The following is a 144,179-nucleotide window of genomic DNA, read 5'->3' on the forward strand; positions in this document are numbered from 1 at the left end:
CAGTTAAGTAGGAGTTGTTATTCTTGTCACCGAGTGGGAGGTGCATATGGTTGTCATTGAGTAGATCAGTAGAAGTTGTATGTGGTTGCCATGGAGTAGGAGTTGTATATGCTTATCATTGAGTGAGAGTTGTATATTCTATATAAGGAAGTACAAATAATTAATATAGATATTTTTTAAATTCCAGAAGTAATTTCTAGAAACGAAAACTGGTGGTGGCAGATGGGAGGTACAAAATGTTAAACCCATCTGACCACAAATCTGATTACACATCCTGGCTGTGTACTTTAGCACAAATAAGCGGTGGGCAGGGTGCTTCCACACCTTTCAAAGTAAATGAATGGGACTACATTTCCTGCAGAAAAAGCAGACCTGGAACTGTGGACATTGTTAAAATTAAAAACAAGGACAACTGTTTTGCAAACAAAACAGAACAAGAAAAGTTATCTTCATCTTAACAACAAAGAAAAGAAAGTCGCTAAAATAAAAAGAAGTGTATTAGAAAGCTCTGAAAGTAACATGTTGTTTTTATTTTCTATGTATTAACGACGATTTCCTGGTTCCACTGGCATTCCTTTATCCGCTTTACTTTGTGTAAAGAAACCTTTAAAAATAAAAGTTAAGTTCCGATTTAAAAAAAAAAATGAGTCAAGTCTAGTTTCAGTCAAGGAGTCACCCTCGGTCAGAGGCGCTTGCCAAGGATCTCGATGCAACCCCTTCCCTCCTTTCCTTCTTCCCCCGCCCCTTCTTCTCCCGGGAGAGGAGGGTCTCCCGCAGCCGCAGAGTCCGCCCAGGATCTGCTTTTCGAAGTTTTCCGAGAACTTCTCAGTTTTCGCCACCATCTGCGGGGCTGCCCGGTCAGCCAGGGGCAGGGCCGGGGGAAAGGGAGCGGGGCGAGAGTCCGAGGGAGCGTGGGCACGAGGGAGGGAAGGCACGCGCGGGACTCCAACCGGACCGCCGAGAGCCGATGGGCGAGCCGGGAGGAGGGCAGGTGGGGCGGGGTGCCCCGGGCTAGGTGGGGGCGGGGAGCCTCCGGGGCCCGCGAGCGGGGTTCCGGGATCCGGGTGGTGGCCTCTTCCCAGTCCTCCTCTGCCGCTACCGCTGCCGCGGGGGCAGGGAGTGTGAGCGCTGCCCGGGGCCATGTGGTGGAAGCCGCGGCGGCGCTACTGGCTGGGCCCCCGGCGCGGCCCCTGCTCACTGGCGCTGCTGGTGTTGCTGGCCGCGGCCGCCGCCACCTTGGCCTTGGCCTTGGTGCTCCGGAGGAGCTCCGCCCCGGGTCCGGAGGCACGCGCTCTCCGGGGCCCCGCTCTGCAGCCTGAGCCCGCCGGGGCCCGCGAGCCGCAGCCGGGCGAGAGCGCGGAGGAGCGGCTGCAGCGGCTCCGCCGCCCCGTCTACCCGCGGCCGCCGCTAGAGCCCGGCGCGCTGGGCGAGCTGGGCCGCGCCGTGAGCCTGGATCTGGACGAAGCCGGCAAGAAGCTGCAGGAGGAGAGCATCCAGCGGCACCAGATCAACATCTACCTCAGCGACCGCATCTCGCTGCACCGGCGCCTGCCCGAGCGCTGGAACCCGCTGTGAGTGACGCGCCCCGGGCGCAGGGGCTCCCTCTGCCCAGACCTGATCCCACTCCTGGCCCGGCTACCGGGGCGCACGGGGGACCGCGGCAGCGGCGAAGTCACGCCCCCTTGCAGGCTCCATATCCTTTGCGAAAAGTTTAGCCGTGAGGGGGTCGCGGCGACCCGGGAGTGGCTGGCACCGCGCTGGTTTTGGAGCCAGCCCTGCTCCGCCGCTCACTAAGCTAGTCCTGGCTGTGACTTTGGCTCCCTCAGCCTCCGTTTTCCCATCCGAGGACCGGCGAGCTCATCATGCTCCCTTCCATTCAAACACGAATTTGTGAATTTAGCTGTTAGTCTCGTGTGTGTGTGTGTGTGTGTGTGTGTGTGTGTGTGTGTGTGTGAATCAACAAGTCGATATAGAGAACCATATCCATTTTTACGTTCTCATAATGAACGAAGCCATAAAACTGGGGAAGGGGAACTAATTTCTATCATCCTGTAGATTCCTTTGGCCTTTTACAAAAAGGAGGCAATAAAAAGGTATCTATCTAATGTACAATCTAAATCAGATATAGGACAGGTATTTTACTCTAACACAGAAGGAATGCTAACTTAATTTATAATCACTGCTAACAATCTTCTGGAAAGCTGATACTAGAACCTCATTAGGCCATAATGCAGTTTATGGGATTTCCAATTAGGCAGTTACATTTTACCTCAGCCCCGCACTGCTCAAACAGCTCGGTACTTGTCTGCAGACTCGAGCCAAACCTGTTGATAGTTGGCTTTTACAAGAGAATTGGAATAATTGCTAGGGAGTCCTTTCTGGGATCTCAGTCAACTCTGTAAACCAAGGTGGAAAATTCAGCCTGGTTAGCACCATTAGCAGCACATAAGGTATTTGTTTAAAAAAAAAATGTTTAATACTCGGTACCAGGAAGTAGAAACTTAAGTTTGCTGAATGAAATGTCTGCAGTGTGCCCCTGTGCCTTTGAGGGTTTCCTTACACACGATATCAGGGTCTCCAGAGTTACTAAAGAGATTAATACTATAAGTATTACTTATCTCCATTTTAGAGATGAGGAAATTGAGCTGAATGGTTTTCCTTAGATATTTATGACATCCACTTGGTAGTCCTAATACTGCTGTTTGGGGCCAAGCACAACAAGAGAAAACAAGATGGATTGCTCTTTTGCACAATAGCACTCCCATATATTTGAAGATAACTAACTTTAGCTTCCCAATTTTTTTTTTCTTTTCTCCACTAACTATCCCCATTTCCTGGACTTTTCTATGGCTCTCCATTTCTTACTATCCAGGTCACCCTCCTCTAGTTGAATTTCAGTTTAATTTCCATCCCTGGAATGTATATTTCAGATTGATCTGGTTAGGGCAGAATATAGATGAACCTTCACTTCTTTAGTTGTGATGATTGTGTTTCTCTTGCCTAAGGTTTTTCTGGTGGTCATCTGAAGCTGTTAATTTCTATTAAGTTTTACTCTATCAAAGCAGCTAAGTGGCAAAGTGGATAGAACTTTGGGCCTGGAGTCAGGAGGACTTTAAATCTGTCCTTAGAAACTTACTAGTTGTGTGACCCTGGGCAAGTCATTTAACCCTGTTTGCCTCAGTTCTTCATCTGTACAATCAGCTGAAGAGAAGGCAGCTAGGTGGTGCAGTGGATAAAACACCAGCCCTGGATTCAGGAGGACCTGAATTCAAATCCGGCCTCGGACACTTGACGCTTACTAGCTGTGTGACCCTGGGCAAGTCACTTAACCACCATTGCCCTGCCAAAAAACCAACCAAACAAAAACAAAAACCAAACAAAAAACCCCCAAAATCAGCTGAAGAAGGAAATGGCAAACCGCTCTAGTATCTTTGCCAAGAAAACCCTAAATGGGGTCATGAAGAGTTGGACATGACTGAGCAACAGTTATCAAAGCCACTAGATCCTTTTTTTATGAGTAGTCATCCAACCATGCCTCCCCTAAACTGTACTTTTGTAATTGATTTTATGAACTCAATTGTAGGACTTCATATTTAATCCTATTAGATTTCATTTTATTAGGATCAGGTGATCATTCTAACCTATAAATGGTTTTTTTTTTTACATCCTGCCTAAACCTGAATATTAGCACTCTTTCTTTCTCTCTGAGATTTTCTTTATCTCTCTCTCAGCTTTTTATCATTTGCAGATTTAATAAGCATTTATGTGTTCCTCCAAGTCATTGATAAAAACATGAAGCACCATAGGGTAAAAGATTTACTCCCCCTTCCTCAGAGTTGACATTGATTCCTCAGAGAATTAATGACTAGTTTTCAGGTCTGGTGATTCAAACAGTTCTGAAACCAATGGACTGATTTGGCTCATAACTTGACATCTTTATACATAAGAATAGCGTGAAGGACTTTGTCAAATGTTTTGCTGAAATCACATTATATTCTAGCTACAGCATTTCCCTGATCTAATAACCCTGCCAAAAGAGGAAATGAAGTTAGTCTGGAATGGCCTGTTCTTGATGAAATCATACTAACTCTTAATGATCAGTGCTTCCCTTACTAAACGCTCACAAATCATCCCTCTAATAATATGTTTCAGAATTTTGCTAGGAATTCAAGTCAAGCTCATCAGCCATAGTTCGAGAAGTGGGATGAGGTTTGCCTTTCATCAGTCCTACAACACAATACCTCTCCTGCTTTCCATTATTTTTCAAAGATCATTGACCACTCAGCAATAATATCTGTTAGTTCATGGGAAGTAGCTTGCTTGAACTTAAGTGATTTTAATTCCTGGAGGGCAGATGGTAGCTCTTACGATCTTTTTTATCACTGAGAGGCAACTTTATGGAATGGATAGAATGCTATAAACTTGGGGTAAGGAAAGGCTGGATTTAGAGGACCTGAGTTCAAATTCTGCACCTAGTGCTGACTAGCTCTATGACCTTGGGCAAGTCCCTAGAGCTCCCTGGGCCTCAGTTTTCTCCTCTCTGAAAAGAGGGTATTGGATGATATAACTTCTGTAATCCTTTCCAATTCTAGCTATATGTCCTTATGAAATGAAATATCAAATACCAAAAAGCTGTTATACAGAATCTGGGAATTACACAAGAGACCTCAGAAGGTAGCAAATCCAACTTGTTCTGGACTAAGAATTCCTTCTCTAGCCATCCCCAGCTAGTGGTCATTCAGGCTCTTCTAGAAGCCTTCCAGTGATGGGGAACTCAGTCCTTGCTGAGGCTGCCTAGTCTGCTTTTGGATGGTTCTTATTGTTAATATATTTTCTGATATAACAAGCCTAAACCTGTTTATCTGCATCTTCTATCTATTGCTCCTACTTCTGTCCTGAGGCCAAGCAGAACATATCTAATTCCTTTCATGTAATACCCCTTCTTTTGGTTGAAGATGGCTTATCACAACCACTTTAAGGCTCTTCTTCATATTATACATCCTCAACTCATAGATACAAAACTGGAAGGGACCAGTTCCCTGCTTTTACAGATGAAGATGTTAGTAGAGGTACTTAAGGTCCTACAAGTAACACCTCAGAGGGATTATGATTCACCACACTGAGAAAAGGACAATGGAATTTAAGAATATGAAGCCAGAAAAGCTTGCTAGGCCTGACCAAATACAAAATTCACTTTCTTCATATCAGAAGGTGTGGGCAATAGGTAGTGAATGAGGCATATGTTTTCAAGCATGGCTGTTGTGTGAATTTCTTTTGCTTATAAGGGAGGGTTCTTTTGGCGGGGGTGGAGGGGAAATCATTGGGAAGCAAAAAATGAAAAAAATAAAAGAAAAAAGGATCAATAAAATATTTAAAAGAAGAAACTATAAATCCAAGCTGAAGGAGATCTAAATTTAAATTGACAAGATATCTTGGTATCCCAGACCTTGGTTTCCTTCTTTTGTACCCATTCAATCAATAAACATTCATTAAGTGCCTACTGTGTGCCAGGCACTGTGCTAACCTCTGAAGATACAAAAAGAAGTAAAAGACAGCCCAGTTCCTTAAGGAGCTTACATTATAATGGGGGAGATGACAAGCAAATAAGTATATACAAAGCAAGTGATATACAGGATAAATAGGAAATAATTAACAGAGATAAAACATTGGAATTAAGAGGGGTTGGGGAAGATTTCTTATAGAAGGTAGGATTTTAGTTGGGACTTAAAGGAGGCAGGGAGGTAGAATGCCCACACCTGAGAGAGTCCTGTTAGTGGAAAAGCTAGGAGGCCAATATCACTGGATTGAAGAGTATGTCAAGGAACAAACCATGAGTCCCTGGTTTTCTATTGGACACCAGTCTCCCAGGGTCTGGGTGCTTAAAAACTGTAACCAGAATTCCTCACCACTCCTTTCTGCCCTCTTGGAGTTTTGCAGATTATGTGATGGATGAATTGTCCTGATTGAATTTCACCTAGTCACCCTTTCTTTCCCTCCCTCCTTTTCCCTGCTTGAATAGGCCTTCTGGGAACTGGACTCTCTTTAGGCCTTGGATAATGGTTTCATGTCCCTCCCGTCTAGTTCTCCTTTGGGCTAATCTACTGGTTTTGCATCTGCTTTCTCTACTCATGTCTCTACATATCCTAAGATAATTAGCCCTCAACCTTGTACTCAAGTTTAGATTTGGGGCTTAACTAAGCCCTTTAATTGGCTGCAGATTCTTACTTTGACAATAACCAGGCCTGCCCCATCCCCCTTAATCCCATGCTGCCTGAGCCCTGGTTATGACATATGTCCTTGTTCTCTGAAAACTGTAATTGCTAATCTTAGGCAAGTATATTGAGAGATAAATGGGACAGATTAACTAGTCTCAGACACAAAATGATACATACTGGTTTTTCTGTCTCACTGTGGTGAAGCTAAGTCTAAGAAGTCTTTACTTAAAAGACTTCTTAATGAAGTCTGATTAGAGATCTCCAAAGCTCCTTTTGACTCCAGATCCTATGATCCTCAATATATTCTGATAAGACTGTAACCTTTCAAATTTAACCAACTCAATTCTGACCCTTGTCCAGTTGCCTCAAATATACATAGTGTCCACTTTACTCTTCCTGCAAGCTTACTGTGCCAGATGTAAAGAATGAGAATGAGATAGTCTAGACTTTTTGATCCTGCCATCTTTGGGAATATTTGACCCAAGTGAATCACCTCTGCTAATCCTTTGCTGACCATACTTTCTCCTATCTCTGATGATCAGGGAGTCATTCTTTAGAGAGGGGGAATATAGTCCTTTTCTAGCTAGCCCCTGGATTCTAACCACCTCTGTAACTATGGACAATCAATTAATCTCCTTGGACTTAGTTTCCTCATTTGTACAATGAGGGGGTTGGACTGTATGGCCTTTGACAACTTTGATAATTCTAAATATAAAATTCTATGATTTCTTCTGTGGTCAGAGAAAGCCACAAAAGTCTGGCAACATGCCTTTTATTTGCCCCATTTTCTGCAAATCACTTAAAATTTTAAATACTTGTAACTGCAGTTTGTCAAGAGGCTTTTATATCTATATGTGCATTTGTGTAGATATGTGTATATATATATGTATATACATACATATATATGATAAGGTACATTTAGATTGGCAGAAGTATATACAAGATTATATGTTTGAATATACAAGCATATGTATATACACAAATATACACATAAATACATATATTTCAGGCAGAAACCCTGAGGGCCTTCCCCTCCCAGACTTCCTTTCTTTTCCTTCCTTCCTTCCATATATTTTTAATTTACTTGTTTATTTGTTATTGTTACCTGGGAAAGCCCTTACCTTAAAAAGGCCAAGGTCTCCCACTGCATCTAGAGCCATCTGCAGTTGTCCTAATGTATATCTTGCCACTGGACCCAGATGGCTCTGGAGGAGAGAGTGAGGCTGGTGATTTTGCACAGCCCTGCCTCACTTAAATCCAATTCGCTGCAAGGCATGACATCATCTCCTGATGTCATGATCCTCTTCAGGGATGAAGGACAAACAACAACATAGACTCTTCTGCTTTATATGTGTATACACCAATAAAGATGGTTAGCAGAAGAGTCTTTATAGAGAGAGTATAAATGTACATGCATACACATAGACATAGATATGTGTAAGTCTCTGGGGCCAGATTTGAACTCATAAAGATGAGTCTTCGTAACTTCAAGCCTGGCACTCTATCCATTGTGCCACCTAGCTGCCCTTGGTATTTTTTTTTTTTAGTGAGGCAATTGGGGTTAAGTGACCTGCCCAGGGTCACACAGCTAGTATGTGTCAAGTGTCCAAGGCCAGACCTGAACTCAGGTACTCCTGACTCCAGGGCCGGTGCTCTATCCACTCCTAGCTGCCCCTGCCCATAGTATTTTAAAAAAATGTACATACCTTAATTAAAAATACTTTATTGCTAAAAACAAAAGCTAACCATTATCTGAGTCTTCAGAAATTTGTAATCTTTTTGCTGGTAGCAGATCTTCCTTTGATGTTGATGGCTGCTGACAGATTAGGGTGGTGATTGCTAAAGGTGGGAGTAGCTGTGATTATTTCTTAAAATAAGACAACAATGAAGTTTGCCTCTTAGATCACTCTTCCTTTCTTTTGAACATTTAGAGGCTATTGTAGGGCTATTAATTGGCCTAATTTCAGTATTGTTATCTCTCAGGGAATAGGGAGGTCAAAGGAGAGGGAAAGAGATGGGGAAGGGCTGCTTGGTTGGTGGAGCGCAACATTTATTGTTTGTTTGCTGTTTTATATGGGTATGATTCACAGTTCGCCCAAATAATTATAATAGAAACATCTAAGATCACTGATCACAGATCACTGTAACAGATATAATGATAATGAAAAAGTTTGAAATGTTGCAGGAATTGCCAAAATATGACACAGAGACACAATGTGAGCACAAGTTGGGAAGATGGTACAAATAGACTTAACATAGAGTTGCCCCAAAATTTCATTTTGTAAAAAACACACAATATCTAAAAGCACAATAAAGCAAAGTGCAATAAAATCAGGTATAACTGTACTCAATAACTACCTATACTCCCCATACCTAGGTTTCCTCATCTGTTAAATGGAGATAACAAAATTTCCAGTATCTATCTCACCAGAGTTGTTTTGAGGAAAAGATTCATAAACCATGATGCTCTATAAATATAAAATATTACTATTTGTAAATTGCCTTTAGTCTAGCTCCATTTCTGACTTACCAATTAGTAGAGTCTGAATTAATGAGGTTTTTTTAAATTTGCAGGTGCAAAGAGAAGAAATATGATTATGATAATTTGCCAAAAACATCTGTTATAATAGCTTTTTATAATGAAGCATGGTCAACTCTTTTACGAACAGTTTATAGTGTTCTTGAGACATCTCCAGATATTCTGCTTAAAGAAATCATACTTGTGGATGATTATAGTGACAGAGGTAAGCAACTTTTTAGAATGAATTTTGTTTGAAGATGTAGTTTTTCTTTGCACAGAAATGACAAAAAACTTTGTAAAAGATAAATAGAGCAGTACTTTTTTTAGCAGTAGCTACATCTCTGGGGTGATATGTATGTGCATTTATATGTGTGTGTGCATGTATTGCATAGAGCAGGGCTTCTTAAACTTTTTCCACTAGTGACTCTCTTTTTGCCTGAGAAATTTTTAAGCAACCCGCTGTTGCCAAATTTTTCATGACCCCCACATTCAGTTACCATATGGGGTCGAGACCCACAGTTTAAGGAGCTTTGGCATAGAGAATATGGTCTGACTTTTGTCATTGATTAAAGCAAGAAGGAATTCTATGTCACTTTGCTCCAAAACTGTTCTGTCACTCTGAAGGATTTAAAACCAAAAAGTTGGAAGAGACTTGATTCTCTGGATTGGAATAATTAGTAAAAGAGAATGGAGAAACCATCCTCCACTTTATCAAATGAACAACATGCACTGAAATGACTGGAAACTTTTTTCAAGAGTTAAGAAGAAACTTCACTGTAATGGCATCTAAAAATTTCTGTAATATTAAAACCATGCTTACAAATATAGAGATATAACTTTTTGAAAATTGGCCTTAGATTTGGGGTGGAAGTTGTAAAGATTTCTGGGGCTGTTTATTTTAGTAAAGACATCCAACAATGTAAACAATCTATTCATTATAGAGGAGGCATTGGAAAGAGAAATGAACATTATGGAGAGGAGGGAGTCAGTATTTCTATCCCCAAGTAGATTGTAAGTTCCCCAAGGGCATATATTAATATAACTTACTCATCTTGGTGATGCTCTCTTTATTGGAAGGTAAGAGTTAGAGGACAGGTAGGTGGTGCAATGGATAGAGTACCATGTCTGGAGTTAGGAAGACTCATTTTCCTGAGTTCAAATATGGCCTCAGACACTTACTAGCTGTGTGACCCTGAGCAAGTCACTTAACCCTGTTTGCCTCAGTTCCTCATCTGTAAAATGAGCTAGAGAAGGAAATGGTGAACCCAGTATCTCTGCCAAGAAAACCCCAAGTGGTGTCATAAAGAGTCATACATGACCAAAAATGACTGAAGGATGATAACAACATTAAGAGAAAATGCTATTGGAAGAAAGATTTAGAGAAATATAATACTGACACAAGGTAACCCTACTCTTACAGTTGAAACGGCATGCCTACCCCAGACTGAGTGCTTACAGTAAGATATGTACATCTCACATTTTGTGAGATTAGGGACTAGTCACTAGATACCGTGAAAGAAAGGAAGGAAGGAAACAAGCATTCATGAAGCACCTGATATGTACCAATGTTTTACAAATATTATCTCCTTCAATCCTCATAATATCTGGGAGGTAATTGCTTTTGTTATCTCCATTTTATAGTTGAGGAAACTAAGACAAACAAGTTAATTTACTTGCTTGGGGTCACATGGCTAATAAGTGTCTGAGACTAGCTTTGAACTCAAGTCTTCAACTCCAGGCTCAATTATCTATCCACTGTCCCACCTAGCTATGGAAGCATGACCATGCCAAGTCAGGTCATAAGAGGTCAAACTTCAGATTCCCAGCTGTGGTTGCTGACACAAGAATTCATTGAAAAATAAGACCTTTTTAACCATGTGCCAGTCTCGAGCTGGTCAGTTATAACAAGATACAATGGAACAATTTTCCTAGTGGAAATTGAAATTCACCATCCTTGTACATGGAAAAAGGTAACTATATTTTATTCCTTTTATTGATGGTTTTCCTTAAGAGTGAGAATTCTGAGATACGTGAATTATCATAGCTACAAGAAGATACATTTGGAGAGGATGATAAAGAGGTAGCACTGTAAATATAACATGCATTGTAAATGTAAAAATAATTTTTAAGCATTTGGCAAAATATCAACCGAAAAACCAAAAATGAAACATCAGTAAGGCACAGAAGGATTATTCCATAGAATATCTCAAAGGCAAAGCAAACAGCATGCTAAGGGTTTTTTGGTGGCAGAACAAAACATTCTGCTATGTGAACATTGAGACCAATCCTCCTGGGAATCTCAAGAGAGTAGAGACCTGCTCAAAGAGAAAACCTGTCAGTGGATGTCAGGAGGAATATTCAGAGGATCTCAACTGAGTATTCACTATCACATGGCCTACAATTAGAGATAGTTAAAATTATTGTAACGAATTTATATGGTGTCTTGGCACACACTTATAGTCACAGCCACTGAGGAGGCTGAGGCTGGTGGATTAATTGAGTTTGGGAGGTCTGAACTAGAATAGGGCTAAAGCCTATAACTTATCCATGTTAAGTCCAACACCTATAAAGCGAGTAGGGGTTGCGGGGAAGCATCCACTGGACTGCTTAAAGAGGGGGTGAACTGGTTTATGTTGGGATCTGAGCAGGCTACAGTTTACTTGCTGGAATTGTTCAGTGACTAGTGGCTAGCCTTCCAGCTTGGGTGAGATCAGGGGAAACGGGGGAATCTAGTTTCAAATGAAGGAAGGAAGAAATGGAAGGAAGGAAGGAAGGAAGGAAGGAAGGAAGGAAGAAAGGAAGGAAGGAAGGAAGGAAGGAAGGAAGGAAGGAAGGAAGGAAGGAAGGAAGGGAAGAAAGAAAGAAGGAGAGATAAAAGAAAGGAGGAAGGGAGAGAAGTAGAAGGGAAGGAAGAGGAAACAAAAAAAATTAATGCTTCAATATTTATAGATTTCCCCCCCCTCTCAACAACTCTTATGAGAAAGGTAGTTACAAGTATTACTATCCCCATAACATTGATTAGGAAACTGAGTCTCAGTAACTTCCCTGAGTTCACCCAGTTAATATGTGTTGGGGCTGGGATTAAAATCCAACTCTCCTGGGGCAGCTAGGTGGCACAGTGGATAAAGCACCGGCCCTGGAGTCAGGAGTACCTGAGTTCAAATCCGGCCTCAGACACTTAACACTTACTAGCTGTGTGACCCTGGGCAAGTCACTTAACCCCAATTGCCTTACCAAAAAACAAAACAAAACAAAACAAAAAAACAAAACAAAATCCAACTCTCCTGACTCCAAGGCTGGACTTTGTTACATTATGCCTTCTATACATGAGATGAGCCCAGAATCCCTCTAGCACTAGAGGGAATGTATCAGAAGGAGTAGTAAAATAAGTTAAACTTTTCATTGGCCTCACAAGGCCCTGCCAGAAACCTCAGGTGAGGAGGAAAACAGAGCATGTTGTTTTAACTGTTTTTTATCTCATGGATCTGGTGTATGGCAGAATTCCATCTGGCCTCGGGCATGTCCTAATGACAGTCTTTAAGGAAGGAGATAAAGATAGGTTGGCAGAATATCAGTTCTGCATATGCCTCCCTAATGTCATTAACTGGTTCCAAGGGAATGTAATGGTGGGTAAAAACAATATTACAGGAGGAATAAATTCCTTAGAAACGGAACTGAGCAGAATTAGTCGTGGCAAGAATCCCTGAACTAAGAAGTAGGTATGGCAGCTGTGCTGCACTAGTCACTGAAGAGTAATTCACTTGTTTCCAAAGTCTTAAGAACTTTCTTGAAAAAATGATGGCTGTTAGGGCAGTGTTATTTGGGAAATTTCTGTATTGTGCCACCTTTTCATTGCCTCCCACCCACTGATAAATAGTAGCAGAGCTATGACAGTGAGAATAGGAAGGCAAGATGACAGATGCACAGTACCTTTCCCAGATTCACCTTTTGAGTCATTTCAGGGAAAAACAAACAAACAAAAAACCTTTTCTAGGGCCTTCCTAGACTCTCTTGCTCTCCTTGTAGAAGCTTTTCTTTGTTGTATATAGCTTGCTTTGTATATATTTGCTTGCACGTTATCTCCCCCATTAGATTGTAAACTCCTTGAAGGCAGGGACTGTCTTTGGCTTCTTTTTGCATCCCCAGGTGCTTAGCACAATGCCTATCACATAGTAGGCAAAATGTTCATTCAATTGAATTAAAATCTTGAACTGTGGATGAAGCATCTTGGATAAAAGACAGCATGGTAAAGTAGATACAGTGCTAGACTTGGAATTGGGAAAACCCGGGTTCAAATACTACCTCAGTTACTTATTGGAGTTATGCCCTGGGCAAGTCACTTAGCTTCTCTGAGACTCAGTTCTCTCATCTGTAAAATAAGAGGATTGGACTGGGTTAAAGTTTTCTGCAGCTCTAAATCTATGATTCAAAAATAAATTAACAATCAGCAATCATTTATTAAGCATCTACTTATGAAGATAGTGGGAATTCAAAGACAAAAATAGACCTAGACCAAATTTTTGCATCCTAACAATAGATGGACTACATTTTCAGGGCAAGATTTATTCCCTCATTTTGTTTCTGGTATATTCTCAAAAGAAGGCAAAGAAAACATTTTAAAGAGAAAATGTGCTAAATAGTGTGAAGAGCCTGACTCAAAGGACTTGGTTTCACATGCTTAGCTGTGAGGTTGGGATCCTATGATCTTATGGAAGGATGTTTTCAATGAAACACATATGTACGTAAAGTGAATTAGATTGTAAATTCATTGATGGCGGTGGTAGGGAATGAGTCCACAGTGAGCACTCAATGAATAAATGTCTTATACAGCTTTTATATCTCCCATAGAATGGAACATAATGTTGGTCACATTAATTACTCAGTAAATATTTGTTGATTGATATCAGAGTACTGTCAGAGGAGAGAAAGGAATCAATAGCCTAGGCAGCAGGTGGCTTAGTGGTCTTAGCAGAAAGAACCACATATTGCAGGTCAGATGAAAAGCTTGGGGTTGGCCATTATACTGAGATGGATGTACCCAAACTATACCAGTATGCAGAATTGAGATCAGCTTCATTATCTCTTCTCTATCCCGATTTCAAGACGGTCATGGATGGCATCATTATGAGATATTGCTATTAGGAAGAAGAGCAGTGAAGCAGAGATTTACCTGAATGTTTATCTAATGACTAAGATGCAGCTTTAGAATCTTATTTGTCTTGGCTGATAAATTACTTGAAACCCACAATTAAAGAGGTAAGGAGAGAGATCACAAATCAAACCTAGCATTTCCTGGTTAAGCACCATGATTGAGGTTTCAGAATCTCCTAAGAAAGTGGAAGGATCAGAGGAATGTGGGGGGAGTAACAAAGGGTAGCTTTGGTGTTATGGGTACATTTTAGCTCAAAAGCAGCTCAGTATAACTCAGGGTGAAGAAAACCATCTAATTCGGGAGATAAGAATAGGAGCTTTTGGTTTGAATAGGAAATGGCATCCTTTCCAGGTTATGATCAAAGCATCAAGAAGACAATACTAGGGCAGCTAGGTGGTGCAGTGGATAAAGCACTAGCCCTGGATTCAGGAGGACCTGAGTTCAAATCCAGCCTCAGACAATTGACATTTACTAGCTGTGTGCCCCTGGGCAAGTCACTTAACCCTCATTGCCCTGCAAAAAAAAAAAGAAGACGTTACTACAGTTGGTATGAAGGGCTGCGGCTTTTTAGGGGATCAACATCTTTTTTTAATATCTTTAAGCTTTTGGCCAGGCTGATAACTAATTTATCCATATGCATGATTATAACATTATAATAGGTAATTTGCTCAGATTCTTGTCTTTATTCTTATTCTTACTAGAACATTTAAAGGAACCTTTAGAAAACCATTTGTCTAGCCTACCTAAAGTGCGTTTAATCCGGGCAAATAAAAGGGAAGGACTCGTTCGAGCTCGGCTTCTGGGCGCTTCTATAGCAACTGGGGAGATTCTGACATTCCTTGACTGTCACTGTGAATGTCACGATGGCTGGCTGGAGCCACTGCTGGAAAGGTAGGAGAACATGTTTTAGTCAAATGATTTGAAATGAAGTGAAGAAAGAAGCATTTTAAAGAAACTGTCATCTTTGTTTCTTTCCTTAATGTTGTTTGTTCAGGGTGCTCATATCAGTAATTGACTTGCACTCACAACCACCAACAGGGTCTTAATAATGGTCTTGAGATCCACATTTGAGAGTAGTTGAAGAACCTTGGAATTCATTATCAGGCAATTTGTCTTCTTTATATTCACACTTGCACCCCTTTAGTTCAGGCTCTCAGTCTCCTCTTGTCCAGACTATTACAATGGTTTTCTATGTGCTCACTCTCTGTCTCTTTCTCGTCCCCCATCTCCTCCTCTATATTTCTGTCTCTCTCCTCTTCTCCCTCCATCTTCTGTTCAGTCACCAAATTGATTTTCTTATAATGTAGCTCTGATCATGACAACCTTGATACTCAGAGGCTTCTTATTACTTCAAAGATCACAAAATTTTGTTTGCCATTTACAGCTCCTCATAATGTGGCCTCTTCCAATCAGTCCAGTCTTCTTACACTTTCATCCCCTTTACCCATCCTATGATCCAGCTTCAGTGGTCTACTTATGTTGTGCTCTTTGCACACAATACTCTGTCTCCTGACTTGGGGCCTTTTCCTTGGCTATCTCTTGTTCCAGGAATGTTCTCCCTCAATTCCTATGCCTGCTGGATTCCCTGGCTTTCTTCAAGTCTCTGTTTAAACACTACCTTTGAATGGAGGATTTTCCAAGCCCCTTCAGTTTCTCTGATATTACCTCCCATGTACTCTGTATATTCCTAGTTATTTACATGTTGTCCTCCCTATTAGAATATGAGCTCCTTGAGAGAAGGACTCTTTTTACTTTTATCTGTATCCCCAAGGCTTAACACAATATCTGGCACATAGTAAGCCCTTAATAAATGTTTTTTGCTTGATTAATTGCTAAGTCTACAGTCCTATATTGACTCATATGCATATTTTGGTATCAGAAAACCCTGGGTTCAGTTCTTGGCCTTGCTACTTAATAGTTGTGTGACCTGGGGCAAGCAAATTCACTTAGCCCTTCTTAGCCTTAATTTCCTTATTTATAAAATGGGATAGACAACTCACAGGATTATTAAAATGACTTTATGGCCGGAAATGACTTTTAACAGTGAAATGTACAAATAGATGTATAATTTTATCAATTAGGGTATTCCATACCTGCCTATTATGTAGGGCTTTTGTCCATATTCTCCCATAAGTTTACTATAGAGGGGTTACCCAAAGTGTTGAAGGCCTTCCTCATTTTCTTCTGCAAGGGTAATTGTGTCCATCTGTCCCCTGCACTTGCCATGTAACAGGCTGATCTTTCTTCTAACAAATAGCAGGGGTTTCCTAAATGCTTGTTGAGTTACTGCCTGATAGACCCCTCTTCTCACCTTATCCCAGGTTTACTTAATGGCACCTTTTACTGCTGTTCATCTTGGAAGTTGATCATTGGTTATCTACATCTACATCTACATCTATAGATATCTATCTACATCTACATCTATCACACATATACATCACTATATATTATATATATAATGATGTTTATTTTTAATTCTTGAGAGATTGTTGTATTCTGTGTCTCATAGCAATATAGCAACACTGGTAGGATATTCATATTAGGATAGTCAGACCTTTGTGTCCACAGGAAGCTTGGGATTATTAAAGGAGCTTTGAAATTTCTGGGGAAATTTAGCCTATTCTTAAAAACACAATATAAAATGTAAACATACTAGAAGAAATAAAATAGAGTTTGCTTATTTTCCCTTAAAAAAAAAGATCCACTTTTTCTGTAGGAGAAAACATTAAAATAAGTAGTGGTATCTTGGAATGAGACAGATGTCAAATTCTCTTTTTGTTTTCCTTTACATAATAAATATGTAACTGTGAGAAGTGCCAGTGCTAGGCAAAGAATGCTACCTGTTCTGTGCACCTGGAAGGGGGTAAAAGGAAAAACTCTGGTGATATGGATCCCTGCTCTTTCCTACATGCCCTGGCCACTAAGAACTGTTGTTCTTACCTAGTTCTGACCCCCATATTGAGATTACATTTCTTACCAGAAGGAGCTCTCAGTGCTTTTGATATATTGATCTATGTCCCAGGACAACCACACTGGCCATGTTGGCCTCACCTTATTCTGTAATCTTAACTAGGTATCTTAATCTTGGTTTCCTACCTCACAAATGGAAGAAACCAGCTGCCTATTATGTAGGAATATGGGCATCTAGGTGGTATATAATAGATGGAGTGCTGGACCTGGAGTCAGGAAGACCTGAGTTCAAATCCAGGCTCAGATACTTACTAGCTATGTGACCTTGGGCAAGTCACTTAACCTTGCTTGCCTCAGTTTCCCGAGCTAGAGAAGGAAATGGCAAACCACTTTTGGCGACCACGAAGGGATTTTAGATAGTATGGCATGCACGCGAAGAGTCTCTGGTGGTGCTCTGGTGAGGGGAGTTCGGAAGCAGGTGTTTGGTGTTCAGTCTTGGGTGCACTGGTTCTCGGCCTGGCGGGAAGTTTGGGATTTGGTGAGTTTTATAAAGGAAAATCCTAAATTTATTTAAACTAGCTTAATCTCTGGGATCGCATAGACTAAGCTTAGATCAAAGACTATTCACGTGTATTTCTACTTCCTTATTTCCCTAATTGGTTTCACCTTTGTGGTCTAATTAATTCCCAGGCAATAAAACCTGATCCCTCACAGATTAAAGCTTGGAGGCTCCTTTTCTTATTGGCCTGGGAGGTATATATATATATATATATATATATATATATAAAAGGGAAAGTTTAAAGGGGGCGATTAATGCTCCATATATCCAATTTTGACTCTCACACACTCCAGTATCTTTGCTAAGAAAACCCCAGTTGGGGTCAGGAAGAGTCAGACACAACTGAAATGACTGAACAACAACAGCAATAATAAACATAGGCATATGATATGAGTAAAAATTTTTTTGCTACAGAAAAAGATCTAACAGTTACCCAAAACCTTATGGGGAGTGGGGAAAGAATAGGTTCCAAGGACAGCTCTGTTTAGACAAGGTAGTAGAACTAGATTGAGAGTAACCTTGACCCTGGTTGGAAGATTCTGGGAGTCTGGAATCTAAGGAAAGCTATTTACTAGCAATTCACCAAAATTAGCTCCACCAGAAGTGTTAATAGTTTAGAAACTGAGTATCTAGCAGGTTGAGGATGTTCTTTTTCTGAGGGAACTTCATGAATCAGGATTTAGATCTGGACTCGGTCGTGCCAGATCAAGCTCAGGGGAAGTCTTTAGGCAGACTTTCTCTGTAGAAAACAGGTCAATTTAGAAGGCTCCATGGGAGTGTTGGCAGTGGCCTTGGGGTTCTGTACTCTTAATGATCCTCGAAGTCTGCAGAATATTAATCTAAACCCTCATGGATACATTTGGAATTGACTTGCTTGCCCTGATATCCACTTAATGTGGCGACCACAGTGGTCTAGATTTGAACCATTAGGTTTGACCAGAATCAGAACTGCCTTGACTATGGTAGTCATAGTGAACACTTAATGAATGCTTTAAAGTATGTCATGCACCTTAAATAATTCCTGTGATTTTCACGACCACTCTTCAGTGTGGTTATTATCTCCATTTTACAGATACAGAAACTAAGGTTGAGAGAGCTAAAGAAAGCCCAGAGTCACAGAGCTAACGATTGTTTAGGTAGGATTTAAACCCAAATCTTCCTGAAACTGCATCCGGCACTCTTATCCATTATGCCACACCACTTTGCGTATATGTGTCAAGTTTGTCTTATTACGTTCTGCTAGTTTTTGTTCCTTAGAATCCCTTATTATTTAAAATATAGTAAGAAAGAGAAAAAGAGAAAATAGAAGATAAAGTAGAAAGGACCTTCTCAATATTAGTATCTGTGGGTGTCTCATGCCCCATTATCTAGTTTCATTTGTGATGCTACAGACCACAAGAAGGATATGGTTATCATTATTTACTTCTTTTATTAACTGCTCTTATATCCGCATATATGTTATTTCTCAATTATATTATAAACTCATTGAAGACAAGAGTTATACTTTATATTTCCTTGCTGTGCCTAGCAGAACGCCATATTTTTATAAACTGTAAAGTTCTGTAGTTCTGTCCAAAGTGCTTTCATATACATGATTTCATTTGATGTTCTCATTAACTATTCGTGGTAGGTAAAGCAGATGTTTAAGATATTTAAGAGAGGAAGACTCTGGTCTTTGAATGTCAAGTGAACCAGTTTGGATATGATCCTACACATAAGTACTAGCAGAGCCATAATAAATTCTTAAACAGGGTGGAGACATAATGAAAGTGGTATTTTGGGGCAGCATTATGCATAAGATGAGGATAGAACCCAGGAGAGCAGTTAAGAGACTATTATATCAATTGGAGCCTGAAGTGATGAAGGCCTGGATGAAGGCCATGCAGTGTCTACATATATCAACAACAGAAATAGAATCTGATTAGAGTCCAGAGCTAAACAAAGGGTTTTTTTGTACTTTTTATTTGTCTTAAATCATATATTTGCTTATCATCAATCAACAACAGAAATATAAAACACAATCTGCTTAACAAGTTTTAACCAGGATGTAGGGAAGCCTGTGACCTTCATTTTCTGATACTCTCCTAGGAAGTTCTCAGTTATGGTTGAAAAATCATCAATAAGCTTTTATTTTGTTGCTGTACCAGATGAGAGTATGGTCAATAAAAATAGATGGGTGAGCTTCAGAATATTGGTAACAAAATCAAGACAATAAAAATATTAGAGAGTCAAAGCAAGGCACTTTCAAATCTGCCTTCTGACCTGATCTCTCAAATGAAGCTGCTTTCACCAAAGTTCCCAGGGGTTTCTAACTTGCCCAAACTGATGATCTCTTCTCAAGCTTCTTGATCTCTGTGACCTTTGACACTGTTGATTTCCATCTCCTAGACACTTTCCCCAATCTGGGTTTTTGTGATTGCTTTTTTTCGGGTTTGCACTTAACCTCTTTGACATCTCCTTCTCAGTCTTCTTTGCCGAGTCATTATCCATAGTATATATCCTAACTATAGGTATTTGTTGATGTTGTTCAGTCATTTTTAGTCTTGTCCAACTCTTCGTGACCCTGTTTGGCATTTTCTTGGCAAAGATACCAGAGTGGTTTGCCATTTCCTTCTCTAGTTCATTTTACAGATGAGGAAGCTAAGGCAAAAAGGGTTCAGTTATTTTCCAGAGTCACAAAGTAGTAGGTATCTGAGGGTGGATTTTAATTTAGGGTCTTCCTCACTCTCGGCTCAATGCTCTATCCACACTGCACCACTTAGCTGCCCAACTGTAGTTATACCCCAAGCTTTGTTCTGAACCTTCTTCTGTCTTTGCATACTCTTACTTGGTGACCTTGTCAATTCCCCTTGGGCTCAGTTCTCATTTCTGTGCAAAGCACTCCCACACTTATGTATCCTGTTCTAATAGCTCTCCCGAGCTACAGTTATTCATCATGAATTGCCTTCTGTATATCTCAAACTAGAATTTTAGAAGGCATCTCAAAATCAACATGCCCAGGATAGAGCTCACTATATTTTCCTCAAAAAGTATGCATTTTGCATGTCTATACATACATATCTTGTCTCTCCTGTTAGATTGTAAGCTCCTTGAGGTCAGTGACTTATTAGCTTTTGCCTTTGCATCCCTACTCCTTAGTGCTGGGCACTTAAATGCTTGTTGGTTGACTTATTAGGAAACTGAGCCTTACAAAGGTTAAATAATTTGCCTGTTTCACAAATTAGTGTCAGACAGGATTTGAATCTGATTTAAAATTCTAAATAATAGAATATTTCTTCGACTCTTAGAAAATATTTCACTCACTGATAAAAAACAATGTTTGCAAAATTATGTCAAACTCTTTTTCCTGATAATCAGGGCTCTGTAAAATAAAACTTGAACCTGCCTCTTCACTTTTATCTCTCACTAGTCATACCATCAGGGACAGCTAGGCGGCACAGTGGATAGAGTGCCAGGCCTCAAGTCAGGAAGACTCATCTTTCCAAGTTCAAATCTGGCCTCAGACAGTTACTAGCAGTGTCACTTAACCCTGTTGGCCTCAGTTTCCTCATCTGTAAAGTGAGTTGGAGAAGGAAATGGCAAACCATTCCAGTGTCTTTGCCAAGAAAACCCCAAATTAGGTCACAAAGAGTAAAATACAACTGAAATGACTGAACAAAAACAAGTTTTTTTTTCCCCCCCAAAACAAATTTTAACATCTATTTTAGCCAAACAACTGCTTTTTAGTTCCCAAATGAATCCTGTCCTTTCTGCACCATTTAGGCCATGCTTTACTCATGCTTTCTCTTTGTCCCATCCTTTCTTGCCAAACTCCTATTTGTTTTTCAAGGTTTATCTCAAGTTCCACCTTTAGGAAACTTCTGTATCTCCCAACTAAATGTCAGCCCTTCCTTCTCTGAAACCACAAGAACACTGTGTTCTTTTGCCAAGGCACTTACCACATTGCACCTTGTTATAGTTATTTACATGCTTGTCTTATCTCCCCTTTCAGATTTTAAGCTCTTTAAGACAGAGGCTCTGCTTCTGTCCTCTTTGTAGCCTTCACAGTACTTTGTACAAAGTAGGGATTCAAATACTGGTTGAATTGAATTCTGTGCTTCTTTTAGGACCCAACTCAAGACTTCCTTTCTCCGTGAACTATTTCCAAAGTGGTTACAGTTGGTCCCCAAAAGTCTTTTCCTTATGCAGAGCTCTTAGGGCAGTTATGTTTATAGTCTCAATTTATATATATTGGATATAAAGTAATGATTAATTAATTCACATAAATTGGACATAAAGTGACTTGATTTTTCGTGAGTGGTTTTATATACTGATCGGCTCCCCAACAACCATAAGTACCTCAAAAGTAGGAATATCTTTTACTTCTTTTGTATCTTTCACAGCTTTAGCACATTTGTGAAGCAAACAGTATGTGCTTTATAAATGCTTGGTGAGTGAATAATTGGATAGCTAAAGAGCAAGCATAGGCTACGGTAGCCAGGAAAAACAATAATAAAAACCACTATTTAGGGTTCCGTTAATAATTGTCATGTCTAATCATGTATTTAATCAAATACTGACTGAATAAATGTTTAACTTTCTTATATTCTATAGCAAGGACCAAAGTTCAGCCAATGTTTTCATAGGATTTTAGTCTCAAAGGGGAATTTGAGCTTCATTTAGTCCAAAAACACACCTAATGCAGGAATCCTATCTCCAATATTCCCAACATTGTCAACAAACTCCTATAGTAATACTGACAGTGTTGGGGAATTTACCTCAGAGGTAGCCAGTTCCATTTTTGGTCATGGCAGCATGATAAGTCTAATCCAAGTACAAGTTCTTATTTAAAATTATGGACAATTATCATTCAAAATACAAGTGCGAACAAAGCTTTAATTTTCAGATTTACTAAGGGACAAACATCTAACTGCTATTTTCAGGATTCATGAAGAAAAATCAGCCGTTGTATGTCCTGTGATTGATGTCATTGATTGGAATACATTTGAGTATTTGGGAAATGCGGGGGAACCACAGATTGGAGGTTTTGACTGGAGACTGGTGTTCACTTGGCATGTGGTGCCAGAGAGGGAGCAAAAACAAAGGCGTTCCAAGATTGATGTCATCAGGTCAGGAATCATTTATCTTTGTTTTACTTGATTTTTCATGCTTATTATTTTACAAATCACCTCTAACTATGACTCTTCTCATAGACCTGTGTCTTTCTTTTTGACCTGGAGTATCAAACCCCGGGACTTGGATACTCAGATGCCCAGGAAACTTCATGAGAAAAACTTCAGTTGGTTGCCATCTTGGTGTCAGCCCTTTCTAGACTAACATTTTCCATTGACCTCCTCAAGAAAATTATTTTTGGAGGCTCTCTAGTGACCTGTTGTTTAGCTATCATTGTTCCCAAATGTGTGTGAGCATGTGTATTTGTTGAATAATAATCAGGGGCATTTTATCTTGTAAAGGGCTGTTTGTTTCAAAGATAGATAAAACCTAATAAGGTTCCTTCTAGTTGTGAGTCTATAATTCTGTAATCTTATGAAACTCCAGTTAAATCATAATTAAGCACTTTTGAATACTTTTCAGTTGGGTAAGCTTGTGGACAGGTACAGAAGGGAAGTTAATAATGGTCAAGAAAACCATGTGTTCTTTTGAGTTTCCATTAGACTGCTTAGGTTTTCATTGCATGGCTGGGGCCACAAATCTTTGTTCAGGCAAATTGATAAATTGTGTAAACTCTAGTTCATAAGCTGACAGATTAATACAGGATGAATCAGTGGCCTGGGAAGTGAACGGTGACCTCCCCTAATTGGGACTTTTGTTGACTTTATAGTGTTTCCGTCTTTTCCAGGAAAAAAAAGGGGGGGGCAGGAGTTCTGGGGATTTATGAGCCATCATGGCTTCACCAAGAACAAACCATGCCAAAAAAAAATGGGTTCTTTTTGGTAAACTGGTACTAATAACTCTTTAATTAATTGAAGATATTGATTATTCCTGCCTGCTTCCCACAAGATTTCTTATTAAAAATCACTGGTTACTTTAGCTTTTCCTTATGACATGATTTCTAGAACTCTCACCATTTTGGTTGTCCTCCTGGGGACAAAATCTGGTTTGTGAGCATTCTTCTAAAATATGGCTCTCAGAAATGAACCTGATAATTCAGATGTGGGCTGACCAGTATAGGCTGAATTACTTCTACTTGGTGTGAACACCACAGTCTATTAATGGAACCCAGTTAGTTATATTTTTAAAAAGTGCCTGTGTCACATTGTTCATTGCTTATTTATATTAAGGTTGTGATGAATTGTAACTCCTAGGGTTTTCTTTGTTTGTTTTAATGAACTGACAAATTAAATCTCTTTTAACCTGTACTTGTACAAATTATTATTATTATTTTTTGTTGAGGCAATTGGGATTAAGTGACTTGCTCAGGGTCACACAGCTAGTAAGTGTTAAGTGTCTGAGGTTGGATTTGAACTCAGGTCCTCCTGAATCCAGGGCCAGTGCTTTATCCACTGCGCCACCTAGCTTCCCCTGTACAATTTATTATTAAAAATTAATTATGACTAAATTTATCCCTCTTAAATTTGATTTTTGAATCTTGATTCTATGATTTGACCTATTAGTGTTCCTTTCTAGTTTTGGGTCAACTACAAACTTGTTAAGGTTTCCAAATTCAATGTGTTGAAGTCTCTGACAGAAATATAAAACACAACAGGATTCAAACACCTCAGGAAAGTCTGCCCCTTCTAAAGTAATATCAGTACATTAATCAGCACTTTTGGGGTATAATTGTTCATTCATACCCCCAAACCCAAATCAGACTGAACAAAGGTCATTTTCCCCTCAAAATCTGACTTGTATATAAGCTGGTTGCTGCTGGTAATTGAGACTTTTCCCATGTATACTTCCACTAAAATCCTAGGTTTCTTAATTCTACTGCAGGGACTTACTGTGATTTCTCATTGGCTATGTATGCCCTTGGAATACAGATACTAACAGGTAATATTGGGCTGAAAGGACTTCAGGTACAGGCCTAGTGGTAATTTGACAATTTGAAGACTAGCCTAACCAAGGCTGGAGAGGCCCTTGCCCAGGTTGGCCAGAGAATGATGGATTTTTTTTAGCTACAATGATGCTCAGAGACTCCCTACTGAGTCTCAGAAGAGTTGCAGTCTGTGCCAGTACAGGTTGTACTCATGCTAACAATATTATAAGTCCCTGAAGGACTAAGTACCTATACATAATTTTTTTTCCATTTCAAGGAGATCTAATTTGCCTATATCCAGGGCAGCCTATATTTGGATTAAAATGTGGTAGAAAAAATAAACCTAGTCATAATAGAAGCTAATGGATCACTGTAAGAAGAGTCAGAAGTTATTAAATTTGGCTGCTAGAGAGAGGGCTAGCCCTTGTATGGAAGAAACCAAAGAGAAGCTCAAATAAATGGAAATATGTCCCTTTTGCTTCTAATGTAAACCTGAGCTTGAGCCTGTTAGGCTAACAAGATTGAAAAACGTATACATAAATGACCTTTTGAAGTTGTAAATAGCTTCTTTCTGCCTATATTAGAATCAATATGTAAATATTTCTAGGTCCCCAACCATGGCTGGTGGACTGTTTGCTGTGAATAAGAGATATTTTGAGTATCTTGGATCCTATGATACAGGAATGGAAGTATGGGGAGGAGAAAACCTTGAGTTCTCATTTAGGGTAAGTGTTATAATTAACTATTTGAATTAAATTTTAGCAAAATAGCAAATTGACTTCTATTGAATATAGAGATATATACTGTTAAAGAGTAGTGGAAATGCTCTCACTATATATAACAAGTCAACCATATTAATGGATGCACCAAGCATGTAATCTTTACTAACTGCATGTTTTAGTTCTTGTGTGAGTGCTTAACCCAGGTTGCCCCATTCTACCAGATATAGATGTTTGCTAATTCAAAAACTGGAAACTCCATCAACAATTTAAAAGAAAATAATCATTTCTTTATTGGTTATAGAGATGCATTGCAGCAAGGTAGTATAGTGGATAGAATGTGGGGTCTGGAGTCAGGAAAACTCATCTTCCCAAGTTCAAATCTGGCCTCAGTTACTAGCTGGGTGACCCTGGGCAAGTCACTTAACCCTGTTGGCCTCAGATCCTCCTCTGTAAAATGAGCTAGAGAAGGAAATGGCAAACCGTTCTAGTAGTTTTCACCAAGAAGACCCCAGAGTCAGAAATGACTGAATTTCAACAACAGAGATGCATCAGGGACTTTGTGAGTTGAGACCCATTCCAAAGTCAGAAAGACCTGAGTGTTGCTTCTAACACTGACAGTGTGACCATAGGCAAATCACTTAAATCTCTGTATGCCCCAGGCAATTGTCTGAGACTATATAATTCTTAGGACAGTTGTTTATTTGCATTATTAGAGAAAGTTTCCTTATTGGGAATTCCCTGCCTGGGGTAGGCAAATTACTATCTAATCCTGTTGTAGTTACACCATTCCTTACTCTATAGCCCTAGGCTATACGAAAACAAGTCTGTCAGATTTGACCTTGCCCTATATTAATAAAATCACAGGTAGTTTGGACCAAAAAAAAAATCTTGTCTTTTATGTTTATGCTAATTAGTGACAAGAATCAATCACTCATCAAATATTTATTAAATGCCTACTATGTGACAGGGAATGTAGGAATGTTTCAGGAGGACTAGCACCTCTGGTGTGAGGGCTTATGGAGTGCTTTTCAGGGCTTCTCATCCAATCTTTGGTGTCCACCTTTCACCTGCCTCACACCTATGGCTCCAAGTTGCTTTGGGGAGTGTCTACCCCAAGCATGTGAAGATGTCCTCTGGGAGAATAGGTAGAAGAGAACACTGTGTTCCAGTGGGCCATGAAGACAGCTGAAGTAGGTGTTGTGGGGTGCTTGGAGCTTGGTCATATACTAAAGATGCTAAGGTCATCCACTGGACTTTGATGACACTGGAAGAGTGAGGTTGATGACTTTGCTTCACTCTGCCTCATTTAATTCCAATTTGCACACAAGTCATCACCCTGTGGTGTTGGTCCTCTTTGAAAAATGAAGGAGGAACAACTCTGTACCAGGCATAGTGTTAGAATAAATCTAACAACAATATTAAGCAATAGTTCCTGTATTAGAGCATTACATCTAACATGAGGAGATGGTAGGCCAACTGACTTCCTTAGTTCTTTAGCTGCCTACCTGTATGAGTGGTTTCTAATCTCACTGATGGCATCTTGCAAAAATAGGGGATACTTAAAATAGTCTGGTCAGAGATCCAGTGATATATGGGCCACTCTGCCTCTGAGGCAGAAGTTAAGTAACTTGCCCAGGGTCATATACTAGTAAGTGTCTGAGGCTGAATTTGAACTTGGATCTTCAAGAGGGAAGATTCAAACCCGGATCTTTTTAACTCCTATATTTACTAATGTGACCGTAGGCAAGGCCCTTAACTTCTGTCTTTTTTAGTTTCCTTGTATATAAGATGGAGATAATAATAGCACCTAAACTATTGGCTATTGGCACCCAACAGTTGTTGGGAGGATCAAATGAGACAACATATGTAAAGTGCTTTGTAAACCTTAAAGCAGCTCTATAAATGCTAGCTATTACAAAATTTTTGTTTCTGGCAGCTATAAACCATCCCGATGCCAGCTTGAGATTGTCCATAGAGAAAACAATCTCAGAATATGTTTCACTAATCCGGTTCTGTAGGTGAAGAGTATATATGTCCTATATCTACCGTCTCATATGATCGAGAGCCATATTCTCATTCAAATTTTGGGACCTTCTTCCTAAACCTTGAGTGACTTAGAAAGGACAGACTGGGTATCTCTTTCCCTAGTAAATCTGTTCTACTGCTAGTCCATATGCCAACAGCCAGGAAGGCTTGAGCAAACTGGTAGGTAGTCTTAGAGTGGCTTGGGCTGCAATATCACTGAACTACATGATCTCAATGTTTAACTGTTCAAGGTACCTGCTGTGTTCTAGTTCTACTTTCTGAATTTTCTGAGTAAAGGAGCCCATGAGGTACCCTCTGTCCAACTCTTACTTCTTAAATCTATAACTTAAAGCAATCCATCAAAGTCCTCCAGCCCCAGAAAGTCAGGAATTTGTTTTCTTTCTCAAGTCTTTCCCCCTCTGGATAAATACTTTCTGGAGAAGTCTTTAGGAAATGCTCTGATCATATTGGTCAGAAAGACTAGTGAACGTTAGACTCTGTTACATGAAATTCCCAAATAACCAGAAACAAGAACAAAACATTTTCCTTCCTTCCTTCCTTCCTTCCTTCCTTCCTTCCTTCCTTCCTTCCTTCCTTCCTTCCTTCCTTCCTTCCTTCCTTCCTTCCTTCCTTCCTTCCTTTCTTCCCTTTCATTTTTAGTATAAAGGATCTCAATCTCTTTTTCCCCTTTCAAACTTTTGCCAAGGGTATTACTGAGTAGAAAAATTTAATTTATTTGCATTTTCCTTCCCTTACTTGCCCTTTGATAGAGGGACCAATAGCAGTGAAATGCCAGAAAGTAGACAGTGGAGGGGGTGGGGGGTCAGATATCATTAGTGGTAACATAGGTTCTTAAGCCAGAAAAGTTGTATAAACAAAACCACATTTGGAGAATTTATAATACTTCAGGCAAAATGATGAAGCCGCATTATAATGCTCTGGTTCAACAGGAAGTAACAAGCTAACCACTTCCCACATCCCGTGTAACTCCTGGCTTTTCACTCTGTGCTACAGTTGGTTCATTCAGGCTAAGGATAGCATTAGACCAGCCAAAGTTAATGTTTTTTGTTAAGCTGTCTTTCTGAATCATGCCCTCTATGGGACATGGGAAATGAAATCAAGGGTTAGGATTTTTGGCTCTTGCTGTACAGGCTGTACAATGAGTAATGCCAAACAGATAATATCAACAAAATACTTGGGTAATGAAGGTACATGTGTCAAGAATTCGAAACCAAGATTTCTAATTGATCTTTGGATAACTAATTGCCAGTATGTCTTTAAACCCCCCCTCCCCAAAAATCCTTGAACACTGAACAGTCATCAAACATTTATGAGTGGAATTTTTGTGTGTGTATGTGTGTGTGTCTGTGGGGGGGGGCAGTGAGGGTTAAGTGACTTGTCCAGGGTCACACAGCGAGTAAGTGTCAAGTGTCTAAAGTTACATTTGAACTCAGGTCCTCATGATTCCAGGGCTGGTGCTTTATCCACTGTGCCACCTAGCTGCACCCAGCAAAACATATATTAAGTGGCTACTGTGTGCCCCACACTGTGTTAAGCACTGGGGATACAAAGAAAGGAAAAAGACAGTCCATTTTTTCAAGGAATTCATAGTTTAACTATGTAGACAACATGAAAATAGCTGCATACAGGGGGAAGCTAGGTGGCGCAGTGGATAAAGCACTGGCCCTGGATTCAGGAAGACCTGAGTTCAAATCCAGCCTCAGACACTTGACACTTATTAGCTGTGTGGCCCTGGGCAAGTCACTTAACCCTCGTTGCCCCAGAAAGAAAGAAAGAAAGGAAAGAAAGAAAGAAAGAAAAGAACTGCATACAAATAACATTTATACTGGAAATATTTTCTTAAGCTTTATTTTTGTCTCTATTTATAAAATAAGGATCAGTTGATCAATAAGGGGTTTTCATTACTAAGGACTTCATTACTTTGTATACAGAGAAAGTGAATATATATATATATGTACACACATATGCAAACACACATAAGTCTATATAATTATAGATAATCTAGCTTATTCAATTATTTAGAAAGTTCATGTTTATTACAGTTATAGATAAGACAAACTACATATTCAGTTATTTAGAAAATTCACTTATGTGGAACACTTCATTCCTCAGGGACAGAGAATAGTGCCATTTATTTTTTGGCAGAGATGGTGTGGTAAGGAGTTTGGATTCTTTCTTCATTCTTAATGGCTCTGAAGTGCCTTTTAAAGGTCAAGAAAGCATCTGTCTTTGACAAAAGCATTTGTCTTCTATCCATCACTGCTTCCTTGACTGTAGAAGAAAGTGATACAACTAGTTTTGTACTGTTTTGTTTTAAGGAGCCAATATTCTTTATCCTTTTACGAACTTTGAAACAATGTGACCTCAAAGAGATTTCTATAAAATTAAAGATAATTTCTTTTTAGAATATTTCCTCCCTATTTTAAAAACACATTTTATTTTTATTTATGTCTTTTGTCATTGCCTCACATTTATTTCTGAATCTTTTCCTCCCTTTCCCCTACTCAGTGAGCTTTCCCTTGTAACAAAGATAAAACAATGGGGGAAAAACCTCAGTTCACCAAAACCAACACACTGACCACATTTGATAGTATATGTTATATTCTATATCCATAGGGCTATTCTCTACAATGAAGGGAAAGGAGGTACCATCTTTTTTAAAATAGAAATTCCTTTAGTTATTTTGAACTGACAAACATCAAATGACAGGCACGAACACTTTTATAACTTGCTAGTTAACATTCATATATAATACTTACAATGTGAAGGGACTATGCTAAGTGTTTTATAATTATTATTTTGATCCTCATAACAACCCTGGGAAGTAGTTGCTATTATTATCCCCATTTTACAAATGAGGAAACTGAGGCAAACCGAGGTTAAGTGATTTGCCCAGAATCACACATCTAGGAAGTGCCTAAGGCTGAATTTGAACTCAAGTCTTCCTGACTCCAGTCCCATACTTTATTCACTGCTCCACTTAATGCCTAGGAACAGAAAAAGAAGGTTGCCTATGAAACCTATGAATCTTTATTATATTCAGTTTTTTAAAAATAGTATATTGGAAATTTAAAACAGCAGTTCAAACGTTGTCCTAGTTTTTGTGTCCTTTTCTGAACTTCCTTCTGCTGTCTTCTGTATATTTTTAAATGTTTCATTGATAGTCTTTTCTTTCTTTTCTTCTTCATTTTGGCATATTTTTTACCTTACTTCCTCCTAAAATTCTCCCCCTCTTTCTCCCTCCCCAATCCCTCTCTTTTAGCAAATAAGCATGATTAAAGCAAAACAACATTGGCCTCATCTGAAAATGTCTTGTTCTCCTTCACTTCTCTGCCAAGAGGTTGGGAAACAAATTCTTCTTCTTCTTCTTCTTCTTCTTCTTCTTCTTCTTCTTCTTCTTCTTCTTCTTCTTCTTCTTCTTCTTCTTCTTCTTCTTCTTCTTCTTCTTTTTCATCATCATCAGTGATCATGGCATTGACTGTAGTTCTACAAGTATTTCAAAGGTGTTTTCCTTTACGATGTTGTAGTCATTATATTGTTTTCCTGGTTCCACTTATTCTATGCTTCATCAGTTTATTTTTTTAATGTAATTTAATTTTTAAATTGCTATTTTTAACATCATCTTCATTTCTGAATACACCTCTCATCTTTGTACCTAGTGAATTTTTTCTTGTAATAAAAATGTAAAAAGAAAGAGGAAAACACATTCAGCAAGAACAACCTGCATATTAATTATGTCTGACAGTAAATACAGTATTCCACACTCATAGCCCTGCTATCTGCAGAAAAAGGGGGTAGAGATAATGGCAAAATATGCTTTTTTCTCAATACTTCTCTGGGGTTCAGTTTTCTTTTTCTTTTTCCTTATGTTGATATAATCATTGTGTATATTGTTTTCCTGTCTTCGCTCTGCATCAGTTCATGTATACTTTCTCATGTTTCTCTGACTTCTCTGTAGTCATTGTTTGCTTTGGCATAACAATAGTCTGTGTGTTCATGTAGTATAATTTGTTAGCCATTCTAAGATCATTAGGAACCTCTTTTGTTTCCAGTTGTTTGCTCCCCACCCCGCAAATGCTGAAGTGAATCTTTTGAAATATATTATTCCTTTCTGTGTTTGACCTCCTCTGATCTTTGGGGTATATATGCCTAGCAAAGGGATCTCTAGCTCAAAGGATATGGATATTTTAGCTATTTTTTAAAAAATGCATAATTCCACATTGTTTTCCAAAATGTTTCTACTAATTCACAGCTTCCCCAAAAGTTTATTAGAGTTTCTGTCTTCCTGCATCCTCTTCAACACTGTTTCCATCTTTCGTCTTTTTCCTTCCAATTTGTTGGTTATAAAGTAAACCACTATTGTTTCAAATTTTGTTTTTATTTTTTATTATGTTTTCCTCATTTAAACTAGAAATTCATATACTATTTAGTATAGAAGTTTAATGAAGTTATTAATTCATTTTTCTCCCTTACCATCATTTTTGTTTTTGTTAACCTACTTTCTTCCTTCCATTTTTTTTCTATCTCCTTTCTCTATATAACCACGTGTGTGTTTCTCTATTCTTCCTTCTTTTTTAGTTATTCAGGATCTTTGAGAAGATAGTCCAAGTAATATTGTAGGACAGTGAAACAGCACAATTTTGGTGAGACTCTATCTGTGGCATTCTAGTAATATGGGGGTAGTTTTCAAGAGAAGAGACAGAAAAAACATTTTGTGATGTTTAAAATCTATATTGTGGTCGCCTTAAATTAGAAGCTTCAGCACCAGTCTTTGGGCATTGAACATTTATTAAAGCATACAGGTATTCACATGGAGTTCAGAAAGTTAAGAAAAGACTTATCTAGCCTAGAGTTCCAGCCTGGTCGGGTTCTTCCTCAAGTCCTCCACCACGACCCTGCTTCAATCAAGAACTCTCCAGCAAACTGATTGTGGAAGCTTTTTATAGGTCTGGAACAGAGGCAGTCCTTACATACTGCTTCAAGCTGATTGGTTGGCGTCATCCAAATCCATTGGTTTTGAAGGTGTTCTCAATTCTGAGAACTGCTACCTTCTTAAGGGCTAGCCAGGTGTGATTGCAATCCAGTTAATTTGAAGTAGGCTAATCAGCAGTCAATCACTCTCACTTGATTCAATCAATCTAGATTAATCTCCAGGTGGGGCTTTGAGTATCTGCTAAATCCCATTATTTTATCACAATTTAAAATATAAAAAGCTGATGGAAAACTTGTAGCATTGTAATTTAGGGTACTTTTAGTTTAGAGGTAAGCAAAAGTTATACCCAAGTAGCCCAGAAGGATATCATTGTGTTGTTATACCATGGGACAATAATTGGTGCTCATAATGATTAACTCTGAATCATAAACATGTTGTTTAATATACAACTCAGTATGTAATATAATGTATCAGCCAGGCAAGGAGAAGTTGCATTAGTTACAGATAGATGTTCCTAATTCATTCTGGGACTTGCTGTTCTAAAGGATCTCTGCTGGTTCTGGAGCTGTTTGGAATATTGTCACTGCCACACCCAATCTATATGAGGATGCTGTTCTCCATTTTCTGTGTTGACCTAAGTATAGAAAAGCCTTTTTTATTAGGTCAACTGAGTAATGCTTAGAATTTTTAAAAGAAACTTTACTAAGAAATTAATGAAAAACGAGACAAATCACAAAACCATAGATACATGTACAAATTTGAAAAATAAAGGCTTCTGATCCAAACTTAACCAAATAGAAAAAACCTAAATATATATCTAACAACTGTGAGTATTTATAGGTAGCTAGGTGGCATAGTAGATAAAGCACTGGTCCTGGAGTCAGGAAGACCTGAATTCAAATCCAGATTCAAAGATCTACTAGTTGAGTGACCTTTGGCAAGTCACTTATCCTTTGCCTCAGTTTCCTTATCTGTAAAATGGGGATGATCATAGCACCAACTTCCCAAGGTTGTTGTGAGGGTCAAATGTGTTAATATTTGTGAAGTGCTTACCACAGAGCCTGGCACATAGGAAATGCTATGTAAATGCTTTCTGTAGTGATTAGTATTATTATTATCAATAACAGTAATAAATGAAGCACGTCGGTCCTTGGTTCTTTTTATCCCCTCAGTGCTGTTTGGCTGGCCCTTCCAAAAAGCCTATGTCACTTGTCAGGCATTTCCTCTTCAGTCTATCTTCACATCCCCGAGGACGACTTGGATTCGGGTCCCACCCCTGACAGTTTATTAGCTTTGTAACTCTTGGCAAGTCATGTGACTTTTTGGGGGTCCTAGTCAACACCATGAGTAACACTCTACGTCATTGAAAGGCATTCTCACATTGGGAGTCCCTCACACTGGTGGCATCACAGGACCTCCAAGTTTTCACAGTATTAGGGATAGGTGATAGAGACTAGACCTGTGATTTTGTTGGGATTAGGGAACTCCTAGATGTGGAAACTCTCTCTACCCAAAACGAAAACTGTCCGACCATATATCTGACAACTGTCAGTATTCGTAGCCAGTTGGGTGATACTTTCTCTGCAATTTATAAGCTCACCAGGTACAAAGAGGAGAGATGCATTTAGAAATGAAGGTGACTGTTAGAACAAAAGATACCAACAAAATGTTTAAAAATTAAATTATATTTTTAAAGAATGAAAGAAGGGGGCAGCTAGGTGGTGCAGTGGATAAAGCACCGGCCCTGGATTCAGGAGTGCCTGAGTTCAAATCCGGCCTCAGACACTTAACACTTACTAGCTGTGTGACCCTGGGCAAGTCATTTAACCCCCATTGCCCCACAAAAAACCAACCCCCCCCAAAAAAAAAAAACAAGAATGAAAGAATATAGAGCAAAATAAGCAGATTCAGGAAATAATGACTGCAACGTGTGTGTGTGTGTGTGTGTGTGTGTGTGTGTGTGTGTGTGAGAACATTTAGAAGAAGGTGCTTGCATATTACAATGTATAGTGATGTTATGGTGCATGCTGACCTATCATTCACCACCAATGTTGTATGTTTAGATCTGGCAGTGTGGAGGAAGTCTTGAGATCCATCCTTGTTCTCACGTAGGTCACGTCTTCCCTAAACAAGCTCCTTACTCACGGAGCAAGGCTTTGGCTAATAGTGTCCGTGCAGCTGAAGTCTGGATGGATGAATATAAAGAGATTTATTACCACCGAAATATGCATGCACGTAAGGTGAGTTTGTAACTTGAATTCCTGTGCAGTGAAGCCAATAAGAATCAATTTCATTTTGATCTTTCCTCCATCGATGCTGTGCTCGAGAATGATGTCTTCCCCCTCATCCCTGCCTCCCTTTTTATGGCTCATTAGCTCAGCTATCCTCAAGCAAGTTTCATAATAAGACTGAATTAGGGTTTCCTCCTCCTCTTGGCAGGGCAGCTAGGTGGCGTAGTGGATAGAGTGTCAGGCCTGGAGTCAGGGAGACATGAATTCAAATGTGGCTTCTGACACTTATTAGCTGTGTGACCCTGGGCAAGTCACTTAACCCTGCGACTCAGTTTCCTCATTTGTAAAATAAGTTGGAGAAGGAAATGGCAAACCACTTCAGTATCTTTGCTGAGACAGGACTAAAATGAATAAAGAACAACCTTCTCTTGGCCTCGGATTTTTCTGTTCAGTTGACCTTGATAATGAGATCAACAAAAATCTAGTTCTTCTGTTTTAACCTTCTTGTAATAAGCTGTGTTGCTCTATATTATGTCTTTACTTGTCTGTAGTTCCTTTGACTTCATACCAAGCCAAACTTCTAGGTGTGATTGATCAGGTACTCTGCCTGCTCTACCTTATAAAGAAAACATTTATTCATGCACCCAATATTTATCAAGTCTCTGTTATGTGCACAGCATTTTATTAAGTATTATTGGAAATGTAAAAAAGTATAGTAAGAGACCTTTGTCTAAATAGAACTTTAAAATCCAAGTAGAGACACAAGACATGTATATGGGAAAAGTTAATAGCAGTATAACACCTGAATAACAAGACAATACAACTAGGCATGTGTATGATCCATACTCAGTATGCCTTGACACACCCCAATATCTCCAAAAACATTTTTGGTATTTTGTATCTCATTTTTAAAAATTTGTATTTTTTATATAAAACTTAGTGAAAGAAATTAGTTTTGGTAAGTTATAATTTTTTTAGTTTATTAACCAACAATCCAGTATTCAATAAGTGTTTCCTTTAAAAAATTTTTTTGATTCCTTGAGTTCACACCCTAATGAAATGTACTACAGAAAACAATAATATAACAGCACAAGAGATGACTTGACTTGAAGCACATGATTAACTTGAAGACACTAAGTGCCAAAAGTTTATTCTAGCCCCAAAGTGCTATGAATTCAGAGAAAGGAGAAATTACTGTGTGCTGAAGTTGTCAAAGCCCTCTTCATAGAAGAAGTGAGATTTAATCTGGACTTTGAGTAAGAAAATTAGGATTGGTATAGGTATAGGTGAGGGTATGCATTTATTGTTGAGGTCTGATGAGAATAATGTGGAAGGCTAAGTTCTAAAATTGATTTTCCCCAAGGAACCGTATGGTGATATAACAGAAAGGCGAGAACTTCGTGCTAAACTTAAATGTAAGGATTTCAGATGGTTCCTAGAGAATGTGTATCCGGAGCTTCACATTCCTGAAGACAGACCTGGCCACTTTGGAATGGTAAGCAGAGGACTTCGATGTTGTGAGGGAATGTTTCCTATTGTCTAGATCCTTTTCTCTTAAAAATAATTCTAATGATAATAATAATTTGGGAATGTAAAACCGGATTGATTGATTGCATTGAGTGAAGGTGATCTTCCTCACCAGGATTCCTTCCTTCTCATTCTTTCCCTTCTCTGTTTCATCATTGACTGACCCCTTCATTTCCTACTGTTAATGGCCATGATCTTTCACTGGTCTTTTGCTTGGTTAGATGTTTTGTTATTCTCTGACTACAATAGATACAGGATTTTCACAAGAGAAAAAGGTTTCTCTTTGAAGCAGTTAAGTGGCACAGTGGGTAAAGTGATGGACTTAGAGTATCCTGTCTGAGACCAGACTAGCTCTCTGAATCTTGACAAGTGCCTTAGTCCTTTCATCTGTAAAAAAAGGAGGTTGGACTTGATTGCTTTCAAGGTCCCTTCCAGCTACAAATTTTGCAGCAGTTTTTAGAATTTCCCCTTATTCTCTCATGGCTGGGTACTCATTCTCAAGACTAAAGGATGGACTGTAAATAGGGACTCAGGTAAACATTGTGTTCAATTAACTTATTTCAGCTTTTATTAAGCACCTACTATGTGCAGGCACTGTGTTAGGCACTGATTATGACAGTCAATCAGCCAACATTTATTAACCACCTAAGTGCTAAACAGTGGGGGTACAAAGACGAAAAAAAATGTTCTACTTCCTGCCCTCATTTCTTTTGGCCGCATACAAGTAAACACGTAGAGGGAGAAGGAGAGGTACTGGACCTGTGATTTCATTGTGTTAAGGGCTAAAATTCTAGCTAAACTGTCTAAAATATCTAATGAGTGGTTGCCAATAAATTATAAGCTTTAGCAAGAGTTAGACTTTTAAGCATTTATTAAGGAAAACAAGAATTTGGTAAAGAGAGAGAGAAAGGCCTAGATCTATTAAATCTATTAAAGGGAGAGCACATTTCTAGCTCCGCTCTCCACCAGAGTCCAAAGGAAAGAGAGTCAGACTGAGCGCCAGGCTCCTCCTTCCTCCTCCCACTAGCCCGCGTCACTTCCTGAAGCCAAAGAAAAGACTCCTGGTCTTGCCCTCAAAGACCTTCGCTTCATGGGAAGAACTCTTCTACAGTAAGTCTCCAGCAGGTGGCGTTATTCCAATCGTTACAGTTGGTAGAAGGAATTTCCAGGTGGGGGAAACTCCTCCTATCAGTATAGGTTGGCACTTTATCTGCTACTCATTCTCTTAGAGAGTTGTCTAAAGCATTGGATCTCAATGTCAGCTTGTTCCAGAGGTGAGTTTTCTTGACTTCAAGGCCAGTTCTTAGTCTGCTATGCCTCTCTCAGACACATTTGAATATATGAGCTTTTAATGTTCTTTTTACTTTGAGAATGCCTATTCAGCCACCCTCCCACAGAACTGGAGTGTAATTGGTTTTGTGTGTACAGATTAACATACCTATGTCTAAAATGATATTTTGATATGTTCTTTAATTTAGTTGATAAACAGAGGAATGGCAGATTACTGTTTTGACTATAACCCTCCCAGTGAAAATGAAATAACGGGGAACCAAGTCATTCTTTATCTCTGCCATGGAATGGGACAGAACCAGGTGAGAAATTTTGATCAGCCTTATATTTGGGAGGGATGGTATTGAATACTGATCATATTTCTTTAGTTGAATTATAAAGGTGAGTACACTCCAGAATTGTTTATAGATGGGCCACTCTGCTGCAAAGTTAGCCATCTTTGTTGTAATAATAACACGTTTCCATTTGGATAATACTTCCTGATATTCAAAATGCTTTCACATATTGATGCTACCTTATTTAATCCTCACAACATTACTCTGAGGGAAGTGGCACTGGTATGATCATTCTTATTTTGTATATGATGAGACTGAGGACCAGAGAAGTTAAGTAATTAGCTTGGGCTCACACAGCTGGTGGCCTAGCTGGGCTTCTGAGTTGTCTGTCTAATATTTCACCTCATCTTTGAGATTTGTTGGACCAAAATTCTCTTCCTATTACTTAGGAGATAGTATACCTTCTACAAGTTGCTGCCTTTACTCCTCCTGCCCATTTTAGGTTTTCTCTGCAATGAGGACTGTTCCTAGCAAATAGAGTGAAGTTCTGACTTCGGTTCTGACTTTGGTTCTGATTTCAGTTACTAGGAGAGCAAAATGATGGACTAGTCTTGACCAGGATTCATTTTGCTCCTTTTTTGGTCTTACAGATAAAAATTATGATCCTTTATTTTTTGGAACAGTAGAAAGAATGCTGAATCTGGAGTCTGAAGGTCTTGGGTTCAGTTCCCACTTCTACTATCTAGTACAGGTCACAAACTTTAGTATCCTCATCTGCAAAATAAGGGACTTGTAGTGTTTTTTCCAACTTTCAATTAGTGATTCCAAGTTATGATTTAAGTCTCTAACTGAATCCAGCAGAAAAAAAAAATGTAGGACTAACAGCCATTCCTTTTCATTTAATTTAGCTATTCTTTTTGTTTTTGTTTTTGTTTTTTTAGTGAGGCAGTTGGGGTTAAATGACTTGCCCAGGGTCACACAGCTAGTAAGTGTTAAGTGTCTGAGGCCGGATTTGAACTCAGGTACTCCTGACTCCAGGGCCGGTGCTCTATCCACTGCGTCACCTAGCTGCCCCATATTCTTTTTACAAATGAGGAAACCGAGTCCCAGGAAGGCCCTAGTCTCTCCATGCCTGGAAAACACTCCCTTCCTTTTAGGATTCCTCACTACCTTAAAGATAGCATTAGCACCTTCTTCTGCATGAAGATTTTCTGATCCTTTCAGCTGCTAAAAGTCCTTCTTTCCAAAACAACTTGTATTCAACTAATTTGTATTTATAATTTATGTTTGTTATTTTTGGAAGTAATTTGTATGTATATATATGTGTGTATATATATACACATATAGATGTGTACATACATACACATATAGATGTGTACATACATACACATATAGATGTGTATATGCACACATATATTTACACACACACACACACACACACACACACACACACACTACCCCATTAGCATGTAAGCTTCTTGTGAGTAGAGATTGTTTTAGTTCATTGTACTTGTATCCGGAACTCCCAGTATGGTGCCTGGCACATAGTAGGTGCTTAATAAATCACCCCTCTTTCGATGGATTGATTGTTCAAAGCCACACAAAGATAAACAGAGAGGAAGTTCTGTGTTGTGGTTGGTTTATGTGTCAAAGGCCCTGATCAGTACTGAATTCCTCTGCTGGAAGATTTAACTCTTTGGGTTTCAGCATTTCTTTTTCTTTTCTTTTTTTCCTCCTGAGAAAAATATGTCGAGTTTTGCTGCACAGACAGTTCAGAGGTTAAAGCTTTATTCCAGTTTGACAGTCATACATTGCAGCTCCTCATACCTTGGCGCCCCCTGCTGGGAGATTGGCTGGTATGGAAAGGCACTCTAATGCTATAGCTAGAGAAATCACCTTAACTGTAGATTTGACAATATGGTTATTCCCCTCTCTAGGAAGGTACCAATGGTTAGGAAAGGGCCAAATCTTCCTTGGAGAAAGAGGACAGAAGATTTGAGCTGGGAAAGAAGTAACAATAAATTAAAAATCATTTTTTTAAAATTTGGTATAGGGGCAGCTAGGTGGCGCAGTGGATAGAGCACCGGCCCTGGAGTTAGGAGTACCTGAGTTCAAATCCGGCCTCAGACACTCAACACTTACTAGCTGTGTGACCCCGGGCAAGTCACTTAACCCCAATTGCCTCACTTAAAAAAAAAAATAAATAAAAAAGAAGTCCTTGGACTTTAAAACAAAACAAAACAAAACAAAACAAAACAAAACAAAACAAAACAAATTTGGTATAGGTCTTGGCTCACCTTTTTGTTCAGCTGTTTCAGTTGTGTCTGACTCTTCCTGACCCCATTTTGTATTTTCTTGGCAAAGGTACTGGAGTGGTTTGTCATTTCCTTCTCCAGCTCATTTTACACATAAGGAAACTGAGGCAAACAGGGTGGAGTGACTTACCCAGAGTCACACAGCTTGTAAGTGTCTGAGGCTGGATTTGGACTCTGGAAGATGAGTCTTCCTGACTCCAGGCCTGGCATTCTGTCCACTTTGCCATCTAGCTGCCCTTGGCTCCTAAGTTAGGACCCATAGTCTAACTCAACTTGATTCCCCAAAGCTCTAGTATTTTTATGGTGGTAACTTGCTTGTCCATCTTGTCACAAGAAGGCCTCATCATGTCTCTTCCTGATTCAGCCCTCTGTGACACATACCTGGAGTAACCAGCTTTGCCCGACAGGGAGGTGGATCGGTAGATAATCTTGATTTGCGTGTGGCTCAGAATGTCAAATTAGAGGGCTGATGTTGAGGAGTAGAAGTAAATAAAAGTTAGGATGATAAAATGTGTCCAGATTATAAAGATCTTGAATGTCAGGCATTGTGAGATGGGGAAGCATTGTTGGTTTTTGTGATATGATCCAAGTAAACTGGAAACAGTGGAAGTGGGGACACACTGAAGATAAATGAGGAGGTAAATATATATGACCGTATACTATACACAATGTCATCATTGTTTCATTTTGTCTTTGTTATCGCCTGTGTACATAGTAGACACCTAGTAAATACTAGTTGACATATTTGAAAGCTCTATGACTGAAATACTTTTGCATGGAAATTCTGTGGATCAGTTTAAACCCTTAGTATTCAGACCATCTTCTTAGGGAGAAATAGTTCCTTCCTAAAAGCATTCCTTTCCTTACATGAGCTAGACTATCAGTCAGTCAGCAAACATTTATTAAATGCCTCCTATGAGTAAGGAAAATAGAATATACTAATACTTTAAAAAGGGAAATTTTTATTGTTCATAAGTTTTTATGTTCAGATCTTATGCCTGTGTGATTTATTTGTTCCCTGTCTCATTTTCATAGTTTTTTGAATATACTTCACATAATGAAATACGTTACAACACCCGCCAACCGGAAGCCTGTGTAGCTGTTGATGTAGGCACTGACCATCTGACCATGCATCTTTGTTATAAAAATCCCCCAGAAAATCAGAAATTTATTTTTAAAGAGGTAGGTGTATTATTTCATGCCCTAATCTCTTCTAGTACTGTTGGTTCCAAGTAATTGTATTAACATAAAAATGTCATTTATACTTTTGTTTACAAAAATATCTATGAGAGATAGTCCCTCTCCAGAATCCAGGAGTCAGGAGGTTACTCGGGGATGATCTAATCTAACCAATGCCTGAACTATTCCTCTGCCGTGTCCCTGACAAGATGTTGGCCAAACTTTGGTTGAAGATCCACCATACAATTGTTAGCAGGTTTTTCCTTATCAAAAGCCTATATTTGCCTCTCTGTAACTTCTCCCCCTTGTTTATATTTCTGCCAACCAAAGCTAAATGTAATTCTTCTTTCACACCAGAAGCTTTCCAACACTTAAAACATTTCTTATGGACCTTCCTCCTTCAAGTCTTTTGTGATCCAAACTGAGTATCCATCTTTGTGGTATGATGTTAAAGGTCTCTCACTGTCTTGGTCTCCTTCTTCCATATACTCTTCAGCCTGGTATTGTCTTGCTTAAAATGTGGCACAGTATTCCAGGTGTGATCTGACCAGGGCAGATGATAGCAAGACCATCATGTCTTCTTTGAGGACACTAAACCTAAGACTGAGGAATGATTATCAAAAATTGTGTGTCCTAGGATATGGACTGGACAGATTCTAATTGGAATATGCTATAAAATTTCAGGATAGAATTAGGCCAGTCCCTCATTTAGAACACATGTTTTTTTCCTTTTTTAAATGTAATCTTATTTCTTTTCAGTGAAAAAAATCAGTTTTCTTTTCTTCTCACACCCTTCTCTCCTCAATGGAAAAAAATTAAAAACAAAACCTTTGTAATATGCAATGTAGGCCACAACAAATTCCCACCTTGGACATTATTCTGCACCTTGAGTCTATCACCTCTTTGTCAGGAACTGGGTAGGGTGTTTCATTATCAGTCCTCTGGAATCATGGTTGGTCATTCTATTGATCAGAGCACTTACCATTTTCAAAGCTGTTTGTTTTTACAATTTTCTTGTTATTGCACTAATTGTTCCCTGTGTTTTTCTCATTTCACCCCGTATTAGCTCATACAAGTCTTCCTGGATTTTATTGATGTCATTGTTACCTTTGGCACAGAAGTAGTCCATTATACTCATATACCTTAATTTGTCTATCCATTCTCAAGTTGATGGGCACTACCGTAGTTTCCAGTTCTTTCCTATTGTGAAAAGAAATAATATAAAAATTTGGTGGCATATGGGTAATTTTCCTCTTTCTTTGCTCTTCTTGAGATATAGACCTAGCACTGTATTATTGAATCCAAATAGAACACATTATTCTTGATGAATGTTCCTCTTTCTTTTCCCATAGAAGTATTAACTCCATTGTTTCCCTCCTTTTCTCTCTTCTGCCTTTTTAATCTTGTTCTTTCTGTCTGCCTGAAATCTCATATCTGACCATGTTGCTTAAGAAATGCTGGTGGATCCTGTTATCTCTAGGATAAAATATTCTTCCTTTGGGTATTGGCCTTTCACAAATCTGGATCTAACATATCCTTCCAGACTGACCACATCTTACTCCCCTTTAACATATTCTACATTTAGACCAAACTGGCTTATTTCTTGTCCCATCTCCTACATCCTTGCTTTTCCACAGACACCATGACAGGAATACGCTTCTTCTCCTCTCTTCCTAGTAGAATCCTTAACTTCCTTCAGAGCATAAGTACAGTAGGAGGATTGCCTGATTCCTGGAATAACAACTCAAGGTGTTCTCTCCACCCTCCAATACTTTGTATTTACTTTTAATATACTTGTCTCGGTGTATGGGGTTTCCCTTCAGTAGAATGTAAGCTCACTGGGCATAGGGACTACTCTGGTTGCCAGAGTTGAAGAAGGAAATTGATCATCTGCAAACTGTCCTGAGAAGGGCAATCAGAGAAGTGAAGGACTGTTGTCCATATATCCACGTTCTATGAGGCTGTTTTGAAAAAACTGGGCTTGTTTGGCCTGAAAAAGAGGTGACTCCGGCGGGTATAATAGCTAACAAATTATTTAAAAGGCTTTCTTGTGGAAGAGAGATTAGACTTGATCTGATTGGCCTCAGAGGGCACAATTAGGTGCAGAAGAAGCCAAAATGAGGGAAATTTAGGGTTGATATAAAAAATAGACTTTCTAGCAATCTGCATTAAGGTGGAATGGGCTGCCTCAAGAGGTGGTGGGTTCTCCCTCCTTAGGAGTCTTCAGGAGGATTGGCAGGTATGTTGTGGTTGGCATTCCTTCCATGTATAGCATAGAATGGATGGCTGTTGAGGTCCCTTTCAACGTTCAACATTGTGTCTCTAGTGCTGAGTTCAATGACCAGAACATTGTAAGCACTCAATAAATGCATTGTGCATTTGGATTAAATGGAAATTCTCTTATTTGGCTTTCTCTAAGCTTTTCTACATTCTTCCTGTTATATTACATCAAGTTTTTTCAGGTGCATGGGACTGCACCCCCTTAAGGGACAAATCCAGCTAGAACTAGTGATTCTATATTTTGTCAATAGAAAGTTATTTCCCCATTCCACAAAGTCCAAATAATCCCCTTCCTGAGACTTTTACTCCAGCAGCATCTGTGACCTCTGCATGAATACATCCATTGATGAGGACCTTACTACTATCCCACTGCAATTCATTCCATTTTTCAGACAATCATTGTTGTTAGGAAATTCTTTCTTCTATTGAATGAAACTCTGCCTTTCTGTTAACTTCAACCTATTGGGTCCTAGTCCTGGAACCAAGCAGAGTAAATTTAACATTATGCAGTGGAGATGCAAGCATATTAACTTATAGCCACACTAGACGTCCATCAGGCAGTTCCTTAGTTTGAAACTTTCCATTGATCTGCAGATTGGCCTTCAAACTTTCTCTGCTTCCATATTTCCCTTCCTCACACTGAAGTGAAATTCCCAGAATGAAGGGAGTATACCCTATATCTGCCATTACAGCCTCAATATCGTCAATTAATAATTGTTGATTGACATTCCAGTTAGGGAGGCAGCACAACTATTGCCTTTCTCACTCCCTCTCACCATTTTGCTGTTTCATCAATCCCTAGCAGTCAGGAATCATGAAGCTTGAAGTGAGTCACAAGGAGCTCTTCCTTGAAAAGGATTTTACAGTCTTAGGGAAAGAGAGGACCTTCAGGATTATCTTGTTCATTTATCTGATGGCTTCATGTACAAGTGTTCCTAGATTTATGCAGTCCAAGAAAATTAATTTTGATGATTTATACATACCTATGTAGGAATATAGATCCGATTCCTTCATTAACTTACCATTAAAATTCATTTTTATCCAAACCTAGGCCCCATCTCTAATCTCTATTTGTATAACATCTAAAATTGTGGGAAAATCAGGAAGGCAAGAGTTCAGGGAAATGGCAAAGCTTAAAAAAGTCATATTGATAAAAATGAAATATATCTATGTGCATATATATCTATATAAACCACTTATTTGAAAGGAAAAAACATAAGAAAAAACCAACCTTGTGTAGTAAATATGTATTTTCAGTTTTACTATTTTATGTGATTTTCTTTGTATAACCATATTTTTTCCTTTCAAAAGATCTCTTGATATGAATCTGGTTTATGTTTATGGTGACCTATATTTTAACCAATATAATTTATCACAAAAATTTTCTTTTGGAAATGTATTTTTGGGAAATTTTTCATTAACACATGCTTTAAAATATGTGTTGATGAATTTGTTTTGGCTCAACAGACACTTTCCAACAATTGCCCAAATAAACCTCCTTAAAAAGTATGTACCAAATATATTGTTACTGGAAATAAGACATTTTTGACAGTATGGTATTCAGATCAGCTGTAGTAATTGACCAGAGGTTCATTGCCCCTCCATGTTGACCTAATTTTACATTATGTAAATTGTTCTTTTGTCTCTGCTTTCTTTATGATACTTTTTTCATACATCTTCCCATATTTTTCTAAATTCTTCATATTCATTATTCCCTGCTATGCAAAAAATATTATATTCCATTCATTTACGATAATTTATTTGGTCACCCCCCCCCGTCATTGGTCTTTTTCTGCACTTTTTTCTTATATTAAATAGTGCTGTTATGAATATTTTGAGAATTTAATTTAGAATCATACTTTAGAAAAGTTTATTGAGTTCTTAAGCAAGTGTAATTTAAAGAAAAAACAGTAATCTTATAAAGTGTGGATAATACTATTAAAAACTAATTCTTTATCAATCCTTTCTAGGATGGTTCCTTATTCCATGTACAGTCTAAGAAATGTCTACAAGCTGAGGCAAATGCTTCCAATGGCAATCCAGCCCCACTGTTAAGAACATGTACAAATTCAGAGTATCAAAAATGGTTCTTCAAAGAAAGAAGTTAATATGTTACTGTGCCAGCCAACCAGATGATGGACTAGGGATCAGAAGGTTTGGATTCTAGTTCCATTTCCACCGTTTACCAAGTTCTGTAACCTTACTCAAGTCCCTTCATGTCTGAATCTCAGTTTAAGACTATTTGTCCAACCTACCTCACAGGGTTGTTGTGAGGGTCAAAGGAAATATGTGAAAGACTTTTTAACTGATTACAACACCATACAAATGTAAGGTATGACAATGATTATTCTCAGGAGGACTTTGTAGCCAATAGCTACTTAGTTCAATGCAATGTGAGGATGTCATGTAAAACTTGATCATAATATTTTCATAAGGAAATTATTTTATGAGGTGTGAATTTTCTTTTGGAGAATTAGTAGAAGAGTTTAAGCTTTGCACTATTTATTTTAAAAGCTTTGTCATTGTTTAAGATGACCTATTTTCATAGAGAGAAGCACATAACTCTTTTTATTCAGTGACTTTAAAGCAATTATCTACCAAATACATTTTTAGTATTGCCTATATATTCTACGATAGTGCCTTTTTTCCAGAAATAAGGTAGAGGTTGAATCTTTATATTTTCCATATATTAAGCTATTTGCACAGATTTAAAACAAAAAAAATGTACTGTAGCTTGCACAGATTGACATTTCGGTCAGAATTTTCTCAGTGCATGAAATTGTAGAAAAGCTATGTATGTATGAAGGGATGATAGCTCCTTCAGGTCATTGGGGTACTCAAAGCTTATCTTAAAAACTTTTTATATGTTATGGAATTGTCAGCATCTGCCAGAGAGTTCTTACCAGTGATACATAGGATCTTAGAGTTTTAAAGGAGGTCAAGTACAAACCCCTGCTGGATGGCCACAATCCCTCTCCAACATTCCCAACACTTGGCCATTCAGCCTCTGCTTAAATACTTCCAGTCACAGAGAATTCACTACCTCATAAGGCAATTCATTCCATTTTCAGACAGCCATCATTGCTAAGATGTTCTTCTATTGAGCTGAAATCTGCCTCCCTGTTAACTTAATCCCATTTGGTCCTTGTCATGGCCTCTGGAGCCATAATGGGGCTTTAAATATTTAAAAATAGCTATCGTGTCCCCCTTAAGTCTTTTCTTCTTTAGACTAACCACCCTAATTTGCCTGAACCATTCCCTACATGATAAGGATTTGAGTCCCAGAAACAATCCTGTTACCCTAATTTATTGGTTTTGGGTCCCAGACTGAAGGCAATAAGTTCTCTAAATATGGTTTGACCAGAGATTAGGATAATAAGGCTGTCAATTACTCTCTCTGGACACTGTGCTTCTTCTATTAATGTTGCCTAAAACTAACCATTTGAAAGAATAACCTTACTGTAAACTTTCATATAAGACAAACTTTTAATAATACTTTAATGTGGCTTAACCATCATTACTATTACTAACTACTACTGTGACTTTTAAAAATGTACATATAATACAAATTTTTGGTAAACATTAGTTTAAGAAAAAAATTAAATTTCAATACATAATTCATTACTTAAATCTGAACACTAAATTTGGTACTTTGGAAATTGTAGCAAATGCTACTGAAATTATTTTCTAAATGTTTTTATTTCTATAGCTGGTTTTGATTTTCATATAATTTCTAGATATACTTTTATGGTTTTGTTCAAGACACAAAAATGAAATATGTAAATATGGGAAGTGTGCTATTTTGAATATTGAAAAGTCTTTCAAAGCAATGGCTGATTGTTATTTTTCATTCAATCAGATGTAAAAGGATGACAATGATACCAAATTTATTAAAAATTCTATGACCTTATGTTTCAAACCCTGTTTTTTCTACCTGTGACTCTGTTTTTTGTTTTGCTTGATAAGATATTGCACACTTCCTGTCTGGGCTGTTAGGTGTTACAGTGGATAAAAGTACTGGGCTTGGAATCAGGAAGACCCGGGTTAAAATGCGGTTTCAGATACTTGTTACTGACTGTGTGACTGGACAAGTCCCTTAACCTCTGTCTCCCTCAGTTTCCTCACTTGTGAAATGGAAATAACAATAGCAACTACCTCATAGGATTGTTTTGAAGATCAAATGAGATAATATTTGCAAAGCATTTAGCATAATGTCTGACACGTAGTAGGTCCTTATTGAAAGTTCTTCCCCCCTTTCACTTTCCCCTCCCCAACTTCTTGTCCTATAAATTCATTATGGGGCAGCTAGATGGCGCAGTGGATAAGCACTGGCTCTGGATTCAGGAGTACCTGAGTTCAAATCTGGCCTCAGATACTTACTAGCTGTGTGACCCTGGGCAAGTCACTTAACCCCAATTGCCTCACCAAAAAAAAAAAAAAATAATAAAAAAACAGTTGCACCTATAAATTCATTAGCTGTTTTCTAAGTTCTGCTATATTTTGCATTTGCTCTTCATTTTTATTTTTTCAGTTGCTCATTTTTTTACTTCATTTTTCCTCCTTTTTGCCACTTCAATTGATATCTTTGGATATCATTTCCCTAGTTACACCTTCATCTATTTTAAAAAAAAATTTAAAATCTGAAATGGAATTCTCTAATTCCTTTAATTTATTTATGATCACATCTAATTCATCCTCTGGCTCTTTATTCAGTGCATCAATTGGTATTACAATTTTCATCTCTGGAGGAATTTCATCTCTTCACTCTTTTAATATTGCAGAATTTATTTCATAAAATTTTTGTTGCTTATTCTGGGATTGAAATGGTAGCCAGGGTAGTTCTCCGAGATTTAACCTGGATAAGAACTGGAGTTACTATTTCAGTAGAGTGTTCTAGGTTGGAAACTTCATTCAGGTTCAGGAATGAGATTGAAACAAAACACTTGCTGAAATCTGATAGTGATTATAGTATGGAATTAGGGAATCCCCTCAGCAGCAGGGCAGGAGAGGATATCTCAGCTTCCGGCTGCTTTTTGAAGGATGAGGGAGGCAGCTAGGAGGCCTGAAGTAGGAGAGGAGGACTTTGAACTAGGAAGGAGTGGTGAATGGGACAGAAGAGTGGATCAGCCCAGTTTTCTCAAGAGCAACGTTGCCTCTGGCAATGTTGGAAAGGTCTGGAAAGACCTTTATTATATTATTATTATTATTTTTTTGCGGGGCAATTGGGGTTAAGTGACTTGCCCAGGGTCACACAGCTAGTAAGTGTTAAGTGTCTGAAGTTGGATTTGAACTCAGGTCCTCCTGAATCCAGGGCCGGTGCTCTATCCACTGCACCACCTAGCTGCCCCCTATAATTTTGTTTTTTAATCTCATAAGAATAGAATACACATAAGTACTAATTATCTAAAGAAAAGTTTATTAAAAGAATGTATAGGCAAAGATTCCTGATGAAGGAGTAATGACTCCAGAATCAAAGAAAGGCTGCTGACTGTCAGCCACAGCAATTTAAGAACTGACCACAAAATCTATTCTCAAGAAAAAAGAGACTGGGGAGCTTTGGTTCAAGACATAATGAGGAGAATTTATACAGTGACTAGCATTGACTAGCAATGTTTATTTTTCTGTGATAGCCAAACGACTGGTATCTGTGTTCCAAAGGGAGGCTGTTATCTTTGCTTACATGGAAAGGGGCTTAAAGAATTCCTTTCTAGTGTGGAAAATGAACTGTTCCTTTAAGATGAAAGGGGAACCTGAAGATAAAAACTAAGAAGAAAAAAGAATCTGGCAGAGAAGAATGCTGGACTGGCAGGAATTTTGAAGATAGAAGAATGTGATAGAAAAGAAAGTGAAGGAACACTGAACACGTAGAGTCAAGAAATAGATTGAGTGTCTTCCTATAGAGAGGAGGGCTGGATTTTCTGAGAAGGAAGCAGAAGATTTTTTTTTTTTTTAGGAATTATTATGTGTACCCATGAGTACTATAAGGAGAAATTATCCAGTAAGAGGAAGAGGAGGCAAGTCATGGTGGTTGGTGATGCTCTGCTGGCTATTTGTTGAACTAACGTTTAAAATATAGAACTCTGTTGTCCTCCCAGGGCATATATGCATATATATATATATATACACACACACACACACACACACACACACACACACACATATATATATACACACATATATATACATATATATGTATACACACACATATATATACATATATATATGTATACACACACACACACACACACACACATATATATATATATATATATGTATACACACACACATATATATATCCAAGAAGCATAGCAAAGATAAATCTGTTCACAACTTTTTTTTTTAAAGACTGGGTCTCCTTGCCCAAGCTGGGAGTATAGGGATCAATCATGACCAATTCCACTCTGATTGGCACAGAATCTGTTTCCTACTCATGCCAACTGACCTCTCCTTGCTCTCCTAGGATCACTTTATCAATGTTGAACCCAGTGGGGATACCAAACACCCCTAGCCTGCTTCAGCTCAGGACTCCTGAGCTCAGGAGTTATGCCAGCCTCAGTTTTCCCAGGAATAAGTACTATAGATCATGCCTAGTTCTACTATTTACTTCTGGTAATCCACATTAGTACAAAACAAATAAACCATGTCAGAAGGAATTCAAAAAGCACTGCTAAGAGGTAATGAAACCTTGGGGAAGAAATCTTAAAAGTTCTTAAGATCTGAAGCCCAGATGGTATTTTTTATCACAGCTTCCTATCAAAGGAAAGGGCTACCAAAGAGAAAGGCAGATATGGGAACCTGATTTAAGAAGATGATGTCTGAGAACAAGAATTCTGGGCCACAGCTTAAAATAGAGATGATGCAGGCTGGTTAGATTGGGCCCCTTCCTACAGAGGGTGGAGGAGGGAGTGACATGTTCAAAACAGTGAGAAATAGAAGATAAGGCCAAGGTTACAAACTTGGAAGATAGAAGAATGGTGGTGCCGTTGACAGATTTAGTAAAATTCAGAAGGGTGGGCTCGGGGAAAATATCATGACTTTTGTTGATTTGTATATAAATTTATATTATTAAATGGCAATGCTCATTCTATTCTCCAAGGGGGCAAACTAAACAATCTAATTGCTTTAAGCATATGAGAAGACAACTTATAAATTTGCCAATTTTTATTCTTTATCCTGGAAAATATAGTAACCCAGTAATTTAAAAGATCCTTGATTTAATCTGTATGGGTATTCCCTCTACCAACACATGTAAGAGAACCCTCCCATGCTTTAGTTGGATAGACCCAATGAGTTTCTGAGGCCGAAAAAAATCACTTGGTGGCCAACCTTCTGGTGATGAGCCTTTCCAAATTTAGCTTGGTTGGCTCTCAAACAGGAGATAGACAGTTTGTTACTGGGTAGGCATTGAAACTTTTCATAGCTTAGGATCTGCCAAGATTTGTAGGACATAAGTGGAATAAGCACATGTTAATGTTATATAAATAATACTATGAAAAATGCAACTTTTGGCCTTGGTGTATTCTGTTCAAGCATGTGATGAGTACGACATATATACAAATTTCATCAGAATCAGAGAGGCAACATGTAATGGAAAGAGCCCTGCACTTGGAATCAAACTTTGTGTTCTGATCTCTGTTCCTTATTGACTTGGTCTTTTTGGATGAGTCCTTTGACTTAGTTTCTCATCTGTACATTTTGGGGTCATGATGCTTATACAATCCAACTCACTGAGGTGTTGTTATGAACATAGTAAACTCTAAAGCCATGTAAGCATGGACTATTGTTACATATAATTACAGAAAATTAGAGTTGTATATGTCTCCTAACCAAAGTCCTAGGATTAAAGACTTATGGGGCAGCTAGGTGGCGCAGTGGATAGAGCACCGGCCCTGGATTCAGGAGTACTTGAGTTCAAATCTGGCCTCAGACACTTAACACTTACTAGCTGTGTGACCCTTGGCAAGTCACTTAACCCCAATTGTCTCACTTAAAAAAAAAAAAAACACCTTAATTAAGGATTATTCCTAAATAAAGTGGTCAAAGGATATAGAATCATAAAATTAGAAGAGAATCTCAGAGGTCATCTATTACAATCCCTATCATCATCATTACCATCACCACCATCATCATTACCACCACCACCATCTTCATTCTCACTACCATTATTCTCCTTAACAATTGGTCTATAGCTTAACCATTCTCAGCAACATAATGATCCAGGATAATCTTTTTTTTTTTCTTTTAGTGAGACAATTGGGGTTGGGGTTAAGTGACTTGTCCAGGGTCTCAGGTACTCCTGACTCCAGGGCCGGTGCTCTATCCACTGCGCCATCTAGCTGCCCCTGATCCAAGACAATCTTAAAGGACTAATGATGAAGCATACTATCCACCTCCAGAGAAAGAGCTGATATTGATTGAACATGGACTGAAGCATGCTACTTTTCATTTTCTTTCATTTTTTTCTTTTATTCAAGTTTTCTCATACAAAATGATTAATATGGAAATGTTTTACATAATTGCACATGTATAACCTATATCTGATTGCTTACTACCTCATGGAGCAGGGAGGGAAGGGAGGAAAGGAAGGATAGAACACTGAACTTAAAACTTTAAATAAAAATGTTTATTATTTTTAAAAAATAGCAGTAAAAATGAAGAAAGAAAGCCTTAATACTAAAACAACAACAAAAACAATTGGTCTCTCTTGCTTATGCTTGAAGTGTAGGGGCTACTTCGAGGTGTGGTCCCACTTTGATTAACGTGGGAATTTGTCCACTGTTTTCACATAGGTCAGTTTATCCTGCCTTAGGCAATCTGGTGACTGTTCCCCTTTTCCTTCTGAGGGCTCACCATATTAAATTCTAAATTTAATTTTGATACTCAGTTGGTTTAGCCACTTCCCAGCCATTGCAGCTTAGAACTCTGGAGCTCAAGAGATCCTCCAGCTCGGTCTCACCAGTAGCAGGCATTACAAAGCAGTCCACCAGGCCTGGCCAGCCCCATCATTAGATATAGAAGGAAAGTAAACCTCTGAGAAGTTGATTTGCTCAAGGCCACACAGATAATAAGTGACAGAGTTAACCCAAAGTCTCAGGCACCAAATCCAGCACACTATCCACTGTACCATGCTTCTTCCTCTGAACAGGTTTTAAAAGAAGAAAGGCAAACTATTGACAGCTTTCTGAAAAATTGTTCAAAATCACATAATTACCAAAAAGATACAATTGAAAACAACCTTAAGATATTAAAATGAAGTGACATGTGACCCCATCAAGTGAAACGACTTGTCCAAGGTGGCAGTCTTTATATAAAAATAAGTTTATTGTCAGATTGACTCTCTACCTATCAACTTAGTAAAAACCGTGAAAAGATAGAAAAACTCACTGGAAGCTCTGTGGTATGACAATGACACTAATTTGATGCTCATAGAGCTGTTAATTGAGTCAACTCTTCTGGAAAAAAATTTGGAATTACGTGAGAAAAGTTACTAAATTGTTCATGGTATCTAACCCAGAGATCTCACTGCCAGAATTATATTGCTGATAGCAAGAAAAAAAAACCTTATGTTAAAAAATATTATAGGGGGCAGCTAGGTGGTACAGTGGATAAAGCACCGGCCCTGGATTCAGGATGACCCGGGTTCAAATCCAGCCTTAGACACTTGACACTTACAATCTGTGTGACCCTGTGATTGATTACTTAACCCTCATTGCTCCACCAAAAAAAATTGAAAAAAATTATAGCTACATTATTTGTGATAACAAAAGGTTGGAGAATGACTGAACAAGCTATAATACAGGAATGCAGCATAATGAAAGATGACTGAAGAATCCAGAGAATCATAGGAAGACTTGTATAATGTGATTCAGTGAAGAAGGCAGGCCCAACAGGACAACTATAACAATATTAATAAAACCAACATGAAGAGGCAACACAATTTGGGTCAAATATAATGACCAAAATTGGTGCTTTTCTCTCCAAATTAGAGCATACATCTTTCCTTTCTGGTGATAATAAGTGATGGAAAAGGAAAGTGACAGGCATTACTTGTAATCACACTACAAGGATGTTTTGCTAAATTGTACTTTGTAGAGATATTGGGGGGTGTGTGTTTTTGGCGAGGAGGGGACAATGTGTCTTGTTTCAAAGCAAAATGTATCCTGTAAAGAAGAGTCCTTAAATACCTTTCATGAAAACCTACAGCAAGATAAGTCTTTTTATTTATTTTTGCAGGGCAATGAGGGTTAAGTTACTTGCCCAGGGTCACACAGCTAGTAAGTATCAAGTGTCTGAGGTCAGATTTGAACTCAGGTCCTCCTGAATCCAGGGCTGGTACTCTATCCACTGCACCACCTAGCTGCCCCTATTTCCTTAATAGTATAGATAGAGCTCTGGGCCTGGAGTCAGGAAGACTCATCTTCATGAATTCAAATCTGGCTTTAGATACTTACTAGCTGGGTGATCCTGGCCAAGTCAGTTAACCCTTTTTGCCTCAGTTTCCTCATCTATAAAATGAACTGGAGTAGGAAATGGCAAACCACTCTAGTATCTTTGTCAAAAAAAACCAAACCCAAATGAGGTCACAAAGAGTCAGACATGGCTGAAGAATTACTCAACAAGAAACTTAGATTAATGTTATTCATTAAAGTTTTACTAAATCTTTTTGCTGGGTTGAGTGTCTTTCAAACTTTGATTTTTATTTCTAATTGCTATTTTTTACTGGAGCCAATTCATACTTATAAGGGGCTTCCAAATTTATTCTACCAATGCAGGTTAGCACTTGGTCCCGTTGTTTTGAGGGCACCGAGAAATGAAGTTTTTTGTCCAATGTCACATATCCAGCTTGTGTCAGATGGGACATGTATCCAAGTCTCTGATTCTGAGACCACTTCTCTCTCAACTGTTACATGTAACCTCGCAATCTCTGACAATAAACAACATTAAAAAATATAAAGACATGGCCTTTGTTAAGCCACAACTTACATGGGCCTAAGTTCACTAATTTGAAAAATGAGAGCATGAGACTCTACAGAGGCAATTGTGTGGTGCAGTGAGGAGAATATTGAACTGAAGTCTGGAAGACTTGAGTTCAAATTCAGAATCAGACACTTATTAGCTTTGTGACCCTGGGTAGGTCACTTACCCTCTGCCTTCCACAGTTTACTCATGTGTAAAATGGGGATAATAATAGTACCTAACTCACAGGATGAGAATCAAATGAAACAGTATTTGTTAACTGCTTTGTGAATCTTAAAGCTCTACATGAATGCTAGCTATTTTGTTGTGGTCGTGGACATAGTGGTGGTGGTGGTAGTTGTCATTATTGTTGTCGTCATCATCATCATCAAACTTCAGAAGTCGCTTTCAAACCTACATCTATGTTTCTATGATCTTTACCACAGAGAAAAGAAAATGGGGAGAGGTAAGTACCTAGCTATCACCAGTAGGTGGCACTGCTATCTCATAAAAACTATCTGTTCTTCACCGGTAGGCATTTATATCCAAATGTGGGGAAATTATTTTTGCTTTACCAATCAATGCTTACATTTCATTTTAGTCCTCGAACCATTGAATGTGGCTTGTTTGGGGATTGTACAATTTTATTGTTTGTGTTTGTGAAGGTGCTCTGTAATATAATAATAAAATAATTAACCTCCACCCCCTAATAAGAAAAAAGGAGAAACTATCTTAAGAACCTTAAAGTATCGTCATCACCACACCACCACCACCACCACCATCACCATCATCACCACCATCACCACCACCATCATAACCATCATCACCATCATCACCACCATCACCATCACCATCACCACCACCACCACCACCATCACCATCACCACCACCACCACCACCACCACCATCACCATCATCACCATCACCACCACCACCACCACCATCACCATCATCACCACCACCACCACCATCACCATCATCACCACCACCACCATCACCACCACCACCACCACCATCACCATCATCACCACCATCACCACCATCACCACCACCATCACCACCACCATCACCATCATCACCACCATCACCATCACCATCACCACCACCACCACCACCATCACCATCACCACCACCATCACCACCATCACCACCATCACCACCATCACCACCACCATTATCACCACCATCACCACCATCACCACCATCATCACCACCACCACCACCATCATCATCATTAACATCTCTAATAGGCTTTAATGTTTGAAGCATTCTAGCACAAAGGAAGAACTGGATCTGACACCGTGAGACCTTAGGGTAAGTCTCTTAACTTGTTTGGCCTCAATTTCCTCATTTCTAAGGTGAAGTTAGTTGGACATGATGATCTCTAATGCCCTTTTCAGTTCTAAGGCTCAGAAATAATGGAAGGTGTTGAGGTATTCTTTGGCTCTATCTTTAAGGATAAATTACTTGAAGAAATATAATGGTTTACAGCTGAAATTGAGATATTTGCCTTGACTTGACTATACATAGCAGACTCCCACAGTAGAAGCAAATTTGTTTTCTTATAGGGTTCCCTGGGCAGAGGCCAATACTAGTGGGACCCAAACTCTAGGCTATTCTAGGGGTGGAGAGAGAAGTCTAGTCCTGGAATAGGGAAGGCATTGTTGCAACTTGCAAGTATTATCTTGTTTTATCCTCACAACAACCCTATTATTACCCTTATTTTACAGATGAGGTTGTTGTTGCTCATCTTTTGTTCTTGAAGAGGACTGAGGATGACTTCAGGATGATAATGTCTTGATTTGCAAATGAATTGGATTTAAGTGAGGCAGAGCTAGTCAGTCATCAGCCTTACTCTCTCCTCCAGAGTTCTAGGAGTCCAATCACAAGACATAGGTCAAGATGACTGGTGATGGCCCCAGATGCAGTAGGAGAAACTGAGGCCAATAAGTGACTTGTCTAGGATCAGACAGGCCACATTTAAACTCAGGTCTTCCTGATTCCAAGTCTAGCACTCTACTCATGTTGCCGACTAGCTGCCATGACCTGATCTATGAAGTGAGTATCTTTGCTCAGTGATGGACTAGGAAGTAGGAATGCAGGATTCCAGCTCCTTTTCTGACATTAACTTTGGGTCTCCATTCTGCCTCTTTAAAATGAGAAAGTTAGCAAGGTCTTCTCTAAGGTCTCTTCTTATTCTAACAGTCTGTGAGTCTATCAGATTTAGATTCCACTTGGTTCTCTTTTCCCCTTTCCCTCAAGGCCAACCTTAATTTTATCGAAAGTGGAATGAGCTTTCCTTGGTGACCTTCTCTATGGATCTAGTTTTTATAGTGTAAAATGAAGGAATTGGGCTAAATGATCCCTAAAATCTTTTTCAGCTCCAATCTGATAGATACTATGAGGTATTGGAGGAATTGACTTTAAATCCTCTTTCAGTCCCTTTTCCCAAATCATCTATTTGTTATCACTCTCCTTCTCATCTGTAATCAGACATCTTGGGTGCCAAAGGTGAAGAAACTGACTTTAGCACCCAGTTTTCATGAATTTAAATTGGAAGCTACCAAATGACCTGATTCCTGGAGATGATGTCTGGAGCAATCCTTACTCTGGGGAGATTTGTGATTCACAAGGGTCTGTCTATGTTTCTATGTCTCTCTGTCTCTCTCTTTCCCTCCCTCCATCTCAGAATATCTTTCTTGTCTCTTTCTAAAGGTGAAAATTTTCTTGTCCATAGAAGACACTTTATCCATGACAATATGAATCAGAAACATTCTCTGAAAGTAAAAATTTCTTTATTTTTATATAACACAGAGAGCAAGAAACAAGTTAAGTGATTATCTTACCTTGCCCTGCTTATGATGAATTTAAGCAAGCAGAATGCCCAAGGAGATAATAGCAATCTTAATAGCAGTATCTATTAGAAAAGATGAGTAGGGAAATTCTGTGAAGAACTTGACAAGATCCTCCAAAATAAGTCATTATTTATTTTTTATTTATTGTATTTAATGCAAAAGTGGGCACAGGGGATAAAACAGCAAAAGCTATATTGCAAAATATAGCTTGGTAATCAAGAAATGAAAGGTTTACAGGCTACTCAGAGGCCTCATTCCTATACAACATAAATACTTTCTGCCAAAGAGAATTGGAAGGTCATGGACATGGCAAATGCCAAATGTCATACTTTTTTTAAAAAGCAAAACTATTTCTGTTTTAAGTGATCAGGAAACTACTGGTTGCTGACTTAGCAAGTGTTCCAGAATCAGCTTGTTGTGCGTAGTCAGATCATTAGCTGGTGAGTACAGGAGTCAAATTAAACACCAAATTAATAGGATAAAGATGAGGACATGACTGCATTCAATTACAACAGTACCAACCCAACCTTTTTAAGCAAGCTCTTGTCTCCAACAATAATTAGAAGATGAAAAAAAAGGTTATGACAATGGCTATCCACATTTCCTAGAAAAGTTTGACAGTTACAAAACAGCAGCCACAACAAGGAAGTCAAATGAGCCCAGAAACCATCTTAATCATTAAACAAAACCTTTTTGCCAAGCACAGAGACATGGCAACCCAGAGTAAGGTTGTTATAGAGTTCTAGATCATTTGAAAAAATGACGTCAACACAATGGTTAAGGAAAGTGGTGAAGTGACTGTGGATGAGTTTTGTCAGCACCATACTTCAGAAAAGCAAGCAATGCTGACAGCACTGGCAGCATTGGGCCACCATTAGAAGTAGTTCAGGAGTGACATGGGGTGATTGTTGCCAGTGAGAAAAGTATAGCAGCCTGAACCTCATTCAATAATGGGATTATATTTACTATAGTTTTTCATTTCTATATTTGAAAGATGATCTTGAGGAAGAGGGATTAGACTTGTTCCACTTGGCCTTAGAAGGCAGAAGTAGGTATAGTGGGCAGAAGTTATAGAGAGGCAGATTTTGGTCCAAAGAAAAGAAAATCTTCCTAATTGCTTGTTTGTCCTTCATTCTCAAAGAGGACCAATGATATCAGGAAGGTACTATCTTGAATTGCAAGTGAATTTGATTTAAGTGAGGCAGGGTTGTGCAAAGTCGTCAGCCTCACTCTCTTCTCCAGAGTCATCTGGGTCTCAGGGCAAGATATGGATTAGGACAACTGGAGCTGGGCCCTGGATGCAGTGGGAGACTTTGGCTTTTTAAAGTTATTTCTCAGGTCTCAGTTTGTCTGGGGCAACGCCCATTCAATGATTAAGGCTAGGTAAGAAATGAGGCAAAAAATGGAATCTTTTACCTAATCACACACACACAAAAATCTATCTTGGAGGGGAAAACCCTCAGGGTTTCTGGCCAGAACAGAAAAAATTGCTATTTATACTCTCTCTGAGCCAACAAAACCCACAAAATAACTTAGATTGGGGCCCATTATTGGACAATCAATGAGAGCCAGAGTGATTTGGGTTTAAGATAGACTTTTTTTTGAGTAGGTAAAAGTAGGTAAATTGCCTTAGATAAACTGAGACCTGGGAAAAACCTTAGCTTAAAAAGGCCAAAGTCTCCCATTGGATCTGGGGCCATCTCAAGTCATCCTGACCTATGTCTGGCCACTAGACCCAGATGGCTCTGGAGGAGAGAGCAAGGTTGGCCACTTTGCACAGCCCTGCCTCATTTAAATGCAATCTTTAATTACTAGAACTTTCCCAAAATGAAATAATCTCTCTTGGGAGAGAGCAGATTCTCCTCAGTTCTAGGTGTTCAAGGAAAGACTGGCAGGCCACTAGTTAGGAATGTTTGAGAAGGGATTTCTAGTTTATGGTATGTGTGATCTCTAGGGAAGGAATTATTTCATTTTAGTCTTTGTGTCATGGACTATGTGCTTGTATTTCCTATAGAATTTGACCTCCTTGAGGGCAGGTACTGTTTTACTTTGGCTTTATCCCTCGCATTTAACATACAGTGCTGGGAACATAGTAGGTGCTTAATGCATGCCTTTTGGCTGATTGAGGTACAAGTTGGAATAGATGGTTTCTGAAGTTCCTTTTAACTATGAAATTCTATGATTTTCTGAAATTAAAGTGGTCACAAATTGTGTTGACCTTCAGCAGATTGGGGTATTTGTGAATGGTATTGTCTCAATCTGACCAGTGAATTTTCAGGAATTAGAGCTGAGTCAAAGTATCTGCTGTTCACATGCACTTAATAATGGAATGATTTTGTTGTTTTATCCAGTAAAAGATACAAAGAGGACCATGTCCCACTGCCACACAACCAGGTTCTGAAACATACAATATTATGGACAATAGGAAAGGAAGCAAGCATTATTAAATACCTACTATGTGCTAGCCACCAGGCTAAGTGCTTTACAAGTATTATCTCATTTGATTTTCAATTTCTATTTTACCTTCTGGTTCTAGAATATCAGGGCAATTTTCCCTGACAATTTCTTGGAATATGGTGTCTAGGCCTTTTTTTTTTTTTTTCCTGATCATGGCTTTCAGGTAGCCCAATAATTTTCAAATTATTTCTCCTGGATCTATTTTCCAAGTCAGTTGTTTCTCCAATGAGATAATTTACTTTGCCTTCTATTTTTTCATTCTTTTGTTTTTGCTTTATTGTTTCTTGATTTCTCATGACGTCATTAGCTTCCATTTTCTCAATCCTAATTTTTAAGGAGTTATTTTCTTCAGAGAGCTTTTGTACCTGCTTTTCCATTTGGTCAATTCAGCTTTTCAAGGTATTCTTTTCCTCATTGGCTTTTTATACCTCTTTTACCATTTGGCCTAATCTGTTTTTTAAGGTGTTATTTTCATCAGTATTTGTGTGTGTGTGTGTGTGTGTGTGTGTGTGTGTGTGTGTATGTGTGTCTCCTTGACCAAACTGTTGACTTTTTTTTCATGATTTTCTAGCATCACTTTAATTTCTCTTTCTATTTTTCCCTCTACCTCTCTTATTTTATTTTCAAAGTCCTTTTTGAGCCCTTCTGTGGCCTGAGACCAATTCATATCTTTCTTGGAAGCTTTGTATATAGGAGCTTTGACTTTGTTATCTTCTTCTGAGGGTGTATTTTGGTCTTCCTTGTCACCGTAGTAACTTTTTAGGGTCAGCATTTTTTTCCTGTTTGCTCATTTCCCCAGCCTATTTTTTGACTTTTAACTCTTTGTTAAAGTGGGTCACTACTTCCAGGATGGAGGGTGTACTGTCCCAAGCTTCAGGGGGTTTGTGCAGCTGTTTTCAGAGATAGTCTAGGGATTTGTAAGGGGTTTTTATTGTTTGTTTTGTTTTGTTTGTTTATTTGTTTTTTTATGGGGCAATGGGAGTTAAGTGACTTGCCCAGGGTCAAGTGTCTGTGGCCAGATTTGAATTCAGGTCCTCCCGAATCCAGGGCTGGTGCTTTATCCACTGTGCCACCCAGCTACCCCAATTTGTAAGTTTTTAATTCTTCTAAGGTGGTATGATTTAAGAAGAGGTATGTTTACTATTCTCCTGGCCTGTGCTCTGGTCTGTAAGCAACAACAGGCTTACTTTTCTGCCCTGGAACTATGAACAGAGTCCCATTCTAATGTGGCTGCAAGCTTTTGTGTGCTTGTGCTCATCCCCAACCTGGAACTGCCACCCGAAACTGTGACCTGGATCTGAGGATGAGCAGAACAACAGAGCCCTGCCTCAGTGCTAGCAAAGAGAGCCCTACAATCTCCTTCTGGCTAATTGTTTGACCCTCCCTTACCATCTGTGGACTGAGTTCCAGAAGCAGTTGCTGCCACTGGTTTGCTGTGGCTAAGACTGGATCTGTGCTGGCTGGGCTGAGCTCCACTCTCACCCAAGTACAAAAGAACTTTCCTGCTGACCTTCTAAGTTGTCTTTGGCTGTAAAATTATTTCACCCTGTCTTTTTGTGGGTTCTGCTGCTTCAGGAATTGTTTTATGGCATTATTTGAAAGTATTTGGAGGGGTCTTGGGGAGAGCTCAGGCAGGTCACTGCCTTTCCTCCCCCATCTTGGCTCTGCCCCCCCCATTTGATTTTCACAGTAATTCTAGGAGGTAGGTGCTATTATTAGCCCGATTTTATAATTGAGGAAACTGAGGCAGAAAGAGGTTAAGTGTCTGGATTAAGAAGTTCATCCCAGGGTTTCACAGCTAGTAAGAGTCTGAGTCTAAGTTTAAACTCATTTCTTTCTGACCCCAGATCCAGTGCTCTTTCCACTATGCCCCTTAGCTTCCTCCAAATACCTATGATGGGTTCTATCAACTTGAAAGTTTCTAGTTGTCAGTCGGGACAGACAGCCCTTGACTGGAACAATCTTAGGGTGATTGTACATAGGTTAAATCTTGCCAATGCCACTTATTATCTGCATGACTTTGAGCAGGTTATTTAACCTCAATTGGCCTTAGTTTCCTTATTTTTATTTAAAAAATTTTTAAATTTATTTTAAACTTAAATACAAAATGATACAAAACAATAAATTTCCATTTTGGACAGTTTACTTTTTAAAAAATTATGTAATAAATACTACACATTGTTTTCAATTTTGTTTTCTGTTATATACTCCATATTTTTAAAATGAAGAGGTTGGACTTAATGACCTTTAAGGACTCCTCTCACTTGAAGTAACTGATCAAGCTTTGGGCTATAGGTCAGAAGCAGCTAGGGGCCACAGTGGATGGTGAGTAAGACTTGGAAACAGAAAGACCTGACCACATTTTGCCTCAGACAATTAGCAGCTGTGTGACCTTGGATGAGTGAGTAACTTAACCTTGTCTAGCCTCAGTTTCCTTATTGGTAAAACCTTGCATGGTTGTGTGAGTCATTATAATATCAGCTCTCTCACAGAGTTTTGAGGTAATAAATGTAAATCCCTTTGCAAATCTCAAGGTGCTATAGAAATAGTAGCTGCTACTATTAAGCTAGCACAGATATGTCAATTAATTTATATCATCAAAGAATGACCCAAAAAGTATCAAGCATTGAACATGTAGACAATCATGAATGCCTAACCAATCACAACAATGGAGTCAATTATTATAACCCCTGGGCTGTATAACTGTAGGAAGGAAGGCAGGACAAGGCATACCAATGATTTAATGCCTTATAGGGATTGGTAGTGTGTTGCAAACAGATCATATTGCCAGGAGTGTGATCAAGTTCTGAGGGTCATTAGGTGGCTCAGTGGACAGAGCACTCACTGGTCCTGGAGTCAGGAAGACTCATCTTCCTAAGTTCAGATCTGGTCTTAGACCTAGGCTTACTAGCTGTGTGACCTTGGACAACTCACTTCATCTTGTTTGCCTCAGTTTCCTCATCTGCAAAATGAATTGGAGAAGGAAATGGCAAACCACTCCAGTATCTTTCTCAAGAAAACCCCAAATGGGGCCAAGAAGAGCTGGACATGATTGAACAACAACAAAATGATCAGTTTCAAATGAGATAATGGGTATAAAACACACTGTAAATCCTAAGTTACTAAGCATATAAGTTTTTATTATAATTGTTATTATTATTAGCCTCAGGTCTGGTAAAGACTTCATTCTCAGAACCTTCTGAGCTCAAGCAATGTTTATAGATCAATATAGGGGCAAGCTGATAAATGTTTATCAACAGGGCTGGGGGTGGAGGAGGCTGGGAATGTCTGCATAGGCACTTTTAGGCTTAATCTGCATCATTATCACTTTCTTAAATCTAGACAATCAACAAAACAATAAATCAAACCCTAATTCATAACAACTGCTGATTCTGGAGATGTAAATGTTAACAATAAAAATGCAACAATGGCTCTTGCAAGTTGTTTAAGGCTGACTCCCTGCATGCTCCTGCAAATAGCCTTCAAAGTCTATGCTGGGTTCCTTGAATACATCAGAGATTTGAACCTATGTAAACCACTTGAGTTTAGGAAAGATGTGCCCCATTTTCCAGACTCCCCAAGAAGCTGTTCCTGTGTTTTCCCCAGTACATTAACCCAAAGGATTGGGGCTGGGGATCCTGTCTTGTGTTTGCATTTACCCCCCTTTCTTGGACATAACATGTGCTGGGCTACATGAGGTATCATCTGATGAGGCAGGGGTGAATTTTTGTTTTTGTTTTTGTTTTTACAAAACAGGCAAACCTATGATGATGAGGCCCTTCTGGAAGATGGTCCAGGCTTCATCACTGATTATCGTAGAGATGTTTTAAGTCTCAATATAGTATTTCCATATGATTGCTCCAACTTTTGTGCCTTTGAAGGACCTGGTGTGTAGATTGTTCATAGTGTCAATTATGTGATAGAATTGGGGGAAAACCAACCCTAGATTTGGAATCAGAGAGCTTAGGTCCAATCAGGCAAGTAGGTTCACACCTTTGGTCACATACTTTGTTTACGTATGATATGGGGCTTAGGATAAATCAGAAGAAGTTTCTCCAGTAAGAAGCAAAACCAAAGATGACCAGATAACAGGACAGACATATTGACGAATCAAGGAACTATTAAAGTTTAGATTGACCAACTAGATATCAGGACAGACATACCTAAGAAGTAAGGGGAGATAAAATTCTATAGCAGGAAAGTCATTTAGGTGCAACTACTACCTGACCTAAGCTAGGAGACAGATAATCCCAAAGGTCAGGACCATCATTTTAAAAAAAATCCCCCTTGACTCTCAGGAATATGACAAGCATACAAGCTTTCTCTACCCCATCCCAAAAGGAAACTTTCCAGTTTTCAAGTGGACACCCCATCTATCCTGTATAAAAGCTTTCACCTTCCCTCTCTTCTTGGAGGAGGGTGTTTCTAAACCTTCCTCTCCAGGGGTGAAGTCTGACTTCTACTCACTCACTTTCCTATCCTCAAATAAAAGACCACTTTAATTTTAATTGGTCTGTGGGCAAGAGTGTAATTCTTTATTGAGCAATACCTAAGAACCACCACCCTTCTCCCATGACACTTAGAAAACTACAGGGTTTGACTAAATTACCATTAAGATTTCTTTCATAGTAAGAGGAGACAGTTAATATTCCTGTTGTGGGCCCTCTAAGGCTACATTCAAGTAGTTGCAGTCCTATCCCATGTTTATGCCTACTATATCATGTGTCTGTACCACCCCCAATTAAGGGATTCAGAAGCAAACCTGACCTTCCTGGGCCCGAGTGAATTAGCGTTTAAGACCTAGCCTCCTCTGATGTTTCCCAGGTATGTGACCTCGTGTAAGCTACATAATCTTAGTTTTTTTATTTTTAAAACAAGGCTAATAATACCCAGAACACCTATCTCACAAGAAAATTGTGAAGCTCAAAAAAGATGAGGAATGGATAATTTTTTAAAAGTCAGAATTAAAAAAAAATAAGTGGCTATATGTAGTCTTGACAAAATGCCAGGTGTTATTATTAAAGAAAAGAAGAAAACCCCCCCACATAGCTCTGAATTTCATTAGGATTAGGTGTGGGAGACTCTTCTAATAGAATCAGAAAAACTTGTGGGGAGCTCCCTGGTAGAAGATGCCAATGCATTGGTGGGATTCTAGCCTGCTCAAGGGTGAGTTTTTAGCAGTGTTCAGGTATAGCAGAAGCTTGATACAGCCACCACCATGATGGGAATGTGAAGTGGGGAGGGAGTTGATAATAACCTATATTATGTTTTAAAATTTTATGAGGAATTTGGGTCAGGGAAATCTGGGTAGAAATATTTAGGAAGGGGGCAACTAGGTGGCATAGTGGATGAAGCATGGGCCCTGGATTCAGGAGGACCTGAGTTCAAATCCAGCCTCAGACACTTGACACTTACTAGCTGTGTGACCCTGGGCAAGTCACTTAACCCTCATTGCCTCGCAAAAAAAATAAATAAATAAAAATAAAAAGAAATATTTAGGAAGGTCAATTGAATGAGGAATAAAAGGAAATGGTCAAGGAGTCCTACGTTTCTGCAGGGTTGCCCAGTAAAACAGGCTTCAGTTTAGCCAGGCGAATACATAGATGAGGGACCTAGAAGAGAGGTATCAAAGCCCTGGCCTATGGGGCTTCCAAGGACAAAACACCCCAATCAGATTAAAATGTAATTGGGAAATTTTTAATGTAATAAATAGGGATACAATACAACACAGTTTATATTAATTTGAGGTTTTTGAAGTCATTATGTGCCTACAGGGACCTGTTTTTAATTGAGTTTGACACCAGTGGCATAGAGGACAGATTTGGATTTGGGAATATAGAGAAGAAATAATTGAAGGATATGTGAGCCATCAAAGAATGAATCTGATTTTTTTGGGCTGTGGGAAGGAAAATCCTGGGTCAATCAGCATGTTTGCTTCTGTTGTACCTGAAAACAAGGGGTTCGGGATCTAGACAAATGAGAGCCCTTGAAACCTAAAAGACCCCACCTGGCAAGTGCTACGGTGCTTAGTCTATAAGTCTGAATCCTCCCCGCCCCTACTCTTATCTCCAGACCTCTGAAGAACAGCAAGGTGGTGTTTTCTTTTTTTAAAGAGGGAATCCAACATAGAATAACTTTCTTGTGTTCTCTATCTGGAAGGGATAAGAAAATGGGCCCTGGCTTCTAGTACAGCTAGGATATTGACTATATGTGAAGGTCCATCCAAGGACAAGAATTCTAAAATCAGAGAAGCATCAAGCCATTTCAAGTGTTGTAACAGCTGTGGAGTGAGGTAATTCCCATGTTTTCACCCTCACTAACTCCTGCTGTCTTGTCTCATGTGGAGATGCCATCAGAGGACGTGCATTCATTCCATTTGGGGGCATATGAAGCAGGCTCCAATACAAATCAGTTAAATTGTGATTCTCATTTTCCAGCAGAGATCCTCTGTTTCTCTGAAATGGCTTTTCCTTTTCTCAGTCACAGGTCAGCAGATTGAAAGTTCAACCCAACAATCAGATTTAAAATCTTTTCTCCATTTTTCCCTATCCTGTAATCATCAAATCAGAATGTGATATCTGCATGGGACTCAAAAAAACCCCAAAACCCTATTGGAAACCCCAGGTTTCTAGGAGATAAAAGAGATTGCGCAAAGGTTAGCTGTGGATATAATGTCTTGTTCATCTTCATTTGTAAATTATATGAGAGCAGTGCAGGGTTGTGGAAAGAGTATTGTTCTTGGAATCAGAGGACCTGGGTTCAAATCCTGACTGGTGCTTACCATCTGTGTGAACTTAGGCAAATCACTTAGTGTCTTTGGGCCTCAGTATCCTCAACCGTAAAATGATTGGACTAGACCCCTGACGTTTTTTCCAGCTACATCTGTGATCCTTTGATTCTATGGTATGTTCTGCCTGTGCAGTATGGAACAAATTACTTAACCTCTCTGGGTCTCCATTTCTTCATTTGTAAACGTGTGTGTGTGTGTGAGTGTGTGTGTGTGTGTGTGTGTGTGTGTGTATGTTGGCAGGGGGAATGTGGTTTACATGAAATCCAGGATTCTTAGCCTTTCAGGGGATCTGAATTTGAATGGAAAAAAACAACAACTTTATTCTCAGTAACGCAACTGAAATTTAGCATTCCCTTTAATTATGAGTTAAAAAACGAACAAACCCACAAAGCACCAGGAGAAGGTAACCAAACTGCCAAAGGAGTCTATAACCAAAAAAAAAGATAAAGAACCCCCACCAGTCAAAAAAAAAAAAAAAACTAGAAACTAAGGTGGTGCCCATAAATTGCAGAATGGTTGAACAAATGATGGTATACAAATGGCATGGTCTACCATTGTGCTGTAAGGAATGGCAAAGGGAATAGTTTCATAGAAACCTGGGAAGACTGGTATGAACCAATGCAGAGTGAAGTGAGCAGATCCAGAAGAACCATTTGTACAAAACATTATTGTAAAGACGAACAACTTCGAAAGACTTAAGAACTAGCATCCATCAATGATTCCTATGATGAAACGTGCTACCCAGCCCAACAGAGAAGTGATGGAGTCTGAGGATATATGAGAAATATCTTTTCTTTTCTTTTCTTTTCTTTTTTTTTTTTTGGTGGGGCAATGAGGGTTAAGTGACTTGCTCAGGGTCACACAGCTAGTAAGTGTCAAGTGTCTGAGGCTGGATTTGAACTCGGGTCCTCCTGAATCCAGGGCCCATGCTTTATCCACTGTGCCACCTGGCTGCCCTGAGAAATATCTTTTTTTTTGAACATGGACAATGCAGGATTTTCTTTTTGCTTGACTATGCATATTTATTACAAAGGTTCTGCTTTTTCTTTTGTTAGTGGGGGTGAGAGGATAAAGGTGGAATGGAGGTGAGATGAGAGGAAAAAGAGGTGAATTTTTGCCAGTTGAAAAAAAGTTTTTCAGCTCTGCCCTAGGGTCTCTAAGGTCTTTTCAAGTTCTAAATGCTATAAAGTATTCGGTTTTCTCATCAGGAAAATGGAAATAACAGTATTTGTGCTATCTTCCTAGCAGGTTTGGTGTGGAGATCAAAGGAGAATGTGAACTATCCATAAAAGTGAGTTGTTATTATTATGATTTTACTTCTAAGAAGCAGGCAAGGCTCCTCTTGCCAAAGAGTGACAGGCAAGAAACCTCAGGCCAAAACCTTCTTGAGGTAAGTAAGTGCTTCTTAAGAGGTTAACTTTGCTTTGCTTATAAATCCAAGTGGGAAATAAATACAACTTAATCTAATAACTCATTATCTTTGCTGGTATGTCATTTTTACATAAGTCCTGTCCTATGTTCCTTCCCTTCCCTTCCCCCTAAATAAGATCCATTTTGGTCTCACTTAATTTCTACAGGAAATTGTAAATAGCAACATCTGTTTAAATCTCTCTTAATGACATCCAGATTTCTTGGGTAAAGATGTGGCTCCCAGCAGTTAGGTCACAGCTGACAAGCCCTCATTTCACTGCAACAAACAGCATTCTTTGTTTTTTTGGATCATTGGCGGTGGCCCCCCAAATGTTGCTGGCTTTAACTGATGAGCAATCACCGTGAGTTTTGGAGTGGACTTAGAAACCTGGGTGAGGGCCGTTTATTAGGCAGATGTTCACAAAGACTTTTCCTATTTGAAAAATGAGGGGCTGAAGACTTGCTTTTGGAGAGGGAAGCTGAGTTCCCATGGGCACCGACCCAATAATGCTGAGTTTTATGTTCCTGGGAGAGGAGGCAGCCAATGACACTCCCACACAGAATGCTCCCAGGAACAACAGCTTTTTTCTTTACATGTCAGGCTGTTCTGTATCGATTTACATTTTCCCCCTCCCTGCTAAAAATGATAATACTAATAATTTAGGAGATGTTTTTACAACTCCTAACTCTCCATCTTCTTCCATTCAAAGCTAGATTTCTCTACCTTTCCCCATCTGATAGATGGTTGAGGAGGGAAGATTATGGATTTGAGACTGGAAGGGTGCTGAGGGGCCATCCAGTCCAATGTCTTCATTTTACGGATGGGGAAACCGAGGCCCAGCGAGATTGTGAATTTTCCAGGGTCATTTAGCTAGTAAGTATTGAAAGCAGGTCCAACTAGAGATGATGAACTTATAATACAGAGAGGAGAGAGAGAGAGAGAGAGAGAGAGAGAGAGAGAGAGAGAGAGAGAGAGAGCGAGCGAGAGCGCTTTTCCGGCATAGCCAACATCAGAATTTGTTTGGTTGGATTAGTGTTTATAATGAGTTTTATTTTTTGTGTATTTTTTTTTCCAGTGGAGATGGAGTGAAGTGGGAGGGAGACAGATTATAAATCCATGTAAAAATAAATACATTATTTTAAGTGTCAGAGGTAGGGATTGAAGCCATATCTTCCTGGCTACAATTCTAGTACTCTACTACGCCACCCTGTTTTTCATATTCATTAAGCATTTTCCTGAAGCTATGTTGTGTCAGTCACTGTACTAGAGATAGAAACACAAAAATTAAATTGTCCTGCCCTCAAGGGGTTTACATTATATCCTTTTTTTTTTTTGGTGGGGCAATGAAGATTAAGTGACTTGCCCAGGGTCACACAGCTAGTAAGTGTCAAGTGTCTGAGGTTGGATTTGAACTCGGGTCCTCCTGAATCCAGGGCCAATGCTTTATACACTCTGCCACCTAGCTGCCCCCTACATTCTATCTTATAGAAGCAGTGGGGGTATAGTGGAAAGAACACTGGATTTAAATTCAGGAGACCTAGGTTCAAGTACCAGCTTTGATACATATAGCCAGGAGATCACAAGTAAGTCATTTAGCCTCTCTAAGCCTCAGTTTGATCATCTGTAAAATGGGGATTAAAATATTTGTACGACTTATCTTATGTGGTTTTGAGGAAGAAAGAATTTTGTAAACATTTCAGCAAAATCAGCTGGAAAAACCCAGAACTTGGTGGTAAAGATGGTTCTGACCAAAGCCCCTCATCTTGGGACAAGATGAATCATAATTTTCATATTCAAGTGAAATGTAGTCACAGGGAATATTAAGGGGAGAGGGTATCATAAAACATGCAATGTGTATGTGTGTGTGTGTGTGTGTGTGTGTGTGTGTGTCTGTCTGTCTGTCTGTCTGTCTTTGGTCCATGGAGATTTCTTTTCAGGTTGATTTGTACATGTCTGTTTCTGACTGTCTCTCCGAATGCATATTCACATGTATGTATGTATGTCTTTGAATGTATCTTCTCTACCTTGCAGCTGCTTCCTTGGGTCACTGTTCAGCTGTCATTGACTACAAAAATTCAGAACTTTTCAAAGCTCAGGTCTTTGTCAGTGACCCTGATCTGAAGTACTCCAGAGACTTCTGGCCAAACCCAGCACATTCTTGGACATTTTGTAGACCTCTTTTGATAATTTATGGTCTGAGCAGACCCAGTCTCATATATGTGACAATTTGTTCAGGGTAGTTACTGTAATTTTCATCTCAATTTTTTCCCCAAGTCTCTGTAATCCAAAGAGCTACATAGGATAACCAGGTTTTCAAAATGGAAAACGGGAAACTGTCCATAGAATAGGGTAGAAGGGGTCTTGTTGGCACAAAGAAAGGCAACAATATTCCCTGTAATCAAGAAGCTCACAGACCAATGGGGGAAACAATATATAAATATAAATTATATATTTTCTCCAGATCAAGGAGCCTTTGGTGGGCTGCTGATCTATCAGAGAAAACAGGAATCACTCATTTTTATAGTGCTTTATAATAATAATGTCATCCACTAAAGGCCTCCTTTGGTATTTCCCCAGGGCAGAATCTTTTTTTTTTTTTTTAGTGAGGCAATTGGGGTTAAGTGACTTGCCCAGGGTCACACAGCTAGTAAGTGTTAAGTGTCTGAGGTCGGATTTGAACTCAGGTACTCCTGACTCTAGGGGTCGGTGCTCCATCCAGTGCTCCACCTAGCTGCCCTTCCCAGAGCAGAATCTTTAAAAGCAATGCCAGTGGGGGCAAGTCCACTAAGCTGTGAAAATCCTGCATAAGGGTCTGATGAGGTGTCCTGGACTTCTTTCACAGTGTGGTGAAATCTGTGGATTCTTACTCAGAATAAAATAAAATGCATCAGATTACAAAGGAAACCAATTATAATGAATATAATTATTAAAATATTTTGAAAGTTCACGAACTCCATGTTAAGACACCCCCCCCCCAATCTAGAATGTAACCTTCTTGAGAGCAGGGACTGTTTTATTTTATTTTTTTATCCTTAGCATCTAGCACGGTCCTGGGTACGTTGTAGGCATTTCATAAATACTTGCTGATCTGTTCATTTAATTAAGTACCAATCTAAGCTTGTCTGGGGAGTTTTAGTACTAGAAGGTTGGTCACCTGGTCCTGATTGTTTTTTGGCCATAGTAACTCATCAAGACTATTACTGAAGAACGTATCCACCACCACCATGTAAATCTGTTCACCTATGCTTTCCATTCCCTTTAGAGATATAAGTGACAGGGGAATGCAGAGGCAAATGTGACAATCCTCCCCCTACCTCAGGTTGGGTGTGTGACAAAGGGCTGCACAGTTAAATGCGACAATCTCCTTGTAGGGAAGCTGCCTTTCATGCCAGGCTGAAGGTGATAAGACACATGCGCCTCAATCCCCCTTAGTTATTAGTAACCTAACTGAATTGTAAACTCAACATTTATATAATACTAACCCATCCTCTTTTCTACTTTAACCTATCAGAATTTTTTTTTCTCTGAAAATTTATCTTTAAAAGGTCAAACATGGCTTGAGTTTGGTGCCAGGCCTGTGTAATGCATATACTTTGTATTTAATAATAAATCCCTTTTACTACATCTTTCCTGAAACTGCCTGGTATCTTTAGGGTAAAGCCCTAATGAAGATTTCTTTCCACATTATATAGTAGTCACAGTCATGGCCATTGTCATAGCCATAGTCATGTGGTAAAAAACGGAAGTTTTAGCTGAATCATTTGAGAGCGCATGCTATTGAAGCGGCTTTTGAAGGACTGCCCTTTTGGGGAGGAGATTGCAATGAACGGCTGTGCGCCTGCTGCTGCCCGGAGAGCTGGCCAAGCACACCGTGTCTGAGGGCACCAACTTCCGGGACGCCAGTTTAAAAACTGAGGAAGGAACGGAAGTTCACGCTCTCTGGTTTTTTTAAACTTAGCTGTGGCGGCGCACGTGTGTTGGTTCTCAGCCTGGCGGGCAGTTTGGGATTCGGCGAGTTTTATAAAGGAAAAAAGACTAATCTTAGATCTAAGATTATTAATTTGTATTTCTACTTCCATATTTCCCTAATTGATATCACCTTTCGTTGTCTAATTCCCAAGCAATAAAAACTAATCCCTCACAGATTTAAGGTCAGAGGCTTCTTTTTCTTAGTGGTCTGGGAGACATACATACATACATACATATATATACATATACATATACATATATATATATATATATATATATATATATATGCGGGAAAAGTTAAAAGGGGGAGTTTAATGCTCGTATATCCATTTTTAAATCTCACAGTCAACTAGCATTTATTAAGCACCTACTGTGCACCAAACACTATGCTAAGTGCTGGGGGTACAAAGAAAGATAAAAACAGTCCCTCTGTCAGGAAGATCGTAGTCTAATAGGGAAGATAATATGCAAATAACTGAATAATAATAGCTGACATTTATGCAGTACTATGTCTCAGGTACCATGTTAAGTCCTTTACAATTATCTCATTTAATCCTCACAACAACAATGTGAGGTAGGAAATATTATTATCCCTATGTTACGGATGAAGAACCCAAGGCATATGGGGTTAAGTGACTTGCCCGGTTGTCTCATGGCTAGTAAGTGTCTGAGGCCTTCCTGATTCCAGGCCTGTTACTCTATCTACTGAGCCCTAGCTGCTCATACAAGATATACAGGATAAATTGGGGGTTGTCTCAAGAGGAAGACACTGAAAGGCTTCCCATAGAAGGTAAAACTTTAGCTAAGACTTGAAGGAAGCCAGAGAAGTCAGGAGGTGGAGATGAGGAGGAAGGGAATTCTAGGCATAAGGGAATGTGAGTTTAGAGTTACAGCAGTATAAGAAAAACTCAAGAGAATTCTGTGAACACAATGTACTATTATTTGTAGACTCTGGATTCTTCCTCCTTTTAAAAATTAGTACATTTGTTTTCCAGTCATAGGCTATGCTTCTTATTATCCAAGATCTTTCAAAGGTCACTTATAATGGCTCATTAATCTCTTTTCCCAGGTCTTGAACTGGAAAAGGAAATGGCAAACCACTCCAACATCTTTGACAAGAAAACCCAAATGATTTTTGATTAATGAATGATGAATGATGGATAACTAGAGTCGAACATGACTGAATAACAGCAACCAATCAGGGTATAGTAGGGTGTCATTCATCTAGGCCTGGTAACTTGAACCCCATGAGGTAAGTTAGGTATGGGATGATCATCTCTTCACTTATCTTGGGTTTCTACTGCTTATCAGTTTTGTTCTATTTCTCCTACTTCAAACATGTTACTTAGAAGAAAAATAAGCAAAATAAGAGTTTTGCCTTCTCATAATTGTCTATTATAACTGTCCCATCAACCCAGAACAGGAGTCATCCCTTCTTTGATATAATCTTCCTTCTTTTTATTCATTCTCAGTTACTTGCTCATGCTTACATTTTCTGTACCTGTCTTTTTAAAATTGGCATTTACCAATTAATTTCCTATGTATTCACATTGATCATATCAGGCAGTTTCTCTTTTCTTCCTCATCGATATAATTTTTGCTTGTTATCAAAATTTCATTTTGGAGATATTAAAAACTTTCTCAGGTTTGCTTCCCTTTAAAATATTAGACTTTCTCCCAACTATGAACCATTCACATCTCCATTGACCTTTTGGGTGATCTGCAGCTTTACTTCTTATTCCTAAGCCATATTTTTCCCAAGATGTTTTCATTTTTCTTTCATATATATACCTTTGCATCAAAGTCACAAAATATTAAAGAAAATATTGATCAAATTTGAATTAACAAAAAGCATTTTTATGTACTAAATATTGTGCTAAGGGCTGATTATATTAAAAAAAATTTAGATGGTTCCTGCCCTCAAGAAGCTTAAAGTTGAAGAGGAAAAGACCACACTTATAGTTGTCATGGCATAAAAGGAGTAATGGTCCCGGAAGTTATGAAGATGGTAAGTGGAGTAACAGTGCGGTCCATTGACATTCTCTCTCCAGAGGTAACAGTTACATTGTTTTAATTATAGTTCTACACATAAGAGATGGAAAGTGGATGATGGAGGAGGTTTCTGGTGGTCTTGTTTAGAGCGGCAACAGTAGCAGGGCAGAAAATGGCTGAAATGGGATTGGGAATGTGGAATTTGAGGGAGTCCAACTGTTGGCTCTTTCTGGGCATGTTCACTAACATTTGGGTTTGGAGGGTGGATTAACAGGAGCAGAGAGTTTCGGTGAGTTTTATCATGTTCTTTGTAGTATTTCTTTACTTCTTTATCCTCTAAAACAGATGTTGGCTCATGCACTGAAATTTTTTTCATAGTATACTATTTATAAATATTTATCTTGAGCATTACAATATGGAATGGCTATATGACCTACATGGTTTTTTATTGTTGTTGTTGTTGTTTTGCTGAGTTAGGATGCTTATAACCAATACTGCGAAGTTCTTTATTTGCCTTTTTAGGGAGGAATTGTGAGTCATCCTTCATTTTAGCTCCAACTTCCTTTTGTCCCCAGCCATCTCCTTAACAACCTCCTTGCTACCAAGACCAGAAACAAAGCTTAGGAGGGCTTAACCATTTCATTCCCAGAACTCCTCACTTGGAATCCAATCATCCTGACTCATTGTTGTCTCCATTGCCTTCCACATCTAACTATGGCTCCAGCTATTCTTCACTTTAGCCACCTTCTTACCAGTCTCTGTGACTTCTAATTGCCCATCACTTCCTCCCTGCTCCCTTTCATTTTCTGGAACTATAATCCAATCAATTCTATAACTCCTTCAGAAAACATTATGTAAGTATACTTCTCTATGGCTCCACTTACCAACCAGTAACATTTTTTGTGTGTGTGTGTGTATCAATGAGGGTTACGTGACTTGCCCAGGGTCACATAGCTAGTAAGTGTCAAGTGTTTGAGGCCGAATTTGAACTGAATTCCTCCTGAATCCAGAGCCGATGCTTTATCCACTATGCCACCTAGCTGCCCCCCTCCCCCAGCTGCCCCGTCTCCTGTAACTTTCTAAATGAAAACTTTTTTCCCAGGCCACCTCACCCTTGTACCTGTTGTTGGGTTTTGTTGTTTAGTCATTTCAGTCCTGTTTGATTCTCCATGACCCTATTTGGGGTTTTCTTGGCAAAGATACTGGAGTGGTTTGTCATTTCCTTCTCCAACTCATTTTACAAATGAGGAACCTGAGGCAAACAGGGTTAAGTGACTTGCCCAGGATCACACAGCTAGTAAGTGTCTGAGGCCAGATTTGAACTCAGAAAGATGAGTCCTCTTGACTTGAGGACTAGCATTCTATCCACTGTTCTACCTACTTGCCCTTTGTGATCTCCCCTTATTAGAATGTAAGCTCCTTGAGGGAAGGGGTTATCTTTGCTTCTGTATTTGCATCTCCTATGTTTAGCTGAATGCTTTCACATAGTAAAAACATAACCAATACCTTTAAAAAAATTAATTCATTAATTCTTTTTTTCATGTCCCACGTTAAAACAGAGAGTCAAGGGGCAGCCAGATGGCACAGTGGATAGAGTACCGGCCCTGGATTCAGGAGTTTCTGAGTTCAAATATGGCCTCAGACACTTGACACTTACTAGCTGTGTGACCCAAGTCACTTAACCCCAATTGCCTCACCAAAAACCAAAACAAACAAACAAAAAAACCCCAACAAAAAAACAGAGAGCCAAAACTGATGAAACTTGACTCCGGTAGGATGATAATGATAATGTTTATATAGTGCCTTAAGGTTTCCACAACACTTTATATTTCTTATCTCATTTAAGCCTTACAATGATCCTATTAATTGGAGAGTAATCAAAGAAAACCCCAAATTCAGGGCACCAACATTTAGGGTAATGTTTACGGATGGTTTTGAAATAGTCTAGTTGCAGAATCACAGACTCCTAGTGAGTGTTTTAAGGGTAAAAGCAAAACAAAGAAGAAAGAATCTAAAGAGGCAGAGGGTGATCTTAACACTGTCAAGAATTTGGTGGATGGAAGAATGCAATGCAGAGAAGGAAGAAAAGAAGAGCCGTTCAGTACTTAGACTGAAGTGAGAGGGATGAGGTTCCTTCAACAGAAGCATGAAGTAGCTGGAGTGTCTCAAGAGGAAGCGGCTTCTTGAACCCCAAGATATGATGATGTGGATACATAGATAGCATGGGGGCTAAGGGTCATATGAAGAAGGAATGGATAGCTGTGGTTGGTGCTACCTATTGTGGGGTTTGGGGGCACCAAAATGGCTATTTGTTTACCTGATTGATATTAGAGATGATTGTAACCTTGACATGTCAGAGAATCCTCTAAAACTTAAATCTGATGATCACTAACCATTCCTAGTGATTCAGGTTGGGTGTGACAATGAAAATAATTACTAAAGACACAAGTTTTGAGTAAACATATTATCAATTTATCAATTCCCACCACCAAGGGATTGACCAAGCATCTTCTTAGCTTCTTGTGTTCCTGAGACAGCACATGGTCCCCCAGAATGAGCATGTGATCCCAAGAGAGACCACGTGGCTACCAGTCCAGGGTTTTTTTTTTTTTATCCCTTTTTGATAAGAGGCCAGTCACTATACATCAATCAAATACAATTGGGTCATTATACATGAAACAAATCTAATTGGTCAGTACCCTTCAAATCCAATTGGCCAACATGACTTGTTGTTAAAAGGAAGTACAAGGACACATCAAAGAAAGGAATGCAAGAGGTGCCATTCAAGCTGGTCAGAGCAAAAATCCAATCATCTAGGTGTGGTTTAATCTTATTTGTAAAGTCCTTGAAATATCTACACAAAAGAATCTGTCTTCACCCAAGGTTCCTTTTGTGAGCTTGTCTTGGGCTTGGCCCAGATGAATCTTACTTTCCTGGAGAACTCAGACCTTGAGTGGTAGAGGGACAAAGGATTAAGAAAGGAGGGAAGATTTCTGGGTCCCCCAAGATATTGGTCATTAATAATTATTTCTCACATTGGGACAAATTATAGAAGGAAGATTATTGCTCAGATTTATGAAAACTTTGGAAAGAAACCAAAACCCTTAGTGATAAAACAGGTATGTTTTTTTGTTTTTTTGTTTTGTTTTGTTTTGTTTTTGTTTTAGTGAGGCAATTGGGGTTAAGTGACTTGCCCAGGGTCACACAGCTAGTAAGTGTTAAGTGTCTCAAGCCAGATTTGAACTCGGGTACTCCTGACTCCAGGGCTGGTGCTCTATCCACTGTACCACCTAGCTGCCCAGAGGTGTGTTTTTTCATGGTTGTCAAATAAAGGCAGGAGCTTCAGAATAGAAAGGAAAATATGAGAAGTTAACTGGATAAAAAGGCTAAGAATGGGATTTAAGTTTTTGGATCATCCTTTAAATTATAGGAATGATGGACTGTTGTCTAGTAATGGAGTGCCAGTAACAAAGGTTAGTAAAATTACATTGCCTACAATCTTACAAATCTTAAGAGAGTTTTAAACTGAAAATGGTGGGAGATGGGGAAAACTACTCATGATTTTCTACCAAGCCAGAGAATGCAAAGAACAGAGAACATAATGTAGGGAGAAAAATAGTAGAAGAGTACCAGTATTTCATAAGAAAAAATATCTAAGAGGAGAGCCAGTAATGGAACCCATGGCTCAAGCATGGCAAAGATCATAGATACAGTACTGAAGGGGAACCAAGAGGTCATCTAATCCAACCTCTTCAATTTTAAATGAACCACTCAAGGCCCAGAGTGGTTATGGGACTTGCTCCAAGCTACGCAGGCTCTAAGTTTGGGTCTATTTTGAACCCAGGTTCTCTTGATGTAGGAGGCAAAAAGGGGTTAATACAAAAACCCAAGACCCAAGCTCTAATTTAGATATTAGCTCTAAAAGGGAGTCAGACTCCAATTAATGGATAACTTATACTAGGTTCTTGTACCCACAGAAATCAGTGCCCATAATGGGAACAGAGGGAGAGAGGCCATGATGACCTTAGACTAGTTGACAACAGTATAGAAATTCTAATGAAAAATGGAGATATTTTGAAACTAGTCATGGGAAACAGAGACATGCACAGAAAAGGCCAAATTTGTCCCCAGATTCACCTTATGAGGTGTAAACCCCCAAAACACACCTCCACTGAAAAAGGATACCCACCTCAGGGGTTGGCTTAGGACCCCAGAAACTCCAAATTAGGATAAGCCCTCCCTTAAAACACCCCTAAGTGGAGAATATTATAATGAGAAGGACAGGCCCTTCCCTGTACCTCCCCAAGGTGGAGATTATTATAATGAGACTGATAATCAATTTTTCCATACTATAAATATAACTGTTTTTCCTTTCCTTATTTGAGAGATACCTTTCCAATATTCTGGTTCTCTCCCTGTGGTCACCCACAGTATTGCAATAAAACTTGGGAAACCGAGTCACTGAGTCTTGTAATTCTTTTGGGACAATCAATTTGACCCCAAATTCCAGCCCACATCACACTGACTTCAGATATAGTTCTCTGTCCACTGTTGCCTCCTCAATAAATAAGTGAACTAGAGATCTTATGAAAGAGGCTAATTTTATTTAATAGGCATCTTTTGAGAGTTGGTGGAATGAGACTTATGACTGACTTCAATTAGGCTGTGGAAGGATATTCCTTATTTCAAAGAAAGAGAATAGATAAAAGGGTCAGTGGGGAGAGAGTAGTACTGTATATTAAAAGCATATACTCATATAAAGAACTGGAGGTGGGGAAGCAGGGTGGAGAACATTTGGGTGAAGATCAATGGAAGGAGAAATAGAAACAATACTGTCATGGGAGAATAGTGCAGACCATCTGGAAAGAAGGAGGAAATTAGATGAACGGTTTGGAGAAAAGTTCACAAACTTGGCCAAATGCTGATGGGGACTCTCAACTATCCATACATCTGCTGGAGCTCTCTTTCACTCTTTGGCAACAGCAGGAAAGCTGATACATTCTTGGTTTGTCTTCATGATAATTTCATTTTTCATTAGGGCAACTACTATCCTGATCCTGGTTCTAACCAACAAGGAGAAACTACTGAAGTAGAAATGATAGGAAACTTGGGGACAAGAGATTGTTCCATCTTAAAACATACTACAAAAGGAGAAGAAAGCCCATCATTGTAAAATGTGGAGGGGCAGCTAGGTGGTACAGTGGCTAAAGCACTGGCCCTGGATTCAGGAGGACCTGAGTTCAAATCTGACCTCAGACACAACACTTACTAGCTGTGTGGCCCTGGGCAAGTCACTTAACCCTCATTGCCCCACCAAAAGACAAAAACTAAAAACTAAAGTAAAATGTGTACTTTGATTTCAGGAAAAATTAATTTTAAAGGGTTTAGAAAAAGGCCTGGAAATAGGAGAAGACTGAGCCAAATGGACTCGGTGATAATGCTGATAAAAGCAATACAGCTCAGCTCCCTGGAACAGAATGGTCATGAATCATGGAAATGGAGAAAAGACCAATGGATTTAAGCAAGAAGAAATGGTCCCTTATGTAATCCTCTCCCTATGTATGGCAGGACATGGAAAAATTATATATTAGATGTTCACCAGTTTTTTCAGAGATCACATAGGGGTTAATGAAGATAAGGACTGAATCTGGTTTTTTGTTTTTTTGTTTTTTGCGGGGCAATGAGGGTTAAGTGACTTGCCCAGGATCACACAGCTAGTAAGTGTCAAGTGTCTGAGGCTGGATTTGAACTCAGGTCCTCCTGAATCCAGGGCCTGTGCTTTATCCACTGTGCCACCTAGCTGTCTCCTATTATATTCTTATTGAGAGAAGACCATTCCCCATTTCCTCACCCTTTGGTATTGAGAGAGAACTTGTTTTAACAATTCAGGTTGGCATCTTCTCTGAAGTTTTAGAGATTTACTTAGAGCCCTGAGAAGTTCAGACTTGTTTGGAGTCTCATAGTTAATACTGTATGTCTTAACTCCAAGGCCAGTTCTCATTCCACTATGTCCTGAAGTTTCTCCATCACATATATAAATTTTCAAATTCAAATACCCACTTTTGCCTTGAGAGATTGTAAAAAATTAGAGGAACATACTACCTATCTTTACTTCTCACCCTGCCTTTCCACATACCCCTAGTTTCCTGATCTCATTTGAGGCTTTTGGAACAGATGAATGCTAAGGTTTTTCCTCAGTTCTAAACCTTATTATATCAATAGCTGAAGGACAGTCATATAGGAGACAGATTTAGACTTTTGTTCCAGAGGGCACAATCAGGACCAGTGAAAGATGTGAGCTCATTGCCAACCAGAACAATTAGAGCTACTTAAAAAAATGGAATTGGTTGCCTAGTTATGTAATAATATCCCTGTTACTGAAAGTAACTTCAGACAGAGTCTGGATGGCCTATGATGGGCCTTGTAGAGGAGATTCTTGAATTCAGTGAAATATTGGACTGAGTGATTTTTAAGGTCCTTTCCAATTCTAAAATCCTATTATTTCCTTTTTTAAATTATGAAAGTATTTTATTTTTTCCAGTCACATGTAGAGATAGTTTTAAACATTTGTTTTTATAAGATTTCTAGTTTCAATTTTTTCCCCTCCCTTCCCTTTCTTCCCCCTTCCCCAAGACAGCAAATAATCTGATATAGGTTATATATGTACAGTAACATTAAACATATTTCTGCATTAGTCATGTTATAAGAGAAGAATCAGAGCAAAAAGGAAAAACCTCAAAAAAGAAAAACAACAGCACCAAAATTAAAAGAAATAGTATGTTTCAATCTGCATCCATATTACACAGTTCTTTTTTTTTTCTGTATTTGGAGAGCCTTTTTCATCATGAGTCCTTTGGTACTTTCTGGTACTGTTGTATTGCTGAGAAGAATCAAGTCTATCACAGTTGATCAACACATAATATTGATGATACTGTGTACAATGTTCTCCTGGTTCTGCTCATCTCACTCATCATCAGTTCATGCAAGTCTTTCCATCCCACTCATCGTTTCTTACAGCACAATAGAATTCCATTACATTCATATACCACAACTTGTTCAGCCATTGATTCAATTGATGGGCAGCCCCTCAATTTCCAATTCCTTGCCACCACAAAAAGAGCAGCTATAAATATTTTTGTTTGTACTTTTCCCTTTTTTAATGATCTCTTTGGGGAAAAGACCCAATAGTGGTATTGCTGGGTCAAAGGGTATGCACAGCTTTATAGCCCTTTGGGCATAATTCCAAATTGCTCTCCAGAATGATTGGATCAGTTCATAGCTCCGCCAACAATGCATTAGTGTTCCAATTTTTCCACAGCTTCTCCAACATTTATTATTTTCCTTTTTTGTCATATTAGCCAATCTGATAGGTGTCAGGTGGCATCTCAGAGTTGTTTTAATTTGCATTTCTCCAATCAATAGCGATTTAGAGCATTTTTTCATATGGCACTAGATAGCTTTGATTTCTTCATCAGAAAACTGCATGTTCGTATCCTTTGGCCATTTCTCAATTGGGGAATGACTTGGATTCTTATAAATTTGATTTAGTTCCTGATATAAAAAATCCTATGATTTATATAAGGGTGGTATGCTGTTAAGAAGAAATCCTGAAAATACAAATGATTTCATTGAGTATAAAAAAGGAGAACTATCTAAAGAGAGAGAAGTTCATGTACAGGGAACACATCAACCAAGGAAGGATTTGAATAAGAAATGTTTTATAGAAAGAAGATTGAAACAAGGGCAGATAATAGAGGATGAATGCAAAAGAGGTCCTATAACAATTGAAATAGGAATGCTAAGGCTGAGAATGATTGAGGCTAGCAATCTATGCTAAGAATCAATCAATCAACATGCATTCATTAAACATCTACTCTGCAGTGAGGTACTGGAGATGTAAATACAAAGAATGAAATAAACCTTATTTTCAAGGATATCATATTGGAGGAAAGAGGATATATGTTAAGTATATAAAATAAGTACAAAGTAGTTGAATATAAGATAGAGAAAGGAGTAGCCCCTGGGAGCATTAGGAAAGGACTCTTGTAGGAGGTGGGGCTTGATCTGTTACTAGAAGAAAGAGGGATTCTTTGAGGGGGAAGTGAGGAGGGAATGAGGGAAACCTAGGGAATAGGTAATGTAAAGGTGTAGAGACAAATTGGCACGTATGAGGAACAGAGAGAAAATCAATTTGGCTAGACTAAGAATTGTGGGAAGGGGAGTAATATATAATGAAGCTGGAAAGATAGGTTGGGGCCAGGTTGTAAAGGGTTTTAAAAACCAAATAGAAGAGTTAATATCTTATCCTCGAGGCAATGGGTTGTCAGTAGAGTTTATTGAGTAGGCCCTGTTATGGGAGAAATATCCGCTCTCTGAGTTCGTGTGGTAGGTAATTGCTGCTATGCTGCCAAAAATTTATCATAATGCAGAAATTATGGCAGTAAAAACTTGGGTTTTATTAGTATGCTCAAGCATAGTAAGCCTTAGAGAAAACTTGAACAATGATGAGAATTCTGACGAGGCTTCTTATAAGCAAAATTAGTTCAGAGTGATAGAGAAACAATTCATTTACATATTGCAATTTTGTACATTATTCTTAGGTCATGAAGGTTAAAGACAAGATAGTGCCATAATTCCATACTTTCTTCAATGTCATAAAAGTTGAACAAACTCAAACAGTCAGGATCTCATGCATCTTCTAAGGAAACAAATTTCATTAAACAAATTCTGAGTTAACTAAGTCAGGTTGCAGATTAAACGACACTTAAAAGATTCACGAATAGGCTGGTTGAGGAGAAAGATTTACATGTTACCAAGAAGTCAAGGACAGTTGAATTCTTCCTCTGGATTTTTAGCTAAAGAATGTTTGTCTCTAAGTATATTTTCACTTAGAAGATTTACTAAGTGAAAAATGGGACAGGTTTTGGTCAAATGAAATTAATCTTAATCATAAATTGAAGGGGAATAAAAGAAAATTGAAAATGCCCATGACAGACATAAGAAAAAGGGGCATTTTAAAACTATATGGAGGGGCAGCTAGGTGGCACAGTCCATGGAGCACTGGCTTAGGACTCAGGAGGACCTGAGTTCAAATCCAGCCTCAGAAACTTGACACTAGCTGTGTGACATGGGCAAGTCACTTAACCCCAATTGCCTCACCAAAAAACAAATAAAAACCAACCAACCAAACAAACAAACAAAAACAACCCCCGCCCCCACCAATTATATGGGAGACAAAGGGGAGAAGAAAGAAGGGACAGGATCACTACTCAGGGTAGATCAGACTACAGTAATGAATGTAAGTGAGAAGACAAGATAATTCAAGTCTTATTTTGCTTAGGTTTTCTCTTCCAAAGAGAAAGGTCTTTGGAATGGGAAGGATGAAATAAAAATGGTTAGTAGAGAATTAAAGCCCATAACTTAGTCCCTTCCTTGAGATGGGATCACTTCATTGCCCTTCCTCAATTAGTTCAAATCGTTAGGTTTGGATAAATGACACCACAGGGGATTGAAAGAATTTATGGTAGAGACTGTTGAGATGCTGTTCAGGAATCTTTGAAAAATCATGGAGAACAGAGGAGGTACCTCAAGACTAAGGATAGGCACATAGTATGATTTTCAAGTAGTTCCTCACACAGTCAGCCCAGGGTTTTGTTCCCTTCATTACAAAGCCAATTCCTTTTGTTGAGGAAAGGGAGCTTTCCAAATAGTGTTGGGCTATGATTCTAGAAGGTTAAAGGGATTGATCAAGGTCAGACGTGATGCGATATGGTTTAGTGCTTCATATTTGGGGTTGGAATGACATGAGACTCGTAGAGTCTATCTCACAGTTAGCAAAAGCCTATTTAATAACAGCAAGAAAAGTATATTTAGCAAAGATGCAACATTGATTCAGTTGGACACAGCTTCCTGGTCTCTGTGTTGGCCATGTTGGTTTGCTGACAAGAAGCCTGAGGGAGTAGTTATCTCTGCATTGTGTTCTGTTTTGTGCTTAGGAGACACGGAGGACAAGTCAATGGTTTGAGTCTTAAGTCTCAAGGACAGAATCAATACAATTTTAGGATTATGTGGAATAGGATGGGTCCTTAAAAACATTGTTCCTCCCAAAGGTGTGCTACTCTCTGCTTCTCTGCCAAAATCAGGGAGTGGAATCCCTCAGACAACAGGATGTTCATATTCCAGGACCAAAGAAGATGTTTGGACACCATTACTGATTTTGTATATCCTTGTATAACCTCAGGCTTTCTGTGGCAAGATGACGGAGTTAGAGAGAGGTCATACAGACCCTCTTCCTCCTTTCAATTTTGACTTTCCTAAAAGCAGTATTACGAAAGCTTCACAGAGTATACAATTTCAGAGTTGACCTTTATAAATTAGGTTTCGAAATCTCTTCCTATGCTGAAGAAACAAACCAGCTCCAAATGGCCTAGTTGCCTGCTCCTGCTGCTGCTGGTTTATAATGTTACTCTTCTTTATAAACACTGAACAAGTTAAATTCAAATCTCACAATAGCCTGTGTTTTTCTAATGGAACATCTGCAGGCTAGCTTGGTTTTCTTTTTCAAGTACTCATTCAAAGGCAGGTCAAGGTTGGTTAGTGTACCATCTCTTTGGAGTATTTTCTTATTAGCTTTCCCCAGGGAAAGTGCATTCATATGAAGAAAAATTTATAGGCAGCATTTTTTTTTATTAATTTTCATCAATGCCCTTTGAGAAAGTCCTGTTAAAACAAACAGTATTAAGTAATCATGCTATCCTTACACTAGTGAAAAGTGTGATTTCCTGGTTGCAGAAAGGCTCCATCTGCCCCTAAAATATGTCTCTCATCAGACTTCCACGGAACCATGGTACCCTCAGAGTTTAGAATCAATAACATTATCTTCTCTTGATGATCACCACTAAAATGCACACATTTTACCTCAAGAAGGGGTCTAAGTGTCATATACTCACAAATTTGGATTTGCAAAAGGACCTGAGATCATCTAGTTTAGCCCCCTACATTTTACAGTACAGTTTAGGAAACTAATGGGGAGAGAGATTAAGGAATTTGCCCAAAGTTCCATAAATATTAAGTGACAGAGCCAAGATTTAAACAGAGTTTGAATCTTGTGATTCAATATCTATTGTGCTTTCTATCACACCGCACTGTTTCTTGAAGAGAACTCGATTGTCACTGAAGGTCAAACTGAATCCTCTCTATGCCTTAATCAATAGTTTCATGACTTGCTAATTCCATAAATAGGTGTCCATGCATGTATACCACAGAAACAATCATTTTAAAAAGACTTGCATATGTGTTCTTTCAATAAAGCCCCCAAATAATATTATACATAAATTTATTATTATATTTGACAATTCCATTCATATGACTTACTTTGTAGGTCAGATTGGCACTCAGCTTTGAGGAAACAAGTTTTCTGTTTCTGTTTTTGTTTTTGATGTAGGGGTAGAAAAGAGATGGCTAATGTACAGGGGGGAAGCAAGTTTTGTTCGTGAAGAAATCAAATTATGGCCAATTTCCGTTATGTTGTTGTTTAGTCATTTCAGTTATGGTCTATTCCTCTTGATCCCATTTGGGGTTTTCTTGGTAAAGATATTGGAGCAGTTTGCCATTTGCTTTTCCAGCTCATTTTGCAGATAAGGAAACTGAGGCAAACAGGGTTAAGTGACTTGCCCAGGGTCATACAGCAAGTGTTTGAGGTTGGATTTTGCATCTTTTTTTTTCTTTTTCTGGCAGGGCAATGTGGGTTAAGTGCCCCAGGTTACACAGCTAGTAAGTGTCTGAGGCTGGATTTGAACTCAGGTCCTTCCGAATCCAGGGTTGGTGCTTTATCCACTGTACCAGCTGTCCCCTTTATCCTCTGCATCTAGCTGCCCCCTTGAGGCCAGATTTTGAACCTGACTCCAGCCCTGGCCCTCTATTCACTGGGCCACCTAGATGCCCATTTGTATTATAAAAATGTGTATTATAATTTGTAATTTGTATTAGAGAAAGTGGTTATAACTGAAAATGGCCTGTCCTTTCAAAGTGTTGAGTTGCTAAGTCATTTATTCAGAGATTAACTGAGAACAATTAAGAAAACTTATTTACAACCTGTAGCCTCTAAAATGCTTGAGAATAGGAACTGTCTGTCTTTATTTGCATATTCAGCACTTAGTGCAGTGTCTGGCACATGTCAGATAATATATTCTTGTTGACCGACTAGCCAACTGAAACTTTGAATATAGAGACTATATACTAAAGGGCAGGAGAGATTCATAACATCATTAATTTAGATATGGAAGGGACCTTTTTCATCCAACACCTTCCTTTTTACAAATATGGAACCTGATGTTCAAAGAGGCTAATGTATTGTCCAACAGAACTGGAATTTGAAACTTGACCTTATGAGACATTGTCAGCTAGGTGGTACAGTGTATAGGGTCCTGGTTGTGGAGTCAAGAAGACCTGACTTTAAATCTTTTTTTTTTCTTTTTTTTCAGGGCAATGAGGGTTAAGTGACTTGCTCAGGGTCACACAGCTAGTAAGTGTCAAGTGTCTGAGGGAGGATTTGAACACAGGTACTCTTGAATCCAGGGCCAGTACTTTACCGCTGCACCATCTAGCTGCCCCCTGACTTTAAATCTAATCTTAGACACTTACTAGCTATGTGAGTCACACAATTGGGCAAGCCACTTTGACTTCTGTTAGTCTCAGTTTCCTCAACGGACAAATGGACACAATAGAACCTTTTCTTGCAGGGACATCATGGGATCAAATAAGATAATATTTTAAAAAGCATTTAGCATAGTGCCTGACTCGTAGGTGCTATTTAAATTTCCTTCCCTTCTCTCTTTTTTCCATGAACTTTCCCCTATACCATGCAATTAATTCCAGAAAAGGTACATGGTATTTTTGCTATTCCCAAAAAGCCATAAAGAAGAAAATGTAGAAAGTAAGTACAATTGTAAGAATATGACCAGGCAAGAACCAAGATGGTAGAGTAGAGGCAGTGACCCAGTCAATCTCTTCCAACATTCCCTTCCAAACAACTTGAAAATAATGCCTCATATTGAATTCTGGAGCAAGAGAGACAACAAAAAGTTGGGGTGAGACATTTTTCCAGCCTAAGACAACTTAGGAGGTCAGCAGGAGAGGTCTGTGATATAAAGTCAGGGGCTTAGAGTGCATGGGGCTATAGCACCAGTTGTGGGCCTTGGAGGGGGCAGGGACAGCCGAAGCAACAGCTTCAGAGCTCTCAGGCCAGAGATGGTAAGGTGGTTGGACAACTGGTCAGAAAGAGATTACAGGAGACCTTTTTCTGGTGTTGGGTACAGCTGGTACTGATAGGCAACTCCATTGCCCATTCATAGTTCTGGGTCATAGTTCTATACCCTTTGATTCATCAATACCATTTTCACATCTGTATCCCAAAGAGAGCAAAGAAAAAAAGAAAAAGACCTATATGTACAAAAACATTTATAGTTGCTCTTTTCATAGTGGCGAAGAATTAGAAATTGAGGGGATTCCCATCAATTGGGGAATGGCTGAACAAGTTGTGTTATATCATTGTGATGGAATACTATGGTGCTTTGAGAAATGACAAGGGACATGGTTTCAGAAAAACATGGCAAGATGTATATGAACTGATGCAAAGTGAAGTATGCAGGACCAGATCATTGTACACAATAAAAACAAAATTGTAATGATGATCTACTGTGAAAGACTCTGGTTAATACAACAATCCAAGACAATTCTGAAGGACTCATGATGAAAATTGTTATCTACCCCTCCATAAAAAGTACTGATGAACTCTGAGTGCAAATTGAAAATATGTATATATATATAGTGTGTGTGTATTTTACTTTATTTTTCTCACTTTTGTGACATGACTAATATAGAAATGTGTTTTGTATGATTTATGCAGACGCTAATATGGGTATCATATTGCTTTCCTTCTCTCTGGGTAGGGAAGGGGCTGGAGGAAGGGAAGAAATTTGGAACACAAAATTCCTTTAAATAAATAAATGATAAAATTAAAAAAAAAAGAAAAAAAATTGGACCAGGTAAATTTGAGACATTTTTGGAATTTAGTAAATAACAATGTAATATTAACCTTGGAACTTTGAATGTTCCAGACAGCTGATTTACATTGAGAAGGCTGAAGCAATGTGACCATGGTCAAGTTAAAATTATACAATGCACACTCTACAGTTTTGTCCTTAGAAATTTCTCTTTTGGTATTTTGGCATTGCTTTTTGTGATAATTACATTATATGTTTTGTTATTTCAATACTTCAAAATATCTGAGATTTCATGGTGTGGCTATTCTTTCTTTCTTTCTTTTTTTTTTTTTTTTTGTGGGGCAAGGGGGGTTAAGTGACTTGCCCAGGGTCACACAGCTAGTAAGTGTCAAGTGTCTGAGGCCAGATTTGAACTCAGTTCCTACTGACTCCAGGGCCAGTGCTTTATCCACTGCACCACCTAGCTGCCCCATGGCTATTCTTTCTACTGAGGTAGACCAAAAACCCTGTGTACCTTACAAGGCCCTTTGTTGAATTTCTGTGATCAATAAAAAAATAATCCAACCCAAACTTAATCAGGCCATGGAAGAAAGGCACAGAAATGGTTTCCAGTACAAATGTGAACTTTCCAGCTTGGTAAGTCCTGCCTCAGCATGAATTGTGTTGATACAGCCTTTGAAAGTCAGGGTCAGCAGGCCACCATTAGCAATTAGAATAGTAATAATAATATAAAGTTATATAGCACTTCATAATTTACAAAGGTCTTGTGTCATAACAACCCTAAGAGGTAAGGAAGATAGTAATTCCATTTTATAGATAAGAAAACTGAGATGAAAAGGTAAAGTGACTGACCTCAGGTCACAAATAAGTTTAGTGGTAGAACTGCAACTCAAATCTAGATCTAATGATTCCAAGACATTGTTTTGCAGAGGCAGGGGTGGGGTACAGTAGATTGAGTATGGGGTCTGAAATCAGGAAGACCCAAGTTCAAATTCTACCTCAGACTATAGCTGTATGACATTAGACAAGTCACTTAACTTTTGCCTCAGTTCCCTCAATTATAAAATGGTGATAAATATAGCACCTACCTCCCAGGGTGGTTTGTAAGGCAAGTGTTGTGTAATTAGCAGAGTGCTTGACAAATAATAGATGGGATATAAATGATAGCTATTATTATAAGTTAGATATTATTTCACACTAATCCCTTCTGTGCTTTCATGGAGGAATTTTATTATTATAAACTACTATTGTCTTAATACAAACACTGGTGCATTGTTTCACAAAAATTCATAATTTTCTAGTATCAAATTCATTATTATTATTATTAATTTAGTTCTAGTTCAAAATTATTCCTACATGAATTTTTCTACTTGCTGCACAGACAAGATGTATTGAATTTGGCAAAGCAAAAATAGCACTAGATTTGGGCTTAACATATGTAAGTTGAAATCTTGGCTCTGCTAATTACAATCTGTGTGATCTTGGGCAATTCAGTTCACCACTTTGTGCCTTAATGAGGGAGTTGGATTAGTTCAAAAGTGTAGCCAGAACCAGATTAAAATGTATTTGGGGAATATTTAATAGAAAAATAAAAAATAGAGATAATATTACATTTAAAAAATTAAGTCAATATGTAGCCTGTGGGGATCTATAGGCATGGTATAGTGGTCGCTGTTTCTATTTGAGTTTTATATCAGTGGTTTAGATGATTTCTGACCTTCTTGCTCTATAGTTATGATTCCATTAATCTATTAATTCCTGGCTTTTTCATATATATCCTTAGATTTGCAATTCTACGTACTCAGTATGGAAAGCTATGTTATCTTTCAGCAGACTTCCCTGACCTTGAGGAGTAGTGTTGAGTCATTTGAATTCTGAGTATGTGCCTCAGAAGTAGAAGTGTGTGGGGGGGCATCTAGGTGGTGCAGTGGATAAAGCACTGGCCCTAGATTCAGGAGGACCTGAGTTCAAATCCAGCCTTAGGTACTTGACACTTACTAGCTGTGTGACCCTGGGCAAGTCACTTAACCCTCATTACCGCCCCCCCCCCCAAAAAAGAAAAAAAGTAGTAGAAGTAAGAATTACTGATATGGAGAAACATGAGAAATCAATGGAGATTCTCAAGGGACCTGCCTTAACTCCATTACAGCACAGTATCCTTGGAGAGGTAGGGGCTATCTCACTTTTATATTTGAATTCTAAGTGCCCATAACAATTCATGGCATATAATAGGATCCTTCATAAATGAATGTTGCCTGACTGATTCATAGACCCTTTGAAAATACAGCATTCCAAGGTCATGGTACTTGAGTGCTCAGAGATTTTGGATAACCACTTTGGCGTCATGGAGAACAAACTGGATAGCTATGCCAGGTTCCTGGATGCCTTCTAACAGGAGAGGTGACTTTGTGTTATATTTGGAATAGTTACTCTAGCGTGTAGTAATCAAAAGAGAAGTGACTATAGAGCAAATTGGTAATAGACTGGTTGAAGTGACTGGGGGCTTGGTATGTAATAAATTCTAATGAATGTTGATGATATTGATGTTTTTAATGAGTTATCAACAAGGACAGCCTCCCAGTAACTTGGAATTGATAAAGCTAGTCAGCAAAAAAGAGACAAAGATGATGGGGGAGTGAACAAGATGGGGATGGGGAAGAGAGAGAGAGGGAGAGGGAGATAAGAATGATCTTAAGAAGGTCCTGTGTGTTCGCAGGACATCTTCTCAGTTATCTACTGAGACCAAAAGGGAGGTTGCTTTTAATTTACTGGAGAAGCTTGAACCAAGAGTTGTTGAAGAAGAATTGATCAGCAAGTCAGAAGAGCCGTTGCATCATGAAGAGCAAAGGGATTTAGGTCCAGGGGTCAAGACAATCCATGGCTTTTGATGCTTACTGCAAATACTGTCCTCCCTCAAATTTCAGAAGTCCATTCTTGAGTTTACAGTTTATGTTTCATGAGTTTTCAAACCATTGAAGACATGAAAGTTCTGAAGGGGCATGTTTCTTTTCTCCTTACAAGAATTTTAGCACATGATTTTCTTAAAGCCCCTTCCAAATGTTCAAATAAATGTACCTCTCTAGGTTTACATTAAGTCTTGTGTTTGCATTTCAAAGTTCCTACTCAGCTCTGGTCTTTTCATCAAGAGTGCTTGAAAGTTTAAAGAACATTGAAACTTCTCTCTTCCATTGAAGTTCTATTTTTTCCCCTGGAGGAATATACTTAGCTTTTCAATGTAAGTTATTCTTGGTTGTGACTCAGGGGTGTGTTAGAACCAGCTGGTACAGGCTCTTGAGAACCAATTGTTAAATTTTCAGTTAAGCATTTACACTTCATAAATAGGCAAATGCTACAAATAAAGTCTTGCTTTATTGTTTTGTAAGTTGTCATTTAAAAAAAAAGTGATGGAGAAAATGTTAATAATACAAATAAAACCTAAAAGTTTATTATGCAAATATGCATACATATGTGTGCATATGAATTTATCTGAGAGATACTTGGTAAACATTGACCAACACACCACTGGTGGCAAGTGTATAATCTTTTGCCTTTTAGAATACAGCACTCCAAGATTTCCTATTGTTTGACATAAAGGTTTTCAGATCCTAACTGTGGTTCCTTGGAACTTGGACTCTTTCTGCTGTAATATATTTTTCTTTTATATGGAAACTTTAGATTTTTGGCTATGAAATTCCTGGAATTTTTCCTTTTGGGGTTTCTTTCAGGATGTGATCAGTGGATTCTTTTTTTTTTTAATTTTTAAACGTTGTTTTCTGGTTCTAACTGATCTGAGCAGCTTTCACTTGTAATTTGTTCAAATATGATTCTTAGGCTTTTTAAAATAATGCTTTTCAGGGAAATCCACTGATTCTTAATAATCTTTCCTTGATCTATTTTCCAGATTGTTTTTGATACCATATACCTTACACTTTCTTCTATTTTTAAAGTTTTAAAATTTGTTCTATTTTTTTTAATCCCATGGAGTTGCTAATATCTATTTATTCTATTTTTATTTTCATGGAGTCTTTTACTTAGGTAACATGTGCTACTTTTTGTTCTAAGCTTTTTGTTTCTTTCAATTCTTTCCTGCAAAGCTTAATTTCATTTTTATCTCTCACTTAATTTCTTCTATCCCCCAAAATGGAAAACCCATTTTCCATTGAATTTATGCTTGGAGTTGTTGTGGAGTATTTCTCTACTTTGAGGTTGGCTTTTTAGATACCTTTGGAGCTATTACGATTATTTGTGATAGTCTGTGATAGAGAAATTCTCTCTGCTTTTACTTCCTGAATTAGTGCTTTGTACTAGGGACAATCTGCACCTCCTTTATCAGTCCCACCAAGTTGGAATGGCTCTGAATATGAACCTTGTGACTTCCTGTTGTTTGAATACTAGAATATTTGGAGAGGTCTATCATCAGAGGTTGACTATGGGACCATTAAACTTTTTGGTTTCAATGATTCGTGAAGACCATCTGCTAAGTAGTAGAGGAAGTATGATCTATTTCAATGGAGGATATTCCCATACTAGCACCATCTTGGCTGCTTGAAATGTCAAAGTATAAAAGAATTTACATGTAGCTTTGGAATACATGATATTTGCTGGAGATCCAGTGTCCTAATTATGGTTTCCTGTGTTCAATTAGTTGGCATTCTCCAAATACACTTCCTGAGCAGCAGAGAAAAGTTGGCTCCAAACAGAAAGCATGCCTTGGAGAATTCTGCAAAGCAGATATAATCCACATGTGGGTAGTTGTGAGCTGTCTGTACAATAAGGCCTTATTCAAAGACTACCTGCCACAAAACCATGTTTTTCCCAAATCACACTTGGTTTCAATAAACAAGGTCAACTGTAAATTTATTGTCATTTCCCCCTTTTATTTGCAACTACAAGATTCATGCTGATGAATGTGCATATATGGTCTTTGCTGCTTCTGTTTTGCAAACCTGTTTAGAAGCATCACTTCAGTATAAACTAAATCACTTAATTTAAAATACAAACAGATGAGGCTGTGTGGTAGAGTGGAAAGAACACTGGATTAGGAGCTGTCTTGATTGGTGACCAAGTCCATGTTAACAGCCCACTATATGACTTGGTCCCCAGATCATGTTTCACATTCCACCCAGCTGTCTACCCAAACCATCTTGCTATATTCTCTGCAGCTGTTGCTCCACTTCCCTCCATTTGGACCAGTACTTTCTACTGTATTTCCTGAATCCATGCTCTGGCCCTTGGAGAAGTTAACCCACTCAGCTTCAGAACTTCTGAGCTATTTTGACTGACAATTGATTGAGTACAAACTTTCTTAGCCCATTTAGCTGCTTCACATCTCATCCAGGAGTCTAGCCATATCCCTGGGTCGTTTTGCCTTCTACCATGCCACTGAACACTTACTTTGCACCCTCCCCGAACCCTACTTTCTACCTCTTTTTCTTTGCGGGAGAATAGGGGTTAAGTGACTTGCCCAGGGTCACACAACTAGTAAGTGTCAAGTGTCTGAGGCACGATTTGAACTCAGGTACTCCTGAATCCAGGGCTGGTGCTTTATCCACTGCACTACCTAGCCACCCCCCCTTTTTTTCCCTACTTTCTACCTCTTACTGTGGGGACAGTAATGAAATTAATACTATGATCATATCTGGAAGGGGCTTGACTACTGACCACATTACAGATCAGCTCACCATCTCTATCACTGCCTAGAACAAAATGCCGGCTGGCTAACACATCCCTCTATGTCTTCTCTCCTGCAATAAGAATGTGTGTTCCGTGAAGTCAGGGGCTATACACTTTTTGTATTTGTATAGCTAGTATTTAGTATAACATCTGGCACATAGTAAGCATTTAATAAATTATTTTTTAAAATTAATTCATTAGAAGTCTGAGGACCTTGGTTCAAATCTTATCACCACTCACTACATGTGACATCTTGGGGAAGTCACTAAACTTTAGTCTTCAGTTTTTTATTTGGGCTACCTGGCTTAGGTCTGAGATTCTTTCTAGCTTTAAATCTATGATCACAGCAGGGACTATGATCTTTCAAAAATGCTTTATTTTATTTTTCCTTATCTATAGTTTTCCATTTAAGGATTTAATCATTACTTTAATGAATCATCTAATCATTACATATTCTAACTTGAAATCCTATTTTGCTATTTTAAAAAATTGGAAATCGGCACAAAAAATTTTGTTAGGAATAATAGCTTTATTTGTCTAGCACTTTGTAGGTTTCAATATTTTTCACTTCCCTATGTTCTTATCAGGTCTTTGTATGTTGTCATCCCCCAATGGAATGTATGCTCTTTGAGGGTATGAACAGTTTGTATTTAGTACTTAGCACAGAGCCTAGCATATAGTAAGTGCTTAATAAATAATCTGTGTCTCTGTCTATTCATCTGTCTGTCTGTCTAATTACTTATATATCTATTTACCCTTCCCATGTGACTCCTCACTGCAGCTTCTGGAAGGTAGACTGAGAAGATGTTTTTTTTTGTTTGTTTTGTTTTTTTGTTTTTTTTAAATCTCCACTTGACAGATTAGAAAACTTAAGGTCAGAGCTAAAGTGATTTCCCAAGCTTACATATTAATATGGGGTAGGGCTGGGAAAGATATTCTGACTTCTCATACTATGCCAGCTTTACTTGGTACTTTATTGCTGAAAAATAATTAAAGACAAAATGATGAGAAGCTATCACTGGAAGAAAGGGAAATATGGAATCTAAATGCTAGTTACTGCCACAAAATCCCATATAGCTTCTGTGGAGCTTAAATATATTTATGTAGAAAGACCATATATATACATGTATACATTGAAAATTTGACATATGTGCACACTATATGTATTTAATAGCATGGCTAAATGGCTGCTGAGATTATAGTGGTCTTTGATTCAAAGAATCAAAATAGTGTGGGATCCAAAGGCTAATTGGAGACAAATGTGGGATATGAGGATACTACAACATATTACCAATTGCAATTCTTTTAAAAAATAGATATTTATCTATTTCATTAAATATTAACTAATTTTATATAAAATGTTTAACATTCTTCTCCCAATTACATGTAAAAACAATTTTAAACATTCATTTAAAAATTTGGGGGTTCCAAATTCTTTTTCTTCCCTTACCCCTCATTGAGAAAGCAAGCAATTTGGTATAGGTTATCCATGTGCAGTCATACAAAACATATTTTAGTATTAGTCATGTTGTAAAAGAAAACAGACTAAAACAAACAAGAAATATAAAGGAAGTTGAAAAAAGTATGTTTTCTCTGGGAGGTGGATAGCATTTTCATCATAAATCCTTTGGAATTATTTTAGATTATTGTATTCCTAAGAATAGCTAAGTCATTCACAGTTGGTTATCATATAATATTGCTATTACTATTTACAGTGTTCTCCTGGTTCTGCTCACTTCACTTTGTATTAGTTCATATAAGTCTTTTCAAGTTTTTCTGAAAGCAACCTATTGATCATTTCTTTTTTTATTTTTATTTTTTTTGTGGGGCAATTGGGGTTAAGTGACTTGCCCAGGGTCACACAGCTAGTAAGTGTCAAGTGTCTGAGGTCGGATTTGAAATCAAGTCCTCCTGAATCCAAGGCCGGTGCTTTAACCACTGTACCACCTAGCTGCCCCATCATTTCTTATAACACAATCATATACCACAACTTGTTCATCCATTCCCCAATTGGGGGACATCTCCTCAATTTCCAGTTCTTTGCCACCACAAAGAGTTGCTATAAATATTTTTGTACATATAGGTCCTTTTCCTTTTTTTTAAATCTTTTTGGGCCTTCGACTTAGTATGATATTGATGGATCAAAGAGTATGCACAGTTTTATAGCCCAAAGGGCATAATTCCAAATTGTTCTACATAATGGTTCAATTCTGTCAACAGTCTATTAATGTCCCAATTTTCCCACACCCCCTCCAACATTTAAGATGTTTTGTTTTTGTCATGTTGGCCAATCTGGTACCTCAGAGCTGCTTTAGTTTGCATTTTTCTGATTAGTACTGATTTAGAGCAGTTCTTCATATGACTATAGAGAGCTCTGATTTCTTCATCTGAAAATGACCTCTTCATATCCTTTGACCATTTTTCAATTGGGAAATGACTTGTATCCTGATTCATTTAACTCAGTTTTCTATATATTTGAGAAATGAGGCCTTTATTAGAGAAACTTGCTTCAAAAATTTTTTCACAGTTATGATTACTGTGTATTTTCCTCAGTCCTATTCCTCTACCTGCCCCTGACCCTGTTTATCCTATTCCCTCTCTACTTTTATCCTGTCCCTCCTCAAAAGTGTTTTACTTCTGGCTACTACCTCCCCAAATCTGCCCTTCCTTCTATCAACCCACCACCTTTTTCCATTATCCCCTTCCCTTCTTAATTTCCTGTAGGGTAAGATGGATTTCTATACCCAGCTAAGCATGTATGTTATTTCCTCTTTGAGCCAATTCTGATGAAAATAAGGTTCAAGCACTCCTCCTCCCACCTCCCCCATCTTCCCCTCCACTGTAAAAGTTCTTTTGTGCCTCTTTTTACGTTAATTTACCCTGCTCTACCTCTTCCTCCCCCCTTTTCCTAGTGCATTACTCTTTCTCATCCTTTTTATTTTTTAGATATCATCTCATCATATTCAATTAATAACTGAGCCCTTTGTCCTTCAAACTGCTCTAATAATGATACAGTTCTTGTGAGTTACAAGTATCATCTTCCTATGTCCTTTATGACTTCTCTTTCCTGTTTACCTCTTTATGTGTTTGAGTCTTTTATCTGAAAGTTAAATTTTCTATTCAACTTTGTTGTTTTTTTCATGCCCCAAAGTCCCCTCTTTCATTAAATATTCATTCTTGCTTCCCACCCCAAAGGATTAGACTCAGTTTTTGCAAGGTAGGTGAATTTGGTCATAATCCTAAGTCCTTTGCCCTTTGGAATATCATATTCCAAGCCCTCCAATCCTTTAATGTAACAGCTGCTAAATCTTTGTTTTGAGGAATACTTTCAAGTTGTTTGGAGGAAAATTTGGAAAAGCTCAGATGATTCCCTACCTTTCCTCCACCATCTTGGTTCTATCCTTTACTGACTGTAATACTTGCACAAGAAGTATAAAATGCATCATCAAAGAGACATATGGTAAAGAAGGTCAGTTCCTCATGTAGTGTGAACAAGTGATAAGAAATGGGCAGCTTAAGTGCTCCTCTGGTATCCATGAAATATTAAAGGGCCCCAAAAGAGTACTTGGTTCCTCAGTGGAAGAATTGTAGAAAGAAATGGAGAAGAATTATAACCAATCAAGCCACAACATTTATTAAATCCTTATTATATGCTACACACTGTGCTAAGCCCTGAGGATACAAAGAAAAAGCAAAAAAACAGTCCCTGCCCTCCACTAGCTTATATTTTTTCATAAGATTTTTAGTTCCAAAATTTTCTCCCTCCCTCCCTTCCCTCCCCCTGCCAAGACAGAAAGCAATCTGATATAAGTTATATATGTAAAATCACATTAAACATATTTCTGCATTAGTCATGTTGTGAAAGAAGAATCAGAACAAAAGGGGAAAACCTCAAAAAAGAAAAAGAAAAACAAAAACAAAAGTAGAAACAGTATGGTTCAATCTGCATTCAGAATCCACAGTTCTTTTTTCTGAATGTGGAGAACATTTTCCATCATGAGCTCTTTGGAATTGTCTTGGATTGCTGAGAAGAGCTAAGTCTATCACAGTTGATCATCATACAATGTTACTGCTACTGTGTACAATGTTTTCCTGGTTCTGCTCATTTCACTCAGCATCAGTCCACTTAAGTCTTTACAGGTTTTTCAGAAATCTGCCTGCTCATTATTTCTTACACACTAGCTTACATTCTGATTGGAGAGACAACATATACATAGTTACATACAGAACAGATGGCAACTTACCTTAGAGGTGAAAGCACTAACAGCCTGAGCAGGGGTGTAGGAACACAGAAGGCTTCCTACAAAGGGGCTTGAGATGAATATTGAAGAAAGCCAAGGATTTTAAGAGGGAGATAAGGAAAAAGAACATTCCAAGGATGGGGGCAGCCAATGCAAAGGGGGCATATAGGTAGTGTAGTATGTCTTGGCTGAGTGAATGTTCACATTAGTGAAATGATGGATCCATTGAATGATCTGTATGTCTGTTTATCTATCAACCTAAGATCTCTCTCTGTCTCTCTCTTTCCTCTACCTAATAACTATCTGTCTGTCTAATCTACTTGCCTATCATCCATCCATCCATCCATCCATCCATCCATCCATCCATCCATTCTCTCTCTCTCTCTCTCTCTCTCTCTCTCTCTCTCTCTCTCTCTCTCTCTCTCTCTCTCTCTCTCTCTCTCTCTCTTCTATTTGAGCAACATAGGGATAGAGACCAGTCCTATGATTATCATTAGTTCATTAGTATAGGGCACCTTCCCCCTAACACTGAAGGTTAGCAAATTTTCTGTAATTAATTTTCCTTGAAAATTACCAAGAACACTGAAAGGTCAAGTGTCTTGTCTGGAGCACATCCGGCATGTGTTAGAGGTGAGACTGGAACCCAGACCTTTCAGACTTTGGGGCCAGCTCTCTATCCATTATATAAAGCCATAGCTTTTTAAAAAGGAAATAAGTGAGAATTTAATTTAAGAATCAATGCATTATGTGGATTAAAAAACCTCCATTTTATAAATTGCAAGGTAATAGAGGTATTATTAGATAATAGATTGTATGGTGCATCTTGTGAGTTTAATATAAGCAAATAATAATATAATATTTATGGAACCCAGGAGTCATAGGAGACTAAATTCCAGTTACAAAAGTTGAAAATTAATGACAAAGGAAAGAGAATAGCTTAACTATTGTCTAGGGCAAGTAAAAATGTATGACATGAAACAATAGAGTCTGCAATATCTAATTCTCAATCCAAAAAAAGCACACATTGTTCATGAAGTTATCATCTTCATTAACCAACAATAACATGTTATCAGTCTGCTACTTATCTCTGACCTCTATTTATTATTTTGTCCAACAAATTCCTCTAGGGCTTACAAGCTCAAGGTTATCAAGAGGAAGGCAATTAAATGCCTTGCCCAGTTTTCCTTGATTTGAAACAAAACAAAACTTTTTTTTTTAACCCTTCGTCAATCTTACTTAAGGGAATTGTGTGTATTTATCCAGTTGTTCTAAGTATATCCTTTAAAAAAATTAGACAGTTGAAGATGTGCCCTCTTAGAATGGAAGAAATATTAACTCATTAAGGACTCATCATCACCCAGTCAAAATGAATCACATTTTATGTCCTGGGGATGACTGTAAAAACTTAATGACAGGAGCAGCTAGGTGGCACAGTGGATAAAGCACCGGCCCTGGATTCAGGAGGACCTTCACACTTACTAGCTGTGTAACCCTGGGCAAGTCACTTAACCCTCATTGCACCACAAACAAACACACAAAACTTAATGCCTGATCGTAGAGTTCAGATTACAAAGAGCCAGTTGGACTCTTTCTCTATTCTTGTGAAAACAGATTAATTCAACAAACATGTAGTAAGCACACACTGTATTCAGAGAACTCTGTTGGATAATAAAGGTAGATAAACCCTCTGGCTAAGACTCATTGCCCTTATGGAACTTATAACTGAGTTCTACTTAGGGAAGAGATACACGATAACTTTGGAGATGGAGGGGTCATTAGTGGTTATCTAGTCCAATTCTCTCATTTCCCAGGTGAGTAAACTGAGCACCATAGAATTTAAATAACTTGCCTGAGTTCAGAAAAGTAATAAATGGGAGATCCAGGACTGGATTCCACAGTCAGCACTCTTTTCATAGTCCTCAGGAGGTTTTAATCAGAAACACTTAGGAGGTAAAATAATATAGTGGCATGCGTGCTAGATTTGAAATCAAAGAACCTGGGTTCCATTTCCTGATCTACCATTTATTTCCTGTGGGTTCTGGGTTAAATCACTTAACCTGTTTAAGCTTCAGGTCCTCTTCTGTAAAATGAGGGGGGTTTAACTAGATGACTCCCCTCCTCTCCCCTCCCCTCCTCTCCTCTCCTCTCCTCCTTTTGTAGTTCTAGGCTGCAACCCCTTTATAACTTACGGGGCTTTCCTGAGCCTCAGAGATGCCAAGTGACTTACTTGTTCATGGTCTTATAGCTAGTCAATGTATAGGTACCTGAATGCAAAAATTAAACACAAATTAGGGGGAAAAATTCAAACAGAACCACAATAGTCCAGGGTCACAGGCCCAGGTTCAGTTCACTTAGCAGAGTCCCTGCTTCAGTTATTGAGTGCTCACAGAAAACATGTTACTGGCATGTAGTGGGTGGGGGGGGAGGAGGTGTGGGAAGAAGGGTGTTGCCTCTTCCCCTCACCTCACAGTAAGCCCAGGGAATGAAAGCTACTTGCCATGCATTCCAGGGACCGGAAGGAATAGAATGAGATAGAAGCTGTTCTTTCTTTTAATCAGAATCATCCCTCACTCATGCGTCTGTCACAGGCTGGGAGATGTACAAATGAACCTATTAGTGCCTTATATTGAAGCAACGAGTCCTTTTAGTCTTGAGCTACATGTTTCCCCAGAAGTGGCTCAGCACTCCATGGGATTATGCTCTTACCAGATCAGACTAGGGGACCCTGCATTTTATCCCCTCTCCTTGTCAGTCCCTGATATATGAAGACAAAAATGAAAGAATATGTGCTGTCAGGCACTTACAGATGATGTTATAATTTAGCTATGAAGATCTTCAAAAAAGGTTGTACTTAACTCTGTCAGCCCAACACACAGATTCAAATATGAATTATGCAACTCATTTCCAACTCAAAAGAATTTGCAACGAGGATTTGGAGGAAGAATTAGGCTTGTTTTGCTTAGCCCCAGAAAGCAGAGCTAGGAGCAATGAGTGGAAGTTACGAGGCAGATTTTGGCTCAACCCAAGGGAAATTATTCTAATAATTTGAGTTGGAACAACTGGAATCAGTTTCTATGGAGGCAGGGAATTTCTCATCACTGGTGGTCTTCAAGCAGAGGCCAGATGGCCATTCCATGGAGATGTGGCAGATATTCCTATTCCAGAACATCGTCCTAAGTCAATTCCAGTTCTGACGTTCTATGATTCTCTTTAACTCAGTGGTCTATGGACTGTGACATGTATGATTTCCACTGATGGTGCTGTTAGACATTAATGATTGACTTCACCATGAGCAGTTCTGCAATGTAAAGAACCTGCTTCTGGGAATGGAAATGCTTCGTTTGATAAACACTGCCCTCTATTATGTGGAAAAATTTAAATTTAAATTTAAAGTGGGAGTAGAATTAATGGTGACATTTCTGAGGCACATTCAGAATTAAAGCTGTACATTGTTATGAATAATAGAATACACCATGCTCCATCAATGAGCATCATACTGGCAATTCTCAGAGTGACTGGTGAATTTAAATGGAAGGCTTTCCAGGAGAAAATTGTCCCAATGAGCTCAAGGCCTTTATTTAAGACATCACTGAACTCAGAGAGGTACAATAATCAGAAGACAAAACCCAAAATGTCCTCTAGTTTTCAAATCAACTGCTACCCAAAAGTAGATAATCAAAACACAATTGGAAATATTATTACGATAATGAAATGAAAGATTAGTAATACATACTTTGAGGGGGGTCTGTCTTTATTTGCTGAATTTTATAATTACCATTGTATGGTCAGAGTAAGGTGAGTGGGCACTACATGTACAGGCAATTCAACGACTATTTAAAGAGTTTCTGTCATTGTACATAGAATGGTTTCAGTGACTGGGAAGTATTGAGATGAATAAAGAAAAAATCTATTCATGGGATATGATACTGTTAGAAATACTATTCTGGAGATGAATTTGGGGTTGATTGACTTTCCTTCCTACCTAGTAAATTCTAGGACCTGCTTTCAATTATTCAATCAACAGGTATTTATTAAGCAGCTATTATGTGCCAGGCATTGTAGATACAAATACAAAGAACAAAACAATCCCTACTAGAAAGGAGTTTATGTTTTAACTGGGCAACAACTTTTCTAGCTTTATTTCCTACCATTCTTTTTTTGCCCCCTATACTAAACAAACTAGATGATCTGATCTCTTCTTCAAATATATTTCACACCTTTCCATGTCTATAATTTTAGTTAAGCTATTGTATTCTTCTGTAATGTTCCTGTTTCTACCTGTCAAATTCCCATCCTGAATCCTATCCCATTCTGAAAGACACAGACTACCCCTTATGAAACCTTTCTTTAATCTCCTGGGGAGATATGTTTCTCTCCTACTTTGAAAACTAATTTCGTATGTTTGTTTTTTATATCACATTCATTTCTATATATATCCCTCCTCTCTTCTCTACCCTTGAATCATCCTATTTTAAAAAAATATTAAAAATCAAAGAGAATGGAAAACATATTAGCAAAATTAACTGACCCATCAACTCTATCCTACAATATGTGCATTATTCTATACCCAGAGAGCCCCATCTCTGCCAAGAGGGGAGAGGTGAACATTTTTTCAATTTTTCTCCAGGGCTAAGCTTGGCTGTCATATTTACATAGCATACAAGTTTTTTCTTTTGATCTTTCTACTTTCATTGTTGTAAACATTGCTTATATTGTTGTGTTTTTTCTTTTTCTTTTTTTTTGGTTCTGCTTGCTTCAAACTGCATCATTCATATGTCTTCCCATGCTTTCTGCATTCTTCATTATTTTATTGTTTCTCATAGTACAGTAACATTTCATTGCATAAATGTATCATAATTTATTTAGTCACTCTGCAATTGTTAGGCATCTGTTTTATTTCCACTTCTCTATTGTTACCGCAAAATATAGTATTTTGTAGCTCTTTTATGGCATGCATCACATGCTCCTTTATGTTATAGTTGTTTATGAACATGTCTTATCTCCTCATCTAGACTGTAAGATTCCTGGAAGGAAATAACACTGTCTTAATCATAAGTACTTAATCAACACTTAGTTGTGTTGAAGAATAAAACACTAAGGACTTTATTGTGTTATAAAAATGGAAAGTTAATAGTCTAAATGACCTGGTCTAATGTCCTTGGTCTCTTTTGAACTTCAAATCTAATTGAATAGAAAGTTTAATCAGTTTCAGGGAAGGATCTTGAATTCTGGAGAAGATGCAAATTGGCACAAGTGAGTAGAATATGGCTTGAACTTGAAATTATTGTAGAATAGATTAATTTGTTCACCTAATAGAGGGAGGATGGGTCCTTTAGATTAGCAGGGTAGAAAGGATCCCTTTTCCTTACTCTGAACTAAGAGGAGTCCTTAATTTAGTTTTTCAGGAAGATGTACCTTCTTCATGTTTGTGAGCATTATTATTGTTCCCTTTGGTGAATAATTTAAAGAAAATTTCAACCTACCCATGTACTTAGGGGAGAGGATTTCTTCATATTTTGTTTCATTATCATTACAAAAGGTAAGTTGAAAAATGGTTGGATCAGAGAATTTTCTTTGTAGTGGTGAGATTTTGTCCCTCAGAATCTCTTTCTAAGAACTTTTGAAATAGTTCTCTCCAAAGCAGGCACAAGTATTCTCTGACTTGCAAATTGATGTATGGAAGTTTGGAATGAGCCTACTTCAAGTCAATTTCTATTTAAAGATCACTTAGAGGTACGGATCATATGTCTACTTCCACTGAAAAACTCTTTGGAGGCTAAATGGGAGATTCCAGTGACAAACTTCCATGCCAGATTAAAATCATCAGGCTTCTGGTTTGGCCTATGTAAGAGCCAAGTCAGCTAGAACTTTAGAGATTCAATTGATCAACCATCAAGCATTTAAATTCTACTACATCATACTAGGCACCAAGAAAACATAGATAACAATAGAACAGTCCCTGTCTTCAAGAAGCTTACATTCTCTCTAGGGAGATAACAATCCAAATATAATTATATGCAAGAAAAAAGTACTTCTAGAGAGAGGTAATAGCTGTTTAGAAGATTAGCAAAGGTCTCATATAGGAAGTGGAGTTTGAAGTAAAATTGGCATTTTAAGAGATGGTAGTAAAGATAGAATGAATTTCAGGAATGAGAGACATCCTTTGTAAAGGCACGATGAAGGAAAATCGAAGGCTGTTTGTGAAGAACAGCAAGACCAGTTTGACTGGATCATAGAGTGGGTGAAGGGGACTAATCCATAAGAAGCCAGGAGAGATAGGTTGGAGACAGGTTATGAACGGTTCTAAATGCCAAACAGGGGAGTTTGTATTTGATTCCTGCCATGTGATTCATTCAAAGCCATCTTTACAATTCAATCATACTGGCCAAAATGGAGGTGTCTCCCTGGTTATGGGCATGCTGGATATCTAACAGGTACACTACTAAAAGTTCCCACCATTATGTACTATATTATCATGGTTTAGAACTGACTACCATAGAAGAGTCTGAACTCCTCAGCCAAACCTAGATTAGTCCATTGCATTTGGAATGGTTTTGGAATCCTAGAATCTCTGAGTTGGGGGGGAATGTCAAAGTTCATCTGTCCAAACCCTACCAAATCACAAAATCTGTTTTACAACAAAAGACATCAATTCTGGGAGGACTCCAAGAAAGGCTTATTGGTCACCAGTTGTGAATATGGTAGAGAGAATTCTTGTTCACATATGGGTTAGACTACATGACCTTTCCATGCGTACCATCTCTAACACATTTTTACCCAGAGTTTTATTTGAATGTCTCAAGTGACAGAGAACTTTTTAAAAGTTTTCTAGGCTTTAGTCTCCTCATTATTTGACTTAAAAAACAATTTTGGGGAGAGTGGTGAAGTAAAAGCTGACATAAAAGGGCATGAAAAGGGAATTGATCATGAGAAAACAACTCTTAGTGGTAGACTGCTTATTCAAGATATTGGTTTTAAAGGTGAGGAGAGAAATAAGATAGCGACTCAAGTGTATTCAAAAATATTTTCAACATAGGGGAGACCCAGGCATGTTTGTAAAAGAAAATATGGAATCATTGGAGAAGGAGATATTGAATATGCTGGATAAGGAGGTGATGAGATTGAGTTATATTCCTCAGGAATGGAAAAAGGTTACGAAATCTGAAGTCTCCTGCTCTGAGGCTGAAGGGAAGAATAAAGCATTACATAAACGTACCTCTCAGATCAGAGTTCTTCTTTTGGGATCAGTGAACTTGTTTAAAAATATTTTGATAACTGCGTTTTAATGTAATTAGTTTCCCTTTGTCATCCTATGTAATTTTATTTTATGCATTTAAAAACATTATTCTCAGGAGGGGTCCATAAGCTTCATTACACTGCCAATGGGGCCTGTGATGCACAAAAGGTTAAAACCGCTTGTTCTTAGAAGCCCTGTTGAAGATGTCCAGCAGGGATTGCAACTGGCCTCAATCCCATTGTTTGGGAGAACACATTTGTTGGAAAAGAGTGTGTGTTTCCCATCGCACAGAGAACAATAGTGTGGTCTATTCCTGCTGGCAGCAAGATGACTTTTTATCAAGATACTCCTGTAGGCTGGGAGCCTGAGGAAGACAGCTGGGATGGAACAGGACCTGCATGTGAAGTAATTCTGGAGTAGGTCCAGTGATTTTTGAATCCGTAGCTAGCAGCTAGACTGATCTGAAAAGCAGTGTGCCTTGTCCTGGATGAAGGAAGTCTTAGGTGACCTGGGGTCATCGGAACAATGGAATGTCCTTGCAGCTGGACCGAGGCTGGCCTTTGGCTGAAGCAGTCACCCCTGGCAAGCACTTTCAGTGGTTGTTCTCTGTGGCTATTCACAATTTGCTTTAATTGGTGGTATTCAAAATCAACTTTTTTCCTTTCTTTCTTCCCATTTCCCCCTCTTTTTCTTTAAAACCTCAGTTCCTGAGTATTGCTGCATTTTATATATTTTATAGAGAAGTGTGGTGTATTGGATAGCATGTTGACCTTGGAGCCAGGAAAACCTAAATTTAAATCCTGGCTTTGGTATATACTACCTATGTGACCATAAGCAAGTCATGAGAGCCTGAATGAATCTAAGCAGCTATTTAGTTCTACTTCCTAATATTACAGTTGAGGAAACTGAGGCACATAGTGCTTATGTGACTTGACCAAGGTTGTAGCTAGTAACATCAGAGATATCATTCAAACCCAGGGATTTCCTGTCTCCCAAGTCCAGGTCTTAGTTTCAACTCATACATGCTTGTGACTGTGGGCAAGTCATTTAACAACTCGGTGCTCCAGGAACCTCTCTAAGACCACAAATTTCATATCTGATTTAGTGGAGTTTGGACAGTAGGTGTTTCCTATCTACGCTAATGAAATGTTTTATATTTATATTTCCATGTGTACGCTTGTGTGTAATTTCCTAACCAGGAGTTTCCTATGCTGATGAAATAGCTCCAAATATATTTAGGTTTATTTTATCACTGAAGGGAATTTTTGATGGGGAAATTCCCTCCACTTAAGGTCAGCAACTTATCTCTAACTTTCAATCTTAGGGTAATGCAGGGGACTCTGAGGAATCAATGGGTAGACACCTATTGTCCCACAGCCAGCACTTGTCAGTTAGGAGGTGATCCCAAGTCATCTGGACTTGCCCATGCAGCCCATCCGTTTTGCTATTTTTTCTATGAATTATGTGTCTCTCCATCTGTCCATCCTGTCTGTCTCTCTGCCCATATGTCTGTTTCTATGTGTCTGACAGTAAAGTAGATAAAGAACCTAATCTAGTTATCCTCTCAACCTCCATTTTCCAGCTTTGGAAAAAAGAATAGAGTATGGTTTGGAGTTCTTGCCTCCACTACAAAAATTCCTAGTTACGGCTCTGATTGATGGTGTGACTTATAAACTTCAAAAGTTTGAAGTATAGCCCACTAAACAAAACTTTCATTAGGGACATACCTGACTCAGGGGTCACAGACACATATATGGAAAGTCTCTCAGGTAATCCGACTCCCCAGAATTGTACTATTGTGCCACATGTGTTTTTCACTGGGCTCTTTTTTTAAAGGGTATTTTGGTGGGGGCAATCAGGGTCAAGTTACTTTCCTAGGGTCACACAGCTAGTGAGCATCTGAGGTTAGATTCGAATTGAGGTCCTTCTGACTCCAGTATACTGTGCCACCTAGTTGCCCCCTGGGCTCTCATTGATGTCCCTGATGAGAGCTTGTAGTATCTGTGCAGTATGAAGACTAGATTAGAAACATGAACTACTAGATCTGTTTGTTCAGGTCATTTTTTTCAGTTGTGTTAACATCTTTGTGACCCCCCATTTGAGTTTTCTGGTAAAGACTAGAGTGGTTTGCCATTTTCTTTCCAGCTCATTTTATACAGATGAGGAAACTGAGGCAGACAGAGGGGTAAGCGCCAGGGACACACAGCTAATAAGTGTCTGAGGCCAGATTTAGACTTGGGAAGATGAGTTTTCCTGATATTAGGCCAAGCACTTTATCCAGTGTGCCACCTAACTGCCCTAAATGTGTGTTAGTACGCTTTAAACTGGGTGACTAACAGGCAGACCTCAGAAGGGGAGAGAAGGGTACCCTCATAATCACTACTGACAACAGCTGATAGAGCAACAGTGTCAAACCCAAAAAGGAAGGGGGAGGGGCTACTAAGCCATATATAAGGATCCCTGTGGGTCACATATTGACTTGGTTTGAAAATGTAACACTATGTTTCATTGTATTTTTATTTATTTTGTTAAATATTTCCCTATTATACTTTATTAAGCACCAGTTGTATGCCTAGCACTGTGTTAAGCTCTTTAAAATTATTATCTCATTTGAATTTCACAACAATCCTATTAAGTAGGTGCTATTATTATTATCTCCATTGTGCAGGTGAGGAAACTGAGTCAGATGGAAGTCAAGTAACTTGCTTATTAGAGTTATACAACTAGTGTCTTAGGTCAGATATGAACTCAGGTCTTCCTGACTTCAGGCTTAGCTGCACCAGGAAGTGTTTAAAACCTCTGCCTTAGATTGATTGATTTGTCTTCCTGATTATCATATGAAGTCATGAGGCATTTATTAAGCACCTACTATGTGCCTTGCCTTCTGGAATACAAAATATAACAACATCATGGAAGAGTGAGAGAGGACTCTGTTCCTGGGCTGCTGACAAGAAGAAAGACCACTATGGGAAATGGGAGGGACAGAGTGGATGGAGAGCCAATAATTAATTTGTTCCCCCTACTTGTATGCATTAAAACAGGGCCTACAAATATGTTTTTTCCCTTTCCATTCTAGCTTCTAGGATCTTTGATGGCAGAAAAAAGGTACATGACAGCAAAGAAGTCAGTCCCAGCTTCTTTCAGATTCAGGATAAGCTTTGTTTACATTTTGTCCTCCAGTTATTATTGTAAAACAACAACAACAACAACCTAAAGGATTACCACTAGCAGTGGGAAACTCAATCATCTAAACTAATGTTTCAGTCCCCAGTTCCATCCTGGGGAGTACTATATCCCATGGAAAAGCTGTTGAAATAATTGAAACAGTGCCAGTCTCTGGTTTCCCACAGTATCCTTTTTCTTGTGAGGTTACCTGGACATCTATCCCAGTTAAAAACACTGTTAAAATAGGGATAAGAATTTTAGATAGGGCCCCTTTTTAGTGTGTAATACATTTCAGTTTAATTGAAATTGAGAATTCTTTCCCATAAAACCCCAAACCACATGGAAACTACTGTGTTGAAATCCCCCATGTGGTGCCCATTCTGGGGAACATTCTGTATAATCTTGGGATTTTCTCTGACAATGAGGAAAATTTTTTCTAGGGTGAATATTACCTCAGAAGGAAAAAAATGCAGTGTACCAAGTACATGTTCTACTCATATCCTTTCTTTTGATCAATAGAATTTGATTTCTTTTTTTTTTTTTGCTAAAAACCGTAAAATTTTATTTTTGATTTTGAAAAGAAATTTTTTTATACATCATTTCCTTTGCAATGTTAAAGAAAACAAGCCTTTAGTTGGTCACGTTTTCTGAATGTTACTAATCAGAAATGCCATGTGCAACAGTTTGGGTGAATAGGTGGGAACAGAGAACATTGGTGAGTCCCACCCCCAATTTTTTCCCCAGACCAATGCCTAGGAGTAAGTAGGGTAGCAAGTAGCAGCCCCAGTCTACCTAGGGAAAAGGGGCTTAGCAGGGCTCAGTGTTCCCTTCCCTTGTACTTGCTTGCATGCTGTGGGCCACATCAGTATCAGTATCAATCATTGCTGGCACTGGAGAGGAAGAGAATTTGATTTCTAAAGATGTTAAAAGGGTGAAATAAAGTTTTATTGTAATTACTTCTAATTTTTAAAGGTAATAAATCAAACTTAAAAAAATGGGATTTTAGGAGGTTTTTCCATGTTAAGGCATCAGACTCCTGCCTCTCTAATATATAGTCTGCCATTTTCAGTTTGTTAAACAAAATGTAAGCCATGGGCTCTCAGCTTACACATATGGATGTAATATTGGGAGAGCCACCCTCTCACCTCCCCCCAAAAAGCCCCACTTTCTCTTTAGTTTGCTTTGCTCCTACCCTGACCTGCATATGGGAAATCTCAGATCCTAATTTGAATATAGCTCATGTTTAGTTCTACACAGATGTGGGGAAAAAAGGTCCTTAGCTTCAAATCCAGTCTTCCCAGTGCATATTAGGTACAGGATGGCCTTGATTTAATCACATATCAATTGCTGAAGACATGTAAAAGACATGCAATAACTCAATAGCCCTATAAATCTCTCAGATCATTGGAGATATCCTACAAGGGAAACATATTTTGGAGGTGATATTGGAGTAACCTTTCAACATTCTGTTGAGACTCACTTTCTTTTTTTTTTTTTTTTTTAAATTTTTTTTTTTGGTGAGGCAATTGGGGTTAAGTGACTTGCCCAGGGTCACACAGCTAGTAAGTGTTAAGTGTCTGAGGCCGGATTTGAACTCAGGTCCTCCTGAATCCAGGGCCAGTGCTCTATCCACTGCGCCACCTAGCTGCCCTGAGACTCACTTTCATTCCATAGGAATATCCTTCCTTATGGTAGTCTCCCTGAGAATGTGAACACTCCTGGAAAATAAATTTGTTAGGGAAGAATCGTTTTTAAAATTTTCTCTTCCATTTCAAGGCAGCTAAGTGTCATAGGATATATATAAAGCACTGGATCTGGAGTGAGGAAGACCTGAGTTCAAATCTAGTCTCAGAAACTTGCCAGCTGTGTGACCCTGGGCAAGTCACTTTATGTTTATCTACATCAGCTTCTTCATTTGAAGAATGGGGCTAATACTGACTCTTATCTCCTGGAGTGATAAAAAGATAAAATAAGATACTATTTATAGAGTGCTTTATAAACCTTAAAATGCTATTTGAATGGTAGTTTTTATTATTAATAATATTATCGTACCCGCATTATCTAAATAACTCATGATAATCTTGGAGATCAAAGGTCAGGTCTTTTGCTTCTTCATATTGTGACTTAGTGTCTTCTGGCTCTTGCAGATTTGGGGACCATATATATGGGTGATATTCTTCTCTCTGAGTGGCTAGCCCAGACCAGGTATCCCTCCTTTCACTAGTAGTCTGCTCCTCTTCTCACTTTAAGAGGTTCTTGTTGTCCAGGAACTTCTGCTTCTTCTGTGAAATTGTATCCCCAAATTCAATTGCTTCACAATATCTTCCCTACTATCTACTTTACTTCAGTTTCTAATGAAAAATTGGCCCTTATCATTGAAAAGCTCAACCTTTTAGGTTGAGCCAATATAATAAAAATGACATTCCCACCTAAATTAATCTATTTATTCAGTATCATACCAATCAAACTATCAAAAATTATTTTATAGATCTACAAAAAATAACAAAATTCATCTGGAAGAACAAAGCTCAAGGATATCAAAGGAATTAATAAAAAATTGCGGAAGGTGGTCTAGCAGTACCAGATCTCAAACTGTATTATAAAGTGATAATTCTTTTTTTTTTTCTGGTTCCTGAATTTCCTCACATGACCATACCTTTTCTTTCTTTTTTTTTCTTTTCTTTTTTTTTTAATGTATGAGGTTTTTTATTTTTTCTGTTACATGTAAAGATAGTTCTCAACTTTTGTTTATACATGCTTTACAATTTCAGATTTTTCTCCCTCCCTCCCCTCCCTCCCATAAAGTGATAATTCTTGAAACAATCTGGCACTGGCTAAGAAATAGAGTGGCAAATCAGTGGAATAGAATAGGTATGAATTACACTATAACAAATGACTATAGTAATCTAGTATATGATAACTCCAAAGATCCAAGCTTTTGGACCAAAAACTTATTATTTGACAAAAACTCCTAGGAAAACTGGAAAACAGTATGTCAGAAACTAGGTATAGACCAATATCTCATACTGTATAACACGATCAGGTCAAAATAGGTACATGATTTACACATAAAGGATGATACTATAAGCAAATTAAGAGAACATTGAATAGTCAATCTGTCAGAGTTATGGACAGGGGAAAATTTAGGACCAAAGAAGATATATAAAAATTAAAAATGTTTGCACAAACAAGACAAATACAACCAAAATTATAAGGAAAAGCAGAAAACTAGGGGAGAATTTTTATAACAAATATCTCTGATACAGGTCTCATTTCTCAAATATATAGAAAACGGAGTCAAATTTATAAAAATATAAATCATTCCCCAATTGATAAATGGTCAAAGGATATAAACAGGCAGTTTTTAGACAAAGAAATCAAAGCTATCTATAGTCATATGAAAAAAAAATGCTCTAAATCACTATTGATCAGAGAAATGTAAATTAAAAGAACTCTGAGGTACCACCTCACACCTATAAGAATGGCTACTATGACAAAAATGAAAAATGTTGGATGTTGATGGGGATCTGGGAAAACTGGGACACTAATCCACTGTTGGAATTGTGAACTGATTGAACCATTCTGGAGAGCAATCTGGAACTATGCCCAAAGGGCTATAAACTGTGCATAACCTTTGATCCAGCAACACCACTGCTAGGTTTATATCCCAAAGGCATTCAAAAAAAAGGGGAAAGGACCTATCTGTAAAAAATAATTATGGCAGCTCTTTTGTAGTGGCTAAGAATTGGAAACCAAAGGGATGAACATCAGTTGGGGAATAGTAAACAAGCTGTGGTATATGATTGTGATAGAATATTATTGTGCTCTAAGAAATGACAAGCAGGATGATTTCAGAAAAATCTGGAAAGACTTAAATGAAGTGATAATAGAGAATTGAGCAGAACCAGGAGAACACTGTACACAGTGACAGCAATATTGGATGATGAAGAACTGTGAATGACTTAGCTATTCTCAGCAATACAATGATCTAAGACAATACTAAAGGACTAATAATGAAACATACTATTCATCTTCAGAGAAAGAACTGTTGATTGAATGCCAACTGGATGAAGCATGCTAGTTTTCACTTTCATTCATTTTTTTCTTTTATTTGAGTCTTTTTATACAAAATGACTAATATGGAAATGTTTTACATGATTGCATATGGATAATCTATATTTGATTGCTTACCATCTCAGGGAAGGTGGAGGGGAGGGCAGAGGGAGGGATAGCATTTGGAACTCAAAACTTTAAATTAAAATGTTAAGAAAAAAGAAAAGAAAAGAAAAGCTCAATCCCTTCTCCACATATCCTGGATCCCATCCCCTTCCACTTTCTCCAGCAGGTTTCACTTCCCCCTTTCCCTCTAATTTTCAACCTTTCCCTTTCTATTGGCTCCTTCTCTGCTGTCTACAAATGGCTTATTTCTCCCCAATTCTTAAAAATCTCACAAATCCACCCATCCCTACTAGTTATCATTTCATATTTCTCTTCCCCTTCACTTCTTAATTTCTTTAAAAAGCCCTCTTTACCTCCTCCTCTCCTTGGTTTCCTTCAAAATTCAACTCAAATACCACTATCTGCAGAATGACTTTTCCCTGGTCTCTCCTCTTAGTGCACTCTCTCTGAGATTACCTTCTTCCCACTGCCCCTCCTTCTCCCTCTCTCTCCTTCTCTCCCCTCAATATATTTCTATATAGTTATTGGTATCTATATGTCTTGCATATACTTCGTCATGTCTTATTTATTAAAATGTGAAGTCTTTGCAAAAACCAGGAACTATTTTTGCCTTTCTTTGTATTCCCAATGCATAGCACAGTGTCTGGCCCATAGTAAGTGTTTAATAAATGTTTGCTGACTAACAAACAAAAAAACCCCACAAGTTGATATATTGACTGACAATGAGGACTTTCCGTTCTGCTAAGCCCTCCTGGTTCATGTCTCCAATCCCATTTTTCATAGAATGTGGAAAAGTGGCAGGTATCCAGAGATTCTTTAGAACATAAGCTCAAATTGGTAGGCCCCCGCTGGACTCTTTTTTCCTTATCTTCCTCCTCTGTGGGAATCTGATGATTTCTGCTGCTGAGGTGGAATATTGAAAATCACTCACTGTGACTTCTGCGTCATATGAATGTATGAGTGCATTTGTAAATGAGTACACTAACTACCTTGACTTGTTTCAGCTCCCTAATTATCCAGGTAACTGAGAAGAGCTGGATGAGGATTGCCTGTATTGACTAAGGAGCATAATTGCTTGACAATCTTTTGCAATGACTGAGAACAAACCTAGTTGGACATGCAGAAAATTAGTAACTGTGAAGTCAATTGAGCATATATCAGCTTTGAAGTAGATCCTGAGCCGGTTGGTGGTGGTGGTTTATGGACTTTCAAGAGACATTCCTATCTTCAAAGACTTAACCTGACTACAGGTTATGAGACTATGAACATATCCTGTTTATGGTCTTTTTTGGGAGACAATCTTATCTTCATCGACTCCCCTAATTTTGGTTATGGGGCTCTCAGAATTATCCTGGTTTTTTGAGAGATCTCCTTATCAAGACATCTCCTAAACAAGCCTTGAACTGTGAACTGCTTATCACCAAGGATGCCTTCTGATTTGTGTTATCAAAGGTCACATCCTTGACCCCTGGAATTCTTTACTTCCCCTTCCCTTGGGAATAGGACCCACTGACTCATTCCTTTTTAAGCCCACCTTTCCCTCCAAAATTCCTTATCTGCCTTTGTGTAACATGTATATAAACCCACACAATCTATTACCTGGTGTCTTATTCAGCATAGGCTGGCAGGTACTAATGCAACATGTTAATTTTTTTCTTCCCTGCTTAATAAAACCTTTTTCTAATTTCACAGGAATTATCTTTCTCTGGTTTCCTTCTCTTTTAGGAAAAAGGGGATTAAAATCTTGAGAACTGGTCTTTGCATTCTCCAGTCTTCCCCTTTGGGGAAAGAGAGATCTAAGCTTTCTCAAGAGAACTTTTGCCTCAGTTTACATGAACAACAAGATGGCATCCCCATGATCTATTAAACTTGCAGATCTGATAAATGAATTTAGGCATCTATGAATAACTGCTCTAAAATGAAATGATTTAACACTTGATGAAACAGAGGACCTTGTGGAATTTGAGAACATGAAACTACAACATGGTATTCTTGAGTAGTTTAAAAAGGAGATGAGAATTGTGAGAGCAAAATTTATGTCCCTTAACAGCCAAAATAATGAGTGGAAAACTTCAATAAGCCATGGAGAGCCTCACTAAAGTAACAAAAGAGAAAACAATAACTTGGAATACAAATACATAGAAGCAAAGGACAACTTAGAAGAAGAAAAACAAAAAAAAACATTAAAAGAAAATATGCTCACTATGCAAACAAAACATAGAGATTTCAGAGACAGGATGCATAGAGACAACCTGAGGATCATAGGTCTCCAAGAATAACATGACAGGACAAAAAACCCCAATCTTAACACCATAATGAAAGAAATAATAAAAGTGAACTGCCCTCCACTTCTGAACATAGAAAATAAAATCACAGTTGAAAGAATTTACAGATCACCTCCAGAAAAAAACAACCCCCCCCCAAAACCAAACAAACCCAAGGCTGCAAACTCCAAGACACATTGTGGTTAAATTTAATGATTCAATTCAGAAACAAAAAGTTCTGAAAACATAAGGAGAAAGGCCTTCAAATACAAAGGAAATTACATTAGAATAATGCAAAATTATTCTGTGCCCACAAAAAAGGGAGAAGGGAATGGAAAAATGTGTTCTGAGGGTCATTGGAGCTTAGATTGCTGTCCAGGCTGATCTATTATGCAGATCTGAGCTTGACCATACGGGACAAAGATGTTCAATAATAATAAAGAGTTTGAAATATTTTTGGAAAGAAAATCAAAATTTAAAAGATGATGTGCTTCTTGAACACTCTCAAAATAGAATTGCAGGAGGAGTAAATAAATGCAGACAGTAACAGCAACTGAGTGACAACAAAAAGACCAGTAAGACTTCTTTCTAAAACTACACAAGAAGACAAGGGTGAAGGCAGAAATCTGTTAGAGGTAACACTGAAGATGCAGATGGGGGCATCATGGACAGAACCTGGCTATACTCTGACTACAGTTGCACGCTTCTTTTGTAGGACCACATTATAACATGAAAGGGTACATGAAAAGAGGGTAGAGGATCGGGGGATAGAGAGAAATGAATAAAATGTCAGGGTTAAACCAAGGGTTAGCAATGAGAGGAAGCTGACCTCTATAGCCTTGGAAGATACTACAGGGGAGTCAGTAAAGGAACCCTTGATAAGAAAAGAGTCCCCAGATACTCCTTAATATTTAAAGCAGCACTTTTTGTCATAGCTAAGAATTGGAAACAAAGTGGATGTCTATCAACTGGGGAATGGCTAAAAGTTTTTTTAGTACATGAATGTAATAGAATATAACTGTGCTGTAAGAAATTATGTGTGTGATGAATACAGAGAAGCATGGAAAGATTTACATGAACTGATACAGAGTGAAGTAAAACAGAGCTACCCCCCCCAGTATAGATAGTAACTACAACAATGGAAAGAATGATACATCAAAATTAAGTAAGTAAATAAATAAGCAAACAAAAATAAATAAATAAAATAAATTTAGGGCCGCTAGGTGGCGCAGTAGATAAACCATCGGCCCTAGATTCAGGGTGACCTGAGTTCAGATCCGACCTTAGACACTTGACACTAACTGTGTTACCTTGGGGAAGGCACTTAATCCTCATTTCCCCACAAAATAAAAAATAAACAAACAAATAATAAAAGTAAATGTAACAAAATTATAAAGGTCAAGTGAGATTTAACTGAAGAGATGTGAGAAGATACGTCCCCAGTCTACTTCTTTGTCTAGGTGGGGAAGTCCACAGATGTTTTGGGGCTTTTTCAATCTTTTCCCCCTCTTAAAATACTGTCATTTGGGCTGGCTCTGTGGGTGGAGGGGGAAGATACATGAAATGCTATGGTGATCTAAGAAGCAGAACATAGCAATAAAAACTTATTTAAAGAAAAAAAAAAGGAAGAAAATCCCTTGCCTAGAAAACAGTGCAGGGCATCTTGAATACAAGGAATATTTTACTGGTTAACTTGTGTTATCTTGTTCAAAGTCTGTTCACCTACATGCATCAGAATCTTTCTGGTCTTCTTCCCCACCATCACTATGGGGAAATGCACATGGAGTTCTGTGATGATACCATTGATTAATATGTTCCATCAGGTGGTTTCTGACATTTTGTATCCTGGATAGCACAAAATTTCACATTTGTTCTCAGAAAGGTTAAGGGTTGCTGAGCGGGGTTTTGTGTGTTGCCCTTCAGGTGCCACAATAAATTTGCACTAAGGTTCCTTCCTTTCTCTAAGCACTGGTGAATCACCAAAATTTAACCTCTCTGGATACACTCAAGTTGAAGGATTCAGTGCTCTTGTAATGCTCTCTGCCACTTCTTGCTTATAATTTCCAGAAAGTTTCTCTACAGAACACAGAAGAGGGTAGGGATTCCAGGGATTAAATCCCAGAATACTTCAGTATTCTGTAATACCTCAAATAGGCAGGAACTGGTCCCAATCAGTCCTTATACCCCAGAGAGATGTGTCATGTGCATATTCTTTTTTTATGTGCATCTTCTTGCTTATGCCCACCTTCCTTAGAGAACCACAAACTCACACTAAGGTAGCTCAAATGTCATTAACTCTAACTCGGTCCTTAGAATCATAGTCCCTACTTTAAAATTATAGAGATTTCACGCACACACACACACACACACACACACACATCTATCTTACAGAATTACTGGAATATAATGGTTACTCAAGAGCCACTGTTCAACACTGAAAGATACTTTACACTTCATTTTTCACAGCCATTTATTTGTGTATGGCTTGCTATGAATCCAAATAGAAAGGACCAGTGAAAAATTAGTGATTAGGTCAGGCTTAGGGTCTATAGAGTCTGGGGTGATCTCTGTTCCTGAACTTGTCCTCACTTTCCGAAACCAGTTGGGTTCCATTTGACTTCAATGTCTTATTCTCCTCCTAAATTTATTGAGGATGCAAGTGATCACTTAATTCACCATTGTAAGAGAAGATGCTTGCCTCTTTAACTGTCCTTTGTTGATGATGTTCTTACAGCAGATTGCTGTGACTTATGCTTCCACAATCTTTAATCTTTCTAAGTGGAGTATTTCTACCAACCATTCCATTTGTTACTAGGCTTTGCTTGAGTACCTGCTTTTGGAGCTGGATGACCAGATTCAAATACACACACACACACACACACACACACACACACACACACAGGGACAGCTAGGTGGCTCAGTAGATTCAGGCTCTGGATTCAGGAGGACCTGAGTTCAAATTTGGCCTCAGATAATTGACACCTACTAGGTGTGTGACCCTGGGCAAGTAATTTAACCCTCATTGCCACGCCCCCAAATACATATGTGTGTATTGTATACATGTATACACATATATGCATATACACATACACATATATTTGTGTGTATACATAAACATTTATACACACACACATATATATAATATACACATGTACAAATGATGCTTCTTGAATTTCATTTTGAAAAAAGAGAGGGATTCAATGAGGCAGAAGTGAGATGGAAGTATGTTCCAGACATAGGAAGACTCTGGTAAAAAGACACAGAGATGGAGAATAAAGAAACAGAAAGGACTATTTGACTGAAATACAGAGTTTTAGAAGAGAAATGATATTCAGGTGGAGAGAGGGTCAGACTGTAAAAGCCTTTAAAAGTTAAACAGGGGGGCAGCTAGGTGGCACAGTGGATAGAGCACCTGCCCTGGAGTCAGGAGTACCTGAGTTCAAATCCGGCCTCAAACACTTAACACTTACTAGCTGTGTGACCCTGGGCAAGTCACTTAACCCCAATTGCCTCACTAAAAAAAAAAGAAAAGAAAAAAAAAAGTTAAACAGGGGAGTAAATATTTCATCCTAGAGGCAATAGGAAGCCAATGGAATTAATTGAATGGATGAGTCTCGTGGCCAGATCTTCACTTAAGGAAAAACATTTTGGTAGTGGTATGGAGGATGGGCTGGAATGATAGGAGGCTTGAAGCAGGGAGACAAGTCAGGAGGCTCTCCGGGCAAGAAGTGATGAAAATCTAAAGCTGTGTGAGTAGAGAAGAGTCAGATAGGAGACAGAAATGCTAAGGTGTGACGACTGATTGGTTATGTTGAGTGAGGAAGGGTAAGAGATTGAGGATGATGGGAGGTTCTGAACCTGGAGGACTAGAAGGATGCTGTTGCCTTGCACAGAAACAGTGAAGTTTAGAAGAAGGGTGGGAAATATGTGTCAGAGACGAATTGAGATTTCCTGGCTCCAAGGCCATCTCTCTATCCAACTATGTCATGCTGCCTCTCTAACTATTCTAGTTATCTGGTCAAAAAGGGAATGTGATTTGTCAGGCATGGCTTCTCCTTGATGAAATCACACTCATTCTTTTTTCCCATCTTTTTTTAAAATATGAACTCTTGGCGATCATTTGTTGCCTTTCTAAACACTTCCAGATCACCCATTCATTTAAGAATATGTTCAACAGTTTTGCCAGGAATTGAAAAGCTTATTTTTCCCATTTTTAAAAAACCTGAGGTCCTGTTTACCTTTCTCCAGTCCTATGGCATCTCTCCAACCCTTTGCAGCTTTTCAAGGGAATTTAATTTAATGACTCAATAGTCACAACTGGTAGGTCTTTAGTATCTCTGGACAGAGTTTTGAGACTTATGATTTAAGATAATTGAAGACCACTAGATACTATCATTTTCTCATATTGAATTTTGATTCCCTGTCAATTCCTTTTTACTAAAAAAATCTTTCTCTTGATCCTCAAATGCGAGAAGGAGGAGGAGGAGGAACAGCGGCAGCAGAAGGAGAAAGAGGAGAAGGCAATGATGAAAACCTAGCAGACAACTCCTAACTAGTCAATAAATATTTATTAAGCACCTACTATGTGCTAGGCAATGTACTAAGTACTGACAAAGAAAAGTCAAAACAGTTCTTGTTCTTGAGGAGCTTCAAGATCAATGAGGGAGACAATGTTGCAAAACAACAACAACAACTAAGCATAAACAAGACATATACAGGATTTGGAGATGGTCAATAGGGGAAGACACTAGCATTAAGGGGATCAGAAAAAGCTTGTAGAAGGTGGGTTTTCATCTGAGACTTGAAGGAAGTCAAGGAATCCAGGAGGTAGAGATTAAGAGGAAGAGAATGGTGGACAGTCAGTGAAAATGTCCAGAGTTGGGAGATGGAATGTCATGTTTGAAGAACAGCAAGAAGACCAGTATCATTGAATCTCAGAATACCTAGGGTGGGGGAATAAGGTGTCAGAAGACTGAAAAGGTTGGGAAAGGTTAAGAAGAGCTTTAAATGTAACAGAGAAGATTTTATATTTGATCCTTGAGTCTATAGGGAGTCACTACAGTTTAAGGAGTAGGGGGGATGATGTGGTCTTTAAGAAGATCACTCTGACAGCTAAATGAAGGATGAACTGAAGTGGGGAGAAACTTGTGGCAAACAGACCAACCAGCAGACTATTGTAATGGTCCAGGTATGAGGTGCTTAGGGCCTGCAGCAGGATGGTGGTAGTATGAGAGGAAAGAAGGGTGTATATGCAAGAAACATTATGGAGATAGAATTGGCATCAGCAAAAGACAGGAAATGTGGGATGAGAAAGAATGAGGAGTTGTATATGACACCTAGGTTCCAAGGATGGTAGTGCCCTTTGTATAGCAATAGCAAAGTTCAGAAGAGGGAATGAATTAGGGGAAAAGACAATGAGTTAGGTTTTGGAGATGTTGCATCTAAGATGTCTACAGGACATCCAATTTGAGATAGATTTTATATATACATATGTGTATGTGTAATGTATATGTATGTACATGCATACACATGTATACAGATGCATATACATATACATATAGCAATAGGCAGTTGGGTATGGGAGACTGGAGGTCAGTAGAGAGGCTAGAGTAGATAAGTAGATTTGAGAACCAGCATAGAGATGATAATTGAATCCATAAGACCTGATGAAATCACTAAAGAAATGTGAATGGACATGACCTGGATGAAGACCCACTGAAGAAGACTAAGAAGTAGTGACCAGATAGGGAGAGAACCAGGAGAGAGGGTTGTCTTGAAAACCTAGAGAGAAGAAAGTATCAAGGAGAAGAGGATGATTTCCAGTGCCCAAGGCTGCTGAGAAATCAAGAAGATTGAAGATTGAAGAAAGGCCTGGCAGTAACTTTAGAGTCACCAGTTTGGATCAACTGATGAGGTCAGAAGCCAGACACTTTATGTTATCAGAATACATCACTGACATCAATTGATTATGAGTTTAAGAAACCAACACCTTAAAAAAAGAATTCTCAGTTATTTAGTAGACATTTCACAAATATACACAAGAAGATGGATCTGCTGAACGAATATAAACTCGGAGGACTAATGCTGTTTATTATAGGGATTTGGATTAAAACTAGTCATTTGCAGAGTGAAAAAACAAATAAAAAACAAAAAAATCCCATGATCCAGAGGTTTGAATAACATCCCCTTCATCCAGATGGCTTCGATAGGCTTGCCAGAGAGAAAAGTCATCACCATTCTCCCCCACCCCACCCCCACCCCATTCCCCCTTAACTTCCTCTTTGTCCTGGCTCCCCTCTGCTTTGGATAGCAGTGCTCTGCTTTTTCCTTGTTCCTTTCACCCTCAAGATTCAGCCCCTTCAGGCAAGGAAAATAGGGCTCTTGTCTGTCTTTAACTCTTGCCATTATCTTGTTACTTTGGTTTCTAGCAATGGCCACAGTGGCTACCCAGGAGTCATCCTCCATTTCTCTAGTCCATCTCCTTCAATGTCCATGGCAGCGGCAGTTCAGCAGTGGATTTCATAACTTGAAGCATCAATGAACAGTAGCTTAAAGTGTGGATTTTAGGCATATGAAACCCAAGCAAGGCTCTTTCTTCTTCATATTAAATAATGTAGAATTTAACTTCATATTTATTATTATTATCCTTTACAAGTGGTTAGGACTAAAGTATGAATTCATTTTTTCCTCTGCCTATCACAAAACTTTAGAGGTAGTTTGGCTTGGTCCATAGAGAGCTGACCTTGAAGCCAGGAGGATCTGGGTTCAAGTCCTGCTTCTGACACACACTTACTGTGTATCCTAGGCAAATCACTTATTCTCCCAGTGTCTGTTCTCTGCAACTCTTTTAAGACTATAAGGTGCATAGAAGAGAAAGAAGGAAGGGGAAGAAGCATCGATTAAGTGCATACTTTGTGCTAAGCACTTTACAAATATAATTTCTTTTTTCCTATAATTTCATTATTTCAGAAGCTGCTGATCTATATTGGTGGAGGGAGTTTCCTCACCTGGAAGTCCCTCACACCAATAAAATTACAGATCCTGTCCTTGTCCCTTCATTAACTTGTCTTGGTATTTTAGAGGTGGAAACAGCTTTGGAGGCTGTCTAGTCTCACACCTTCATTTTACAGATGGGAAAACTGGCCTTGAAATGGGAAATGACTTAACTAAAGCCATATAAGGTAGTAAGTGGCAGGGACTCCATTCGAACCTAGGTCCTGTGACTCCAATTCAAATCAGTGTTCTAGGGGGCAGCTAGATGGCACAGTGGATAAAGTACTGGCCTTTGATTCAGGAGGACCTGAGTTCAAATCCAGCCTCAGACACTTGACACTTAACTAGCTGTGTGACCCTGGGCAAGTCACTTAAGCCTCATTGCCCTGCAAAAAAAAAACCAAACAAACAAACCAAATCAGTGTTCTACTGAGAAAACTTACCACCCAGCACACCCCTCTCCCCCTATTCCCCAGAGTGACCAGATGTCCATCTAATGGCCCAAACAGCCAGCAGCAACAACTAGAGATGCAGTCAACTTCATCCTAATTCAGTAGAGTCCGTTAGATGTTAGCAACATTCTCTGAAGGCAGGGGGAAAAAAGCTGCTTTTTAAAAAAATTCTGAAACAAAAGACTAAATTCAAATGACTTGCTGCCTCATCCAAGGCTTTCTGTGCTGAGGAACTACTTATTTCCATCACTTTCTGCTGCTACAAACTTCCCAACTTGAACTCTCTGAAGCAGTTCTTTAATGTGGCTTTGTCCGCTTTCCAGCTAGCGGCCGGAGATGGCACCCAGTACTCATCTTCTGTTTGTAATTGACACTGTAGGAAGTTGGATTTCACAGTATGGTACCATGGAAAATATGTTAGCTCTGGCATTCAGAAGACCAGAGTCCAAATCCGGACTCTCCCTCTTGTTGCTTATATGACTTTGGACAAGTGATTTAATGCCTTTGAAAGTTTCTTTTCCTCATCTGCATTTATTAAACATTTACTCTGTGAGAGGCCTTGGGTTAGGCAGTTGGGATACAAAGACCAAACTGAAACTCTGTGACCTTGGGCAAATCACCTAAACCTGTTTGCCTCAGTTTCCTCATCTATAAAAATGAGTTGGGGAAGGAAATCGTAAACCACTCTGGTAGCTTTGCTGAGAAAATCCCAAATGGGGCCATTAAGTCATACACGACTGAAATCACTGAACAACAACAACAACAACAAAAAGGGTCATGTAGCCAGTAGTTATTAGAGGTTGGGCCTCAACTCGAGTCTTCCTGACTTTGAGGTCAGTTCTTTATCTACTATGCTCTGCTGCCTCTCGTGATAAGACATATGGAAGGTAATTTTGAGGAGAAAAGGTGCTGGTAGCTGGAGGGTGGGGATCAGGAGAGGCTTTATGTTAAGAAGGTGTTATTTAAGTTAAGCTTTGAAAGAAACTTCAAAGGTAGAGGTGAGGAAAGAATTCATTCTGGTCATGGAGTATATAGCTTGTGCAAAGGCATTTAGACAGGAGATGAAGGCTCATATGTGAGGAACAGGAAGAAGGTCAGTTAGGCTGAACTGTAGGGGAACAATGTGCAATAAGGCAGTGAAGGTAGGTAGAAGGCAGGTTTATATGGCTTTGTTGGTCATGACTACAATCCCTTCTATCTCTAAATCCATTTTCCATTGTGGAGTAACAAAACATCAAGGAACACTGGTTTAAGCTTTAGTATTTTGAGTTAACAGGTGGTCTGAGCTCTGTAGTAGGAGTCAGGAGAAATGCGTTCTTTTTCCAGCTTCTTTGAGACTGTGTCTAATCCACCTTAAAATCTTACAACTTTTCCCACAAGTAAACATACTGTACTTTGTCTAACTGGTGTGGCTACTATGACCATACATCATTCTTGGGGCTGGACTTTCAAGGATGCCTGTCAATTAAGCATTTATTCATAGGCATTACTATTTTTCCCCTGTGGATATCTCATTAGCCAGCCAACCAGACAGCTAAGCCAAGGTATAATGTGTGTCTGTGTGCACGTGTGTCCTAGTAGTTGAGAAGGGGACTTTTGTCAAGTGGTTAAAAACTTCCCAAATGTGCTTCAGGGACATGAAACCAGACTCACTTCTAGTTGCCAGGTTTGTTTGAATGGTAGTCACGTTTTGCACGTTTTATGGATTCAGTAGGAGAAGTGGTTAGTGGTTGTGAGAATAATAAGAAGAATCCCATAACCTGTATCCATAACAAAAGAAAGAAGGTACCGATTATCCATATCTCTTGGCTAACTTCTGACCTTCAAAGACCTTCAGGACCTTTTATAGCAAAAGGGAAAAGAAATGGATCTTGTTGCCTGTCCATTTGTGAAAGCCATAAATTACCTCGAGACAAACACTACCTCAAAGATCCTTCTGTTTATAGTCCCAAACTGACATCACAATTTCTTCGAGGTAGAAAAATTATGGTGGCTGCTTCATGGAGGAGGAATCCAACTATTCATGCCAATTTATCCCCCAGATGATCCAGAGTATATCATTCTCCTGATTAAATGTGAAACATTCTTCTTCCATCTAAGTTCTACTCCAGTGTCATGCAGTGATGTCAAAATGGGCTCTTAAAAGCCATGTCAGTGGAAACAAAGTGTGGCAGGATGTATCAGACTGGAAAGCCCTTGGGTCTGAGCCATAGAATTGACTTTCTGTCTTTGAGGAACAGCCTGTTTAAATTCAGAAAGGTGGCAGTTGGTGACAGTCATTACTTTTTCTAGTCACAACTACCAAAGAAAGTCTACTAAGATGCAGAGACAATCTACTGTTAGTGGAGGAAGTACCCCACCTAAACCAAATCATAAGATGCTTGAAGAATTGGAGAATCCATGTTTCTACTAGTCTTTTTTACTAGATTTTCCAGAACTGTTTTCTAAAGCTCAAATATAAATGATACTCCTATACATTTTCCTTTTTTTAAAATGTGAGGCTTCTTCTATTAAAATTGAACACAGGGATTTCAGTAATTCTTGAGAGGCCAAAGAATAATGTTGACCATAGTAACCACAACGTCCTCCCAAGACACAATACACATGTGGAACTTGTAGCGTGTTGTGAAAGATGCCAGTCTAATTTTTTCCAGATACTTTCCAACCTTTCGAGCAGTTTTATCAAACAGTGAATCCATCCATAAGTTGTCCTTTTTTTCAGTTTTCTGACCATAGGTTATTGAATTTGATTGTTTCTGACTCTTGTTATCTAGCTTCTTCCGCTGAATCTACTTTCTTTTTAAATCAATACCAAATGTTTTAATGTTTGCTGTTTCAAATGGAAAGAGCTATTTCTCTCTTCTTGCAGCTTCCCCCCCATTATTTCCCTTGAGATTCTAAACTGTTCCTTAACATGAATTAGGTTATTTTGTCTTGTACCATAAAATAACCCCTGGGTAGTCTTAACTATTAAGAGTTATAATACTAAATTTATAAATTAATTTAAGGAGCATTGTCATTTAAAATTATATTAGCATAGTCCAAACATGAGTAGTTAAATAGGCTTTGTTTCATAAAGAGTGTTTTATAATTGTATTCATATGTCTTGAGTATATTTTGGTAGATTGACTCCCAGATGCTTAATGTAGTTTGTAGTTATTTAGAATGGCCGCTTGTGTTTTTGTTGAACAACTGCTGGGGTGATAAGAGGGGAGAACTGGCCATCATTCATTCCTCTATGTCCATGGTAAGCTGCTTTTATGTCTTCTTTCCATCTCTGGTTTCCTCTAATCTCTGACCTGAAAATATACAGCTGCCCCTTCCACTTCCATTATATCTCCAACTCTGTAAAGAGATGAAGATGCTTTCTCTACCTCTAGCTGATTCTTCAAGAAATAGCAAAGCTTTTAAATCTGAAATGTGAGGATGCAAGACACTCTTTAATAGAAACACACCTATTTAGCAATCAATCTCCCACTTCCCTGTTGTCTCTCTGGAGAAGCCTCACTGTAGAATTTTGTTTTGAGCAATGCTTTTTAGAAATTTAAGAAACTGCAAGAGAGAGAATGTTGGGGTGCACATCTATGTTAATTCTTTCACTGATTCATTGTGGCACTGCTTTTTGGTAAACAGCAGTGAGATTAACGATCTGAAAGACTTATGAAAACTACTAAGAATGGTGGCAAAGTAAGAACCAGATGTTTGATCTAATTACTGTGCTCCCACCATCTACATCTACCCTCTTTTCAAAGTAAAGATACCTGGGGAAGTGGAGATACAGTCATGTGGCTATTTGCTGTCTCTGGAGCTGTGTGCCTGGAAGCTGTGTTGTTATTCATGGCTTTCCTCTCCAAATCCTCTCGTTGTCCATCATACAGGAAAAAATATGTTGAATCTATGGCCTCTAGGAAGAATGGAGTCAATGCCTGCCAATGGTTAATAGTAGTCATTAGAGCGCAAGGGAAGAACCCTGTGTGTATGGAGGTAGGAGCAATGGGCAGAAAAATAGTTTGGTTCAAATCATGATTAGAAAAAAATAAACCAGAGGTTATGGCAGGCCAAGGCAGAGGCTGGCAGAATTTCAACTCCAAAATACAAGGCAGGAGGCCATGGTACCAGAGGTCATGGTAGCAGTTCCAAAGTCAGAGTCAAAATGGGTCTGTCAGGACAAACACGCAACAAAAGGGAGTTGTTGGTGGTGAGAAGATAGTCTGATCAACTCAATTTCCCTGCTCCAGACAACATTCTTTGTTGGTGGCATCATGCCTCCCTTCTCATTCTGGTATGCCATCAGCTTACTAGTTAGTAATGTCTCCTCCTTGACCCTTGGTCACAGTTTCAGGGCACCAAAAACAGCTGATAACTAACTATGCCACAGAGCCTGAAAGCCCCAAAGGACAGATTGTGCCAGAAAGGAAGGGCAGGAGTAGTGGTGTTTGAGTGTTGGGGATTGATGAAGATAATGCTCACCTCCAAGAACAGGTTCCCAATGGTCACTTATTTCCCAATAAGTGTGAAGACTTCTTTGTAGCCAAAGAATAGCTTATACTAGTCACATTTTATTATTTTCTCCTTTTCCTTGGTTAGGGTACTTTGAAAGCTCTATGATTTTTGTGGAAGATCATGACCCTTAATGATGCCATAACTCAAAAATTCAATATGCCAGTGGAGCTGTGATCTCTACAGTGCAGATCCAACCTATTCATATCTGCTTATCCTGTGATGCACTTGCCCTGGACATTCCAAAGATCCTTCATAGAGAAATCATTCAAGGTGTTAGAGGTCTTCCTCTAGTTATTTTATATTAATGAGTACCAGTGGCTCACTCTGGCTGCTCTGCAGACATGATTTGCTAGCCTCCCTTTTCCAATTCAAGATTAAACATAAAGAAAGAAATATCGAGGAACTTAGGAAACAGAATTACATTGGAGACATTTTACAATTCTTTTTTATAATCCCAAGCTACTCCCTAGTGCTAAGATCCATATCTTTACCACCAATGAAGGCAACTCTAGATGAGGAACCTCTTCAAAATCTGTAGCTTTTCTAAAATTTACAGGCTTGGAAGGTTGCCATGGACCTAGAAAGATGAAGTAATTTGCTTATGGTCATGAATCTAGTATGCATGAGAGGTATGATTTAAATCCAAGTCTTCTTGACTATGAAGATACCTCTGTACCCATTATGCTGAGAGAATCTAAGGTCCTTGAGGGAAGGATGTGTTTTCACTTTTATCTTTGTATTCACAGGGCCTGGCACATTGTAGGCAATTAATAAATGCTTATTGGTTGCATATACACTAAGAAAATTGATGAATTGTAGTGTTCAAATTTATTACCTGGTCACCAACCTTTTCATTATGAGTCTTTCTGTATTGAGTGAGAACCATATTCAGAGAAGAGATGTAGTGTAATCACCAACCAATCAATATCATTTGTTAAGTGCCCATTCCATGGTACTCATTGTGTTGGGTGCTAGGGATATAAAGTCCAAAGTCACAATAGGTCCTGCCTTCAGCAGCTTGCAGTCTGTCCAGAGAAGACAACGTGTTCATATATTGACATTTACAAACAAGAAAGGCATTTGCGGCTGGAGGAAATTGGGAAAGGTTGCATGTATAAGTTAGTGCTTGAGTTGACCTTTGAAGGAAACTAAGAATTCTAAGAGATGGAAGTGAGGAGGGGAAGGGGACAGATAGTGAAAAGTCAGGGAGATAGAAGATGGAGTGTTATAAGGATGCATAAGAAGGCCAATTTGTCTGGATCACAGTGCACATAGAGCAGAATAATATTTGTTTTAGTTGTTTGTCCTTTCATTCTCAAGAGGACCATGACATCAAGGTGATGTCATGACTTGCACTGAATTGTATTTAAGTAAGGGAGGGCTGTGCAAGGTCATCAACGTCACTCTCTTCCTCCAGAACCATCTGGGTCCAGTGGCAAGATATACATCAGGATGACGGGAGATGGCCCTGGATGTTTAAGGCAATTGGGGTTAAATGACTTTCCTAGGGTCACATAGCTAGTAAATGTCTGAGGTGAAACTTGAACTCAGGTCCTCTTGACTCCAGGGCCAGTGCTCTATTCACTGCACCACCTAACTGCCCTTGCAGAGTAACATACAATAAAGCTGAAAAAGTAAATTTTAAAAGACTTTAAATGCCAAATGGATGAGCACATATCTGATCCTGGAGGCAACAGAGAGCCACCAGAGTTTATCGAGTAGAGGTATTATACTATTAGATCTGTATTTTAAGAAAAAAACACTTTGGCATTTGTATGAAGGAAGAATGGGGGAGGGGATAGTCATGAGGCAAGGAAATGAATTAGGAGACTATTGTAATCATCCAGATGAAAAGCAATGAAAAACTGAACTCCATAGAGGCTGTGTGAGAGGAGATAATGACGTAGAAATGAAAAGATTCACCTACTGATTGGATATGTGGCATGAGAAGTTGAGGATGCAACCTAAGATTACTGGAAGGTTTCTGGTATTCTCCATAGAAATTGGAAAGTTCTAAGACAAGTGGGTTTGGAAAGATATTTAGTTCAGTTTTGGAAATATTGAGTTAGAAGTGTCCACAGAATATTCAATTAATTGGTGATGTGGGACTGGAATTTAGATAAGAGAGAGGTTGGAAATGTAGATATTGGAGTAATCAGCAATCAACAAAGAAATGGTAATCAAAGCAGTGCAAAATGAAGATGTGAGAGAGGGGATAGAGTGGATGTTCGTCTACATGTATGTATGTATGTATGTGTATATATGTATGTATTACACCACCATATATCCATCATGCTGGAAGATAATTTTTATACTTCATATCGTTTTATATTATTGGAATATATATTTATGTATACATACATATATGCCTTTCTTCATATTTGCAGAAGCTACCAGAATTTTTACTACTCTAGAATAGCCTTCAAGTACCCAGCATTGCTTCCAAGTCATGATGAGACACCAGAATAGGCTTTTGGTTATGAAGTCTTTCCATTTTTGTAATGTAAAATTATTGGCAATAGAAAAGACAACAAAAAAGCAAATTTAGCCCTGGTGAAACAGTGTTTTAACCTCAAGGGAATTATCCTAATTACTATCATCCCCTTCCCACAGTCTTTTCTTCCCCAAGGCGTTTCCGCAGTATTCAAAATGCCCAGGACTTTTAAAAAATGTTTTTTTTTCCTGCCTGCTGAATTATTTCTATGATTCTAATCTTTTCTCCCTAATACTTCATTTCTATTTATTTCCTTGTTTTCACTTAAATAATTCTGGATTTCAAAGGCAGAAAGTTCATAGAACTATTCAGAAAGAACTAGTTTTCATAAGTTTCTCCTCTTTGCTGTTTACCCCAAGAGACTGTAAATATATTCACTATAGATAACCATCTATCTTTTCCAAATCAAACCACCTCAGAGATGTAGAGATCCCTACTTGTATCATCTTTCAAAAGACATATTCACATAGATGAACAGTTACTGTATTGTATACACTTTCAAATCAATAAAATTCTACTCAGAAAATCCCCTTTCACTAATTAAGAATTGTGATTAAGGGCAGGGAGGACTGCAGATCTTTCTTTTTCAATCAAGAGAGTAGATATCACTAAAGGAATTTTGATTGCGGGTGATTAAAAAATAGCTTATATTAGCATATAGCACTTAAGAGTATCATGCTTCACCCATGAGGTCTCCAGAATAGCTACTACACGTTCAAGGTACCCTGTGGATCCACATTCACTCAAAATGTTAGCTCATGAGGCATCAGCAATGTATTTATTTTTTCTCTAGCTAGCCAGAGATTACAATTAGTAACAAAAAGAAGTACAAAAAGAAGTCATTTAATGAAATAGCATATTAGGTTAGTCAGCAATAACAAATTCCCTCCCTAGATTTAGAGCACTTTCTCATAAAAATAGATATGTTAGCAGTGAGGAGAGTTAGTTTGCAAAGGAATTACCATGATAGACCCACTCACACTTCTGATACTGCAGGATGACCTTGATATACTCAGTGAATGGTCTGCTCTGTTGGGCACATGGCTCCAATTTTTGCTTCTACTCCTTTCTGGTCTCATGTGATGGGTTGTCTTGCAGACTCTTATGGGGCCAGTCTTACAGTGACTGATGTGTTCGTAGTCTCGTTAAGAGCTTTGTTCTGCTAGGTTTTGGGGCATCTTGGTCTTGTTGCTCTGCAGGTCCTGTGGTTTCAGATGAGTATGACTCTGATGGCTACTATATAGTCTCTGCTTGTGAGAAAGTGACTTCTTCAGGGTCAGCCAAGTCATTTCCAATGAGATATAGTATAATGTTGGGATGTATGGGTTTTTGAGGAAGACTACCACCTCTGGTTGAGGACTTACTGAGCCTTTTTCAGAGCTGCTCATCCACCTTTGGTGTCTACTTGGGACTCAACTCTCACCTGTGACTCCAAGAAACTATAGCATGTATGACTGCCACACCCTGGTAAAATAAGTGACAGGCCACAAACTAGAGGTGAATTAGAGGGGAGTCTACCTCAAGCATGTGAAGACCTCCCCTGCCAAGGTCATCCTGGGCCATTACAAGTCATCCTGAATTCTGTCTTGCCACTGGACTTTGATGATTCTGGAAGAGAGGGTGAGGCTGATGACTTTGTGTGACTGCCTAGTTTAAATCCAATTCACTCATGAGTCAAGACATCACCCCCATTGGTCCTCTTGGAAAATGAGGACAAACAACAGTAGAATGTCTAGAATTGGTTCTTGGTAAGGGCAGACTGACAGTTCTTTACTCATAGCCACAACACCCAGACAACAAAAACCAGATAGAATGCTCCCAGACTAAGATTAGGTCTTTCTGGTTCAATTTTTAGGTTATGGATAAAGCCTTTTGTTAAAGCCTTTGATTACAGATAACTATCTCACTTAAGGTCATTACTTTGAGCTATAACAAAAGGTAAGAAAGCAAAGTCATTGTTCTTTACCCATCTAGCCAACATTTCCATCTTTACTGTGCAAATACAAGCTGCAAAGCCTGATTACTTTGGTGCTGTAATCTGAGGAGCAAATAAATAAATAGACAAACAAACATAAATTAAGATAAAAAACCTCTGTCTCCTCATATTTGTACGTTTGATCATTTATTGTATATTTTACATGCATTATCCCTTTTAATCCTTACGACAACCCTTTGTCATAAGTACCACAGCTATTTGCTCCTCTTTTGAAGATGAACTGTGTTTCAGAAAGCTTAATTGACATCTACCATCACATAGACCAAAGCTTCTTAAATTGTGGGTTGAAACCCCATATGGGGATACGTAACTGAATGTGGGGGGGTCATGAAAAATTTGGCAACAGTAAAAGTTAGCATACCTATTTTATATACCCATATACCCTGGGTGCAATAAAATTTCTTGGGCAAGAAGAAGGTTGTGAGTGGGAAGTTTTAAAAGCCCTGACATAGGTCAATAAGTAATAAGCATGATTCAATTCCAGGTCACTCCTGGCTCAAGTTCAGTGCTTCTTAAGTATACGACTTCCTCTGGGATAATAATGAAATTGTTATAGATACTTGAATGGAAGACATATTGAAAGTGGAGAGGTCTCTTATTCAATGTAGAAATAAAAGACTTACAGAATGTAGTTGAAAGCACATATTTTAAGATTGTTCCTCTAAACAGACTATCATTTAAGCATGATTTTTTTCTCCTCATTGCTCAGCCTCTTGTATGTAACACCGCACCAGTGTCTGACCTCCTTGACTATTTCTATGAAGCCTGCTGTGAAAGTTTGTTATATAATAACAGCTGTTAAATAAATTTAACTTCAATGGCAAGTACATGTATCAAATAGTCCAAATAACATTAGAAAAGAAAATAACTAGAAGGCAAGATGAAAACAAATAAACAAACAAAAAAACAAACTAAAAGATTATAAATTATATGTACCTATATACTTTTGCTATGATTTTTAGCTCTTTTTCAAGAGATATGTATGTTAGCTTTAACATAGTTGAAACAATATTCAAGTTGTTTGAGTAATCCTTTGTGATTCTCCTTTAGTGTGAATAAAATACAGATTTCTTGCTATTATCATAATCAAGGTATGTTTGTTATTTTGCTTCTTTCTTCATTTTGTACCACCAATTGTTATAACTTTTCTCATACTTTTTAACTTTTCAAATTTATCATTTATGTTGCTATAATGTAGTATTGCATTTTCTTTTTAAAAATTAAATAAAATGTATTTATTTTTGTTACATTTTAAGTTCTGAACTGTCTCCCTCCCTCCCCAGCACTAGAGAAGGCCACCATTTGAAATAAAATTTATTAATATATATATATATATATATATAAAACCAGACTATGCATACTTCTACTTATCAGTTCTTTCTCTAGAAGTGGATAGCATCTTCCTTTGCAGATTCTTTATAATTGATTTGAGTATTTGAAGTACTCAGAATAACCTGATTGTTCACAATTATTCTTTGAACAATATTGTTACTATATACAGTGTTCTCTTGGTTCTGCTCATTTCATTCTTCACTATTCCAGTCAAGTCTTTCCATGTTTTTCTAAAGTCAACTTGCCCATCATTTCTTACAGCACAGCAGTATTTCATCACACTCATATGTTACAATTTGTTTAGCCATCCCCCAATCGATGGGCATTTGTTCAATTTCTAGTTCTTTGTCACCACAAAGAGAGCTGATATAAATATTTTAGAACATATAGGCTCTTTTCCTTTTCCCCTGATCACTTTGGAAAACAGACCTAATAGTAACATTGCTGGGTCAAAGGGTACACACAGTTTTATAACTCTTTGGACAAAATTCCAGCTTGCTCTCCAAAATGGTTGGATCAATTCACAGCTACACCAACAGTGTATTAACGTTCTATTTTTTCACCCCACCACATGAACTTAGAGAGGAAATATTTCTCTCATAATAATTATATTGTAGAATTCCATAATTTCCCCCCAAAATTATGAATCATTTCATCACCAGAATTTTAATAGAATGCACATTTTACCACACTTTTAAGATTGCTTTTTGTAATCTTATCCTGATAGATTTTATGGATATTGAGTGGAATCTTGGTGTTGTCTTTGTAGTACCTGGGGTCTTTTCACATATGAACTTCCCAGAAAAGCATCTCCAAATATACAGCACTCCATGGGTCAGAAGCCATTTGAAGCTATAGCTCATGAGCCTCCAGAAATGTGCTTATTTTTTGCCAGCCATAGCACAGATTAGTTCAAAACCACAAGAACTCAACAGAGTAGTGTGATGAAGTCCCTGGGGGACTTTGAGTGCCCTGAAACATTAACGGGTCTGATGTTCTTATGTGTGTATCCAGTTGAACATAACTGTGGATTCCCAGACTAAATAATGCTTTCTATGATGTTAAAGCAAAAAAAAAATCATCCTGTGTTTTTTAGTATTTTTAACAAATGAGTGATATATTTTATCATAGGCCTTTCTATATCTATAAAATCATACAGAGTCATAATCTCATATATCTGGCAAAGAAACAGATTTCAGTAAACAAACTCTATAGGTAAACTAAGTCAGGTAACAAATTAAACTACATTTGCTAGAATTCACAGATAGACTGATCGAAGGGAAAGATTTATATGTTTCCAAGGAGTTAGGGAAAATGGAGGTTCGTCCTCTAGCTTCTTATCTAAGAAATATGCTTTTTTATCATTCATATGATATATAAGGGCAGCCAGGTGGCTCAGTGGCTAGAGTGCCAATATTGGAGTCAGGAAGACTAACCTTCCTGAGTTCAAATCTGGTCTCAGACACTTACTAGCTATGTGACTCTGGGCTGTTTGCCTCCACATCCTCATCTGTTAAATGAGCTAGAGAAGGAAATGGCAAACCACTCCAGTGTCTCTGCCAGGAAAACTCCAAATGGGGTCACAAAGAGTTGGACATGACTGAAAATGACTGAACAACAACATGATGTATAATACTGTTTACCAAATGTTGAACCGTCCCTGCCTTCTTGGTAATATTAGCTGACATTTAAATAGCAACTTAAGGTTTATAAAAATACATTATCTCATATGAGCTTCATAACACCCCTGAAGGCTTGGCGTTGTAAATATTATTATCCCAGTTTACATATGAAGAAACAGGTTCAGGAAAATTTGTTTACTTGTCAATTGACACATAGCAAGTGGGCATAAATGCAAATGGTGTTTTCCTAACTTCAAATACAGCACTCTATACATTAAAACAACATTGCCTCTCAAATTGGTAAAGATGCAATTTGATTATACTGATTTAAATATTTTATATATTTTTGCATTGGCATTCATTGATAATGTAGTTCTATACTTCCCATTTGATATCACACCCTTTCTTGGATTTGCTGATTGTAATGGTATCTGTTTTGTACAAATATTGGGCTCAGGGCGGCTAGGTGGCGCAGTGGATAAAGCACCGGCCCTGGATTCAGGAATTCCTGAGTTCAAATCCGGCCTCAGACACTTGACACTTACTAGCTGTGTGACCCTGGGCAAGTCATTTAACCCCATTGCCCCGTAAAAAAAAAGTAAAAAATAAAAAAACCAAATATTTGGCTCATCTTTTTGTACAATATATTTTTCATTAATGTCTTTTTGTTTTTACATTAACTATATTTCCAATAAATGACTCTTCCTTCCCATTCCAGAGAGCTATCTCCTTATAACAATGAATAGAAAAAAAGAGGTGAAATGATAGTTCACAAAAATAGACAGCATATTGGAAAAGTTTGACATCATTGGTAGGGTTCAAGTCCTAGAATCTCCCACCTTGCAAAGAAGATGGGAAAAGGTGCCTTCTCGTGTATCTTCTTGGGGCCAGGCTTGATCACTATTTCCTAGCATTGATTTTTTTTTTTTTTTGGTGAGGCAATTGGGGTTAAGTGACTTGCCCAGGGTCACACAGCTAGTAAGTGTTAAGTGTCTGAGGCTGGATTTGAACTCAGGTCCTCCTGAATCCAGGGCCAGTGCTTTTTCCACTATGCCACCTAGCCACCTAGCCACCTAGAACTATATATAGCATTGATTTTTAAAATTGCTTTGTTGTTGTTTTTTCCATTTACATTGTTATAATCCTTATATATATTGTTTTCCTAGTTCTGCTCAACTGGGTCTTCTTTCTCTTTTTTGAAAATCAGTATTTGTTATTTTAATATCTGTAGATTTCACTCATGATGCCATTTGGTTCTGGTATTCTGTTTAAAGGCACTTTGTTAAAAGCCAATTTGATTTCTTTTGGGTATATTGCTTTATTTAGATATCTATTCTTTGTTGATCAACTTGGGTATTTTATACTCTATGTATTAATTTATTTTGCTGTCTTTTGGACATGTAATTGTGTATAATAACTTCAAATCATTGTCTTGATTTCTTCATCATTTATAATTGTTTTCCCATTCTCATTTTTAAAAATTGGTCATTTGGATTTACTTTCTCTTCTTTGTCTATCAATTTCCATGCGGTCTTAAAAAAAATCTTTGTTTATTAATTCAGTTGATTTTCTGCTTTCAATTATGTTGATTTCTTTAAATTGAGCAATATCTTCATTTTTCACCCATTTTGTGAGCATTACTTTGTTGATTTTGTATTTCATAACTTCAGACCCAGCCCATTAATTTTCTTAAGTTTAATGGGGGAAGAGGAGACTGGCCTATTGTAGCAAGTACAGATATATTCCCTACTGAATCATAGCTCAAGAGACCAAGTGGAACCTTTTTGTTCACTGGGACTTGAACTCCCTTTTGGCTACTTGTACTATCTTTTTCTTTGACTTGGAAACTATAGACTTTGGGTATGACACTCCTGGGATTTTTTCATTTTGGAATTTCTTTTTTTTTTTTTTTTTTTTTTTTTTTGCGGGCAATGAGGGTTAAGTGACTTGCCCAGGGTTACACAGCTAGTAAATGTCAAGTGTCTGAGGCCAGATTTGAACTCAGGTCCTCCTGAATCTAGGGCTGATGCTTTATCCACTGCACCACCTAGCTGTCCCCTTCATTTTGGAATTTCAAGAGGTGACTTGTGTATTCTCTTCTCAATTTTCCCTTAGATTTTAAGATTTCTGAGCAGTTTCCACTTATAATTTCTTGAAATATCATATCCAGACCCTGTTTTAAATCCTAGTCTTCAGCTAGCCCAATAATTCTTAGATTCTCTCTCTTTGACATCTTTCCCAGGTTGGTCATTTTTGAGTCATCAAGCGATCAAGCGTTTATTAAGCACTGACTGTACTATGTGCCAGACATTTTGCTAAGCATTAAGAAACACAATCTCTTCCTTTAAGAAGATTATATTTTAATTAGGGAAGGCAAAACATTAAAGGGAGCTGAAAAGCACATGTTGGGCTCAGGGGTGGAGAAGGTTGTCCTGAGAGACCATACCGATGAAGTCTGGAGAATGAAGGATGGCCAGCCTAAGCCCTTCCTAAAACAGAGGTTCTGAGAGGAACTTACCAATTGTAGAAGTCTATTGTGGCAAAAGGAGAAAGAAATTGATACAGTGTGTATGCATATTTATATACACACAGATACATATAATATATATACACACAAATATATATCTGCATACATATGCACATAATAATACATAATAAATATATAAATAAAATTAATTTAAATAATTTAAATTATAAATTATATATGTATATACTGCATCAGTTACCTTCTCCTTTCATGCCTGTAGCCTCCTTTTACACATACACACACATATATGTACACTTAGCTAGGTGGTTCAGTGGGTAGGGAGCTGGGCCTGGAGTCAGGAACACCTGAGTTCAAATCGGCCTTGCGTGCTTACTAGCTGTTTGACTTTGGGCAAGTTGTTTAACCTCTATTTGCCCTAATCCACTAAAGAAGGAAATGGCAAACATCTCCCATTCTCTTTGCCAAGAAAACTCCATGGACAGTATGGTCCACGGGGTCATGAAGAGTCAGAAACAACTGAACAACAGCAACATTTATATAAACATAAATGTGTGTATATTATATATAACATATATAATATATAATATCAAGTGTTTTGCTAAAAATCAGATATATGGTAGTCTCTTCTCAAAAGAGGAAACAAAATTAGTCTGGGTAATAAACTCATATTCATGATTACCTTGTTTGTTTCATTGCTTCATTCATTTGTTAAGCACCAACTATATATACTTCAAATAATAAACACCAAATGTATCAACTATATTTATTAAGCACTGTGCTAGGCACTAGGTATACAAAACAAACACAAGAACAAATGAAGAAACAACAGCCAGTCCCCACCCTCTATTGGAGGGGGGTGGAACAATACCATATATATACAAAATATTGTTGTTTTGAGTCATTTTTCAGTCATGTCCAACTCTTTGTGATTCCATTGGGGGCTTTCTTGGTAATGTTTCCTTCTCCAGCTCATTTTACAGATGAAGAAACAGAGGCAAACAGAGTAAAGTGACTTGCCCAGGGGTCACATAGCTAGTAAGTGTCTGAGGCCAAATTTGAACTCTCAAAGAGGAGTTTTCCTGACTCCAGGCCAGGCGCTCTATCCATTGTTTGGCACCTAGCTGCCCCCATGTCAAATAAATACAGAATAATCTTTCCTAAGTGAATATAAACTATCCCCTTAATAATTCATTTTAGAATTTTACCAGGAGACAGAATTTATTTGAATGCTCTCTCATTTACAGAATTCACCTTTGTTCTTTCTTTGAAAACAATCTTAGCCAAGTGACTTGACTTTATGTAGGGCAGCTCTGTCTGTTCTTACCATCTCCTTACTAATCTTGGATTTCAATTCCCTTTTAAACATTTTTGTGCTATAAGGGTTCATAATCTGGGAACCATTTAAACCCACAGATCCAGAGTCCCAAAGGTCCTTACTGTTCCTTAATGTTCATCTAGTCTTTTTGACAGAGGAGGAAACTGAATCCTAAAGAGATTAAGTGGTTTTGCCTAATCACAAAGGTCACATCAACATTAGAATTCTCCTTGGAGGACAAAATAGATGCAGCAGAAAATAGTCTGGCTTTTTCTTAGTCATCCTTTGTCATCTTCCAATCCACACTAAGCAGATGTCCCTCCCTTGAACTTCCTCATTCTCTCAACCCAGTTAGAAAATAAAAGTCTATTTTTATTGTCCTTATAATTTTTTTTTCTGCAGACACCAACTATGTAAAGGTCCCCATAAGCTATAAGACACTATATGAATGTGACCTCTAATGCAGCCTTCCTGAAGCTGCCCTTACTGGATCTTGCTACTCTGCTGTATTCAATAGTAACCTGCCTTCTGTTTTGTATCCAATGCAATAACCTTTATTAAGTGTGCCAGGCACTGTGCTAATCCCTGTAAATACAAATAAGAAAAAGAACCCCTGCTCTCAGGGAGTTTATAATCTAATCCATATCTTCTCCATAGGAACTGGACTTGTGATTTCATTGATACAGGAAACTTTGGGGTGAGGAAACTACTTCTACCAATGCAAATCGGTATTTTCTCTGCAAATTAGAATCTTATGGAATTACCCAAAACACTGAGAGGCTAAAAGACTTGTCTCAGGGTTATTTAGTGAGACTTGAACCCATCAGACCAACTCTCTATCCACTATGCAATACTGCCTCACTTGATGCGTATAATTCTGCCTAGGGCCTTTCTCCCTCCTTTCTCTGGATTCCTATCTCTGAGCCTATCCTCTCTTTGGGCTTTTTCCCTTTCCTTATCCCATGGACACATGGTTTGGGATCCTTGCTGGGTATATCTTGGAGTCTTTCTGTGTGGTTTGAGGATGCTTTGTTATTGGGCCTTTCAACTACCTGGCATTGAATAATTTATCCACTACCACAACATAAATCTGAGTGTATCCATGATTTTCATTTCCTTTAGAGATATAAGTGACAGGGGGCTACAGAGGCAAATGTGACAAACTTCTCCTACCTCAGGTTGAGTATGTGATAGAAATGGGGCTGTACAGGCAAATGTAAAAGTCCCCTTGTAGGGAAGCTGCCCTACATGCCAGACTGAGGGTGATAGACATATGTGCCTTAATCCTGCTTATTAATTAGTATCCTACCTGAATTGTAAACTCAGCATTGATATAATACTAATTCATCCCCTTTTCTACTTTAACCTATCAGAATTAACTTTTTTTCTATGAAAGTTTGTCTTTAAAAGGTCAAACACAAGGGCAGCTAGGTGGCGCAGTGGATAGAGCACTGGCCCTGGAGTCAGGAGTTCAAATCTGGCCTCAGACACTTGACACTATGTGACCCTGTGTGACAGCTGTGTGACCCTGGGCAAGTCATTTAACCCCAATTGCAAAAAAAAAAAAATTAAAGGAAAAATAATAGGTCAAGCACAGCCTGAGTTTGGTGCCAGGTCAGTGCAATGCATTTGCCTTGTATGTAATAACAAACTCCTTTTAATATACCTTTCTTGAGTCTGGTTTCTTTAGAGTGAAGCCCTATTGACAAGTTCTCTTTCAACAGTGGGCTATCTATTTTCCAAGTTTCTGCAGGTTTCTGGCAGTTTTTCTTATACTTCTCTGTGCTGGGTTAAGATGATTATAGCTGATTCTGTTATTTTTTCCCTTTTGTGATGCAGTATTAGAGACTTACTGGGGTGTTTGTGGAGGCTCTGAATCCTTTAGGTCTCAGCATACCACCATTAACCCACAATCCCCTCCTGTATAAATGTCTTTCATGTACAATGAAAGGTTAAGAATGAGGACTAAAGGGACAGCTAGGTGGCGCAGTGGTAAAGCACCGGCCCTGGACTCAGGAGTACCTGAGTTCAAATCCAGCCTCAGACACTTGACACTTACTAGCTGTGTGACCCTGGGCAAGTCACTTAACCCCCATTGCTCCCCCCCCAAAAAAACCCCAAAAACCAAAAAAACCAAAAACCAAAACAAAACAAAACAAAACAAAAAAAAGAATGAGGACTAAAAATAAGCCAGTGGATTTGGTGATTGATGCCTTTGGAAAGACTTGGTTCAGCAGAGTGGTGGGAATGAAAGCCAAATTTCAGAGGGTTGGGCACTTGGTTGATCAATGGTGAGAAAGTAGAGGCAACACACTTGTTCCAGGAGTTAAACAGTGAAAAGCAGAAAGAGAGAGAGAGAGAGACAGAGACAGACAAACAGAGAGAGGCAGAGAGAGAATATAAAGAGGGGAATTTTGTTTTGTTTGTTTGGGGAAAGGTTTTGTTAGTCTGTTTGTTTTTGGTTATGAACACAACTTGTTTTGGGTTATGAAGCCAGGAAAGTGCTTGTCCCGGGCACAACTATATGAAACAAAAGCAGATGGTTCATAAAAGGCCAAGGGGTTGTTTTTTTCCCCAGGTAGTCAAAAAGGTCAGGGATACAGTTAGGAAAAATATCTGACATCTGACAATGTGGGAGTTTGGGGATCTCCAGAAGAAAATGGACCAGAATGATTTAAAGTCAGGCAAAAATTCTAGGAGCTCTGTATCCAAATGTGTTTGAACTCAGGATTTAGAAAGATTTTAACAAGGGAGAATAATGGGTCAAATTGAACCATATGTATTTTAATAGGAAAAGATTATGGGGGCTTATACTTGGGTTCAAAAATCAACCTCAAATCAAAGGTACAAGATTGGGAAGGCATGGCCAGATATGAGTCCACATTAAACAGACCTGTTGGAGTTACTAAACTGTAAAATTTAATATGATTCATCATTGTGATAGGTAGCCAGGAAAACGAAATTGATCTTAGGTTGCTTTAAAAGTGGCATATTTTTGAGATTAAGGCAGTGATAGCCCAACTACATTCTGTTCTAGTCGGATTGTATTTGAAATATTGAATGCAGGCCTGAGTGATTTGAGGAAGGATACTGAGAAAGACAGCTAGCTAGCAAAGTAAATAGAGCCCTAGACTTGGATTCAGGAAGATCTGAGTTTGAATGCTTTCTCCTTTCTAGCTGTGACTCTAGGGAATGACCCTGGGCAAGTCACTTAGCTAATCTTTCTGAGTATCAGGTTTTTATTCGATAAAATGGGAGTAATAATAATAGCACCTATTTCATGGGGCTTTTTAAAAAAGGATCAAATGAATGTGTGTATATATATGTGTATATACACACATATGTGTATATGTATATATATGCACATACAAATATGTATGTATGTGTGTATGCTTTGGAAACCTTAAAAATGTTTTATAAATGCTAGCTGTTAATATTATAAACTGGAAAACAAGCAAAATGGTAAAGGGTTCCAAATTCATGCTATATGTAGGGGGTTCAATGGCTAGAGTGCTAGACCTGGTATTAAGAAGATCTGAGTTCAGATTCAGCCTCAGATATTTCCTAGCTGTGTGATCCTGGACAAGTCACTTAACTCTGCCTCAGTTTTCTCATATGTAAAATGGGGCTAATAATAGCATTTAAGTTCTAATGTTGTGAGGGCAAAATGAGATGATATTCATAAATTATTTTGAAAAATCTTAAAGTATATTGTTGTTGTTGTATTATCTAAAGGAACTGGAAATGTTAAGTCTGGCAGTAAGAAGATTCAGGGGAAGATAACAGCTGTTTTCAAATATTTGAAGGGATTTCACTTGGGACATGGCTTAGTCTTGTCTACTTGATCTCAGAGGTAAGGACTAGATCAATTTATGGAGGCTGCAAAGAGGTAGATTTGACTTGCTATAACAAGAACTTCTGTGTAATTAGTATTTAAAAACAGAATCAGAGTTATCCAAAAATGAAATGGGCTTCCTCACAAGGATATTGAGTTTCCCCTCATTGGAGATCCTAAATAAAAGGCTATATGACCACTTGTCAGATATTGTTGTTCATCCTTCCTTTTCTTGGAGGACCGATGATGTCATGGGGTGAATTGGATTTAAGTGATGCAGAGTTGCACAAAATCATCAGCCTCACTCTTCCGGAGTAGTCAAAGTCTAATGGCAGGAAAAAAGTCAAGGCATCACCTTGCCATCTTTTTTTTTTTTTTTTTGGTGAGGCAGTTGGGGTTAAGTGACTTGCCCAGGGTCACACAGCTAGTAAGTGTTAAGTGTCTGAATCCGAATTTGAACTCAGGTCCTTCTGAATCCAGGGCCGGTGCTCTATCCACTGTACCACCTAGCTGCCCCACCTTGCCATCTTTAATGTCTGACCAAGCTCCAAGCACTCCACAGCAACTGCTTCAGCCACCTTTGTGGCCATTGGAACAAATTGTTCTCATCTGCCCATTCCAGCCAAGGGATGTCTTCACATGCTTAGGGTAGACAGTCCTCTAATTCACCTATGGGGTCAAAGCCTGTTAGTTACCCGCAGCCTGTTAATTCTCTTCCAATTATAGGTTGGAATTATAGATGGTCATTGAAGTCCCTTCATACTTTAAAGGCCACTTATTTAGATTCTATGATTCTGTTTCATATAAATAATATAGATATGAATTTGGCTCATTTGATGAAAGGAGCAGGCCAATGCTATTTGGAAAGCCCAAGATTTGAATGTTAACTCTGAGCCCCTTCATCTTCTGTACGTGCTTCAACTGTGAACAGCTCCTCCTTACCCTCCTCCCCTATCCCACTCTTTATTTGTCTTTGAGAGTGGTGACAGTGTATAGGCCTTGGAGAAAGAGCCAATAGATATGGAGAAAGACTGAAGATGCATATGGGGGGGTAGGGCGAGGAGTGATCATTGTATCAGGCTCCCAGAAGAAATAAGAAGGAATAAAATCAAAGACAGATTAATTTTGGTGAGGGGGTTACCCAAACCACTGGGACAGGAGGAAGAAGAGGAAAGATGAGAGAAGAGAAAATTCTTAAGGAAGGTTGATAAGAGATCACATACTGATCATCTCAGACTTCTCAGTATAATAAGATTTAGCGTCATCTGCTAAGTGAGAAGGAGATAGTGAGATTTGGAGCTTGAGAAAAGTAGAGATTTGGAACAAGTAGCATTTATATAGAGCTTTAAGTTTTGCAAAGCACTTTACAAATATGATCTCATTTTATCCCTGGGATGTATATACTATTATCCCCATTTTATAGTTGAGAAAACTAAGGCAGACAGAGGTTAAATGATTTGCCAAGGGTCACACAGTTTGAACTCAGATCTTTCTGACTATAGATGCAGTGCTGTATCCAGTGTGCCACCTACCTGACAGTATTCTACCACCACTAAGGGCAATGTGATATCAAGTCAATAAGAGATGACAAGAAAGATTGCTGGATACCAGTGAGGGCCTATTTCAGGTACAATAACAAATTTTTTTTTTAGTGAGGCAATTGGGGTTAAGTAACTTGCCCAGGGTCACACAGCTAGTAAGTGTCAAGTGTCTGAGGCTGGATTTGAACTCAGGTCCTCCTGAGTCCAGGGCCAGATCTCTATCCACTGCGCCACCTAGCTGCCCCCAATAACAAATTTATAGTGGACCTTGTTAACATAATTTAATGACTCCCTCCAGCAGCATTCTGTTACATGGGAGTAGAAATGGAAAAGGCAGTTCATGGGGATTAATCAAGAATGAACATTAGCCTCCTGGGAAAAGGGGAAAGAGTCAAAGGTTTAAAGGATGAGGAGCAGTGTACTTACCATTGAGAAATCTGACTATAAAGTCAAGACTTAAGGGGCCGCTAGGTGGTGCAGTGGATAGAGCACCGGCCCTGGATTCAGGAGGACCTGAGTTCAAATCCGGCCTTAGACACTCGACACTTACTAGCTGTGTGACCCTGGGCAAGTCACTTAACCCCAATTGCCTCACCAAAAAAAAAAAAAAGTCAAGACTTAAAGGAGAGAAATGAAATCAGAGGTGATGGCCTTCAAGATTGAAGAGGATTCAAAGGATAGGTCACAACCATCTATAATTGAATCTGAAACATGCTTCACTCTTTCTCTTTTGATTAAACTCATCATAGTTTTTAGGTCTAGAACTTGGAGATTATCTGGTCCAATCCTGCCATTTTACAGATGAGGAAACTGAGGCCCACAGGGGTTCGATAACTTACTGGAAGCCAAACAAGTAGTAGATAGCAGAATCTGGATTCAAACATGGATCCTTATCCTTGATCTACAAATCTGGGACTCTTTATGTGACACCATGCTGTCTCATAATGCTAATTCATATTTATGTGCTGCTTTAGAATTTGCAGGGCATTTTCTTTGCAACAGTCTTGTTAAAGTAGCAAATAATGATATTACCCCCATTTTACAGATGAGAAAACTGGAGAGGTTCGATGATATACCCCATAATGCTGTATGTAAAATGAGGGGATTGGACCAGATGACCAATAAGACTCCTTCCATTCCATTTCCTTACCCATAGTCTCTGGGAAAGGTGTCTTCATTTTCATCAAGGTCAGTCCATTATTAGATAGTTACACAATAGCAGTATCCTCAAACTTAAAGGATTACTCTTCCCTTTTTGTTCCAGTTAGTTAAATCTTATGCCTTG

At 38.5% G+C, this 144,179-nt stretch overlaps 1 protein-coding gene across 1 annotated transcript; it reads left to right on the forward strand.

The window, feature by feature from the left end:
* Positions 1 to 1,067: 1,067 nt before the first annotated feature.
* Positions 1,068 to 47,026, forward strand: GALNT12 (polypeptide N-acetylgalactosaminyltransferase 12). The gene is made up of 10 exons (XM_043979374.1): positions 1,068 to 1,571; positions 8,790 to 8,959; positions 14,590 to 14,779; positions 22,280 to 22,465; positions 24,941 to 25,058; positions 34,098 to 34,274; positions 35,629 to 35,760; positions 37,271 to 37,384; positions 40,708 to 40,854; positions 45,102 to 47,026. Exons 1-10 carry the CDS (start codon positions 1,141 to 1,143, stop codon positions 45,237 to 45,239), a joined length of 1,803 nt encoding a protein of 600 aa, XP_043835309.1. The 5' UTR covers positions 1,068 to 1,140; the 3' UTR covers positions 45,240 to 47,026.
* The last annotated feature ends 97,153 nt before the right edge of the window (positions 47,027 to 144,179 follow it).

Source organism: Dromiciops gliroides, chromosome 1 (assembly GCF_019393635.1).
Source record: "Dromiciops gliroides isolate mDroGli1 chromosome 1, mDroGli1.pri, whole genome shotgun sequence".
NCBI lineage: Eukaryota > Metazoa > Chordata > Mammalia > Microbiotheria > Microbiotheriidae > Dromiciops > Dromiciops gliroides.

What these genes read in the sequence shown, in the direction of transcription:
- GALNT12 (XM_043979374.1), top strand. Translation starts at nt 1,141, where the DNA reads ATGTGGTGGAAGCCGCGGCGGCGCTACTGGCTGGGCCCCCGGCGCGGC. An exon ending in CTGGAGCCACTGCTGGAAAG is followed by an intron (nt 14,780 to 22,279) that starts GTAGGAGAACAT and finishes TGCTATTTTCAG; the next exon opens with GATTCATGAAGAAAAATCAG. An exon ending in AGAAATTTATTTTTAAAGAG is followed by an intron (nt 40,855 to 45,101) that starts GTAGGTGTATTA and finishes AATCCTTTCTAG; the next exon opens with GATGGTTCCTTATTCCATGT.